This window comes from Carassius gibelio, chromosome A23, assembly GCF_023724105.1.
Source record: "Carassius gibelio isolate Cgi1373 ecotype wild population from Czech Republic chromosome A23, carGib1.2-hapl.c, whole genome shotgun sequence".
Lineage (NCBI taxonomy): Eukaryota > Metazoa > Chordata > Actinopteri > Cypriniformes > Cyprinidae > Carassius > Carassius gibelio.
In genome coordinates this window covers 10891689-11035867 of record NC_068393.1, presented here as the reverse complement: position 1 = coordinate 11035867, position 144179 = coordinate 10891689, and the positions used below count along the sequence as shown (strand labels likewise).

The following is a 144179-nucleotide window of genomic DNA, read 5'->3' as shown; positions in this document are numbered from 1 at the left end:
TTGTTAAAAAAGCCTCAGAGAGACAGATATGTCTTCAAAAATGGTAGTGTTTTAGTAGCAAGCTTTGTGAGATGCCAACAGAAGTGGAGAGCATATGTTGTCACGAATGGAACAACTACAAGACGACGACGAGGACATTGACAGTATCGCCTCACACACCTGCCTGACTGAAGATCCTGAGTTTTCTCCGCTGTTGAGTCGCAGCGTTTTGCACGTTGTGTTTTGTTTGCCACGTATAAACTGGAGGCGATGTCCAATGCCAGAGGGAACCAATGGGATGCTGTCAATAGTGTGAGTAATGTGTTGTGTTTATTATAATCGCAACGATTATAGGATGCATTATAAACAAATTTATTAATTAAAATTACTGCATTATATTTCAGACAGTGCAGATTGGTGGTGTATCGTGTGGTAAACAGTAAACAATGAGTGACGTGCTTGCGCGGGCGATCACTTGCAGCGCTTCCGCAGACCAGAGCCCGCGCAAACGTCACACAACAGGAAGCACGAGTGCCCTCAGATCAGTTGGACGTGGCTGTGTACAAGAGGTAAAAACGACATAAATACTGTTCGTTTTCTCACACAAACCGCTCATTTCGTGTCTTAGGTCATCAATGTGTACTTACGATGGGGAATTGTTTAATTTGGACTCATTTGTGCATTATATGAGTCACAGACAAGAATGGTTTGACCTAAAAATATCAACATGGGAAATACTGCGGAAACAAAGACACCTACATCTTGGATGTCTTTGAGGTAAGCTAAAACATACCAAAATTGTATTTGAAAGTGAACTATCACTTTAATGTGCTTATTCTTGAGCCACTCATTTGTTGCCTTGTTTCGGGTCATTGTAATCCTTTAAGACTTGTCGATGACCCAGCTTCAGTGTTCTTCATTTGGTGCAGAAAGCTGAGGGAAGGAGGTTCTTGTCCAAGATTTTACAGTACATGACCCTGTCCATTTGCCCTTCAATGTGGTGAAGCTGTCCTGTACCCTTAGCAAAAATACAGCCCCAAAAACATAATGTTTCCATCCCATGCTTGACTGTAGAGGGATGGTGTTCTTGGGTTCATAGAATGTATCTTCCTCCATACATGGAGTGTCGAGTTAATGACAAAGTGCTCATAGTTTAGAGCTTAGTGTGTTACCAATGGTTTGCTTGGTGATTGTGGTCTCAACTGCCTTTGTTAACAGATCATTAACAAGCTTCTCCTGTGTAGTTCAAGACTGATCCCTCACCTTTCTCAAGATCATCCTTACCTCATGAGGCAAGATCTTGCACAGAGCTCCAGACCGAGATCGATTGATGTTTATTTTGAATTTCTTCCATTTCGGAATTATTGCACCAGCAGTTGTCTCCTTCTCACTTTATCTTTTCACTCACAAATTGCAGACCCTTCATTTCTTTGTAAGTGGGCAAACCTACAAAATCAGCAGGGGATCAAATAAATATTCTCCTCACCATTTGGAATAAATGTCTTTAATGTAAAAGTGTTTACTTCTTGGGTTGTTGAGTTGGTGTGTTTGCATGTTTACACAAGGTTTTCATGAGCCAGTGTGTCTATTTATATAATGATATTCAAAAACACGAGATAGACTCTGAATGGCCTTAAGGTTTTCCATCTAAAACAGGAAATGTAAGCATTATGGAGCACTGGACACTTTTATAATGTGATGTCTGTTTCATTCATACTCGAAGCTGGAATGAAATTACACAAATTACAATCTCAACTGCATTTGACATAATGTCTTGTAACATTCAACCTCAACTCTTTTAAACAGCACCTTTTGTTATAGACATTATATTAGTAACTTAGGTTCAAATGACATAATTTACTAAACCATTAGAACTATAATTTTGTATATCTCTAATACATTCATTCAAGTAAAACAGACCTAATGCGATAATGGTGGAACTGCTCACTTGAAAATACTGGTATTTACTCAATGGAATTGAGTAGATCTAACTAAATCACATTGACTACGTTCAACTAAACTTTATTTTTATGTTATTTTTATGTCATTTTTAAAAGTAAGATCACCTAATTTAGTGTGACCACTTCCTTTTTGTGTGTGTGTGTGTGTGTGTGTGTGTGTGTGTGTGTGTGTGTGTGTGTGTGTGTGTGTGTGTGTGTGTGTGTGTGTGTGTGTGTGTGTGCGTGTGTGTGTGTGAAATCAATTGATTTTTCTTGGTGTAGATAATTACAGTCGATTCAGTTGGTGCTTCTTCACTCTTTTAAAGGGTGGTTTGTGGTTGATGGTGGTCTCCCTCTGCTGGTCATCACCCGACATTGCAGGTGTGAGGTCTTGCGTCATTGGGAGACACAGTCAGTGAGTTCTGTTTGAAGTAGATTTGGTGGAGTATCTTATGAACAAACTGAAAAACAAATACATACACATCCAGAAAAGGAAGTGTGATGCACATATCTTAAATATATGCAGTATTTATACCCTATCAAGCGTGAGGATTTTCTATCTGTGTTGTGTGTCCTTGTGTGTGAACGTGTATGTGTACTATCTGTGGTTCTCTCTCGCTCTGTGCATTGGGATGAGGCAACCCAGTCTCATATAAAAACGTACCCTGACTACGTTGGTCCAAAGTGCAAAACGTAGAGGGGTTACAATAATGGCCCTTGAATTGTATGACTGTTACGTTTTTTTGCCAATTCTTTTCCTATTGTTTAGCGTCCAAGTCACGTGACTTTCAAGATTCCGACCGTGAGAACAAAAAAACATGGCGGACATTTCTCTCATTTTTAGTGAAAAAAATCAATATTTTGAGTTAGTCTCTGCATAAAAATAAGTTTTGATTACATTTCTAGCGAGAAATATATATTTTATTTTCAGAATATTCACTCAGTGGATGTACATAATCACTCGCTTGTTCGTTGTTGCGAAGATTTTTCTGATTTCGCCAGAATAACGTGAAACTGCAACGTTTTGGTTGCTATGGACGCTGCTATCGCCTAGCATAGCTGTGGCCCCAGATTCCACATACTCTTCCTTGCGATTTCGCTCCGTCTGACAGACTATAGTGACTGCCCACTATATGCGTTTCGTCTGAGGTTGATTTGCTGAACAACACATTAATCCGTGGCAGCGGGAGAAACTAATGTTGACAAAGTGAGGAGTTACGATCAGTCCGCTGTTTTTAATTTTGACATCTACCGGAACACCGGAACCTCCGTGAATTTTTTTATGGTTATTATTGTCCTCTGGCATGGTTTTAATATTGTTGTTCATATTTTCCTTCTCATTTTAATGTTTCTCTTTGTATTTTTTTTTTTTTTTTTTTTTTTTTTTGATGTATGGCATAATAAAAAAAAAATAATAATAATAACCTCCGTGCATTTGTGTGGTGCGATCTCATTGGTGGGTGTTGGGTGTTGACGCGTCAAGGCCCCACGAAGAAGAAGAAGAAGAAGAAGAAGAAGAAGAAGAAGAAGAAGAAGAAGACGAAGAATACGAGGGAAAATAAGCAGGGAAAGTTAGACAAGGAGGAAAAAGAAGCGTGGAAAATTAACTTGACCAAGCTGAAAATGAATCACCTTGACCCCGAAGATGCCATATTCCTGGTTGATGCATTCCTGGATGAGTGCAAGGTAAATAACATCTCAGTTGTGGAAAAAGTATACGAATTACATACTAATTACAATGTCTAAGACCATAATAGGCTCTGAGGTATAGCAGGGAAGAAGTATCAATGTGCAAAATTGCAACACTCCAAAAAAAGTGCAACTATACAGTACCAGGTTAAATGTCTTTATTCAAATGCAAGCTATAGTGCTGAGCTGAGCTGAGTTCACACGTTAGAGCCAGTGAGAGTTTAATTCAATATTCTGTCAAAACGTTTAACTTTCTTTTCTATTTTTCAATGAAGAACGGGTTTTCTAGACAGGGCCACAACCGTTAGACTGAATTTTTACAATGTAATATTATAACATTGGTTTTATAATGAGATGTTTATAGGTGGTGATAACCTTGGTGGGTGGTGGTTTATTCTGTGGCTTAATTGTTTATTTAGGTGGATCAGCATGGACAAACTAAAGGAGGTTCAAAACAATCCACAAAGTTGTGTGTTTGGCCTGATGAGGACAAAGATGGTCAACCTCTGCCAAAAAGATGTAGAGCTGGAGAGAAACGAAAGCGAGATTCAGCTACTGGTTGGTTTTTTGTCTGTTTTTTCATCATTAGTTGCATTCATTATTTATTGAGCAAGTTCTAAATTGATATTTATATTTTTGCAGTTTCTTCAGCAAGCGTTAAAAGCGTGTCCTGTGCTCCGTCTACCAGCACAACTGAAGACACAGTGATCATCGAAAATTTTGGTTTTTTTCCCTTAATACTTTTTTCCACATTTGTTATGTGGTAATTGCCCAGATTTAACAATGCCTTCTTCCATTTTCATTTTCAGACTCCCTCATTCAAGATGTCCGAGAACTCTTGGGAAGTGGTGATGAACAGTCTTTCCCCTCAGAGTGGAGTAACAGGCAAACTACCTCTCTGGAGAATTGGACAGTAATGAGGCCCTTCATGGTGAACAATATGTTGTCATCTGAGAAGCCCAAGGAGGGGGTTTGCCATCACTGTGGACACAAGGCTGCAGTAGTGATGTGTAGGGACTGTTTACCACGATCACTCTACTGCACAGCCTGTGACCTTTCCACACATGAGGCCCTGGTGCTTCATAACAGAGCATCCATGGTGGAGGGGTTCTTCAGACAACTGCAGCCATCCACTTTTGTTCAGCAGCACGAGGGAGGGAAATTCTCCTATCATGAAAAAGGTGGTTTTTAAGTCTCAGGTTATATAGGCTGTTTTACATTTTACACAAATCCTGGTTTACTCCAACAAACATGCTGGATTAAGTTGTGTTTGATAGAAACAACACCCTCTCTGTTGAGTTTTGGGTTCCATTTACTCTAATATGTAAACTAATTCTGCTTTTTAGATTGCATAGATTGCATGTTACCAATCGTTCCTCCCTGCTGCGACTGCTCCACTGGGCAAACAAGCTTTTCCAAGGGAAAGCCAGTTATTTTAATTGGAATGAATGGTAAAAAAATTTTTTTATTATTTCTTCATATTGTGTTTTTTGTTTCTTGTGAACAAGAGATAATTGTTTTTGTCTGAAATTTCAGGAAGATACAACCTCTTCCTTCCATCAGTAAACTGCTCCTGTGGAAAAACCTTGCCAGTGACCATAAGTGATCTGGTTGAAAGTGGTTACTGGCCAGCCACTGTCAATTTTGAGACCTTGTACATGGTGGACTTGTTCACCACGTATGAGGATCTAAAAATCACTGCCCCAGGGATGTCCAGACAAGCTTTTGTCAGCATGCTCGAGTGTCGTACAAAACTCTTCGGGCGAGTGAGTGGACGCATCATTTAGTTATCCTGTTTGGATCACCTTTTAGAGATTCATAGAACAGATTCATTGTTAGGACTTGTTGTTACAATCTCCAAAGTTTCAGCACATATTTCTTGACAGAGCCCTTTCTTCATCATGACCACAGTCTAAAGCCAACCTTCGACACAGTTACTTACTTTTTTGTTTTTCACTTTTGCTCTAAGAGTGGTAAGATTTGTGGGGACACAATGCAGAGGGCCTTCCTCGAATGGGCCTATGCCAAATTTGAGGTTGACAAGCTGTCTCAGGTCCAGCATTTTCAGTGCCCTGCATGCACACCATACATGTTGGCAGTTGCAGTGGATGGGAACCGCAAATTATATCGTTTCAAAAGCCAACCAGGGTGTGTAACATTCATGTACAATGAAATGCTAGTGAGCCACAAATTACTTTTATACAGTAAATTTAACCCACATCTATATATTTCTTTCAAGACCTGATGGGTTTTTTGATGGAGTCTTTTTGGCCAATGATGCTGATGTGTCCTCCTTTGTTGATTACATCCATGAAACAACTGGACATGTAAGCTAAATTTATATTTCATGTGTAACGCCACAATTTTACATTTTTATGAATGCTTGCCAGTTTTTTCCCCAAAATTTAAACATTATTTGGTTTGCATCAAATGCCATAATACCATGATCTTTTTAAGAATCCAGGGAAAGGGAGATGTGGTGCGGGTCAGTGGACCGCAGCAGGAGAGTCTGCCAACAAGTCTGGAAGCAAACTAGACGAGGAAGGTGTTGAAGTTGCTGTCTGCCGTCATGGGGTTTTGCTCAAGGGACTGAATATGTTCCGTGGAGAAATATTTGCATACCCATTATATCTCCAGAAACAGCTAGCTTCACAGACCGTCCAGTTTTTTTGCTCTGATGTGGTCTGCAAATATTGGCCATATCTGCAGAAAGTTGTGGGCCACTGTCCAGAGTTGGAGGACTTGCTGAACATGCGCCCATTTCTCTCCATCATGCATGCAAAAGCGCATTCATGGATGTGTGAGGTAATAATGACAATTAGATGTATTACTTACCATTTGCAACACACATTATGATTGTCTTTCCTCTGCCCCTACTTGTTGTTTTCCAAATTATAACATTTAAATGTGTTTCAGTTAAAATGGGGGGGACGCAATCAAGAAGGAGCTGGAACAACAATCGGGGAGGAGGTTGAACAGGTTAACAGCTTCCTCTCTCGAGCAGCCATATGTTCCAAGTACATGTCAAAAGCCGGTAAGCATTTTTCATGTAAAGTTGTGTCCAAATTGAGACCAAGTGGTTTTAACACTAATGCTCGGCCTTTGCTTTTTAGAGTTCCATGCATAGGTGCTCCCTTAGAAAACAACTGTCTAGTCAGCACTTTTACACTGATCAGGATTCTCTTAATAATAATTTAACTTCTGACACGTTAATTAATTGTATGATTATTTCCAGGTTTATGTGACAATATTAGAGAATGATCAATGTAGTATCTGACCTGTGGTCCTCACTGTGAACCTAAATTACTGCACATACATTGTGTGTCAAGTTCGCACAGACATGCTAACTATCCAGGCAAGTGGCTGGAACAAGCGAAAGGCAGAAAACCTTGACCGGACACTGGCCAAAAGATACATCAAGGTACAACTAGGAAAATATGTATAATAACATTTTTGTTTTTAAATTCTCAGCATTTGTTAACAAGGATATTTCTTTTGGATAGACTGTACAAAGGATTGCAGAGGCAACAAAGGACCTGGAGAAACTCACAACTGAGTTATCTCTACAGCAAGACACAGTCCAGCAGTGGGTGTCTGATGTGCAGCAGTGGACCTCAGGTACTTTGAAAAAAATTATTTGATGCGATATTTTAAGAATCATAGGCTCTGCTCTTGTACAGGGCATCTGAAAATAGGCTGATTGTAAACTGAAATTGGCATTAATCAATTTGTTTGTTGTCGTCCAAAGGAGCAACAATCCAAAATGACCTGCAGAGGACCATCGAGGGGCTATATTTGGGCATCAAACAGCGAAAATTTCAGCTGTATCGTCAGTCTGGTGAGAGCAGAAAAGGCCGCTAGTAATGCAGATTTGTGAAAAATGAATTCACTACTGATTTATACATAGTAAAAATAGCAAAGCCTTTTATTTAAAAAAAAAAACATCTTTTGAAATAGGTTTACTACAAGTCAGGGCAGCATACTGAAAAACTGTCAAAATCATAATAAGGTTGAGTGCAATATCCAAATATTTCCAATATTTCTGCATAGTGCAGAGATATCCTGACCTACCAATTTTGTACTCTATTTAAAATAAAAAAAAGTAGATTCTGAAAAAAAATGTTTTTTCACAATTTTTCAAATGATTATGAAACTTGTTATGCAAAAATTATCACACAACATCTGTCACAATAATCATAAAACATACATATTGTGAAGTCTTACTTTGTATGGTGCTTTTGTGTAGTGATCGTGTGAATGTACACTCATTTTGTGTTTCTCATTGTAGGTGGGAACAAGCGAAGGCATCAACTGAGAAGAAAGATTGCTGTTGAGAAGAAAGCCTTGGAAGTTGCCATCAATGACCACAATGCTACTGTGGGGGAAGTTGAAAAACTGCCTCCTCCCAATGAACTCCTGGCTGTGGACAACTACTCCTGGCCATGGGAATGTAAGTACTTCCCCTGAAATGCACTGAATACAAATTGTTTGATTCACACATCTTGATGTAAATATGGAATCCGATGTAAAAAAAAATGTTAAGACACTTGGGCAATATGCAAAAAAAAAGAATGCAGTAATTTGTAAATGGATGTGATCAGACCCCTTCGCGAAGCGCTGATGTTCTATCTCATCCTGTCAGGGTTTATTTCTCTATTGTAGTAGCAAAACATCTTCTGTCCCAATATTTTTATAGGAGGTTGTAAGATAACACTTTGATGTAATGTATTGCAGGTCATGGTGATATGGAGCGAAAAAAAAAAGTTTTTGACAAGGTAATGCTGCTGGCTAGACTAAAAGAAGAAGAATTTATTGTGGTTCGCGAAGTCAAGCAGCACATGGAGTACATGAGGAGTGTTGCTGGACTGATCGAAGAGTTTACCTTTCAGCTGACTGAAGACACCACTGGGAAATGTAAGGACAACACATAGGAAGTCTCTTTCTTCTATTTGCTTCTCTGGTAACCATTGGCTCATTTCTTTATATTTTAATGTCACATTCTCAGGCAGTACAGAGGGCTTAATGGAGAAAGGACGTGAAGGACTACTCTGTGTGCTGAAGAGAAGATTGCGTGAAGTTGAAGCACAACTGGCTAAAGCACGCACAACATACAAATGTATTCTTGGACTGCAAACATTGCCCTTAGATGACTTTTCTGAAGAGGAAGACTCAGAGAATACTTCCTCAACTGATGAGGAACTGGGAGAGTAGTTATTAGGGAGATGATGTGTTTACATTGTGTTGAACCCAAACGTCAGTGCTGTAATAACTTGTATGTGAAACCTGAGGTTATTTTACTGCTGTTGTAATATTTCTTTGTGTTTAGAGCATGTACTGCAAATTCCTCTGATACTGTAAAAACCCATAATGTTAGCCCATTAGTCCCCACCCTCTCCCCCAACCCAATCACTGGTGATTCACAACTGTCAAACATGACAAATTACCTTTGTTTTTTATAGCATTACTTTTTTGGTCAAAATGTATTGCGCATCCCTACATAGCTTCACTATAGTTTGTATATAGTGTACCTACTGTAGTTTACATAGCCTATTGTATTCTTACTCTCTCCAACAGTGTGCTATTCCAGCTTATGTTTCCACGTTAGTATAGTATATCAATACTCACTCACTCTCACACACTCACTCGCTCACACACACACACACTCACACACACACTCACACACACATACATACATACACTCACTCTCACACACACTCTCACTCTCTCGTTCACACACGCGCACACACACACACACACACACACCCCTACCTTTCTAAATATATATAGTCTTTATTTTGTACAGGGCATAGTCTCTTAGCTCTAGAAAGCCTACTTTATTAATTTCACCCAGTAAAATGAACTGTTGTTTCAACTATAGTCATGTCTCTTTTGTTTGATTCATGAATAGTTTTCATTTAAGTCAGTTTACTGTTTTATCCCATTGTGTGAGTTGTTCCTTTCAAGTAAGTAGTATTAAGGCCTATATTCTAAGGCAGGGGTCATCAACTACACTTGTCCGAGGGCCAAACCATTTCTCGGCAGACACTATCAGGGCCAGACACTCTTGTAAAATTAAACTGAATATTGTATCCTATAAGTAATATATTATTAGACATATATTATTATATATTATATTATTATATATTAATTAGCCTTTGCCAGTGTTAACTTACTCATATTACCTGTACGATAGCAAGCCACTAGGGCGAAAACGATATTTTAGGCTTCATATTCATGATGCTGTCAACTGCTCACGTGGGGAAGGTGACTGCCGCTGGACGAGGCGGCCAATCACAGCGAACTGATTGACATCCAGGCTAGGACTGCAGGCGCTTTATGCAGACATAACAGCTGTCAAGCGGAAATGTCAGAGGGGAAATGTCAATTCTTTCGCAAACTGTGTGATTGTTAAACTTTCCCAAAAAATTTGTTTTGTGTCTCAATCATGTGACTCTCGAGGTTCCTGTCGGGAAAACAAAAACGGCGGACATTAAGTGGAAAATTAAATATCTCTTGTCTTAATTATATTTGTGTTTTATAACGCAGCACTAACGTTACAGTAGATTGACATCAAATAACGGTTTCAATAATCACGCCTTCAGTTATGAAAAATAAATGTGTGTGTGTTCTTTTTTTAACATTTTTGATAAGGAAAGTAGCAACATTGTCCATGGCCGTTACTATGGAGATTAGGACAGTCCGCTTTGCGTTACGTGAGCAGAGCAGTTGGCGCGCTGGTCTCATGTTTTTGTTAAACTATCGTAATTAAACAAACATTTTTGTCCTCTTTTAGCAAAGATCATATACATGCAGTATAATTATTTATTAGTCAGTTTGTGATATTTGATATATTGGGTAGATATATGTTTTTACAACCCTAGCACAACCCTAAAACGGAAGAACTACAACTGGGGTGCTGATGTCAACACAATTACTGAAGAGGGGTCTAGGGAGTTGTAGTTTTTTTTAAAACACTGGGTTTTTCTTAAAATTGGAAGTTGTAAATACTTAATTGGTGGCATTCCAGGGATTTTAGGGGATATCAAACAAATTTTTGGCATCAGACTTTAAATATTGTCTTGTTCAATTGGGGATTTTTATTTTTACGCCATAGCACACCCCCCTCCCCACCACATCCCTTTGTGACTATGCTGAATTTATAACCCATGTCAACATCTTTCTATTACAGTTTGTCTCATGTATGTAACCCTTTTTTGTCCCATAATTATAAGCCTTCAAATATGCCCTGTGGTTAAGGTTCAAAGGTCAATATCTCAAAGCAGGAATAATATAGAACCTTTAGATTGATATATGTTACTCTCCAGGTCAAGACCTTTCCATAGATGTATTTGGTTAAGCTCTATGACAAAGTTAAAAAAAAAATCACATTTTGGACATGTACCCTAACAGCCTCTGGTTCAGAGAGCACTTTGAGGGCTTCAAGTGTGTGTGTGTGTGTGTGTGTGTGTGTGTGTGTGTGTGTGTGTGTGTGTGTGCGTGTGTGCAGGGGCATCAGACTAGGGGTAAAACCAGTACTGATTACAAGGGCCCCAAAGGAAGAGAAAGTCCTTGAAAAGTCTGGAATATATTTTATTTTACCTGGATATTTTTAGGGAGGCCCATCAGGACTGCATAGGGCCCGGGATCTTGTGCAACGCCCCTGTGTGTGTGTGTGTTGAAATTATGATCAAAATGAGGATTGTTTGAGATTTTTTTTGATTGAGATCTTTATGATTATGGAGGGTTTTATGCCAGGATGAACACAGTCATTCAAATCATTTATATATGCCACAGCAAATAGGCTACACAATGCATCTAATGATATAGTTAGATTTAAGTAGACAAGAAAAGTGTTTGCAGTGTTTTATTGGATGGCATGGTTCACTAGTATATAACTCTCTCTCACACACGCACGCGCACACACATACACACACTTGGATATGTGGTTTACGGGAACTCTCCATTTTTTTTTTTTTTTACACCATTTAGTATGGTTTTTTAAAGCGGTATGGTTTATGAGGACACAGATGTCCTCACAAACCATGTTTTCGTTGTAATACCCATGTCATTATGCAAATTTGTGTCCTCATAAACCATATACAAAAACACACACACACACACACACACACACACACACACACACACACTAACAGCAGGCCCTGACAGGAGGGGACAGAGTAAAGGTACACAGGACCTACAATTTCCACACTTTTATCAGCCCCCGGTCTTCTATTAGTCCAGTGGACCCGAACATCCTGTGTGTAATATAAATGTGGTGTTCAGTGTGTGGCCATTGAAAATGTGTTCAAATATATTTTCTATTGTAAATATTTGTAAGTCGCTTTGGACAAAAGCATCTGCTAAAGGATTAAATAAATATATATTCTTCACAGAAAATGAGCCAAGGCCAAAGTGTCTGAGTTTGAACAAATAATTAATCGTATCATTTTTATTTTGATAAAAAATGAAAACGGGTCCAACAGACCCGGACACCATACAATGGTTAAATGTAACTGTCACAAAAGTGGCATCACGTTTTTACGTGTGGGCAACGTAGCTCTGAGAGGTCATTGATTGACACGTGGGTTGCCCTATCACAGAGGCACAGAGGTCAGCAGATTGACAAGTGAGTGTGGGGGGGGGGGGGGGGGGTGTCCGCTCTTTCCGCCACCCACCATTCATACTAGTGATGGGAAGTTCGGCTCTTTTGGCTCAGCTTCCAAAGAAGATCCGGCTCTTTCGACTCCTGAATGGGTCTTAATTTAGGATTTTTTGCAGAGCTTTGTTTTACCATAATTTTGCAAATATTAATGGTTTGTGTGTTGAAAACCCTTTCATGTGCAGTATTTTTTATGAGAATCATTATAATTGCTTAAATTTTGTGCATTTATTTTGTTACAAAACCAGTCTTTTGTTTAATATTTTAAACAAAAATTTTATTGCACAAATTAACAACAAAACCGAATATAAATCCAATAGAAATTTAAAAAAAAAGCAAATAAATCCACAGAACTAGAACCAAACTCAAGCAAACAGTTTTAATGTCCTCAGTGAAGATTGGCATTCAAAAAAAATCAGATGCCTCAGCTTTGATGGACTGATCATATTTCTTTTTTCTGTGATTATCTGCCCTGTTTTTTTAGATTCTCTCTGAAGGAACAGATGTTGCCACAATACACACAGTCTCCCCTCCATTAACGTTGTTACGACTCGTTAACTTGCAGTGGAATGCCGCTTCACTTCACCCCCCTCTCTGTTTTTACATAATGTTATGATCCCATATACTCACATCTGATTGGCCTCGATGCGATTGCTGACCAATCAAAACAAAGTTCTGCCTTGAGGTAAGCAGCCAAAGGAAAAACATTTTTGGAGCCGGCTCTCAATCGAAGCGAACCGGCTCTTCTGATTCACTACAAAGCATCGGCTCTCAGAGCCGCATCTTTTGCGCATGACCCATCACTAATTCATACTGTACATCCTCAAAGGTAGGTAATGAATACACGTAGTGATATCAACATATGCTTACGGAACCGGAATAATAAAGTTAGTTAGCGCTGTCTAAGCCATCATTCGTTAATTATTTATCACCATGAATTTATAGGGATGTGTCCAAGGACATAGGGGTTTATCCAGCATTAACGTATATTAGCCTACCCATTTAACGTTAGCTGCAGTTGGCGGCAATGTGCTAATCGAGTTCAGAATGATGAGTTGGAAACTTTATTGATTCCAAATTCATGTCACTGCAGCAGAACAGTCAACTGCATCAATATTTTTTCCGTGGCCGGATAATTTCATACGTCTTTTATTAATGGCCCGCGGTAAATCGCACTCCCACCACTCACTCAAACTACAAATCCCAAAATGCACTGCAATAGCTTACACACAGGTCATTAAAACGGCTCAAGGGCAGAAATGTATAGTCATTTAAACGCAAAATAAACTACATCGATATTAATGATATCTCGTGCTGTATCGCGTTTGAAAATATGAAACACACATGAAGTGTTGATATCTGACACTAGCCTACTGATAGTGCTGAAATAGTCCAAATTACAAATATTTGTAATGTAACACTTAAATAAGGCAGTTCCTATGTCTCTTTGGTTATTAAATGTTGATTGTTTTATATTCTAGTTTTAAGATGCCACGAGGGTCAACAATAACAACCTGTGTGGGCTGCAAAGCAGCTATTGGTGTGGCCACCAAGACCTGCAAATATTGCCAGTCTGTACAGCCAAGAAAGCAAAGACTGGCAAAAAAACTTAAGAATTTTGAGGACAGAAAGGAGAAGTGGTTAAAAAACCAAACCAAAAACCAAACCACCTCTCATGTTATTGATGAGGCATCTGTCTTGGTATGTGTTTAACGTCTGTAGCCCACAATGTTTAAGACATTTATAATTGCCTATATTTCTGTGTATATATATATATATATATATATATATATATATATATATATATATATATATATATATATATATATATATATATATATATATATAAAATATTATATCTTTATTTTCAGGTCGAAAAGTTAAACACATTGGGGTACAAGGCCATAGTCTTCATTGGAAAGAAAACAAAGAAACAGAAAACCTGGTCCGCACAAGTCCTCCAGCCAAAATGGCAGCTGTCAGACCATTCTGCAAAATGCCTGGACAGGATGAAGGCTCTTTATGAACTGTTAATTGATGGTAAGTGTGTGCGATTATTTAAAATCTTACTCCATAGTCAACATAAAAATAAATGTGACAGCAATTACAGTTGTGGATTTTCTTGGTACCGCTGTCACAGGGCAAACCACAGTGGGCCAAAAATAGCTATTCATTTGTTGCTTCATCAAATTTGGTCTTTGCTTTATCCAATAGGTGTTTCTTTTAGTTTCTTTTGTTTAATAAAAAATGTTTCTACTTTCAGAGTCTTACATATTAATATATAAATATATATATCATCTTTGACTTTGGGAAACACTGGTCAGCCTTTTTTTTATTTTCTGATGGTTTATGGACCAAACAACTTATTGCTTCATTGAAAAGATTATGAAAATAACAGTTGTTTGCAGACCTAGATTCTTTTACTAGTCAGTGAGCCACATAGCTCACTGATTTGTCTGCTATACATAGCAAAATAGTCAACAGCAAGAGGCATTGCTCAATTCAACTTCAAAAAACTATAAACACATATCTCCACTTCACATGAGATAATGAGATCCTACAATTGCACCAGAGTACAAAATCAGCCTCACCTCAGTTCTACAGAGAGCATAGAGTCCATAGGGCAGCATTTATAGACAGAAGAATACAAAAGACAAATGTACTGGACATTTCCTTATGGAGCACAGTCCATGCTAGAAAAAAGGGGACCTTTGTTCTTATTACAGGAGGTGAATAATTTCCTCTTTTTGTACCATTTAGGTTGTACTAACCAGCAGCCCGCCACCGGTCCTCCTCCCATCCAGTCCACCACCAGTCCTCCTCCTCCTCCCATCCAGTCCACCACCAGTCCTCCTCCTCCTCCCATCCAGTCCACCACCAGTCCTCCTCCTCCTCCCATCCAGTCCATCACCAGTCCTCCTCCCATCCAGTCCATCACCAGTCCTCCTCCCATCCAGTCCATCACCAGTCCTCCTCCCATCCAGTCCATCACCAGTCCTCCTCCCATCCAGTCCACCACCAGTCCTCCTCCTCCTCCCATCCAGTCCATCACCAGTCCTCCTCCCATCCAGTCCATCACCAGTCCTCCTCCCATCCAGTCCACCACCAGTCCTCCTCCTCCTCCCATCCAGTCCATCACCAGTCCTCCTCCCATCCAGTCCATCACCAGTCCTCCTCCTCCTCCCATCCAGTCCATCACCAGTCCTCCTCCCATCCAGTCCATCACCAGTCCTCCTCCCATCCAGTCCATCACCAGTCCTCCTCCAATCCAGTCCATCACCAGTCCTCCTCCTCCTCCCATCCAGTCCATCACCAGTCCTCCTCCCATCCAGTCCATCACCAGTCCTCCTCCAATCCAGTCCACCATCCAGCTCACCACCAGTCCTCCCATCCTACCCCTCACAGAACCACCTCAGCAGAAACGAAGTAAGTTATGTTGATATTTTCAAATAGCATATAAATCATTATTCAATTGCTAGTCATCTTTTTTTTCATATGTTGTTTAATCACGGTATACATGATAACCATGTTAAACATTTAATCTGTCTCTCCTTCTTAAACTGAAACAATACTCTAAACAAGGAAATGTATTTAAATTTGAAAAAAAGAAAAAAAATCCAATGACCGATTAGTGTGAGGTGACTTTTGAGGTGTTATACCAGTAACTACTGTAATATGTAGGTCTGGATAACTTGCCTTTCAAATATTACTAAAGGGAAATATAACATTTTCAAAATTCTGCCAGGAAGATTGACAGATGCTGAAGCAAAAACAAACTTTTGGCAAGTGAATTACTGAAGTGGTATCAGCCACAATGTGCCACTAGAACAGCTTCAATCTATATAGGAACTGATGATGATGGAGAGCACTGTTGCACATCCAAGGTCTGCTGTAGGTGTTTGGTGACTAATTTTTAGCTGTATAGGATGCACTTCAGTCTACTGTGCATATGGACAAGCTCAGTATGTGCACACACACACATCAAAATACATGGCTGTAACAATTAACATCCTGTGCTGGTTTCTGTTAAGTAAGGGATAATGTATAGCGAGGCGGTTGTTATAGCGAATACAACCACGACAGGCTGATCGGGTCTACCAAAATGGCTACCTACCAAATAAATAAATAATTTTACACAAAATATTGATTTAAAAAAGGAGTTTATTGATTTTAAAACGATTGTATTGCTTCCGTTAAAGAACACCGTGTCCATGGGAACGCTCTGTTTTTCCATGGCAACGGTGTGTAATACTTATCAGTGGTCTGTTATCAAGAAATAACATTCTACATTAGAATTTAACCAAACCATGTAATAATAAATGATAATCAACTCAAAATATGTGTAACTTAGCAAGCTTTCATATTCTGTGGGGAGCGTGGATTCATGTCATCATAATCAATTTCTTATTTCTCAGTTTGTTTATATGTGTTTATACACTTATAAATTAGGCCCCTGATGATCATAAAAAACCCTATTCCAGTGGAGTTCCTATGTTCAATGAATTTACAATGAAGACAAGATATTTAATGTTCAAACTGAAAAGCTTTACTGTTTGTTTACAAAGATTCTCTCATTTTGAATGTCATGGGGCATGGGTATGCCATGGACACTAACACACCCCCATGGCTTTTGAACTTAGCACTGATAACAATCTGGATGGTCCTTTTCCTCTTTATCCCGAGGTACACAACGTCCATGATTTCAAAAATCTATTTCAAATGCGGACAGCACTCATAGCACTTGTAGTAGCGACAAACTGTGTTAACATATTTTTTTCCAAAGTGTTCCTGAGCCCACATTAATATCCTTTACAGTAGTGATTCCCACCATCACATAACATCCCCAGAAGGCTCATTCATTCACAACCAAGGATGACTTGCTCGTGAATGAATTCCGGGGATGCCCCTTTTATGCCTAATCATGACACTCACGTGTTTCCAATGAACCTGTTCACCTGTGGAATGTTCCAAACATTCCCAGTCTTGATTCTGTCCCAGGTTTTTAGGAGTATGTTGCAGGGCTCAAATTCAAAATGAGTTAATATTAGCTAAAAAACAATAAAGTTTTTCAGCTTGTCTTTGTAGAGTATTCAATTTAATATAGGTTGAAAATGATTTGCAAATAGTTGTATTATGTTTTTATTTTCGTTTTACAGTTGACCAAGCTTCATTGAAACTGGGGTTTGTAAAACCCATTGAATCAGATTGACAAAATCTTAATACTTAGTAATTCATTATGTGAGACACTGTGGTCTGTGAATTGAAGTCTGGAAGACACATCTCCAGACAATATTGAGGTTATAGGATAAAGGTAATTTGTGTAGGAGGAACTACATTCATTGTCTTTTCCTTCAATTGGTCACCTGTGTGTACATCTTGTAGTCTATAACCCTTGGTAGAGCGAAGAAGTGACCATACAGCATATGGTTAAACAATTTCCATGAATTTCAATGAGTGCCTATATCTATATCTTTCCAATTGTAATGTGATATTATATATTTGTTATTGGAATAAAGGTATTTAGACCAGTATTCATTGTAATAACAGCTACATTTCCTTAATCTCAACAGATATGTCTGCAAACAATAAAAAGAAGCAGCAGAATTCTGCAGCCTCAGACATGTCTACAAGGAAGAAACTGAGGGGGAAAAAATCACCCAAAGGTTATTAAGCTTTCCTAGATTTACATTTCACCATTTCAAATCAGATTTCAAATAAAGTGATTATTTTACCCTAGCCAGATGTACGCAAGTCATAAATATATCATGTGTTGCCTGTCAAAATAATTTTTTAACTAATTGATGAAGATGTATGAGGTCAAACTCATGTACTTTTTTTGCTCTTTTAGAATGTAACCATGGTATCCTAGAAGGGGAACCTTACTACCCAGTGAAGAGGGTGATCCGCTGCAAAATGCAGAAGGTTAGCTTTACAATAATTAAAAGTCTTAGATGTACTCAGTGGAATTGCAGCACCCCAACTGGAAACCCCTTAACCACATAACTTTGATGTTTTTTCAGGGGATCCAAATGAAGTTGGTGGAATGGGAGCCCTGTTCACTCTGGTGTGTACAATTTATCATAGTTTTGATTGGAATAACCTAATTCTTAGCACTTCAAAACTTAAAGTAATATCCTTAGTTTGTATTTGTGGGTGGCTGTGGCTCAGTGTGTCGAAGTGTCCTTGGGCACTCTTCGAGAGAGTTGCACATCTAATGCTGGCTATTTCACATGCAAGCATGTCAGTCAATGAAATAATCCATGCCATGGGACCTTTAAGGCAGATAAACCTGACTGCCATAATTGAAAGACATATGTTGAACATAAGAACCAATTTATTCTGAGCAAAGGGGAGGTCTTTCATGACCAAATTTTCAAGACTAATATTGTGCAGCAAATTGCAGAGGTCTTTTACAATGGATACCTTCAGAGCAGAGGTATATGATTTCAAATAACCGGCTACACCGTAGGTAATGCATATTCAAACCTTAACCAAAATATTACCATAGGCAGGAAATTTACTGTTATCAGGTTACTGTAAGTTTATAAACCTACTGAATGAAGGGGTGGCTTGCTGTTCATCATTGCCCTTAACCTTGTCATGTTTGTTTTGAATTTAATTCATGGCTGATGTAAAGACCTAAATTTATAACAATCTCTTTTTATTACAGTGGGGAAACTTGGCCGCCACAGTGGGTGACGGAGGAGAACACCACAAATTAAGGAAATGTTCAATCCCATTGTTTTGTTCCATAAGCTATGTGTATGTCGTTTACAGTATATTAAAAAAATTAAAATTCAAAAGCCTGAAAGACTCCCACTTTGTTGCAACCAGAGAACACATGCTGTTTTTACAAAAGCTTGACAGATCATCTCTCTCCTTCACACATAGATGATAGATAGATAGATAGATATTGCATACTTCAAATAATATAAATAAAATTAATTCACCTCCATGCAGAGAAAAACTTGATAATACACCAGAAATAAGTTATTACCACTGATCTTTAATATAGATCAGTGGTTATTACTAAGACCAGACACGTGGTGGCAGCACTGAATATGTCATAAGAAACGTCATCACATCAGTGGAACACTGCCTGGATATTTATTGAAATATTATGCTCGAGGAGTAATACCACAAATAACACGCCAGTCCATATTCTTGGACTAACAATGATTCCAAACTAAAAAAAGTACTTCTTTTTTGTAACTCGTCACTTTGTCAACATTAGTTTCTCCCGCTGCCACCTCAGACGAAACCATAGACTGTAAAAAAATATGGACGTAGTGTCCGTGACGTCACCCATAGACTCCTCGGTTTTGAAGCCTAAAGTGTGCAGAGCGGGCCGTCGCCATCTTGGCAGCGCATCACCGCGTGACTCTCCCGGATAATCGAAAATGGGCAAAAAGGCGGGAGCTGATTGCTGAAGCCACGCCCACCTATCGCGACGGCATTGTCAGCAGCGGCAATCCACCTGTCACTCAAGTGGCCACGCCCTTAATTATGCAGAACTTTAAGGCTTAATATAATTTAAACGGATGAGTTATAAAAAAAATCACCCCCCTCACAGTTGTCATGAAGGGCAAAATTAGCAATGTAGACCAAAATCATTTTTTGAACCAGGCTGTAAACGTTTTTTTTCTGCTGTAAAGTTGGGCATTTTAACACGAGGAGTCTATGGGAATGACTCCCTTCTGCAACCAGCCTCAAGCGGCCGGTCGATGAATTGCAGTTTTAGTCACTTCTTTATTGGCTTCACGAGAGAGAGCGTGAGGTTGCCGCTCGGAAGAAACGCATATAGTGGGCAGGGGTTTGATCTGTCAGACGGAGCGAAATCGCAAGGAAGAGTATGTGGAATCTGGGGCCACAGCTATGCTAGGCGATAGCAGCGTCCATAGCAACCAAAACGTTGCAGTTTCACGTTATTCTGGCGAAATCAGTAAAATCTTCGCAACAACGAACAAGCGAGTGATTATGTACATCCACTAAGTGAATATTCTGAAAATAATATATATATTTCTCGCTAGAAATGTAATCAAAACTTATTTTTATGCAGAGACTAACTCAAAATATTGATTTTTTTCACTAAAAATGAGAGAAATGTCCGCCATGTTTTTTTGTTCTCACGGTCGGAATCTTGAAAGTCACGTGACTTAGACGCTAAACAATAGGAAAAGAATTGGCAAAAAAAACGTAACAGTCATACAATTCAAGGGCCATTATTGTAACCCCTCTACGTTTTGCACTTTGGACCAACGTAGTCAGGGTACGTTTTTATATGAGACTGGGTTGGATGAGGGCATGATATTAGACAGAAACAATACATGCAACCCAGTAGGTGAACTGCTGTTTCTTGCTGCATTGGGAGTGAAACGCCTGCATTAAAGGGTTTTTCGCAACAGTAGGTAGAACACTGCAGCAGAACTCCTTTACACTGGAGCTCCGCAATACACCACACTAGATGATGATGTCACTCATGCCTGTGCAAACACTGCTAACCTGCTTAAACTGACAAAACGCCTTTCCCGACCAATCATTGGTCACCTTTTCTCTGTCCTCAAATATTTATTATAAAAATGAGATTATAAATGACATATTTTTATATAAAATTATAGTTTATGTATTGTAATACATACTGGAAATTAAACTGTAAGTAAAACAATGTAGGTATTCATATTTACTTTTCCTTATTTTCATCAATTAGTTTTTTTTTCCATGTCACACACCATTGATTTAAACAGCACAAGTGAATGCATCAATATCACTTAACAATCTGTACCTATTATTCTGAAATTATGCTATTACTTTGTTGTGCACAATGTAAACTGTTGAGATCACATGTGGAGTAATTACTCTTATGCTCACCAATGCTGTGTATAATTAGATCTAAATACAGTAAGAACACTAATTGTATGAAATATTACTACAATTTAAAACATCTGTTTTCTATTTTAATGTATTTTTATGATATGTTTGTTATTTGTATTCCTGTGATGACAAGGCTGAATATTGTCATTACTCCAGTCTTCAGTGGCACAGAATCTGTCGGAAATCATTCTAACATGCTGATTTGCTGCATGATTGTCAAAGTTGAAAATGGTGCTGTTTAATATTTGTATATACGCTTTCACTTTTGATCAATTTAATGCATGCTTGCTGAAAGTGTTTATTAATCTGAATTGATGTAAACATTACCTTAATTTTGTGAACTGATCTACACCAAGAAGATGACATGGTAAAAAGACTATTTCTTAAGCGCAGTTAGTAAACAATTATTGTGCCAAGCTTTGTACATCCCAATTACTCTGTGTGAAAAAAGAATAGAGAATAGAGTTTAGACCACAGCAGACAGAGGCAAAAGAGGAGAAAAGGAAGCGTTAGAGTGATTAAACAGGCAGTTGAAGTGAGGGAGGAAAGGGTGAGATGAGTTTAGAGAAGGTGCTGGATAAGTGGTCAGCTGGTCCTGTTTTTAATATGAGTAGAATTTCTTACTAATGGACAACTGGAGGACATCATAGGAATTCAAAAAAAAAAATCAGTCCCTTGGCACCAGTTTCAAGTGCCAATTTTTGGCTGTCATTGAGCTTGGTTTGACTGAAGGACAGCAGGAGCATGTGTTCAGAATGATCAAAGTGGTCATGGCATCTCAAGAACTCATTGAGATCTCAGTTTACATTTGTATAGTGTACAGTCAGTATTGAACATCATCTACATGGGTTTACATTAAAATCAGAGGCACTGAAAGAAATTTGAAATTCAACAGAGTTTTTGGTAAATACCAAACATAAATAAATATATGTATATAGTCGGGCTGCGTTTTGTTGTTGTTTTCGTTTAAGAATAGAATTAGAATAGAGATTGCTAATATATACTATAATAACTAACTAATAATTTAATAATGCTCATCATATTTAATTTTCCTATTTTTCATTTTTAATGTGTGATTTTTTTTTTTTTAATCAATGTAATTTTATTTAGTAGTCTTTATTTTTTTACCTTACACTTACATGCTTGCACTACAAAAAATCTCATGGCACATCTTAGCTGGATATACAGAAACAAAGTGTTTGATCCCACATGAATTTCTAAAGAGAGATATCGCAATGCTGCAGGTAAAGCATGCAGTCCACCTCAAGAGAAAGGCCTGTGACTGCAGAGACTAAACTGCACAGCAGCAATTTTTTTTACCCTTGGATTGCCCTAATTATACAGTGCATTGATTTTACAATGCATCCATGGATTGATAAGCAATAGGCTACCTCTCTCTCTGTGCACCCCTCCACCTCCTACAGAAAGTACTGTGTGCTTGCCGGCACTTTCTGATCTCGTGCGATCTCTCCCAGGGGTGAGAAGACTGCGCCTGCTTTCTACTGACCTCCCTATCGTTCCCTCACAGATCCGGATCCCTAACAGTGTCCTCTCCGCAGTGCAAATGAGGTAAAGAGCAAGTGCTAATGAAAAGGAGAGCAAAATTGCTCTTTATCAAACTCCTCTCTCGTATGAAAAAGAAAAGAGCGCGGCAGTCGAGTGCAAGGAGATCAGTTTCTCTGGGTTGGGAAACAGGAGGCAAACAATCAATTACACAGTAAATATGACACAAGTCAGCCATGACGGCCTCAGGGGAGGATGAGAAAATAAGGTTCTTGCCTGTACTCTGGTAAATTCATTCTCAAGAATAAATTATTCTTTTGATGTGCAGGGCATTAAAAAGAAAATACGCATGGTGCCTGTGTTAACACAATGTTATTCCCTGATGACATTGTGTGTTATTAATTCCTTCTATACATTTTTGCTTACAATCCTTCTTAGGCTTTAGTGCAAGATATTACCCGAGAGGGAAATACCAAGACCTTCTTATAGCTGTAAGCCTACGTTAGCTCTTCTATTACCTCTATTATCTCTATTCTATTATCTCTCTCTCTTATTTAAAACATTTGTTTAAAAATATTGTATACCTTGGAATTAAGCTTTATAAGCTTCATAAAACACACACACACAGTTGTAAAAACCTTCCAGTAGGCCTACTCATTTACATAAATTTTTCTATCTTATGTTTGAAAGTTTATACTGTACCAAAAATGACTTTGAGTATGCTATTAAAGGGGAAAGGCAATGAAATTTATTTGAGTGCAAATAGGTCTGGATTCTTGGATATCTTAAAACGCTGTTTTAGCAACAACAGCTTTGGGCTATTCTGTATTTTAAGCATTTATTTAGAGAGGAACCGCACACAAGGTAATGAAGGGCATCGATCCAGGTTGCTTTATTAACGGGGCAGGCTTCTGAAGCCTAATAGGACGCCAATTATTCTGTCGAGGTTTAATTAGCCTCGCGCTGAAAATGTGCTTACTGCGCGCGCTGCCACTCGGCCGTCACCTCGCACCCGCACACGCGCTCATTTCACGGGCCGCTGGGACCGAGATCAAGACAGCTAGGCCCTTCTTCATTCAAGTACAGTGTTCATTAAAGACATGGTGAGTTTGTCCTGTCGGCTATAACCCGTATCTGTTTGTTTACTCACCCGCGCACTTTATATACGGATTCTTCACTATTGGCAAAATCATGAACTATCGCGAGAAGTCGCTATTGGCTAATGGGTTGATGATCTGTTGAAAGTCACTTGCAGTTTTAGAATTAATTTGAGGTGTTTTTATTTAAATATACGAGTTTGTTACTTTATAATTAGCATTGGTATTAATTAGCCTATTTCTCCTGGAGTCCTCCAGTGGTAAAGTTTAATGTAATTATGATTGCCCATTAGTGCACTGAAAGGTTAGATAGGCTTTATTACATAAAACATCTTTCAACCTTGACCTACAGTGAGCTCTGAGGCTGTTAAATAATGGTAAATGCTTCTGTATGACCCAAGGGTCAATGTGATTTCAGCCTTATTAAAAATAATGTTTAATACTTGAATTCCTAGGAAAGAACTAGAGAAACTAATAACAGTTTAAAGATTGATATTAATGTACATGTTGCCAAAGTATAAGTTTTATTTCCTTTGAATGGCAGCTAATATGGAAATCTGATTTTTCTTGCTGTAATATGGGCATCGACTGCTGACGCTGCCAAATCACGACTCCTTGGAGAACATGGACATTATCAAAAAATAACCTTCTTAACCTGTTTATTGGACTGACCAACTAACTTTACATTATCCCTTATGTACACATAATAAACCTATTCTGAGGATTACTGAAGAAACGGGTTGATTTTATAGTGAATACATCACCTTTAGACTCATTTTCAGCTTTCATATTCGTATACAGCCCTCTGCAGGGGTAGAAGGTAGGCCTAAACGTTGGTATTTTACAGTGCGGTCCCAAAAATGTGAACACTGGAGCTTGCATATCTCCAATCAAACACTGACCCTTTCACACATTGATTATTCAATGACTTCGTCCAGGAAATGCCCAGTCCACTTATTTTATACTCCTGTCTGACAGCAAACAGGACTGTACTGCTTTTGACACTAAGTGGTTTCTGCAAAAGCCAAGTATTGCGGAATGAATCATGATTAATCTGAGTAACAGTGGGCATATTTGTCACACTGTATGAGCGAGTGATTTAGTTCTGGTCTCCTCACTGAAAGTCAAATGGCCTTTTCATGTTCCTCAATCACAAACTGACTCTTCCCGTGGATTTTTATTTTGTCTTGTCACATAAAAAACAGTTTGTGACCATCCATAGTCCCGACTAAATGAAACATTGGAAACCCCTGCTTAAACCCAGTTTGTAGTCTAAGTGCAAATAAAGTATTTTCCCAACTGGCATGTGGCCACAGCTCAAGTTTAGCAATGTTGCACACTGTTGTGAGAAAGAGAGTGTGTGTGTCTGTGTGAGAAAGCCACTTAGTGTTTGTGTGATGTGTCTCTACAGACTCAGTTGTGCTTACTAAAGTGGTGCCCCAAAATAGATCAGGAGAGAGAACTCCCTCACCACACACACATACACACACACACACACACACACACCAGCAGTCTGATAAAGACCACTGGGATCTCTGACAAACTGCATAAGTACCGCTTTTCCACTCTGTCTGGATCGTGTTTCCCTCTGGACACTCTTCCAGCTGACTTTGGATGTGGCTCCCTCATAAACAACAGCATATCATCTTTAAAACTGTGTCTCCGTTGCTTTACAGAAACATTAGGGAATCTGTGTGTGTTGTGCTAAATGGAATATTCATATTTATATAATATAATATTAATTTTATCAACTTTTAAATGTAAAAAGTTAGTCCCATTTTGAACTTTTGTCACTTTTGATACTTGCTTTCTTTATAACCTGTTAATAGACCTTTTATAATACACATTGCATGTGTGGGTGTGTGGGTGTGTGTGTGTGTGTGTCAAACATTTTATCAGAAGTTTATATTGAAAAGAAATTAAGTAGATTTTTTAATACTTTTATTATTATTATTGTTATTATTATTATTTAGTTAGTTAGTTTTTGTTTATTTATTTATTTTCAGTAATGTAATTCATCTCGTATGTTTTTTTTTTTTTTTTTTTAACAAGGAATTGACCAACTGAAAATAAAAACATATCAAAATACATAAAGTACTTCTATGGTTTTATCATTTGGTTTCTCGCACTCTACATAACCTGATGTAAACCTTGCATAATTATTTTTTAATTATTTATACTATGCATTTACAGTGGGGTAAAGAAAAGATTAACCCCTCTTTGAGTTAAATTTGCCTGGTGTGTGTGTGTGTACATGTGTACAAATCTGAAATGCAACTTCCTCAAGGCAGTAATAAAAAACTAAATGCAATTTTTTGATCATGCATCTGTTTGGAAATGACAAATCATGTTACATCTCAAAGTGTACACAAACTAATGAGCAGAACTATTTGAAAGGTGTCAATGTGCATGTCTCTGTGTGTGTTTGGCTTAGGATTTGCTCCCTCTGCTTTATCTGGTGAAGTGCTAGCTAATATGATTACAGAGTATTCACTAAAGGACCCTGTTCGCCTGTCTCAGCTCTTCACAGACACAACCATTTAATCAGTCCCCTGTGACCAGAGTGAAACATTTTCTTGTTTTCACGGTTTTTAATGTTTATAAATGTAATAAAAAAAAAAAATAGAGAATCTTTTCCGTAACTGAACGTTACAAACAAAGGCATTAATAGTGCAGTGAAATATGTTAAAATTTTATAAAAATAAAAACTATAAACAAATAAAAAAAATATGAAACGTTTCTCCCTTTCTTGCAGTTGTTCACTAAATCTTATGTGGCTGTCTTTGTAAATGAATGACAAAAAAAAAAAAAAAAAAAAAAAAAAAAAAAAAAGTGTCCTACACAGGACGGCATGTAATGCAGAACCTATGGCTTCATAAGCACTGATGCGCTGAATACTGGGAAAGTGCGCCACTTAGTGGTTCAAGAAGGAAATGGCTTCTTGATAGATGAAGCAAAACAGCAAATGTTGCAGGGACGGTGACGCGCGACTGAAATCAGTTGAGGAAAAGCTACTTATCAGACAATAATGAATTATGTGTCTTCATGTAGTTATTACATTTGAACAATCCAACATAGTTGTTACTGTTGTTGTTAGATCTAGGACTTAAACATTCCAGTACAAGAGCTCAATGCAGAAGTAATAGCAAATGTGCGCTTTTAAAATGTGACTAGGCTATTTAAGAAGTTCATGGAGAACTTTTAGTGTTCAAATCCAGTCTGCTTTATTTTTTAAATTCAAGCCGTCAATAAATAATTTACAATATGAGACAGCTAGGCCACAAATTAGCAGAACTTTAGACTAAATCTCTCTGACGTTGAGCGTCACTATTATTTTAGAAATGATTTCTTACCAAAGCCGTGGTTATTATTAATTTATTTATTAATTTATAACCTCTGGTACCCTTTTTGGACTTTCTGCCAAAGTTTCAGCCTTTGTTAACTTCAGCACCGTTACACCTTCAACTTTAATTACCGTATGTGACTTTTGCATAATTATGTAGGTATTGTTTTTGCTTTGAATAGTTAAATAGAGCTATTTTCGGCAAAATAGATTCGATTAAAAAAATAATAATAATAATAAAGCGAATCTGTGTCTTTGTAAACACGCCTTCATCGTGAACACCTTTATCGTGTTTTAAGATCTTCATGAAGATTTAGTTCACGAAGTATTTAGTATTATCCTAAATGTATTATCCAGTGCTGTTTCATCATTGGTCAGCACTAATCGGACCTATAGCCTAGGTGTTGTGGTTATTTTTCTGTCTCCTGAATGATATATGAGTGTGCAGGGTCCACATCTTGACTAATATTACACTTGTGTGGACTTGCAGTTTTAGCATCATTTTCCAGGAAGGTGTGTGTGCGTGTGTGTGTGTGTGCATGATAAGGAATGTGAACTCTCAGCAGAATGACTGGGGTAAGCTGCCAGCTCAGGCCCAGTGACGCTTGCGCAACTCTGTGCCACAAATCAAGCAAACTCCGCCTCTTTCTCACTCACACTCTCTGTGAAAAAACATGAATAAAAAGTGAATAACATTTATAACAGATACATACACAGCCTAAACCTCCTCATTCTCTTTCTCTCTTTAGGTTCATGGATGGCAAAGTAAACAGAAGAGGAGATATTTAAAGCACCAGCGGGGAAGGACACCATTCTAGCTCTATTCAATGCAAATTCACTTCTCTCTGTCAATGAGTCACTATTGTCACCTTAATTAACCAGAAGAACTGAGAAAACGAGTGAACTTTGACATTTTGCCTTTTGAAGTGAGACGTTTACATACAATTTGTTTGTGTAATGAAATGTTACCTCATGCAGCCCTTTGTGTTATTAGTGGCAACAGAATGAACATTAACAAAACCTTATTAATGTGACTAAAAGATTTCAGTATTTAGTACATGAATTAACCACATGAGATTAAGAATGAGTTTAAAATGAAATATAATAATAAATAATAAATAATATAAAATAAAATGTCCAAATGATACCTAATTAAAAAAATAATAATAATAATATAATGTATAAGGTATATTATAAATACACTACTGTTAAAAAGTTGGGGTTAGAATTTTTTTATTATTATTCTTTTAATGTTTAGGTTCAGTGTCACAATCATTCAGAAATCATTTTAACATGCAGATTTTGTGTTTTTGGGGAACAGTGATAGTTGTGAAAGTTGTTTGTTCATATTATTATTGTTAATTTTCGATGGATATAATGGCAAAAAGAACAGCATTTATTTGAAACAGAAATATTTTGTGACATTCTTGATGTCTTTATTGTCTATAATTTAATGCGTCCTTGCATTGTAAAAAAAAAAAAAAAAAAAAAAAAATCCAGTAATTTTCTCTTTCTCTATTTTTTTTTCTTCCACTTTTAGTGATGTTATTTTCAGTTTATCACTGTCAATGATTTATGAGATTGGATCTTTGTCCTTTTATTATTGCTTTTAAGTATATTAACAACTAGTAATAAATATTCATAAGTGATTAATTAATTGAATACAACTAGTAACAAAAAAAGAGCATATGAACTGATCTAACAAGTTTTTTGAATAACTTGACCTACTTTTTTCATTTATCTCAGACAGCATGTCCATTCTTGTTTACAGGCCTTTCTTTCTTTATTTTCTTACTAATTCAGGACTCACTAGTTTTGTAGTAAATAGTTTTTCTAGAGATTTTCATGCATCATGGTTAACTGATGACTCATCTGATATAGATAACACTATCACAAATGGGATTTGTCAAGTCAGTTGTAGTAATGGCTTGATTCATTGAGTGAGGCAGTGAAGAGTCAAGCTGACCATGTCACACACTGAATCCGTCAGATCTCTACATGTTGGGTTAGAAATCTGATCATTTTGCCAGTGCTTGAAGCAGTTAATCAGAATGTGTTTCATGCAGTGATTATTTGTTATATTAATTGGTCGCTTTTATACATGCATGTAGTCTACACTTACATTCTTTTCTCTGTATCCAGAAAGTTCCTGACCGTAGGGTCTCTGACTGTAGAGCTGATATCAAGCAGACTTCCCCTGCGTGATCTGTCTGTTTTCTGCTTGAGAATTGAGAGCACATATACACATACTTCTCTTCCTTAAATATATACTCTCTCTCTCTCTCTCTCTCTCTCTCTCTCTCTCTCTCTCTCTCATTTGAAATTACATTGTATTAAAGTTTTAAATTATGTTCAAATATAAAAACTGAGATATTGTTGGTCATCACTATTCCACATTGGGTTGATATGGGGTTTTGTGTAGGCCAAACAGGGAAATAAAGAGGATGAAAACCAGCCCCAGATCATCATTACTCTTCATCCAGTTTACAATTATCACTAAAAAGCCAGCGTTCTCCAGGCATCTGCCAAAATTATGTTTGTTTGGCAATTCTACAGTTTGAGCAGCTTTGCCTGTGAAGATTTACAGACCTGTCAGTATCCTCACACGTTATTACCCATCTTTGTGTTTCTATATTTAGTCTGCGATAAGTTGGCTTTTTGACAGCTGGTTGTATGCTGGCTTGTGAGTGTGTGTGTGTGTGTGTGGTTGGGTTAAATGGTGTGTATAAGTTGCTTTTTATTGGGCCTCAGGGGGAGATGTTTCACACCCTATTTAACTGTTCATTACAGCTGGTCACTACGCAGGGAAAATGTTCTGTCATTTGACAATTATACAGTGAAAAGGTAGAGCTTTAAAATACAGTGCATAAAGCAGAACAAAAATGGTTCCTGAAACTAATCACTACTTAACAAATGAGCTTTATACCGTTTATACTGCTCAACTTCATTTATGTTGCCCTATTACAATTACAGCAAAGCACAATCTTGCAAGACCTTGATTTGTATAGTGAATAAAAACACTGCATTTAATGTGTGAAGCTCTGTGTGCTAAATGCTGCCGTCATGATCCAGAGCTCATTGTTAAAAGCTCTATTACCTCACTGCTAGAGACTCTCAAAATGGCTTTCGTTCAGTGTGCTACAGTCTGTTTTCCTTCTTGTCTTTCAGTTGAATTAGATAACTCAAGTTATCTGGATACTCAGAGAACGGAAACCTCAAAGGGTTCTCACAGCATTTATGCAACATTTAACACTTTCTAGGTTCCTGAATGTGTCTCATCTAGTATGCTGTTTTGTCAAGTTTTGATTATGTTTTATAACCTATTTTGGTAAGGATTATTATTATTATTTTTTTATAATTATTATTTTCTATGTGCATAAAGCATATGCTCAGATTTTTATTAGAGATGCAAACTATATTGATACCGTGTTGGTTATTGGCCAATAAATAATATTAATATTATAATATGGATTAGAAGTATTAGGCGATATTGGATATTGCTATTTGTCAATGTTAACGCTGAAAATCTATTTTTCATAAGGAACATAATCATGTTTAGATGCATTAATTAAGTCATAGCGAAATTACTGATTTCAGTTTTTGTGTGTGTGTGTGTGTGTTTTATTTAAATTTTATAGCATTAAATTATGATTTTATTTATTATTTAAACTTAATAACATATAACATATTTACATGATAAAATAAAGAAAAAGAAATAGAAATGTCAATGAATAATACAAAACATAAAAAAAAGAATTTGTATTTCAGCTAGTTGGCAAGGCAACGCATTTCATTTTAATTTAGTTTAACTTGGTGTAATAAATTAAATAAAAGTGAAATAAAATGTAATAAAAACTACATTGATATACTGTATATAAAAACAAAACAAAATGTAAAAAAAGTAATGCAACTGAAATGAAAACGGAAAATTTTAAAATGTAGGGTCACATGAAGTATGCAAAAATAACATAATTTACATGCACAGTTATGTTGTGCATTACTTTATACACTACATTTGCCTTCATTTAATGTTGTATGTGCAATATGCAACCCACAAAAAAACTAGACTACCTATATTTACATTCCTTCAGTAGCCACAGTCATAGACGACAGTCCTGTCTGGTACAGTCAATGGTTGATGAATTACTGTTGGATACATGAAGTATCATGGGAGGTTAGTCGTATATCCATTCATAATCATTTCTATTCCCCACCACATCCGATATACACAGCCTTATCTCACCCAAGAGATTCGTACTGATTGAATTCAGAAAATGAAGAAAGAAATGAATAAGAGTGTGGTTTTTCTGCAGACTATTGAAACGAGGTTAAATTTGTGTGACTGAATAAATGTCTTGTTTGACTCGTTTACCTTACGTACACACACACAACACAGAGTGTGTAACTGCAAACGTCTACTCAATGCTCAATACTGCAAATACAATATGTACTCTAGGCACACAGTTAAAAGTGAGATTCTTTTCTTGGAATATGGCCATATGTTCATGTGACCTGTGCCCCACTGACTCCTATGCCACTTCTCTGACTCACCCAGTCACGGGTGCCATACCTGTCTGACGCTGAATCAGCCACATTCACAGCCCTCTTTCCTCCCTCACACCCAGAAGTGCAGCTTGAGTGAGTCTGTGTGCTGTTCAGTTACACATTTCGAGGTGTTTAGAAAGGGTGAGGAACTTCCTCTATACATAGACGACACACATTGCATTACTTAATCTTATTGAGCCACTGAATCAAGCTGCCTTGATGTTGTGCCAATACACTAACACCTAAACTGCCCATTAACACCAGCTCCATTGATCTTAATTGAAAGGTATTTAGTAGGTGACATATTGGTGCTGTATTGATTTTACCAAGCAGTTTCCTGATGAGCTGTTTTAAGTGGAATGAGTGATTAGGCTTGGAAGATCAGAGGCACTTTTTCTCGTCTTGCGCTTTGTTGCAGTTGCATTTTTATTCACTATTGGTGGGCTGTTCAAAACAGTAAGAGTACATGGCTTTACAAAGCAGGCTTAATACAGGACACTGATTTTATGTTATCTGTGATCATTTTGAGCCATGTAGTCTGATAGTGACTGGTGAGGTCACCTTACCACCTCTCCTTACGTCATATTTTGCAGTATATAGAGGGATCCAAATGTCTATTTTAATTTCTGACTTTTTTATCATTTAAACCCAGAAATAATCTAAATTCTACCTTAAAATAATAAATATTCAGAAATTTACTATTTGTTTGAGAAAATTCTTTAAAAGTTTGGGGTAGGTAAGATTTTTTTTTATGTTTCTTAATGTTTTTGAACAAAGTCTCTTATGATCACCAAGGCTATATTTATTTGATAAAAAATAATACAATTAAAATGTAAAACTATTACAATTATATATATATATATATATATATATATATATATATATATATATATATATATATATATATATATATATATATATATATATATATATATATATATATAATATTATTATTATTATTATTATTATTATTATTATTATTATTATTATATATATATTTTTTTTAATGAAATTCATGATTGGAAATTTTCAGCAGCCATTGTTCCGGTCTTCAATGTCACAGGATCCTTTAGAAATATATATTTTTTAATTATTTAAAAAATATATTAAATATAATAACAATAATATATAGTGATATCTAAAAATATTAATTATTTATTAATATTTATTTAGGAATATTTAGGGGTGTAGCAAATATTGTAATTTAAATAAATACATACATAATATTTAAATAATAATAATAATAATAATAAATTAATAAAATGTTATTAACTAAGCATTTAACTACAAATTAATTAAGAAAATATTGTGGACACCTCTGCATATACATGGGTTAAGCCCCTGGTTCCCAATAGCCATGGGAGGTGTTATTTTCAACACATTAATGGGAGGGCAATAATCCTGTAGTCTCTCTCTGTGTGTGTGTGTGTGTGTGTGTGTGTGTGTGTGTGTGTATGTGTGTGTGTGTGTGTGTGTGTGTGATTATATTCAGATTCTACTGCCTGCTTGTGTATTGGGTATTTTAATGAGGATCAGCTCTTCAGTCCACATGTTTGATAGAACATGCAAATGTTAGTGTGCACATGTGAACTTTCGTGTTGTGTATTTGTTTTTTGTTTTTTTTGTTTTTTGTATATATCTCAGATTGTGTGAGATTATGTCTGTTGCAACAGATGCTGTAAAAACCATACGTATACATGTCGGATGTCGTTTCTCCATATATAACAGAGATTTGTGTGCGAGCGAGCGCACTGGTAGTCCGTGGCTGTGTGGAGGCCAGTTGAATCCCATGCTGTGCTGCAGTAGAGATAGGGAGGGAGAGTGTGAACTGAGACGCACAGATAGAGGCCTGGCAGACAGGCAGACAGGAGCCAGTCTCTCTGCTCTCACAGATTAGCCTGACTCCAGCTCCACATTCCCCAGCTCGCCTGCACCGGGACAAACCACACACACACACATCATTCAATCACATACAACCACTGTTTTATTCATCAAAAAAATAATCAGATCCCAGTCAGACTCAATTTCATCATGGTTGTTTGGTCTAATCACAATGTACGAATTAAACATCACTCAATATTTCTGTCAAGGTAAGGCAGGCTAACACAATATTGAGAAAAATTAAGAAGCGTCAAACTGAAATCAGTATGATATTATAATCTTAAAGACAAGTCATAACATTTCTCCAAAGCCTCATAATCTCTGTATTAAAACTACATTATCACAACAGTCACACACTACATCATAAACTTTGATTAGTGACTGTTGTGTCTTTAGTTATGAGCTGAGCTATCCACAAAAACCACAACGGTCTGACCACTGAGTTTTATTCTGATCAAGGACAATATTTCATTTAATCTACGTATCGTTTGATAAATGGATATGAATAACAGAAACAACAAAACAATAAATTTCATTTACGTCATACAAATTTGATTAAACTGAATACAAATGTCAAGAAGAAAAAAATAAAATAAATATATAAATAAGGTAGGCCTGAAATATACTGTATACTTATTCAGTAAAATATATATATATATATATATATATATATATATATATATATATATATATATATATATATATATATATATATATATATATATTTTCCAATAAATAATGAATATTTGAAAAATAAGCAAACTACATACAAAAATAGGAAGTGGAAATAAAAGTGAATTACAGAAACAACAAAACTAAAAACGTAATTCACATCATAAAAATGTGATTATACCTAACAAAAATATCAAGAAAAAAATAAAGATAGCCTAAAAATAATAGTCCTGAAATAATATATAAAGTAATTTTGTTTAATATACTATAGTATATACTATAATATACTAAAGTAATATATATATATATATATATATATATATATATATATATATATATATATACGAATTACAGAAACAGTAGAACAAAACAAGAAATTAATAAGAAAAATAGATAATAGAAGATAGCCTATATAAAAATTAAGGTAGCCTCTAGAACAATCTTGTTAAAGCATTGGTTTTTCAGTATTGAAATTATTAATTTTGAAGTAATTAATTAATTGTCAATAAATAATGGATATATAAAATTAAGTAACCATAAATATGATTTGTATAATTTGTGTGAAATAAAATTTGTGATGTAGTTGATATATAGCCGGAATTAAAGCTATTAAAATAATATGGTGGAAATTGATGGAAACTAGAACGCAGATGGAGAAATAAATTGCTCTGCAGACACACAATGTAAGGTCCCAGTGGAGCTGATATTAGTCAAGAAGTACCATATATAGACAATAAATACCTCTAGGCATTCTTGAATTATCTCAGCCTGCTTCTAAACTTGACTCAAATTCCGTTTACCTTGAAGGAATGCGCGCTGTACACAAACGACTGCATCAAACATCGAGACTCTAAAACTGAGTGACAATACATTACACTCTTTCAACCACTTTGAATTGGGTTATTAGTGAGGAAATTAAGTTGAAATAAAGATATTATGATGATGCGCAAAACAAAGGAGAAAGAGAAATCGTTAAACGTTTCCAATTATTAGAATATATTCTAGTAGAATCTTATAACAAGTAGAATCCTTATTATTTTTGAAGACTTTGGCGGCGTACGCTTAATATACCGATTTAATAAGAAGATTAATGTTGTTTATCTAGAAGGATCGTCACAATTGACGTGGCTCGTCTAATAATAAGGTATAAGATGCGCACATCAACAGTATTGGGGGAGAGCGAGAGGGGGTCTCTTGTGCGCGCAGTCGTTAAGACGCACTGAGCATTATTAATACCCTGCTGATCCCTTCATGATTTGGAAGAGGTTCATCCTGGGTGTTTCAGCGGCTACTAAACGCTGGGGGTTAAGGCTGGGTTTAATGCCTGTCTCTCACGAGGGGACTGCTGATACCGCGCGCTTATGAATGAGGTGCCTCGTGAGGATCTCTCCACGCGAGCCTCATTAGCTGTCCATCAAACTGTTCCACGCCAGCGCGCGCTTCCCCCGGTCAGTCTCTGGTTATGTAAATAATCCTTATGAACATTATAATTGATGACATAGCAATATTGTTAATTTAATTGTAAATGTAATAATGTAATAAATAAATGCTAACCATGGATAGGCCTAGATGATTTTGGGAACCACTTTGCAAGTAACTTTTTTTCTTTCTTTCTTTCTTTTTTTTTTTTTTTTGGTGGGGGATCGGGGTCTTTTTCCCTTTTTGAATTGATAATAATTGGTAAATTGGTAAATATTAGTTCTAGTTAATTGGTTAATACTGTTATAGTACAGTTTGGAAACATTGCTATTTTTAATGTTTTTGAAAGAAGTTTCTTCTGCTCATCAAGCCTGCATTTATTTGATCAAAGATACAGAAAAACAGTAATATTGTGAAATATTATCACAACTTAAAATAATAGTTTTCTATTTGAATATACTTTAAAAAAAAACATTTATTCATGTGATGCAAAGCTGAATTTTCATCATCATTACTCCATCCTTCAGTGTCACATGTAACATCCAGTCTATCACATGATCATTTAGAAATCATTCTAATATTCTGATTTATTAGGAGTGTTGGAAACAGTTCTGCTGTCTAATATATTTGATGAATAAAAGGTTAAAAAGAACTGCATTTATTTAAAAAAATATATAATAATATATTTTCTTTACTATCACTTTTTATCAATTGAACACATCCTTGCTGAATAAAAGTATTTATTTTATTTTAAAAAAGAGAAAGAAAAAAAAATTACTGACCCCAAATTACTGACCAGTAGGGTATATTGTTATTACAAAATATTTATATTTTAGAAACTTCTTTTTTTTTTCTTTTTTTTTTTTTATTCATCAAAGTATCCTAAAAAAGTATCACATGTTCTGAAAATATATTAAGCAGCAGAACTGTTTCCAACTTTGATAATGAATCATCATATTAGAATGATTTCTAAAGGATCATGTGATAATGATCCTAAAAATTCAGCTTTGCATCACAGAAATAAATGACAACTTAAAGTATAATAAATTTAAAAACAATTATTTCACAATATATATCACAATATTACATTTTGTTCTGTATTTTTGATCAAATAAATGCAGGCGTGATGAGCAGAAGAAACTTCTTTCAAAATCATTACAAATAGTAATTTTTCCAAACTTTTGGTCAGTACTGTATATATATATATATATATATATATATATATATATATATATATATATATATATATATATATATATATATATATATTATACATTAATATTATAAATTAAATTAGCTATTTAAAATTAAGACATAGGCCTACGAATACAAATTAAGGAGAAGCGTCGGCCGATTGAAACTGTATTTAATTGTAATATTTTTACATCGTGATCTGACAGTCGGCCTATTCGATGTAGCAAATAGGTCATCATTTTGTCATTTTAATTCAGAAACAATCGATTTATTTGTATTATCATTTATAAGATATCAAGAGCAACTTTTAAAGGCCGATCAAGGCCATTATCAAATCTGATCCAAGGACAATTAATGATGTTTTAACGGTTAAGTTAAAACAGCTGGAGGGAGAACGCTGTCGTGAAAGCTGTGTGAAATGCTAAATCAATTAGGCTATAGTCATTCGTCAATAAAAAAAATAAAAAAAGTAATTAGTAGATTCATAACTCAAGTTTGCCCTCCTTCAGTAAGAACTCCTCGTCTCAGTCCCCCAGTGTCTGAAGTCATTCAGTATCACCTCTGTTACTTTATCTTGCTTTATCTCAGAATACCCTCAATAGAATTATTATTTACAAACAGATTTGTATACTCAGACAATTGTTTATTTAGTTTAGCCAATGGTACATATTTATCTAATTTTATGAACGTCATTCCTTAAAAAAATGAAAAAGAAAAAAAAAAGTAAACTGGGCATTCCAGAATCACAACACGATTTTCCGTCATCAATAACACAAGCAAACACACTCACACAACTAAAACCCTCGGCATTGCGCGTGACCGATCGTGCAGAACAGAATCTACTGTTCTTCTCTGCATCAAGTTCTTGCTTTGATTGTCTCTCAAGACAAGTGAGGCAGTCACTTTGAGGATCTCTTAAAAACAGTTTAGGATGTGATGAGCTTGAGTCCTAAAATATTTTAAAAACAAAAAAATAATGTAACCTAAAACAATAATTAATAAAACGGTGTAGATTTAGGTAGGCTACCACACATTAATCGTTCGTTTTTATACTTTTATTTTCAGTTTGTGTTGATGTGCCAAACACGTGACGTTTATTATTTATATCTATTGACAAAACGAAATCCTCTCTGAGGTGATTTACTCTTAGGTAAAGGCAAGGTGGATTTATTTAACCCGTGTGGCCTTGCGGGTTCCCCCGTGATCAAACAGTGACTCCCTCACTGCAGACAGGGTGTGTGCTCAATTGTCCTCTCCACGCGATTGAGGCGCGCGCAATGAGTTCACAGGTCTCAACATCACTTATTAAGCTCATTATCGGCGGCCTGTGGAGAAGACAGATAGAAGACCACCCTTCTGAAATTTAAGAGAAGTTTACAACAGTTGGTTACTTGAATTCGTAGGCCTATCTGAGAAATAAAACCCCTATTCGATTATTTTTAGTCATTTGCTTTGAGTTCTTCGTTAATCGTCCCTTTTAAAAATGAATCTAAGAAAAAATTGTATCATTGCTTATCATGATTATTATTATTAGCTATTCTAATAATTACGCTTTTAATTTGAGAACTTATTGTTAATCGTTATCTTGACTTTAGCACGTGTAATTAGTATATTTATTTACATACATATTTAAAACTCTGTTTTTATCCGAAAAAGGGGAGGGGTGATAACTCAAACAATACCGCTAAGATAACAATATTTCCAACCGAGTATAATGAGTGTGATTATTGTCGTATCATCATGCTAAGCGGTCGCTCGTATCTCTTATCTCTCTACAGCTTTTATAGAGAACACATCCAGATTTATCGGGCAATAAAATTGAGCTTTACGTTCTCGCACAGACAGCTAGGCTGTTTTACTGCAACATTTTTATTTTACAAGAAAGCTCAAACAAAATCCCAAGCCATTACTGTAAAACAGAATGTGAACAGAAGCGCAAGAAAAAAGTTCTTCCAGTGCTTTGGTTTTTATTTGGATCGTATTTAGACTCATTAAATAATAATAATAATAATAATGCGTTCCATAAGTATAAAAGTAAAATAATATTTTACAGCACTACATAACAATATATGTTTTTTTTTTTCTTCTATGGCATAGCTAGCCTTTACGCGGATCATATTTGTTTTGGTGCAATTTTCTAACTGCTTTTAATGTGTCTTAAAAGTTAACTTTCATCAACTAAAAAACACAATCATTTTAAATAAAGTGGACTCAGCAAATATAGATCTCTTACAGGTAGAAGCACACTCCTCCTCCGCAACACACCATCTAGTTTATCCCTCTTTCTTCTCCTCCTCCATGGGTCCTACCTTTGGAGCGCGTCACGTGGTTCTGCTCTTACAAATAACTCAGTAAAGTAGAGAGCAAATCAGAGAACAGTTATATTAGGCATTATCTGCAGCAGCAGCTATCTCCAGATACAGACAAGGAGGCACAGAGACACGTCCAAGCGCGAAGAGGACAGCTACAAGGTTTTTCGTGTGTCGCAGACTCGTTGAAGTTTGGATTCTGGGCTAAAATCAAGAAGAAAGTAGAGAGTGGGAACTTCCACGGCGATATTAAATCAAGTCACTTGGAAAAGAGGTTTCCTGACTTTATCACTGACCGTCCTTATCTGGTGAGATAATAAAGCGAGAGCTCTTGGATGAAATTATATAAACCCTTTCCTTACAGCTATCAATGTTTGTATGTAATCTGCGTTTTCAATGATAAAAATATAGATGTTAGAGAGATTACAGTGCGGATTGATTCGATCCCCACAGATGATTTAATGGTTTGGTAAAGAGTTTTCCCAGGCTATCTGAGACTGCTGCTGATAATTATTTATATCCCTACGTAAAGATATGGACAGTGATTAATGTCATTTTAGTCTATTAAATACAAATCGAAAGATGCAGATAACCGAAAAATCCCGACAACTATAACGGTTTGTCTATTTTGACTGTAGCATCCGATGCATTGTTTCTCCAGTTTTTGATTGTTTATAAAAATAAAATTCGACATATTAGTCGACATTCCTGATTTCAAAGCATTGTTGCAAATATTGGATATTGGAAAAAAATCATTCAATGATTATGAATTCAAAACTATTATTAGGCCTATTATTATTTGATGGTTTTATTCTTTATAATCTGTTACAGAGAAAATTATTTGATTCGTTATTTTTGGTTTGTTATTAGGAGAGAATTCCTTTTTCTGAGGCCGCTGCTCACGAAACCCTTGCATTGGAGATTGTTGGACGTTATCGAGGGTTTTACAACAATTTGGGCTAATTTTAAGATTTCAAAACTTGAAAGGATTGCTTAGTCACTGGGTACATTATGTATTCGAGTCTGGCTTTATCTTCCAACCCGTCCCCCTACGCACACGATTCCGGGAACTACATCCATCCGTCCGCCAGCTCACCTGTATATGTGCCCACCACCCGTGTCCCTGCCATGCTCCAGACCCTGCCCTACCTACAGACGTGTGAGTCCACGCATCAAGCCCACGGGCTCGGCAGTCACCACGGCTGGCCACAGACTGGCACGGAGAATTCCTCTTTCAACCCGGGCAGCCCGCATCCGCCGCACGGTTTCTCCTATTCGCACAGCCCGCCGGTAAGCAGCAGCACCGGCAGGGACGCAGCGTACCAGAATCCGCTGGTGTTGGGTAACAGCGGCCGGGCGGATCAATATGGAAGTGCCTTGGTGCGCTCCGTCGGTGGATCGTACTCCAGCCCGTACGCTGCCTACATGAGCCCGGAGATGGCAACCTCGTGGACGCCAGGGCCCTTCGATGGAGGCATGATAGGTCTCCAGGGACGCCAGGGAACTCTACCAGGAAGGAGGTCCAGTTTAGGTAAAACTATTTACCACAAAATATTTTTTTCTCTGTCTCTGATTGGGCATAGGTAATATATCAGCACAAAAATAACAAAACGTTTACTCACGTTTTGTCTGCACCACTTTTAAAATAATTTTGCTGAAGATTTTGAAACTCAGTTTTGACGTCATTTTGCACAAATCCCGTAGGCCCTATGTTATAGTTAGTTACTACACTTGGGTCGTTAACTGGAAACAGTTTAAAATCCATCTTTCAAGCCAGCAGGCAAAAAAAAAATGGTTGGAATGGAGGGGGTTTTGTTTGATGCTGTGATCTCACAATTTATAGTAGCGGTCTTTCAGGTTATTTATTGCTGTCTTGGTGTTTATGTTAGACTCTCGTTGTTAAAAGGCACTAGAATACCAGCTAGTTTTGGCTAGGGCACACAGTCAAATTACAAAACCCTATCAAAACACAACTTGATCTCATTCCACTAATACACATCCTTTAATGGGATATGCAATCAATTTAATTTAGATGTTAATTTAATTCCCTGCTATTGTCTGTCCACTTGTGGATTGATGAAAGGGTCCCGTGCACACCTCATAATTGTGAGAACTATCCAAGCTACTGTCACCTTGATCAAACTTTTCTAAACAGACCATTACGGTGCTAAATACACATTTAGCAGTCATTCCCTTTGAAGCTCAGTTCTTTGGGCGGACACTTTTTCTTTGATAGTCCATAAAAAGTCACATTTCTTTCTACAACCGAGGGCGATTTATTCGGGCTAACATAAGCTCGGGCGTTTGATATTGAGCAGTTGCGTATTTTGATGCTTTGTTACAAACGTGCTGCATTTTAGATTCCAGCAGCCCGTCAGGATTGAACAGCCTAGACATTTCCAGGCTTCTTTGAAACTATGCAATGTCAATACATAATAATATTACAAAGATTATTAATACGTAGCTACTTCGTTCAAATTGTCGGAGAGCGTCACGTGTCAGTATCTTGACTGATCGGTGACCCCTCGATCTTTAACACTGATAAGAGTCCCATTGACATTCGGCTCGCCCGAGGCCCTCGTGCCTCGTCAGCCGCCCCAATAGACACTCAAGTGACCCTGGATATTCTTCATTCCGTGTAGAGTTTCGTCACATTCCATACCGCTGTGCTCAGAAAACACCAGGCCTCACCCAAAGATCTGTTTGGATCGATCCAAAGTGTTGAGTTTTTACAGGACTTCAACGATGAAAAGCAACTTAAATCAGGCCTTTTCTTAACACATCAGTGAAATTTTAGTTATTACATGTTGTTCATTTCTTTTTGCAAATATGACCATATTGGATACGGAAATTATAACTATTTGAACATTCTTCTATTTTATATATATAATTCGAATTTAGAAATTATTGTGTGCCCAGGTTATGCGTCATGGTGTTAGAATTTTCCCTACATACAAATCATATACACATATATACAATGCTACAGTGAACCTGTTACTTTTTGAAAGGTAGCCTATAGCTATATTTAGCTAAACATTTTCGAATTTTTAAACATTTCCGAATTTAGGTCGAGAGTGTGTAGTAACACGCAAATAATTTTTTGTATGATAGGACTTGAAGAACTTAAATAGTCATCGCTTCCCATTAGAAACGGCCCATATTTAAAAAATATAAAATTATTATTATTATTTTTTTTTCATTTAAGTTTATCCATATGTGGCTTTATAGACAAATAAAACAGAAATAACAAAAATTAAAACTGTAATACCTTGAAAACATCTCATTACACTGATGTTCCCTTGATTTGAACTTTAATTATCTCTTCTCGCGTTGTTGGCTATTTTATGATTTTGACGATCATTGTCCTCTCACAAATCATTTTGAACCTAAAAGAAACCCTTTGGAAATGAATTAAAAACGAACTGCATCTTCTTTCAGAGATGCTGGAAGAGCTGCCGGGTGAAGGGCGTGAGTGTGTGAACTGCGGCTCCATCTCGACGCCGCTGTGGAGGAGAGACGGGACCGGACATTACCTGTGCAACGCGTGCGGCCTCTACCACAAGATCAACGGCATCAATCGACCTCTAATAAAACCACAGAAACGCCTGGTAAATGCCCATTTAATTAACAGTTAATTATTGTCATTTACTTGTGTTTTAGGTTTTACACGACCTTCTCCAAACCAACATTTTTTTTTTCAGATGAAGCAATTGATTTAGATGTTTACATAGATGTTTAATTTTCAAACAAATACTTTTTTAATGTGAAGTAGGCCTATTCTTTATTGGCAAATACTTCAAATTAAATTATTTTTAACAGCCAATACAAAATTCCAGATTACAGAGAAAAATATAAGATATCCTGATGTTCCCAGACAAGATCTAAACCTTTTTACAGATGAAATACTTAGCCAATATTTTTACAATATACAGTCTCACAAAATGAAATTATTTTTGCTAATTTGTGTTCATGTTAAGAGTGTAGTGGGTTGATCTCAGGGTCAGAATACTGGGGAAGGCCATTGAAAGAGAGAAACTATGCAAAGCCTTCACTGCTGTACTGTTTCCCAGGAGGAGTTCCTCTCTCTCTCTCTCTCTCTCACTCTCTCATATTCTCATTATTACTCTCTCTAACACACACAATTCTCTCTCTCGTCTCTACCTCTCTGTTTTCATTTTTGCATCCATGACCTTGTCCTTGGGTCGGTCTGTTTTTAGCCAAAGCAGCGCAAAACTCAAAACAGCTTCAAACTTTATGCTGAATTTCAGCCGAGAAGCTCATTCTTCCTCTAGAATAATATGAATGATGTGTACCTTTAAAATCCTTTCTTTGATTTTATAAAACGATGCTTTGAATTAATATATAGGCCTGGTCACAGAGCTCCCATACATTTTCTTTATTATTTATGACATTAGTTGCTAACATTTAAAATAAATGCTGTATAATACAATTACACATGTTTTAACAACAGATATATATATGTATAATTTCTTGATTAACACATTCATGATTCAGGATATTTTTTCCTTATATATACACATTTTATCTCCCCTTTTTCTTTCATTCATTCCCTTCTCAATTCCTTTCTTCAGCTCTCTTAAATTCTGTATGTTTGTCTCCACAGCAAAACACGTCACGACGAGCAGGTCTATGTTGCACTAACTGTCACACCAGTACGACCACGCTGTGGAGGAGAAACGCAGAGGGAGAGCCCGTCTGCAACGCCTGTGGACTGTACATGAAGCTCCACGGGGTGAGTGTGTGACTCAGTCGGCATTATTGGGCCACACAAGACTGATATTTCTAACTAGAGCTCGATTTGGGAGGTGCATGCTGTGTGTATAATATGTGCAGACCTGTAGTCTACATGATGACATAGGTGTGTTTTATCTGAAGACAATAAGAGCGAAGAAAGGAAGGGGAGTCGCTTAAATCAACTTTGTTCTATAAACAAATTATTATCACTGCTGACAAACTGACTCTCACAAACAAACAAAAACATTTTTTTTCTTTGTTACACCCAGTTCAACCGCCATTATAACTGAACTCATTTTTAACTCTTGATTGCATAATGAATAATCAGTCAGAATTAAATTATAATCTTTTCACTTTACTCTTGTTTTAGGTACCAAGGCCATTAGCAATGAAGAAAGAAAGCATTCAGACGAGGAAACGCAAACCGAAGATGCCCAAAAGCAAAGCATCCTCAGGTAAGAGTCGAGAAAAGCATTTTTAAAAGAGACGTTTTTGAAAAAGGTTCAATTTTAGATGAAAGCAGGCATGAGTGATTTGGATGGAAGTGTGGGAGTGGGTGACTCAGAGAATGTGCGGAGAGAAATATGGGGTGAGCGAGAGAGTAAAGGGAGGGAAAGGGGAGTGAAAAAGAGAGAGAGAGAGTGCGCTTTTCTCTGCATTCAGTGGACATGTGGTGTGTGTGCGCAGCACCGCAAACACCAAGGGATGTTTGGCGCTATGAATTGTCATTTACAATAACCAGCATGTCCAGTTTGCTGTTCTTTTTTTTTTTTTTGGCTGTCAGTCACATTTTGTTCTATTTGTCTTCAGGGTCAACAGTGTCTGGCACTACGTCTCCCAGTTCATTGCCCGTGTCAGAGAACGCCTCTACAATAAAGAGTGAGCCCAATATCGCAGCTTCACCATATGCGGGCCAAACTGTTGTCTCAGTCACACAGGTATGTACTCCTGTGATTGACTCAATTGTATTTGTTTTTCTTTGAAAATGTCACCATCAATGAAAGGCAATTATTAAATATGGGTTAGATAAATGATTGATTCCAGAGTTCAGTCTGGCAGCTAACAATGTCTCTCTTTGTTCTTTGTCAGGCATCCACACAGTTGGACAGTGCCAGTTCAGCACATGTGGACATCAAATATGAAGACTACACGTACACCCCGACGTCGATCGCCCCACAGAACTCCTGGTGTGCGCTGTCCCAAGCGTGATCTGAGACCTACTACCTTCTCTAAACCTCTCCGGAGCATCCTGGGAGAAAAGACTTTTAACAAGATCTACCTAACAGAACCTTTACATAAATGTAGACAGACGGATCTGAGGATCGCGAGAGATTGATTGTAATCAGTGCTGCTTTGCCTCGTTGTTTCAGCGTGGCATATCTGTCTGTGATGTCACGGCAAATTCACACAATTCCGGCAAAATACGGCGGGCGACAAGCAGCGACAGTTCTCAAGTTCCTTAAGCAGCGATCGGGAGGACAAAAAAACATGCTTTTTATGGCTTCTGAGCATGTTTCATGGCTTAGCTGTTAATGATTACCTTTTAAGATACATTATTTATGTTGAGATAAGAATAGTGGAAGCACACAAGACTCTCCCATAATTCCCCTTATCCTTCAGGGAATGTGTCTTTATGGTCGCTATGACTTTAGATCACATACTTTCCCTGGATGAGGCTTTTGAAAGTCTCTTTGTTGTCTTTGCTGATTCCAGACACTTTTAATGCTGTATTGTATTCCTCCGAATGATCCGAAGTGCAATGACCCTCTCTTTTCTGCAAATTTTGAAAAGGGACACTTTTATATTAATTGTTATATTTTGTGTTTTGTTTTGTCCGAATATGTTAACCTAAATTTATTTGCTGTATTTTGTTGATATGTATTGGAAATATAGCATTGTTTTATTTCATATAAAATTGCCAAACACCTGCTTTGTGTCTGCACTTGTTTGTAAATCTCCCTAAATTGTGTCTATGAAACTATGAAAATGTTTTTTTTTTTTTTTTAAATACATTTCAAAAAATGTTTATGGGTCTTAAACGGTTATTTATTTGAAAAAAATAAATAAATAAAAAATGTGTTATTTAAAAAAGAAAAAATAAACTGATTAGTAAACATAAGATAAAAAAAAACACATATAAATCTTTCTGGAAAAACCTTATCTTTGTAGGTTGATGACGGTTCAACAGGCAAAAGTGTATTTTATAATATCATATTATATTTTGACATCAGTATCGTCCTGTTTTTATTATAATGATTTCCATAGATTTATATTCATTTTTTCAGTGTCCAAAAACATCTCTGTGAACTTTAAACTGATACCAACACACTTTAGTGTCAATTTCTAACTATGTTATGTTTTGCTGAATTGAAATCATATGAAAATATACAATCTCATTCTCTGTATTTGCTCACGCCCCACTGACAGTTTAGGTTTCAGGCGGATCTTGCTTACTCTATTCTAAACATCTTATGTTTTTGCACAAATGAATTCATATGAAACCACCATCTTGCCAAATACTTAGTTTCTCTCATAAGGACATGTTGGATATTCACATTAATTTACTTGATTATTCCTCAAAATATATGTTTTAAAGCTTCCTTCCCCAACAAAAGACCAATTTAACATGACTTGTTCTGTTTTTAAAGGTAGTTGTTAAAAGTGTTAATTTTTAAAATGTCCTGACTTTATAATGCCAAGGCGTAGGCCATATATGAATTGTATATAAACGCTTTGATGTTTATGACTTTATATCGTTCTTTTGTGTAACCTGTATCCTCATAGCTATTGCTGAGTGTTTGCGTGAATGACTCTGAGCGTACGGTGTCTGAGCGTACCTCTCTCCGCAGAGTGTTGGCGATCAAAGGTTGCTTTCCAGCTTGGCTTTATGGTGCTGAGGTTTTGGGTTGGGCTAGAACATGTTGGCTCTTGGCGGGCACGTCAGCATGTAGCCCACCCTCTTTACAGCCCCATGGCGACAGAGAGGCACCGCCATCCACCTTTATTGCTATTGGTCAAATAAGCTGGCGTTATCTCTTGGTGTCTTCGTTTTTGTTGCCCAGGTGATGCTGTGCAGGGTCAAGAAACTGTTGCATCAGGTTCATAACCTTATCCTCAGGAGTAGTGCTTCATAAGCATTTTTAATTCTGGGTTTTTATGTGCTCATTCTATGATTATCATTACACAACTTAATAATATGAATAATTATCACTTCTGAAATCAGGCACTACTTAGTGGTAAGTATGGAAGCCTACTTTATACTGAACGTCACTTTGAAACATCGAAACTCATCCATTTCTACTTTAACAATCTTTATCTGAGGCTAACCAGGCCATCAAGACCTTCAGGACAACAATGAAGTGATTTTCTGAGCAAGAACTAACATTAAAACAAGTGACAGGCAATTGTGTTTGTAAGTGGTAAAATGTAATAACATTTTCAAATATTTCTGATAATCATCAGGAGATTCCATGTCTTTTGTCTGTAGTCTATATTTAATGACTCTATATTTATTAATTAGTATTAATGAGTATATATTTAATTGAATTTCACATCTCCAAAGGTCGACCATCATGATTAAAAAAAAAAAAAAAAAAACGCTTGAGGTTAAGGCAGTTTAAAGGTTTTTTTTTCATCTGTTTTTTGTTTCTGTTCCTTGTTCCTTTCCATTTTCTTTTAGATTGATATCTCATTTTCCTCTTTTTATATTTTCTCTTACTGTTGAGCGTTCCTGTGGCCAAAGGCAAAGTTTTCCCAGGGTCACCTTCCTTCTTTCACTTTATCTGCATTGCGCTCTCTATCCTGCGGTAAAAACAGGATTTTATAGAGCAGTTCTGACCATGAAGGAAGTTATAGAGGGGATGACCATTTTTCCTACTGTGACAGTGGACTCTGGAGGATTGTTGTTTTTTGTTTGTACATGTGTGTATGTCACAGTGTGATGTATGGCCATACACATCAGTGACTGTGTCTATAACCACATCTGACAAGCTGCAGTAATCATCAGAATCCTGGGATGGATTCATGGGGACTAAACTAAGACTTTTTTTCCAAACACCATAGACTGCAAAAGATCACTTTCTTAGCCAGTATCGCCTTGTTTTCCAAGTTTATTTAATGCTTTTGAAGGAAGTTTCTTATACTCTCCAAGACTGCATTTATTTATAAAAAACAACCCCCCACCCCCACAAAAAAAACATCATAATATTTTAAGCATAATCTATTGTTTATTTTAAAAATAACAAACTTTTATGAAATTTTGCATCTCAAATAATAATAATAATAAAAATAATAATAATTATTATTATTATTATTATTATTATTATTATTATTTAATCCAATCTAGAATTTATATTTATGTTATATTTATTTAGACAATTTTATTGGGAAAAAGAATATACAGATATATTTTGTATTGTATATATATATATATATATATATATATATATATATATATATATATATATATATATATATATATATATATATATTGTAACAACCAAGTTCCACTCTCACGAGAATTCATTTGCAATTTTGCAACCCAATTATTCTGCAAGATCAAATGAATTGGCTACAATGCTGTCAATCATAAACCTCAGTGTTATATGAGGTAAATTTTACTCTCAGAATTATAATTGCATGCTCAGAGAACAAGATTTAAAACTAGAAATGTTTGATTTAAAAAAAATAGACATCGAACAAGACATTGCACCTTGTTTTTGTTCACCTGTGCATGTGTATACTTCAGGGCAGTTTTTATTGAGAATCTTCTTTAGAATGAGCAGTCAGATATCAGAGCTGACAGAGCTACCACAGCCAGAATGCACTAATACTGTAATGTGTTCTCATTTAACCCCAATATAAGGCCTGGGTCAGAGAACAACCCAAGTGTGGGGGAGAAAGTGAGATAGTGCCTGGAAAACGGGGAGAGAATCAACAATAATGCAGCAATACTAATGAGTGCTCCAACTAGAGCACCCAGCTTACGTCTTCATTCAGAAATGTCTAAAAGGGGAGTTTTCTTAGACTTGATGTCTTTCTGTAGACTACTGGACTACTCGATGGAGAAGGATTGAGCAAGATTGTTCTCAATTTTCACCAGTCTGTAGTTCTCAAAAAACACCAAGGCCACCAGCTTTCAGAACACACTATCAGTAAAACGACCTTAGAGGTGCCCTGTGTACTTTAAGCTATAGCATTTGTGAACTATTAAATCTGCCCAGGCTCTTTCTTTCTTTCGCTCTCTTGCAGTTTCTCTTTCTTAACAGCATTACACCATGTTGACTGCCTTATTGGACCCCTACATCAACAACAACAAAAAAACACCCCTCATTCCCTAAGACACTGGCACTGGCACTTGTGTGTTTGTGTTAGTAGCTCTTGGGGGTTCACCACAGGACTCCTATTATATTGCAATTGAGGACTTTGTTCTTGAATATGACCCCCACTTTTCATGTTCTTGCAGAATACAAAGTAACTGACAAATGGTCCAATTCAGAGAGGTCAAATGAACCTATTCTTCATGGGGCAACATTAACATTCTATGTAACAATAATAGTTAATACTTATATTATCCCTATTGAAAAGAAATAGAAGCATGTTCAATTTTAGCCCCCCCCCCAAAAAAAAAAAAAAAAAAATCACTGAAAAATGCAGAAGAAATAAATTCATACATGTTTTTTTTTTTTTTTTTTTTTTTTTTTTTTGTGCAAAACAAAGCCACTGCAGACGAAATAAAGCAATAAAGGTTTTTTATGACATGAGTTTAAGTAAATAACGAGACATCTTCATATTTGGGTGAACTATCCCATTAACAATGCAGAAAAAAAATGTCCTAAATGACAGGGTGATTAAAAGAGAGTCCCTCTCCGCTCATGCACTCACGAAAACAAAAACAAGAGGATGACCCCACCTATCCAAAGGTCAAGGTGTGCTCAGGCCAAAGGTTGTGTTGCAACTAAAGGACCATAAAACAAAGTGCATCTTTGTACATAATTATCACAGCATGCCACGTGCACACTCAAATCCAGTGCAAGTACAGGCTCAGAAATATGCTACCGCAGCTACACAACACACAAGCAAGCATGCACACAAAGTAAGACAGGTGTTCTGTGTTGGTGTTTGCGTGCACCAGCTTTTCCGGACACACACCTGACCAATAGTCAGCTTCATTAGACACATATATCAAATATCCACGGCCTGTTATCCACGGTCACGGTCAACAGTGTGTTACTCATTAACATGTTTTAAATAATAAAATGCCATTGTATTTATTATTAAAAAAAAATAATTTAAGTAGTGTTTGCATTGACATGTTGCGTGTAATTTTAGCACATAATATTAAATCAGCCCTAGAAGTTTTCATCCTTCCTCTATTTTATTTCATTTATTTATTTATTTGCAACATATTGCAATGCAAGTTATAATGGAGGCCCTGCGCAGTATCTGTCAGAACATGCTCAGAAATACAAATCTGTATTAAATGTACCATTCATACTACCTTGCACTGCAATGCTGGGCCATTTAACCCACCTATGTCCACAAGCATAAGTAAATGTTTTACCAACTTTGAAGACCTTCAGCATGGCAAGCGATTTTAACATTTTCTTCTGAAAAATAACTGTCACCATTTTGGTTGCACTTTATTTTACAGTACGTGTACTTCCATGTACTTATAGTGCACTTACAGTGTATTTATCTAAGAAAGTTCTGGTAATACAAGGTAACTACATGGGGTAGGGTTAGGTTTAGGGTTAGGTTCAGGGTTAGTACCTAGTTATTACATAGTTATTGTAATTACTATAATAAGTGCATAGTATGTACATGAGGAACAGGACTGTAAAATAAAGTGCTACCACGATTTCTAATGAATAAGTACTGATTAGCATCTTTGGTTTCACTAGTAACTATTCATTAAATACAAGTTCTTATTTAAATAATAACTGGTCTATTTAATTGGTAATGAATCATTTTGATTTTTACATTACTATTCCTAATACCAATAATTATTTTGATACTAGTCACTATTCCAGCAGTGGCTAGTATCTAGTTATATTCTGTCACCATTCGAAATAAGTACATTTACCTCATTCATGACATTTAATGAATAGCTATTACTATGGAATAGTTACTAGAGAAACTGAAAAATATGTTGGTCACAAAAGGATTGCTTACAAAATAGGCCTACTGTGGTAGTTAGATAATAAATAAATAACTGAATACTAGTTAGTATTACTCATTAGTCTTAAGGAATACATTTTTAAACAGCTTGCCATATATTGAGTGTGTGAAGGTGGGAGAGTGTGTTTCACGCGCGTGTCCTCGGAGAAGGGTCAGCTCCTCATGCATTTTTCCTGTTGTGGGATTTAATACCATTTCATGTGGGTATTATTAGAGGTGGCTGTTCCTAAACTTAGCTTCATTCTCTAAGTTATTCATTCTCTAAGTTTGTCCATGCGTGCACAAAAAAGAAATGGCAACAAATAACCAGACGGACGAGGAAAATGCCAAAACAAGAAGGAAAATAGCATTGTAAACGATGAGACGGAGACGTCTGAGAGCGATGACTTCCGAGGCTTGGAGTAAGATCGTTTCCTTGCAGTGGAAAAAGAGACAGGAAGGGGAAAAAAGTTTGGGGGTAGGTGTGGGGTAAAGAGAAAGAAAAACCCTGATCTTTGTCTACAATCAATACACCCCTCCTCCGCCATGTCGCCGCCATCTCCCGTGCCGTAATTTACGATCCCTCGCTATTTATTTGGCTCACACCTCCCGGTACAGCCCAGTTAAACAACTTCACACCAAAGCATGCAGTTGAATCATGATGGCAGCTCCTTTTGCCGGTATATTGTACAGGGCCATGTATTTATTGTGATTTTTTAAAACTATAAGTTGGCGTGGGAAATGGCGACGTCTCTCTATTGTAATGTCTGATGGGACGTATACATTTTCTGAATAGATCGTTTTTGCCGAAGGTTCCTCATGGCTGTGCTTTGCACTTCTCAAGTGTAGCTTCACCTCCCTTTCAACTTTGAACCCTGAATAAGTAGCATGTGGTAAATGACAAAAAAAAAGTCCAACTGAATCTAACAAGCAAAGGAGAGAAACACCAGAAAACGGCACATTTTGTACAATCTCCAAAGTTTTGGTATTCTGTATGTGCATATGTGGTGTGTTAGCCTTGTATGTGTTGTGTGTCTGTGTATGTGTGTGTGTGTGTGAGAGAGAGAGAGAGAGAGAGAGAGAAAGAGTGTTTGTCTATTCATCTGTCATCAGGGAGGCTTGGTGAGAAGACTCTGTGGAGCCCAGAACTCAGGGGTCAAGTCCAGGTTTTCCCAGCCCCCAGCATCCCTCCCGCTCTCCTCCGCTCCAGAGAGATGGACAGAATCAGGGAGAGGCGTGAAGGATGGGGAGGAGAGGACATGAGCCTGAAGTGATAGATTGACGCTTACAATGAGAAACAGTGGGAACAGATTTTATGGACGAAAAAACTGTTTACTTTTTGAATTTCACATCCAATGTGTTTGGCTTCTGTAGGGTTCATTTTTTATTAGTTGCAGTTGATGGTAAAGAATGTGTATTTTGCATATTTTAGGAACACAGCAACCTCTCTGCTGATGTTTTTCAGAACTTTCAAATAACTAAGGTAATCTTTTTTATTATTATTATTCTAAAAAAAAAAAGATGGATGCTTGAACATTAACAAAACTTTCAGAAAATAATTTATAGAACTTAATAGAAATTTGAGAACAATTTTGGTTAATTTCTATTTGACATGTATACCCTTCTCATTATATAGTAGCATGCAGAAGTTTGTTGTCTGTAAGATCTTTTGGTGATTTTGAAAGAAGTCTCTTATGTTCACCAAGACTGAATTTGTTTGATCAAAAATACAACACAATGTGAAATATTATTGCAGTTTTAATAAACTATATTGCTTGTAAATACCATTATCAGCAGTCTTACCTTTGATTTCATGCGCTCTTGTTTCACGCTCATATCTGTTTTTTTGTTTTGTTTTGTTTTATTATTGATCAAAGATTCCTGAAAAAAAAAAAAAAAACGGTTTTCACAAAGAAAACGTTTGAATATCTATACAAATGTAATTTATTCCTATGATGCAAAGCTGAATTTTCAGCAGCCATTCTTCAGTGTCACATAATCCTTCATAAATCTTTCTAATATTACATGAATGCTGATGCTCAACAAACAGTTTTACTATTGTCAATGTTGAAAAAAAATTTGCTGCTTATTTTTTTTTTTTTTACAGGAACCCTTGATCAATAATAAAACAAAACAAAACAAAAAACAAAACAGACATGAGCATGAAACAAGAGCACATGAAATGAATGGTAAGACTGCTGATAAAGGAATTTACAAGCAAAATTAAATCATGATGGTTTAATTGCTATAAGTTGAGACCCTGTGCCACCCTATGACCCTATTTTAAGTAATGTCCTCCATGTCACCCTCTGTGTGTCTGTCTGTCTGTCTGTGTGTCTTGCTGTCTGTCTCCTCAGGTGAAGTGTGGAGTGATAGGGCCCAGGACTGCTCTTTCTTTCACCTTCTTGTCTCCAAAGTGCCAGGCGTTTCACTCAGGGTGAGAGATGTTATTGAGGTGTGTGTTATTCTTGATGTCAGCCTCCAGCCGGGAGCAGGAGTCAACACAGCTAGTTACATGCACAGCACCATCAGCCTGTCAGTCAAGTCAGGTAATCACACCCCCACTGGTTCAAACACGTGCTCTCATATGCACACGCAAACATACAGGGGGTACTAGTTTCACACCTAAGACACCTTTAATGCAGGTGCATTTAAGTCCAATGTTTCCTGAACTCTGATTCCACTCTCATTTTACCCTTTGTGTTCACTCTAGAGCCCTTCCATTCCCAAATCATTATGTTACGGCATTATCCGTGTGGAGATAATATCCTCTTGGGCAATCAGTGACTGGGTATGTCGAAAGAACCACACACGTTCAAGCACACTCCTTTAAACATAAATTATTGTCATCAATGTATCTGTGTAACTAATACATTTAGACTATTGATGTGTTTATGAATTTGTAATAATTTTTTTTCAATCAATTTATTTTTTCAGGATTCCTTGATGAATAGAAAGTTCAAAAGAACAGCATTTATTTGATATAGAATTTTTTAATTTAAAATTTTTTAATAATATTTTATTCTCTTTACTTTTATTGTCTTTTTACAATTTGTCATCTTTAATTAAAGTGTCTATATATATATATGTATATATATATATATATATATATATATATATATATATATATATATATATATATATATATATATATATATATATATATATATATATATATATATATATATATATATATATATTAATGTATGTTAAATATATGGTAGTTGCATTGTGTTTGCGTGTGTTTCAAATATCCAAATATCCACAATCCACAATAGTTCGATTTTCATGAAACACATGTGAAGTAGTTTCAGTCAGGACTGATTTTTGCAGAGTCACATTCCACTAGAAACATTTTCACGAGTGGAATGAACTTTGACCCTGCCCCCATCAGCTGAACTCTAGCCTACTCATTAATTTATAGACTCTGTGCCATCTGATTGGTGCCGCACTGATGATGTCAGCCCTGAAACAGCAGCACTAAATTATAATCAAAGCCATCGTAAAGACAAGGGCCTGCTGCACATGTGGAATTCTTTTCTCTCTCTCTCTCTTGTTGCCTTCTCTTCTCTTTCATTATCTCTCCACATCTCCCCTCTTCATCGTCTTCATGCAGGATTTCCTTATGTTCTCGTCTCCATCTATTTTCTCATTGTCTGTTTGTTTCTCATGTTCCTTCATTAAGGTTAATCTCTCACCCTTTCGTATTCTGTTGTCTCTCTCTCTTGCTGCTTCTGAACATGCACTTTGGATAACCCTGTTCTCAGACCCTATTCTGCACTTTGCAGACAGGAAGCCAGAGAGAAAGCCAAATACACTTATATTCTGGTTGGTTAAATTCAAAAGTAGTTGGCTGAAAGTAAGAGTGTGTGTGTGTGTGTGTGTGTGTGTGTGTGTGTGTGTGTGTGTGTGTGTGTGTGTGTGTGTGCGTGCGTGCGTGCGTGCGTGCGTGCGTGTGTGTGTGTGTGTGTGTGTGTGCTGGCCGACTACGTCTTCAAGAGAAACTTCCAGATTTATAGAAGTGGCTCTGGACCTTGAAATATTTTTTAATCGTGATTTGTTTGATTATGAGGGGGAGTAGAAAGAGAGCTGGACATAATTCTCTCTCTGTCTCTTTGTCATCCCCCCCACCCCCCACATAACCTCTAAGACACAAACACTAAATCACTGTCTTCCTTACCGAATTATGCTCTTATTGTTTATAGTTTCATTAACAAATTTTAATTCTGGTTCCAAAGATTCATTTTATTTTATTACATTCATTAGAGTTGCATATTATTTCACCCCATTTTTTAAATAATATTTAAATATTTTCAGTAATTCTACTCTAATAATTGTTAATAATTTCTTCAAATTGTTGTCATTATAGAACCATTCCTCCTTGAAAAAGACCCTATGATTTCCTCACCCTCAAGCCATCAGTGTATTTGGCTTTCTTATTTCAGTCAAATGCAATTGGAGTTATATTTAAATATATCTTTGTTCTTCCTAGCTTTACTATGGCAGTGAATGGTGGTTGAGATTTTGAAGCAAAATAAAGTGCATACATCAATCATATCAATGGCTCCAGGGGGTGAATAAAGGCCTTCTGAAGCGAATCAGTGCATTTGTGTAAGAAACATATCCATATTTAAAACTTTATAAACCCTAATCTCTAGCTTCCATCTACTGTCATGCGCACATTCATGAAAAAAGTGGCATTCCAGTGGATGAAGTAGGCATAGCGTAAGAATATGCTAGTTTAGCGAGAACCGTTTTGTTTACAGCAAAGGAAAACCAGTGTCCTCTTGGATTACATAGAAATCCTCCAACATTCCTCTTTACAAATTCTCATTGGAGGTACTGTATGTGAATGTCATGTACACTTCTCACTGGATCTTATGCTATAGCTACGGCCTACATCATCTGCCTGAATGCCATTCTATCGTAAATGCATGTATGACAGTTCGTGAAAAATAGAGATCACGGTTATTACGATAAAAGTTTTAAACACTTCTGAAGGCCTTATTTACACCCCAGAGCTATGTGGAGAAGTTATTATGATGGATGCATGGATGCACAATATATATATATATATATATATATATATATATATATATATATATATATATTTATTTATTTTGGTATCAAAATAAATATATTTTATTATTAACTGCCATTATAAAACCTGGAAGAGCCAGGGCTTTTATATATATATATATAAAAATATATATCTGAAAGGAGAAATTCATATACATCTAACAGTGGTGGTGCAGACTTACACAAATGTTTGCCCCTATTTGCAATGCTACCTGAGGAAAGAGAGATTTCACAAATAAAAAGTATGGTGTATGATGGTGTACAAACACTACATCACTGTCTTCCTTACCTATTTATGCTCTTACTAGTTTCTTTAACAAATGCTCTGAATCAGGATTACAGACTCAGGGGGTGTTTACATGACACCATTTTCAACTGAAAACAGAAAACTTTTTATGCCATTTAGCTGTTCATTTGAAGGTTTTTGAAAGTGCATGTTTTTGAAAACAATACCATTATTGCAACTGCTGGCCTGGCATGCTTAATAGAGCGTTTTTAGTCGAATTCAAGTTTAAACTGAGATGATTTTGACAGCATTCAAAACTGGCTGAGATGATATTTCAAGTTTGCAGGTTCAGTCTCAAACTTGTCATCAGCAAGGTTGCATGACTCATGGAGAAATGTTTGTCTGAAAGGTATGGATCTCTCTCTCTCTCTCTCTCTCTCACTGTAATGGTATTTGTTGGGTTTGATAAGCTCCTCTCTGACGAAGTGGACACAGAGACAAAGGCCGCCTGCTGCATTCTTCTGAACCCAGAGTTTAACACATGCTCAGATAACAGAAAGGTATTTACAGCACACTTTACTGTTACCTCAGAAAAAAAAAATGGCCTGACTCTAGAGCTTATAACTAATACTGCATAAAATGTCAGAAGAGCATTTACGCAATAGTCCTTTTAGTTTATTGAATAGAAATAATTTTATGTGCTGGAATTGACTGGCTAAGACTCTCCATCTGTCAGCCACTGTTATATACATGAAAAGGAAGAGGACAAAGCAAGATTTAAATGATGTCATTAAAAGCGAAGTGAGGTTATTGGGCTGTTGTTATCGCAGTGATGTGAGTTTAATGTGTGCAGAATAGACTGCAGTCAGTGTGACTGTGAGTGTATCAGTGAACGGCAGGCCTGTCCATCTGAAGTCCCGCTGGGATTCCTCTGGCTGTGTCTCATTGTGCTGGGCCCTGTAAGACAAAGGGTTAAGTAAATGTTTGGGGAAGATAAGGCTACTCACACTGACAGCATGCAGACTTCATGGACCGGGCTCCACTACGGCCAGATACGTACTCTCAAACAGGCGCACAGACACACTCCTCCTCACTTTTGCCTCTTTCTCAATTACAAATTTTCTCCATCTCTCTCAGGATTACTTTATCATTCTGCTCGAGTCAATGACGGTGTATGTACAGATTTGTGAATAAGACACTTTATATTCTAACAATGCACTGCATTTTCCTGTCCCCATCATAGTTCATGATTGTTTTCTTCTATCTCAATATCAAAAATGAGTGAACACTGGATGAATTTTAACTATGAGCTGATGTTGCAATTTTTGCCATGTTCGCTGACTGCTAAGCAGTGACTTCTAACATCAAGAAATGGCACTCTAAAAGACAGGAGGTAAAACTCAATGTAGTCTAAACATTCTTTGCTCTCTTTTTTATACAGTGAAAGTGTTATGTATGCTAATTAATTTGCAATGTTTTTTTCTAAATTCACATTAAATACATAAGATTATTAAGATTTTTATACAAAGTTAATAGATTACACTATTAGCAGGGGCGGGTCTACGTGGTGGCCAGGGGGGGCACCGGCCCCCCCTGAAATTCGATTGGCCACCCCAGGTGCCCCCCCTATAAGATGTCTTGTGATTGGTGAAGTTCACGATTCAAAGAAGTGCAGCGTCTTCAGAGAAACAACGCTCGTCGCGATATTGGACTTAATTAATTAATTCTTGACCTGGGTCTTCAGTCTATGATTAACTCACCTCGTGTCTGACAAGTCTTCGGGTTCAAATCATTCCTTAATCACGTGACAGACCCATGCGCTATTTCTGACATTTCTGTCACTGTGTTTTTGTTACTGTTTCTTGAGGATCTGTGGTGTTATTTTATAAATAAATAAAACCTTTTTATAAATAAAATATTGATTAATTTGTCTTTTTGACTGTCTATCAGTAAATAAACACTAGGCTATATCCAAGTATTTATAGCCTAGTTTAATTTTTAATCCATTTTTAATAATATATGTATAAGATGCTTGCTCAAAAAGGACATAATGACATAAATTAAAAGCAAACAACATTTTGAATCCTAAACAAGTAACACTACAGTTCTATAGTCTAATCTGAAGGGTGAACTCAAAAGACATAAATCATACAACACGGTCATTTTTGAAGATTAGAATCCACTGTAAAAAAAAAAACAAAAAACAAAGTGATGTCACCGTCATAGAGACGACTCGTTCTTCCCTAGTCACATTAAAGATTCGTCGTTCAAGAACGACACATCACAAGACACCAAACAAAGCAAAATTGCTGGTAGGTAACCTTTATGTATGGTTTAAAATGTTTGTATGGTTTTCTCAGATCAATGTTTTTACCCCGTCAGGCTCTGCTCGCGTTGGTCGTGGTTGATTTCAATCGAACGTTCAGTCAACGTTTAATAAAACACAATAAAAGTAAAATACGATGGGGGGCTATCAAACAATAAACATGTCATGTTGATTTGCATATTTTGTATCAGTTTATTTTGTGACAGTGACCACATATAGCAAGATTGCACCAAATGACAATATGCACAGAATGTTCCATAATAATAATTGTCTGGTGACACGTTACTTGTTAATGCATGAGTAAGTCAGTTAGAGAGTCAGTTAAATTGTCAGGCCTAACTTAACCATTTACACATGAAATGTTGTGGATGCATTCTGTGCATTTCATTTACAATTTGATTTTTTTTTTTTTTTTTTTTTTTTTTTGAGATTGAGAAAAACAGACACACATAAGTGTTTCTTTTGAAGGCAGGGAAGAGAGCAGTGGCAAGCCATGAAAAGAAGTAAAGATATAGTGAGTTTCTTTCAATGAAAAAAAATAAATAAATATATGGGATGACAAAAACTAAATCAATCAAAAATGTGCTTTATTACTGCATTTGTTTACAAGTAACTTATTCAAGTTAATAATAATAATAAAATCAATAGGATACGTAATACACTGTAGAATTTCGCTTTTTTTTTTTTGGCCACTGGCGGCCACCCCATTAGGAGGCAGTGCCCCAGCATGGCCCCCCCACTGAAAATGCTCTAGACACGCCCCTGACTATTAGGCTACTTTACCAGATAACTAACGTAATCTATAAAGTTGCAAAATGCATTTACTTGCAAATATTTGAGAACTGAAATATTTCATGATATATTTTGGGAATATTTTGAATTAAAAAAAAAAAAACAGTAGCCATGATAAAAAAAAAATGCATGGTTTCACTGTTTATAATGGGACTTGTATTGGTTTTACTGAAAAAATGTAATGGACCCTGTTGGTCCATTTTGTTAAAACCAATAAATCCTAATGGAATATGTCCAAAAACACACTACAGAAAACCATAAAATGTTCTGTGATTGTGTTTTTATTTATTATCATTAATAATTTATTTATTTATTTAGTAGGGACATACGTCTATATCAGTTGTGGCTGCTGTGTGTCCCATGACATGCATGAAAGCCCCAATCCCCAATCAACCCCCACCGGCCCACACCTCGTGCCCCCTCAAAAATGATCTCCTGGGGCCTCATTTAATAAAACTCTCTATAGATTTCATCCTAAAAGTGTACGTAGGCACAAAAGCTAGATTTTGCATATGCACAAATGTTTTCAGATTTATAAAACCATGCATACGCCAGAACCTGTGCAAAAGTCCCTATATAAATCCCAGTAAGGGGAAGATTGTGAGTACGTGCATTTCCAGCTCGTCTCCTCCCTGAAATAACCATATATGGAGCTTGCAATGCTTAGTTTTACTTAGTTTTACCCGTTCTGTTCCAAAAATACTCCTTCCGGTTTGTCACAAGTTTCAGAAAGTTTTTTTTCGAGTATGGCTCTGTGTGACGTTAGATGGAGCGGAATTTCCTTATATGGGTCCTAGGGCACTTCTGCCGGTAGAGCGCGCGCTCCCGTATAGCAGGGCACTGAGTGAGAGCACAACAGGCATTCGCTGATTGGAGCGATTCACTGATCAGATCGAGAGAGTCGCGAAATGTCACAAAAGGAGTGTGTTTTTGGTTGCCAGGGCAAGACAACCCTGCACAGATTACCAAAAAAAAAAAAAAAAAAAACAGCATTAAGGGACCAGTGGATGGAGTTTATTTTTACAGAGCATCAACGGAGTTGTGCAAGTGTTTGTGTTTGTTCCCTGCATTTCGAAGATGCTTGTTTTACAAACAAGGCCCAGTTTGACGACGGATTTGCGAATCGTTTATTTCTTAAGGATAATGCAGTCCCAACGAAAAAGGGTCACAATCGTGTGTTGGAACCGCAGGCGGTGAGTAAAACTGCTTAAAATATCTCTGTGTTGTTAACTTAGCTATCGGCGCGTAAGCACATCAAGTAAACTGCACTTTCCACATGTAAAAAAAAAAACACGACAAAGTGGAACTTAGTCATTTTCCAAAACCGCTAATGAAATATATACAGTTTCAGTACATACCACATAGAGATGTCATTGCTGATGCTGCTCTTGTTAAATTTCAGCCTCTGGATCTGATTCTGGATCATAAATATACGCTGAATCTGACTGTTAGCCATGGTTTATTTTGGTTTGTTTTTCCTCACGGTAATGTCACAGCTTCCAAACGCCCTCAACGAGCATTTCACCCCCCCCCCCCCCCCTTAAATCATAGCATAGCCTAACACAGGAAAATTTAGTAGCCTAGTGTTAATAAAATGATGTAATTATGTTTTTTGTAAAATTGTGTAATTTTAGTGTTTATCTCCATTAATGCGAGTGGAGTATTTAATGTAAATGTGTATATCGACATGAAAACAGAGTTTAAAATCGCTGTTTATTTAATTACTTTTCTCACTCCAGGAAAAAGAGTTTGTACGCATGGTCTAACAGGGCTATTCAAATCTTGCCCTGGAGGGCCAATGCGGTGTAGAGTTTGGCTCCAACCCTAGTCAAACACACCTGAGCATGCTAATCAATGGATTTGGGATCATTAGAAAATCACAGGCAGGTGACTTTGATCAGGGTTGGAGCCAAACTCTGCACCGCATTGGCCCTCCAGGGCAAGATTTGAGTAGCCCTGGTCTAGAATGTCCGTAAGCTGTGTACATATTTACAGCAAGTTTATTTTTTATAAATCACAATATGTCCGTGAAAAATTGCGTGCACATGTTTCTATGTACATTTTGTGCGGACGCAACATTTATAAATGAGACCCCTGGACACTACATTACAAAATTATTTGTCAATAAAAATGAAACAAAATTCATTTTAGTTGAAATTGTTATAGTCAATCCCCCCACCCAGTTCATGTGGTCTAGAACCGCTCCTGGCTGTTCCAGTTGCTATCTCAAGCTACAAGACTGAAAGTCTGGCCAGGAAAACAGACTTGCACACACTCATTCCTATTTTCTTTAATGTGCTCTGTTCAGTTTTTCCTACTCTTAAAACAAGCTATGTCCCACAGTGCTCTGATAAGAGAGAGGCTGTGTCAAGTTTTTTTTTTTTTTTTTTTTGGAGGGTGTGTGGCAGTTATTTAAGCTATGACATTGGCTCTATATGTGTCATGTATGTGGGTGCATTACATTGATGTGTACAGCACATCAGCGCTATTAGCATCACGGAAAATAGCTATCAAACAATGTTGCATTAACAAAACATTGTTTAGTGTCATTTTATGGCTATTTATGACAGCTTGTGAACTGAAGGTGGGCCTACAAATACAAAAGGTCCTTTTATTTGCCATTAACATGTTTTCTTGGCTATTTTACCATAGTAAAACTGTTCCTATACTCATTTTTGTATGTGTACTATGGAAATGGAATGATTCTTTGGCATGCATGCACCATGTGGTAATACCCTGTTTATTTTTGAATTGGCTTGAAGAACCATGTAAATGCCATGGTACACTAATATGGTAATCATTCAGTGGCATGGTATATAAGAAAATGCCATGGTGTTTCCAAATGATAACATCACGGTACCACCACAGTACTTTTTTAAGGGTCAACCCAGCACAGGCTCATTCAGTCAGTTCCAGCGAAGACAAATGAGCCCTGAAAATACATAAACTACCCACTTTCCGTTTACTTCTTACTTTCACACATATTAAAATTATGGCCTACATTTTACACAAATAGAAGGTCATAAATTTAACCACAGACGTCAACTACACAATGAAGTGCTGCCATTGATGTGTTCTCGCCATGCACAAACAGTGAACACTTTCTGTACACAGTTAGACGTTTTGTTTTTCTCCATAATTGGGCTGTAGAATAAACACAGAGGTTAGGTTGAGGAGCAGGGATGTCAGATAGTTTACGGAGACTTCATTCATGTACGGTCAAGTCTGATTCAGCCAACAGCTAATAAGTAAGGCGAACGTCCCGTCAAATTGTTAGAGATGTCTAGAGCAGCTCGGTTAATGATACACAGTCCTTGATTTGCGCGAGCTGCTAAATAGCAGTAACATTAGTTCAGCTGTTTTAATGGTCTTGTTAGCATGTCAATAAAAGATTAGTATATCAAATGATGCATCACCTGCCACCTTAGTTATGAAGAGCTAGCACCAGCAAAAATGGGGGGAAAACAGTCAGTTTTGTTTAAAACTGTTCTTGGATCAGCGTGAATCATAATGCATATAGTGGGGGTGCATCCTTTCTCAGCCAGGGAAGATTTAGGCGGACAGCTGTTTGAAACGGGGGAATACATTCATGAACGTGGAAATTAGCTTGTGCTCTTTGGGTAATCTACACCTTTGGGAGGACTGGGAATCTTAAAAACACACGCCTATCCTTCTCTCACTCCCCCCACTCTGTCCATCTCTCGCTCTTCCTCTGATTCTTCGTTTCACACACATACACTGACATAAACACATTCAGACGTTCTTTATATCTCTCTTTCCTTTTGCTCTACCCTCTCGCCCATTGCTATGACCCTTGTTTCTCCCACTTACTTTCTCTCCATTCTCTCTCTGTCTTTCTCCCTCCCTCCTGCTGGTTTTATCAGTGGTCCTGTTCAGTGTCCTACTGTCATGTCTTGATGTGATTTATGTCATGGGCTGTTAAGTTTACTTATCTCCTCCCCCTACACACACACACTGAGGAGTTGGCTCCTACTTTCTAGGGCTCAGCCATCTTGGCTCCTCTGTTGCCCAGCACCCTGACCTGGGCAGAGTGAGCAGAGTGTGTTTTGTGTGTGAGAATGCTGGTGTCAGTCAAGAGTATGGGGGACTGAAAATAATTGAATGGTGTTTAGTGGACAGTCAGAGATAGTGATGTCACTCATGAAGCATTAGATTTTCTCCCTGATATGATCCTATCCTATCCTATCCTGGTCTATCCTGTCATATCCTGGCCTAGCCTGTCCTATCTTATCCCATCCCATTCTCTCCTGGCCTATCCTTTCCTTTCCTTTCCTATCCTATCTTTTCTCAATCCTGTCTTGGCCTGATTTATCTTAACCTGTCCCATCTTGACTTATCTCATCCTGGTCTACCCTATATCTTGTCCAGGCCTACTGTATGTTGGCCTATCCTATCCTGTCCTGTCCAGGCCTTTTCTATCCTATCCTATCTTCTCCTGTCCTGTCTAATCCAGGCCTTTCCTATCCTATCCTTTCCTATCCTACCCCACCATACCCTACCCTACCCTGTCCTGTCCTGTCCCGTCCAGACCTGTCCAGTCCTAACTAACCCTACTCATTCCTGATCTAACTCGTCCAATCCTAGCCAATCATATCCTGTCCTATGCTATCCTATTCCAATTCATCATATCCTAGCTTCTCCTGATTTATTGTATCTTGTCCTAACCTGTCCTATAATATCAAACCCTGACCTATCCTGGTCTATCCTATCTTGACCTGACTTATCCATTACCATGCAAAGAGAGCTGTTTCCTTTTCTTCATTCCATTCTTTAAGTCTGAATCTTTGCCCCTTGACTTCATCTGGCACCAAATATGTCATTTTCTCCATCGCACAATAACTCACAGAGTATCGAGCTCCATATATATGTCGTTGTTCTTTCTGTAATTTTGAAATACTTTCATCCCAGTGTCTGCTATGAATGCATGTGATATTTGTGAGGTGCATATGTGATTTGTGTATGTGTGTGCATTGGAGAGGTCATCCACATCTCTCTTCTACACGGCTCTTAGAGCAGAGCCTTTGAAGTGCTTTTAGAACGGCCACACAGCTCTCTGCTTTACCTCTCGCTTGACAATTGTTTATTAGTTTTGAAACGGCTTTAGTGGACATCAGGCTTTCTGAGATGGCGCGTTTGAGAAGAGGACAACTCACCATTCAACCAACCCCTCCTCCCCAAGAGCAGGACCCAGGACAGTGAGTCACAGAGACCTTTGAAGGGTAAAGGGAGACTCAGGTCTGTTGGGGTAGCAAATTTGAAGGATGGAGGAATGGGTAGGATAAACGTTACATTTCGAGTAGGAGAAAGTTTGAGATGGTCGCAGAAGAAAGCTTAGGAGAGTAAAAAGACAAGTGAGAAGACCACCCTGGTGTTTAAGAGCTCATTTCGTGTGAGATTTATAGCAGTGGTTACTGTTTGTAAGAGGTCTTTGAGAGTCCTGTGGAAGTGCTAAGAGAGTGCTGTATAAACGCCTCAAGAGGATTAGGAAACTGACATTTATGTGAAGGGACAGCATGACAAAGCAGTTTTAAAAAACTGGACAACTTTGTAAGAGTGCCTTGAAGACAGTGTAAACATTGCACAAAAATCTAAATAATCCTCTTAAACAGGTAGCTGTGTTTCGTAGTTGCTGGTTGGTCATTAGCTGGATTGTTTAAAAGGATGTGCAGGTGTTGAGAGTTTTGTGCCGGGAGAAAATAGTCTTTTTTTAAACTCATTTTACAGTGAAAAATATCTAAAAAGCTTTATGATTATCATACGATTACATTCTAATTTATTTACATTCAACCTTACAGTAGAAAAACTGTCTTACGTTATATGAAAACCCCTCAATAAAATATATTGATTTTGGGATATTTTAACTAAAAATCTGACAAATCTAATAAATTGGTTGTCGTGTTGGTTTGTTTTTTATGTTTTTATTTTCTTTATGCATGATGTAATATTGTGTTCACACAATGATGTTTTTGAGTAACCTGGAAGTGACTAGAGGGAGATTATTTGTAAGAAAAAGTAATTGTCAATTATTTTTAAAATACAGTATATTCTAACCACACTTTTATCCCCTTGACTAATATAGTCCTCATGCTAAAAAGAACAGTACAATGCTATTATTAATCAAGAAGTCACTCGAACTTGCCGTGGCTAAAATTATTACTGTGGGTGCTTTTTTTGTCTCTGTTTTTCTGAAATCAGGAAATCAGTGCATGTCTGCATTGCAGCTGCTTCCTCCAGTGACTGTCATAAAACATGTACATGTGCTTGTGAACAGGTTATGACAATTTGAATCAGTTGATATTAGTTACTTATAAGTCTTATAAGTCTCATCAAGGTTTTTAAACATTCCGTCCAAAGAAGACTAATGCAGACTTGAAAAAATAGACAGTGTGTCTCCACTTCTAAAGCACGAAATCAGAGCTACATTCCAAAAATATGCGAATTACCAAAAAAAGACCACAAACTTTGTCTATTTAAAAGTGTGTATTTAATGTTTTTAAGACTGTTACGTTACAGTGTTTTGTTTCATTGTAAGCTCTATTGAACAGTATTTCAAGGTAATTCACTGAGCTTATACGGATCAGTCTGACCCTAGATGAACAATGCTTTTTATTGGTTGTAGATTAATAATCCATACACAGCACTAGTTTTCTTACTTAATTTTTCACATCTCTTTCTCAGGAGTCGAAGAGTTACTGAGAGTTCAGTTCATCTGTCTTCTCTCAAATAAAGAGAGACTCCCTGCAAATATGTCTAATCTTCCTTAGCTCTTTCATAACCATCACTTTTCCCTCTCTCTGTGGGACATGATACGTTCGCTCCGTCAGCTTGAGGCTTATCGCTGTGTTTAAAGGGTAAGAAAACACTGGGATGTTTGGTTTCTAATAGGCCTGTGTGGTGTAATTGGCTAATTGCTTGATTTTTCTCTGAAGGGTTCTGTGTTCTGTCACAGAGGCAGGAGGCCATAAACACATATGAGCATCTCCCTCAGTGTCAAGGCTTTCTGAGTTGTAATTGGCTGAGAGCTGCACTGTCAGCTGATTGGCCGGGCTGAGGATGAATGGCCACGCTGACAACCAATGGGGCCAGATGAGGGTGAGCCGGGTGAGATATGGGACGCCGCATTCTTGAGCATAATCAAATCTTTGGAGCTTTCACTGATGGGTATGTGTTATGCTTGTTGATTTGCCTTCATTCGTCTTTACGATGAGTCCATGTTCTTATGCATTTTGTGCATGCGATGAATCATGTTGAGAGACGACTGTATAAATCCTCAATGAATTTTTTTTGTTTTGTTTTGTTTTTTTGCCAGTGAGTGAATCAGTTTGTATCAAGAGTTCATATGCAAGAGGAACCAAGACACACCTCAAAAGATTCAAACAAGTTTTTGCAGCAAGCTAATAAAGTTTATATTGAAGAGGTTTTGGGATGAAAGGTCACCAGCTGCCCTCTGCTCAGCCTCCCCTCACCGCTCCATCTAGCGCTCCAACAGAAGTGCTGAAAATAACCTGTGATGGATGCAAATCTGAACATTTCCCTCATTCCCTCCTCCTTTCTTAGTCTACCTTTCTCTGCTCATCAGACCATCTCTCGTCAACTCTATTAGTCCAGATGAAGATGGATATGGGCGGTCAGTTATTTATGGATTAGGGGCGGAGCTCTGAACCACTCTTGCCATTCTTTAATGTCCCTAAAAGCTCTTGGGAATGTTTCACATTACCATAATTATGTTCTTTTTCTTTTCTTTTTTTTCTTTTCTTACGGCTCCTTGAACTTTTTCTTTTTTGATGTATTATATATAGGTATGATATAGAGGTCCTGACTCTCTGTGGTCATTAAAAATCCCAGGACATCCTGGCTAAATTCGCCCAATGGCCTCTGACCATCATGGCCTCGTAACAATCCCCATATCCGCTGATTGGCTTCATCACTCTGTCTCCTCTCCATCAGTAAACTGGTGTGTGGTAGGCGTTCTGGTGCACTATGGCTGCCGTCGCATCATCCAGGTGGATGCTGCACACTGGTGGTGGATGAGGATATACCCTGACAATGTAAAGCGCTATGAGTGCCTAAAAAAGCACTATATAAATGTAAGGAATTATTATTATTATTATTATTATTATTAAGTAAATAATATGTTTGCTCAAGTTGCTACTTTTTTTATTCACTGCTTACTTACGACTTGTGTTTTGTAGAAAAGAGCAACTAGGACTCGGATCTCGTCAAAATATCTCATTTGTTGTTCCCTGGAAGCAAAAAAAGTTTGGAATTACATTTGGGTGAGATATGATCATTTGGTTGAGTTATTCCTTTTATGTAAACATACTGTACAAACACTCAGACGCCTCAGTGTTGCGTAAGAAACTGTTTCAGACGCACACGCACACATACTGAGAGACGACATGTCTAGTGCTCTGTGAGGCGGAGATGGACGAGATGATCTGATGTGTGGGTAGACACACGTCCTGGGACACAGGAATCAGGTGGGGGTGTTTTTGTGCTCTGTTCTAGTCGACTTCCTCTCTGCGCCACAGAACTTCCTGTGTTGATTCCGTGAAAGCAGACCCACCAGCTTCCCCCCAGCGGAATGAGTGCATGCCTGTGCACGTGGGTGCCCATCTTATATATTGTAAGTCACTGCCACCTACCACACTCAGCATTCTCTTTCTGCACCCTGCAGTCATTTAGCCTGCTTCAGTATTTGTCTACAGGGTGTGACTGCTATAAATGTGGCTACTTCAGTGTGTTCAGTGTATTTGATACCAATTTATTGTAAGTTTTGCAACCAATTATGGGTCAATGACATAATACAAATATTTTTGAAGCGCCAACCTGTTGTTATTATTATGAACATATTTTTGTTCATTTAAATAATTAGGTCATTAATTCATTCAAATTAAATTTGATATTTTTTACATTTGTCAGGTTGATACTAGTTTCATAATGGGAAAATTAAAACAATGAAATAAATTATTTAAAGGAGAACTTTAGTAAGTAAGCAACAGTGTTGTTATTTCTTGGGAATACAAAAATTTTTAAAATATGGTTAAAAAAAATGCTTCAGCTTTTATTCATATTTTTATTAATTCATATTTTATGTTAGTCATTATATTTAATGTGATGCCACAGAAACGTAGTCCTATTTTTGAATTAACAATGTGTGATATTTGTTTGAAAAATATGTCTTATCTTGACCAGTATATTTCAACTCTCACATGTAATCAGGATGTAAAATGTCATGTGGTGCAACTCCATAGAAACAGTGATATTTAAGAATTGATAGTTTTGTGATCTTAAAAAAAAAAAAAAAAAAACTAACAAGAAAATGTTTGAATTTTTGGAAATAACTATTAAGCACAATTATATATATACATATACATATATATACATATATATACATATTCTATATTGAGGATGCAGACCACATGTGGTGCAACTCCATGGATTAATGGATGGGATTATTTTTATTTCATTTTTTGTAAAAAAAAAAAAACAAAAACACTAAAACACTTCCTACTCTGAAATATATATATATATATATATATATATATATATATATATATATATATATATATATATATATATATATATATATATATATATATATATAATATATTTGAAATTAAGATGATTAATAATTTAGAATAATGCAATTAATAATTAACAATTCAAAGTTGTGAGGAAACATAACAAATAAATAAATAAAATACATTTTTGATTGCTAATACCACATGACATTTTTAGAACCATTAAACTAAAACTTTTCTTGAAAATGGTATAAACATCTTTGTAAAACCTTATGAAACCAACAGGAATACAAAGAATTTAGCACGTGTTTTGCACTAGATTTGTATTGTTTGCACTCTTTGGCCGATGCTTAGAACCGCCAGCACAAAATACTCAAGTGCAGCCTCTGTCACCTCGACTGAAGGGCAAACAGAGACCGTCTGGCTCGGTGAGGTCACCTGTGACCTGGGAAACACACAGAATTTTGCAGAAGCATATGACAGATGAAAAGATTTTCAATCTATGGCATGTCCAAACAAATGTTCTAATGATTTAGGATATGGGCTTACATTTGAAATACACATAAAGTGAAATAGGCCTATATCTATTTATGCTACAGTGATTTTCCATCATTAGAAACGAAGAAATGGTGACTTGTGAATCTCTGTGTTAAGATTACATTATTCTTTGGGGATTGGTAACCAAAGCTCCCCTGTTCCCGACCCCGGTCCTGTATCTTTCTTTCCTCCTCTCGTTCTTGTTTGATGTCACTGTAAGTGGAGTCTCTGGGTGGGCTTGGACAGTATCGGGTCTTGGACTGACTGACTGCTCCATCATGTTGTTTTCTGGCAGCACTACAGACAAATGATCAAGACACATCCATTCCTTTGCTCCGTAGCGGAACAGAGCGATCTGGCCATGCCTTGTGCTGTTAAACAGCAATGGTCCTGGTTTCCATCCTTTCCTTACCGGCAGGTTTAAAGACACTCTGTTGAGTTTATCAAAAGTAGTTTAAGAGCAGAAACGACATCAGGACTTCCAATGGGAAATCATGTGTGTGTGTAAGCGTGTTAGTTTATATACAGCATCTCTGATGAATCACTGTGGTTGTGAATTACACAGCATCATCTAGTGAATGACTGCAGAACTGCTTCAAAACTGCACCTGGATTTGTAATTTTAGACTAAAGCTAAAGCAAAACCTTGTCTGCTGCTGTCATGATATCAGCTTAATTAAATATCAAGACAAATTGTGGATTATGTATACTTTTTTGTATTCATATTTAAAATTTATTGTTGAAAATGTGTAAAAAGGAAAAAAAAAATAGTATAATGCTCAATGTAAGCATTTTCAATAGTTATATTAGACGTTTGGATCCCATTGTATGTGGGAATCATTTAAATCTGTTTTTATAGCCAAAGTAATATAGCTTTTTTTTCACAAAACACAGGTAGCCCATTGTTCTTTCATGCGAGTTGCCATTTTTATGATGACTGAGCTTGTTTCTTCAGTGTTAGACGTCTTTTGAGTTGCATAAACATTTATGCAGCAGTATTTTTTTAAAGGAGGATTCGCCATGCCTTGTAAATCTGTCTCATGCTTTGAAGTCTTATCTGGCTCAAGACATGGATCGTAGTGCTGCTCTGATCCTATGGAATCCCAGTCCCTCGTGTGTGTGTATGTGTGTGTGTGTGTGTGTGTGTGTTCCTACACTATGAACAGCCCCCAGAAAACCTTGCTGCATATTTTACTGTTGAACGATCAAGTGATGTGATTAATGAAATGTAAAAGATAAAACACTTTTTTTCTATGTCGTAATTTGAATTTGTACATTTAACATACATAAATCAGGTATTCAAGCAATATGGACAATAGGGGCAGACTATTGTTAGCGTAAAAGTGTCTGTGTTTGAGTGGTGTCTGTGTGTGTGTGTGTGTGTGTGTGTGTGTGTGTGTGTGTGTGTGTGTGTGTGTGTGCATTTGTAACATTTATCAACAATCCGTGTTTGTTCATTATAGTATGGGAATATTGATGAATGTTTCCTGTGTTAATCCTATAGTTTAGGCATATATATACTTTTAAAACGTGCTGTTACTCCCCCAAGTGGGCAAAATGCAGATCACATATCAGATTAGCAGATTTTACGCTTTGCTTCATGAACCTTTAGAAACCAGTTTGCATAGATCTGTCTCCATTTGCTATCAAGATTGGTGTAGTTGCGCTATATATCCATATGCAATCCACAGTGATTAGCCTATTACATGTGAATCTGGTTTAGTCTACAGTAGAATAGTGTGCGGCACATGACTCAGCTCACTGACCTGGTCCGTCTGGTACTGCAGAATCAGATATTGCTATCATCTGTCTCGCTGACTTCTGGTGTCATTCTCTCAGAGCTGCAGTTCATAGGTTTGAATAGCTCATGCTGGACCAGAGCCCTGCTGATTCATCTTATTTAATATGCATAGACAGAAAGGTGACCTGGCCTGTTCATTCACTTATAGACCCAAGTTTATGCTAGCGTCAACACTCAGCACTCTTTGTTGTGGAGTATTGAGAACTGTGAGTCCTAACTTTAAATGCATCAGCCAGGATATATGAAGTGTGTCTCTGTTTTGAAGCTCTATTTGGAACTTCTCTGAGTACCTTTACAAAACATTACAATGTCTTTAGTGAAGTAAAAGTTTTTTTGACTAAATCTATGGTTCACATTCCACACATTAACTTAACACATTAAGTTTTTTTAGTTTAACCTTGTTTTTCCCTTATTATAACTATGTTTTCACAAATGCCATGAAATCTTATAGATTTATTCGCAATTCAGCCAAATAGTCTCACCTCTGACCGCCTTGACCTCCCTCAGAAATACGCTCAGGTGGTCTAATACAGCTGAGACTGTATTTTCCAACCTCAAGAGGCACTTCGTTTCGGCTCTCATCTTAGTCACCCCTGATCCCAAACGTCAGTTCCTGGTGGAGGTCGACGCATCAGTGGTGGGAGTAGGTGCAGTTCTTTCCCAACGTGCTGCCTCAGACGACAAGATGCATCATTGCGTGTTTACTCCCTAGTGTGTTTTACCTCAGATAATAGTCATCTCATCACTCATATGGGAGGTTGAATCAAAAGTCAAGACGGCCTTAGAAGGGGTAATGCCTCCGCCCAAGTGCCCACTGAATCGGTTGTACGTTCCAGAGGAGTTACGGTCCGACGTTATTCAGTGGGGTGCCCTCGAGCTGGCGAGGTATGTACCGCCATGGACGCTCGAGGCGGTGGGCTGGAGCGAGTTTCCGGGGACAGGCGAGCTAGCTGCCGGCCGCCCACGATGAGGAGGGGCGGCTGCCATCCGTGAGGGAGCAGAGGAGTCGGCGCCGTTGGCCAGGGGGCCGGAGCCTGCTGCCTCCGTGATGGAATCCGGAGGGGCAGGGAACGGGGGACTCCTGCCGGCTGCCCAAAATCGGAGGAGCCGTCGCCGTCCATCGAGCGGCGGAGGAGTGTCGTGCCGTCCGCCGAGGGCAGTCCAGTGCCACCGCCAGGCACCACGGAGGAGATCACCCAGCTGTTTTTCTCTCTCCCCTCTCTCGTCTCTGTCGCTCCTCCTTGCATCTCCTTTTCTCTCACCTCGTCTGTCCTACCCCCAGGTTCCCGCAGGTCCCCGTGATCGGTCCCCCCCGGAGGGAAGGGGGGGGGGGGGAGTAGAGCGCAGTCTCGGGAGTACCCCCCGGCCTGCAAGGGGTGATGGGGGTATGTGGCGAGTGGGGCGGGGCCGAGAGGCGTGGGAACGAGGAGTGAGGCCAGGTGTAGTGATTGAAGATGAGCTGCACCTGTGCCCCACCGCCAGTATCGAGTCCCACGTAGGAGATGGAAGGATATAAAACTGGAGCGACTATAGTGAAGGACGAGAGAGGACCAGGCCTGGACAATATTTTATGTTTTGCTTTTTATTTTGTGCGCACCAGTCGTCCGTGAGGGGCTGGTGCGCTGTTTTGTGTTTATTTTGAATAATTAAAGTTTCATTTGATTGTGTGCCGGTTCCCGCCTCCTTCTTCCCGATGAGTATGGAGTCTATCATTACATGTGGTTTCTGACAGGAGATCCCAATTTGTGCCCAAAGTTTAGAGGGAGTTTTGTTAATTATTGGGAGTGATGGTTAGTCTGTATTCGGGTTATCATCCACAAAGCAATGGTCAGTCTGAGCAGGCCAAATGAGATTTGGAGAGAACGTTGCGATGTTTAGTCTCCAAGAATCATTCTTCCTGGAGTCAACAACTCCATCTATGTTTGAGTACGCTCATAACTCTCTACCAGTGTCATCCACGGGCCTCTCCCCATTTGAGTGTAGCATAGGTTACCAGCCACATTTTTTCCTAGACTGGAATCTGCGCTCACGCATTTGTCCAGAGGTGCCACCGCACATGGACCAGAGCCCGTGAGACTCTGCTTCAGGTGAGGGCGAGCACCAAGGCCAAGGGTGATCGCCACAGGTATAAGCCTCCCGTATACGTCATGGGCCAAAAAGTGTGGCTTTCTACCAACAACATTCTGCTCTATTCCGTGTGTTTTATTCACAAATTAACCCACCCACCCCGGTTTCCCCACTGCCGCGACTCGTAAATGGGGAACCCACCTATTCGGTCAATCGTATTCTGGACTCCAGACGGAGGGGACGAGGTGGACTGGGAAGGTTACGGTCCGAAGGAGAGGATTTGGATACCTGCTAGGGACATATTGGATCACTCCCTGATTGATTACATTCGACAGGTAGGGTCGTCTGGGAATGCCAGGAGTCATTCCTAGAGGGGAGGGTACTGTCATGGTTGGTAAACCATGGTCTCGGGTTTGCACTATGTGGGTGCAGTTTATGTGTGTCTCTCGTCAGCACTGATTGTTTCATGTGGGCGTCTCCGTTAATTGTTCATCTACACCAGCTGCTACTCATTACCCAATCCCTACTTATTGCCCTGTCTTTCGTCTTGTGTTTGTCAGAGCGTTGTTTGCAGTCTCCCGTGTGTATGCCTGGTCTCTCGTTCCTGTTTCTCTGTATTCTCCTATTCGTTGGATCGTCTTTGTTTCTGGAATCCCACTCTTCACCACCACAGATCCAACTACTCACCCCCACAGATTGCTCATCTCAGTTCCTGTGTCACACTCTCCTGCTGCATCTCCTCACCACCACTTCCTGGATCACCATCAGACATCGCTACTTCCTGGATCACCATCAGACATCGCTACTTCCCGGATCATCGTCAGACTTCGCCTCACTTACCTGTTGTCCTTGTCATTGTTCCTTGTGTATCTAAGTTTGTTAATAAATTCCTTCTTCTACTTGCACTTGCTTCCTCACCTTGATTTGCAATTACAGCTTTTACATCAAATATCGTTGTTACTCTAATATTTACTAAGGTAAAACCATTCTGAGGAACCTCGAATGCTGCTTCTGGCTTGGGTTTTCCAAAGAGACTTATGACTTGATACAGATCATTCAGTATGATGATTATTATCATGTAAAAGATGGGTTTATAAAGGCTAATTTCTCTCACTAGGCTATTCATAAGGTAAATAAAATGCTAATAAACTTTCCCATGCCATGGCAATGAAGTTGAATAAATGAATCTTTGGTTCCTTGAGATTAAAAGAGCAAATCAAAGCAGAATAAAGCGGCTTTGTGTGTCTAAAGGTTCTCTATATCCTCCTGTGGATTTTTTTTTTCTTTGTGGCCAGGCAGGTTTAGTGGGATTTCAGCAGGACCGGTTTATCCAGGGGAGAACTGGTGTTTGTGTGCCGCGGTGAGGAACTGCTCGAACCTGTTCTCCTCGTCAGTGGAGAGAAGGAGGGGCTGCATAGAGAAGGAGAGAAGTGCAGGGCGTATGTAACACTCTTCCTTTCTTCTTTTTCATTTCGTTCTCATTCCCATTTGTTTTTTAATCCGATGTGGCTCTCCGGGGGGCTCTGGATGAAACTGGCTTGACGAGGAGACCAACAGCATCACGTGATTGGCAGGTGAAGTGATTGACATCCACAAGGTGGCACGAGGTGAGTGAACTGCTTGTTTCTCCTGAACATACTGTAGTGACCAGATGTCATGTGTTTTGGTATTCATTTATTGAGCTATTGCATGATGTTATGGGTTAACAGTAACGCAACATATCACATTTACAGAAACACAGTCACTCATTATTCAAGCTATTTCAGTTGGGTAGGAAGGGTTTTTTTTATTTTTATTATTAGTGATATGAATTAATCTGGTCTTAGTATTACATTTTTTCCATCCACATCGATCTATTTATAATATTAACGTTATTGTTTCTTATGTTTTTATTTTCATATCAATTGGAGTTTTGGGGTTACAGGTTACAGGTCACAGGTTATTTTTTGATCAATGACAATCATTAAAAAGAACTATTAAAAAGTAATAACTGAATACTAATTACATTGAGTCCATTGACCTTATATGATGAACTCAGTAAATTTTCACACAGTTTACATTTGTTTGCAACCCCCCCCCACCTCTCTCTCTCTCTCTCTCTCTCTCTCTGCCTTGCTCACTTGCTTGCTCACTCCCTTACATCTCTGTCTCTGATTCTCTCTTACATTTTTTGAGTGTCCTGCTCTTACCAAGTAATAAACTGATAGTGCTCTGAAAACTTGATCATATAAAACGTAAAACTCAAGCAACTGTCAAAAAACAAAACCCTAGCAAATTCATAGACAGAGATTGCGTAAAGTCAGACCTGATCCACCACTCCATCTAAGAAGCATACTTTCTCATGTATATTAATAATATTATTTTGCCCCAGGCCTGCTCAAGGACTGCACCTGTCCATCATGTTGACGAACTGATCGATTTTGTTCGTTTTAGATCAATTACAGTATGCAATATCGGTAAAATGCCACTTATCTACTGACACTGTGAATGACCTCTGACCCCAAATGTCAAGGTCACTGAGAGTCAGAGGTCAGATCTAATAGTTAACACCTATTCCTGTGGTAAATCTATACAGGTAAATTCTAAATTGCTAGTAATCTTTTTTGCAAAGTCAGCTTAAAGGAGTTGGTTTAAAACATTAGTTGTCATGTGTGTGTGTGTGTGTGTGTGTGTGTGTGTGTGTAGATGTGTGTGAAAAGTAAAGTTTGCAGTTCTTAGAGACAGGTTCCCTCTTGCTCCTTCTGCTGTAACGTTCAAAACTGTTATCTAACATATCCCGACATGCAGGGAGAGTTAAGGAGCAGGCGAAAAACACACAGATCAAAATGCAAAAAAGATTGTATGGGGGAGGGAGGGGGGGCGGTAACCGCACCCTCCAAAGAACCTCCAGCGGCATGCTGTATCTTAACTGTTAGAAGACCTGCAGATGGGGTTAAAAGCTATAATGAGTCATTATAATGTATGTAGATTTTTCTAATGTTGTAAAATCCCTGTTTTATGAGAACGTTTGTTTGTGTCCCATCAGTTTTAAGATAAGTTATCCTCTCCTAAACTTGTATCTGGTGTAATTTACAGAACCTAGGCTGAGACTACCTATCAAAAGTTTGGGGTCGTGAGATCTTTTTAATGTTTTTATAAAAGAAGTCTCTTCTGTTCACAAAGGCTACACACTGTTGGACCTGACAGTAATATTGTGAAATATTATTTCAATTTTAAATAACTGTTTTCTGTTCTAATCCATTTTAAAGTTTTTACTGTCATGGCAAAGCCAATATATAGGAATCTTTGAAGAATAAAAAGTTCAGAAGAAAATTATTTCTTTTTTTGTATCATATCATTATAAATAGCTTTAGTCTTTTTTTCTTTTTTTAATTTAATGGGTCTTTGCTGAATAAAAGTATTAATTTCTCATAAAAAGTCATACTGACTCCTACAGAAACCAAACCCAAACTTTTGAACAGTACTATATTCACATTTCAGTGCATTTAAATCATTTGAAAATAAGTTTATATGACGAGGTCTTTACATCAACCATGGAGATCATCAGGAATGTAGTTTCAGTGCTCTGGTAAAGATTTCTGAGACAGTCATTTATGAGGCAGGACAATGGACATTTGTAGATAGCACAGGTCAGGGAAGATAAGGTGGACATTGTCATATTTAGTTAGTGCAGCATATGTCATTTTGGACCTAAAGATTTCTGCACATTGCATGGGTTATAAATAAACTCCCTGATCCTGTTTGTTTTTAAATGCTAGCACACACACACACACACACACACACACACACAATCTCTCTCTCTCCTTATATCTTACACAGTCATACATGCATACACAAATAAAGTTAGGCCTGCGGTGCACATCTTGCAGAACCAGTTTGGCAAGTCCAGGTTTTAATAGCCTTGGTATATAGGAGTGTAGAAATTTCAGCTCATATTTTAGCAGATTAAGCCAGGGCAACAGCAAAACGAACTGGCATCGATTGTACCCTAATCATGCATTGATTTAACAAATCTTTATCTTTTACATGTTTCCCTCATTTGTCCTTCCCATCCTTATTTGTAGGAAGACGAGTGAAGAGGCAGGTGTGCAGGAACACCAACATGGCTGTGGAAAGCTTTCCTGAACTCCTGCAGAAACTGCGGGAGGTGCATGAGCATGATTTAGAGGGTAAGATCACCCATCTTTTTTGTTTTGTCTTGAACACTCTTGACTGAGATTTCACCACTAGACAACTTCACTACCACAGTAACAGTGACAATCATCGGGAAAACATCTTTACATCACCACAAAATAGATAACTGAAAGTGAGGTCACATTTACTGTTGCTTGGCGAAATTTCACAGAGAGAATCCAGTCAGTTCAATTAGGAATCCGCATGATCAGGAGTTTCGCTTGAGGGTGAAAAATTCCCCATGCAGATTTGGAAGTGACTTCCGTGTGAGCTTTTCTTCACATATCACTAAACTGTTGACTCTGGACATTGGACCTTTCTGCCTGCAAAATGTCACTAATGTAAATGCACCTTAAAAACAACAGTAAGTGCATAAATAAATGAAATACATTTTAACATGAATAATACATTTTTTCATAAAATGCTATGAGCTCACAGATTCAACAACATTGTTTAATATGAATCTGACATCATTCATTCACCATCATGTCATTCCAAACCTTGTTGACTTCCTTTTTTTTTCTCTTGAGCACAAAAGGAGCTAGTTTAATGAATGAAGGTGGGGTTAATTCAGCAAAATGGAATTACATTGTGACTCACATTAACACAGCAGCCAAAAATATCAGCAAAAATAAGTCTGAACATGTTCTTTGAAATAATAAGTAAAAAAAAAAAAAGAGACATTTATCTGAATATTCACTGAATGTTAGGTATTCCGAGTTTGTTCCATCATCAGAACAGATTTGGAGAAATGGATCCTATGCAGTGAATGGGTGCCGTCAGAATGAGAGTCCAAACAATTGATTAAAACATCACAGTAATTCACAAGAAATCCACACGACTCCACTCAATCAAACTTGTGAAGTAAAAAGCTGCATGTTTGTAATTAACAAAAGTATCATTAAGTAAACAGTTCTAAACAAATATTTTGGTGGATTTTGATGTGAGAGGAAAACAGGGGACTTGTCACTGGATGTAGAGTTATTATGGATTATGGACTCGTATTTTGCCTGAAAGTGACAGTTTAAACTTAAAACATCTTGACTGAATTATTACAAACATGCAGATTTTCCCTTCACAAGATGTTAATGGATGGACTGGAGTCATGTGGATTATTGTAATTTTTTTTTTTTTTTTTTTTTTTCCAGCTGATTTTCATTTTCAGCAATTTTCTTTTTATTTCTGTAGGAACTTTTCCTTTAAGTAAAATCATAACAGCTGCCACTGCTATCTTATGGGCCGTTCAGTGCTTCAGACTCCAGTTGTCCAGATTCACTATGTGTTTTTCTCACTCTCTTCAGGGTGGCAAGAGAAAGTACTGGAGCTGACAAATAAAAAGAATATGTGAGAGCGCATACCATATTTTTTCAAGCTAAAATTGATTGACATCAACTTTAACATCCACATCAATAATGTTTTATGTGCATTCTGTTGTAGCGATGCAAAGCGCATGGAAGAACTTTACAACAGGAACCAGCAGATGAAAGAACAGCAGCGGATTCTTACTGAGAACATCAAACAGCTGGAGAACAGGTGTGTGTGAGAGAGAGAGAGAGTCAGTTTTAAATGTAATGCCACGTACCACTGCCCACACTGTGACTGTCGATCCTCAGGTTGCGGGCCGGGTTGTGCGACAGGTGTACAGTCACTCAAGACGTTGCTAAAAAAAGACAACAGGAGTATGAAAACTCCCAGCTCCAGAGTCTGCAGCACATCTCTCTACTAGGTGAGCTATAAACAGAGCCTTTATACGAAGAGGAAATATTATGGCATTGACCGTGCTGATTCCTTTTACTCAAAAAGTCAGATTTTTTGTGAAATTATTAATCAGGTTTTACACAAATTTCATGCAGCTGCTGTAATTAAATACCACGTTTTTATGAAGTCCATCTAGTTCACAGAGGAATATATGAGACTATTTATTATTTTCCCATTCACTGCTGCAGTGAGTGAGATGAATGCACTAAAGAAAGAAAACGAGAGACTGCGAGAGGAGCTGAGGGGCTTGAGGGATCTATCAAAGTGAGTGGCCCATTTGCACAACATGCTTCCTAGCCATATTTGTGCAAGAATTTCCTGTTGCTTTGCACGTGCAAGTTCAGATCCTGTCACATAGTGGCACAATCTGATTACACACTGTGGTCTGCACCAAATTTTGGCAAAATATCTTTCGCCAGATGTTAGTCACTTGTGTTCAGGGCCAGATTGTATGTTTTACAATGTATTGTATGTAATAGTCATGCAAACTCCCTGCTTCACCTTTCAGTAAGCAGAATGGTCATTCAGAAGACGCAATCACCCCAGAGGTCAAGGAGTCACCTGACACCGCAGTGGCTGCTGTGACTGTCCTGGCCTCAGGGCTGAAGTCCAGCCAGCCTCCACCAGGGGACGCTACTGTACCTGCAGCAACTGTCAAACGTGAGAAGGACAATAGCCCAACTGACATCCTGGGTAAGTTACGGTTGGGTACATGTCTGATATACATGAGAACCAGTGCTATATAGTTCTGATAACACTTGAGATAACTGCTACTGAATGTATCATATCTTGTTCACATCTGATGAAAAGATATTTAATGTTCTTCATTCTATACAGAGAAAGCTTCTGAACACAAATTTATGCAAAGCTGGGGCAGGGCGTTTTCATTTGTAAGCAATAATTCGTTTATTCAATATTGTTTTTGATCTTTTAAATTGGTTGTTTTATAGTAAATCTTGTTCTCTCTATCCCCTTGTGTTTTTCTTGGTTGCTGAAATTTGTGTTACTCTCTTGAAGGAATCGAGTAAACCCATGTTGCCCACCTCAAGATGGGGCACAGAGCACAGTGCTGAAAGAAGGTGAGGTGGGAAGACCAAACAGACCCACTAGCCTGGTTTCCATCACCATGATTTGTGCACATTTTGAAGTATCACATCAGAATAGAGTCATAGAAATGCTTCATTCGAAAAAAAAGTTTTTACGCTCGGATGAGGTGGTTTTTGACTTGTGCAAAAAGGGAATAATGTGAATATGGGAGATGGAAATGCATTTTGCGCATATATTCCTCCAAGCACATCAAAAAAAGCCATTAACTTTGTGCTATGGGAAGGTAAATCCTAACTAACCAGTGCACCAATCTTGTTCCACAGCATCTAAAATGTTGTTGTATGGTCATTCGGTAATGCCCGAGCAAAGTCTGTCATCAAATTTCTGTATAATTGCCTCCTAGAACTGTTAAACTGCGTTCCCAAACAGCAGCATCCACCTCCGAAAGCAATAAGCGCATTCATTGTGTATAGTGCCAGTTTATCAGGAAGTGACAATGTTGTTCTCTTTGACTCGTTGGATGGAAACGGTGCTTGTTCCCAAATGTTTTGTGCGATATTCCAGTTTTGAGCATAAGTTAAATTTGCCACCTTTGATTGAAACCTGGCTATTGACAATAGAAGTGAATTGAGATTGTGACACATCTTAATTCTTCTCCTCGTGTGTCCACAGATCTTCCAGCGTGGACTTGGTTGAGCACAGACGTTCCCCTTTGTCTCCTTCTCTTCCATCTCCTCTGAGTCTACTGAAGAACAATCCTATTTTTTCTTCTGTTGCCTCTGAGGATCGTAGCAACCGGCAACGTATCCACACCCCCGTCCCCTTCCGACCGCTTCCAATCAAGACCGGACGCCTGTCAATCCCGTGGTCGCTCTCAGAATCTACTGACTGGGTAACATTAGCAGCAGGCTGCTCTGGTGTTGGTAGCAGGATAGCGGTTAACCCAAGCCAGACCCCGATTCCCAGCTCAAACATTTTGCGATTCCCAAAACTGATCCCATCAGGCAGCGGCCTCCAGTCTCGCACACATGGCCCAACACCTAGCGGCCTGCGGCCCTGGTCCCGCAGAAACCTGTCAGAGCATGCAGAGAGTACAGAAAAGAGAGTGACAGAAGCAGTTACAGCGCCGCCCCAGTGGAAGCCTTCAGCAGCGCAGCCAGAGAGGATTTTTGGAGAGAATCTGAGAGAAGACGAAGAAGAAACTCCGTTAGACCTGTCTGAGTCGGGACGTTCAAAAAGCAAAGAGAAAGAGAAGACACACTCACAAAGCGATGGATCTTCATCTTCATCTTCCTCACCACCTCCTGCACTTTCATCATCCTCTCAATGCCCATCAAGCCCTCAGAGTGACCAGCAGACAGTGGACAATAATACACAGGTAGACTTCAAATCATGCAGAAATACCTCCACAATAAAGACATTCCTTTGGTTAGACAATATTTTGTATTCTGTTAATGCCTGAACAGAAAGCATAGAAAATCATGTTACGATATCTTTAAATCATGAAAATATGTTAATTATACTAACAAACTGCATATCATATTATATTACCAAAGCTAAAAATTGTCAAGTCAAACATTTCTTTGCTTTTCTTTGCAAGATAGCTGCTTAGCTAGCTGCTAGCTTAGCTTATTCCTAGCTTGGTTACGAAATGCTCAGCTAGACTACAATAATGAAACAAATTCCTTTCTCTGTGTCTTTTAGTTTGCTTCCAATAAGCAGGCTAACATTGTAGCCTACCAGCTAAGCAAAGTGCTAACTGCTAAATAAAAGCTTTTTCAGTTAGCTAATACAAAATAATGAAACATTTTGATCAAGCATTCAGGATCTTGCTCGACTAGCAGTCTTTGCTCTCTGACACAAAAAGGTTCTGCTTTGTCTTCGTTTTGCAAGAAGAGCAACAAATACAATAGATTACTGATCATGTTGTTTTTAAGATGTCACTTTCTCAATATTAGCTTCTTGTGTATGAAACTCTTTGCATTTAACCTGTGTATACTGTTTATTAACTGTTGCACACCCAAACTTCTTTTTGTTTGCACTGTTCTTGTTTACGAAGCTCTGTGCATAGCTATGGGGAGGGGGGGTTATATTGTGGCCAAACAGATGTTTTTTTTAATCATGGCCACATTGTACTATTTCTTTCCTTCATTTTAATGTAGTTGAATAGTGGCCACACTTTAAATAAAAACTTGGAACAAATTAGTACAACATGGCTATGATTTACCTAAAATGACTTCATATATTCTCTGTACATGTTTGTATTTATGAGTATGCGAATAAAACTGACCGTGAGGTTTGGTTCATATTACCCAGCAGGAGGAAGCACAGGAAACATGTCAAGGGCAGAAAGAGGAAAAGGAAGGTGAAACATCTCCAGAAGCTGAAACGTCTGTCAGCTCAGAGAAGAAGAAAATCCCAGCACTAACCATTTCCCTCCAACCAGGTAAAGCTTCACACTTGTTGGTCGGTTTAAGTTTAATTGCACTGCTCTAAGTATAATTGGTCTGTCTTGCTTTGCAGTTGTGGTTGTGGAGTCCCTTAAAACAAGAGGACAGGTAACCTTAGCACTGAATAGATGTTATGCAATTATGTTTTAAATGGCTTCAGTTGAAGTTTTCCGATTTTATGAGATCAGTTGTAACTTCTGCTTTATTGTGGTCGGTGGTGAAGGTGTCTGATCTTGGAAGCAGACTGACGGAGCAGGAGGAGAAGGAGAACAATAACCTTGAAGCAAGCAGAAAAAGACCTGGGCAGGATACTGATGGTAAGAGAGCACGCATGCATGCATCCATTCCATTCATCAATTTAAAGTTCATTCAATTAAAACATTTAGCATCCTAAGAAATTTCACTTGTGTTGTTACATCTTAGCTCTTTCCCAGCGCTCACTAAAGGAGAGGAAAATACGGCTGTGCAGGGGACCTCAAGCAACCCATGCAGACTCAGACCAAGGATGAAGGTCTCTTTTTGAATACATGCACACTGCAGCACAGACTGGAATGAAATAAGATCTATTTTCATCATGTTCAAGCTATTTTGTTCAAACTATATGTGGATGAATTTGTGCATTCATTGTGTCAATTTCCCATCCATCTTTAGCACTACTTTATCAAGAAGCCAGTTTTTTTACTGAGAAGGGGGCTGTTAATAAACTTATCAGCTATGTTTTTATTTCCTTTTATTCATTTTCTTCCTCTTTTATACCAGAACATGAGTTTTTAATAAGAACATATAACAAGTCCATGTAATTGCTTGCTGTTTTGTGTTGTTACCATTCTGTCATGTCAACACTCAGTTTGTGTTCATTCTCTCTTCTGTATAAGAGGTGTTGCATCTCATCTATTTTTGTCTCTGAGCGCTTAGGCCCGCTTCTTGTAGATGTGACAAAATGAGAAACCCTCGGCTTCCCCTTTTGGTTTTTTCTGAGATGTCAAGCATATATTTTGTAATAGAGAATTTTCCACTTGCAGCTGTAAAAGCTTTTAGAGTGTAAAAGGAGGAAGGGCAAAATTGTGAAAAAAAAAAGTTAACTTTTTTAACTTCCTGTACCATTGCTTCTAACTATCTGTAAACCTTTGCTTTGCACTATTTTTTAGATACTTTTAGAGATAATTTGGAGAAATGATCTAATAACCGAAATGTATCACTTTTTAGACACTAGAAGGACATAACTACCTAACAGCTAATGTCTAAATAAATACACATATAAGTGCATTTCATGAACAGATGGCTGCAGTCATACTTTGTGAACTATCACCTGTAATTAGGATGTGGGGAACACCTACATTGCTACAGGAAGAGAGAAAATCATTTTCACTGTGAAAAACCAGAGAGATTTGATTCACTGGAACAATTTAGAGTTTTCACTTGAATATACCAATCACCGCGACACTTAGCTTGTTACTTTTGTATTCTGAACAAAGGTGGATGAGTTTAAAGTTGCAAAGGTAAAAATCCAAATAAAAACCCTTGGTTCAAGGTATCACACCTGACTCTCTGTTAATGTGAATCTCTCTTTCTCTCTATTTGCATATTAGGAATTACGTTCTTCTTTTGCCTTAGTAGTTATTAAAGAAGAGGTAGATTTATGTCTTTTCTTGTTTATTATGTTTCTTTTCTCTGTCTCTTTCAAAAAGAGGGTGTTTAATCTGACCATCAGACCATCAGTCCTTATGTAACTGTGAGGCCAGACCAACTGTTAGTTTGACTATTTCCAATCCAAAAATACATCTGTGTGTTTCTGTCTGTGGCTGTACACTAATAGATACCCACAGCGCACTCTTCTAATCTGTTCTCAAGCAAATCTAAATCTAAATCTGTTTTTATTTTATTTTATTTTATTTTTTTACTTTTCTCCCTTTTATTTTTATTTTAGTATCACTTATATTTGAAATCACTCTTTTTAAATATCACATTATTTGTGTTCAAAATTTGAATGAGGCTTTGGCTGAACGAACAGTGCTGGGCTTTACTTCTGAGAAGTGAAGTGACATTGCAAAAGGTTTTTAAACAACGTATTTGCAACCTTCACACAAGGTTTCACAGAGTTGTACAAAGACTATTGCGTGAATATGACACGCGGATGCTGTAGAGGAATATTCATGACAAATTTCCTCTGACAACAGGGTGTGTCTCAATACTTACTGAGCTCCCTACCTAGAAAGTATTTTTTTGCGTCATAGAGCTCGATTTATTGTTGGCTATTATCACCTTGTTGGGAGTCGGGTGAGCTCAGTGTGTGTGTATGAGCTGAGCTATACTTCAAACGGGTCTGGTGTCCTACACTGTTGCCTAGGAAGGCGTCTCAGAAGTTTTTGAGACAACAGCCGCTAACTTCCTCTTGGGCAGTAGCCTACAGCGCGAGAGTTTACTGAGACTGAGACACAGAAGCGCATCACTGATGGAGAAACCGGTGTGAAGCGACTTCAGTAATTCTACATCTCGGTCAGCTAGCGAGATCTTGTGAATAAAGAAATATACTTCTCGTGTGGATTGCGACTGAAGTGGTAAGTGCGCTTAAAATATTTATTTTTTTAGTATCATTTGCATAGTTCGAGTTGTTATTTATTTAATTATATTTTTTCTTCTTCATTATTTATATTTTATGTAATTGTCTTTTGTAGTTAAACGATTACGTTTAAGACCCTGTTCTTTAAAGCTGTTTTTTTAACGACGTTTTCATATGTATCTAAATTAAACAGTAGCCCTAATATTAATATTTTAAATTAATTCAATGTATGTCTTTAATGCTGCTTGTCATACTCTTTATGGTTTTCGTGACTGTTTTTGTCGTTTATCTGTAAACTAGTCTCTTATCTCCTGTGTTAATTTTAGAAAGAGATAGAGAGATACATTTATCTTGTTCACTCAGACTCATGTTTAATCAGATTATTTAATTGGTTATTCTCTTGCTGAACTCTTTACTCGGATTCATTTCTAAAGTATGACACAGTTACTGTGTCAAATCCAGTAGGTTACATGTTTTTTTCTTTATTTATTTAAGCGCAGTCCTGTGTTTGAGGAACCCGCATGTTTCTTTGAAATAACTTCATGCTTTAACTTTAGTTACACTGGTACTTCCATAGTTCACTATAGTTTTACACACAACAATATCAGAGTACACATTTCAATATTTATCTTCCTCCTTGGTGGATTCAAAAACACTCTTAACGGTTATATTTCACATTTTTCTATTGGCTGCTGGCCCGACAAAGTCAGCAAGCTGTGGTGCTTTCTGACAGTTTGCACATACAGTATGTTTCTGGGAAAGAAAACAAATACCAATGTGAAAGTCCTGACAAGGAAGGTAGAAATTGATACATCCCAAATTTGCATGTGTGGTTAAATGAAAAGAGCTGTAGTTCTGAGTCTCCCTGTTCTCCTGCGGGAAAGGTGGCTCTTGGGCTTTGAGGTACCAAATAATTTTTTGACGGGATGGGCAACACTGTTGAAAGACAAATCTGAATATTTCCTCCGGGAACGATCGGTTATCGGATTCTGAGTCGGAAGAAGGAAATGTACTTGTGATTAAGCCAGCAATTAAACAGGCTGAGAGGAGACAAACTGAATGAAAGCTTGAAGAGCCACCGACTCTCTTGTGAAAAGAACTTTACACTTTAGTATACCTTTCATTAAAGTACTTATTACAGAAATAATATAATTTAAAATTGTGTTCAGACACTTATTTGCAATTGAATGAAAATTGAATTATAGTTTACATTTATGTGCTATTAGTTGAACTTAAAGGGGACATATGATGCAATTTCAATTTTTCCTTTCTCTTTGGAGTGTTACAAGCTGTTTGTGCATAGATGAGGTCCCTAAAGTTGCAAAGATTAAAGTCTCAAACCTAAAGAGATATTCTTAATAAAAGTTAAAACTCGTCCACACCCTTCTAAAACGGCTTGTTTAAACGCGCCCCCACATGTCTATGTTGCTGTGTGGGACATTTTGCATAACACCGCCCAAATGTTCACTCAAAGAAAGAGGGTGTCATTTTATTCTCACTGTAGTATTGTTGTTGCCTCCGCCATGTTGTTGAGATGCTGTGTGTTTCGTTGTGAAAGAGAAACTACTTTTTTAGGGCTTCTAAAAGAGAACACAACTAGAAACCATTGGTTAAGATGTATTTACAACACTGTTCCAAAACAGTTCGACAAATATTCAGATGTGTTTAGCTTTTACAGAGGACTATTTCCTGAACCTGGTAGAGTAGCCTACAGTGCCAGCTATTTTGTATCTATAAAGTGGGGCAATTCCATCTGCAAAGGACAGTCTGGTGCTTCTGACTCACAGCCTGTAAGTATGTTTTCATATTTAAAGGATTTGCCACTGACTATTCAACACGAGTTTTAAGCAGTGTAGAGTAGCGCTTGTTGTTTGTCATTTCTCCGATCACAAAAGCAAACATGGTTTTATGTTTACGTGGCGTGACATGCAACGCGAAGGCTTAAAAAACAGTATAAGTTATTATAATCAGTAATTGTGTCCCCACTGTATGCAAGAAATGCCTCGTTGGTAATGGGTTTTATTGTTTTTGTCTCACTGCACCGGGACACGGCATCACAATATAACGAGGGGCGTAACATTTCCATCACCCGCTTGATGTATTCACCAATCACAACGCATGGGATATCTGGCCAATCAGAGCACACCTCGCTTCTCAGCACGATGAGCTTTGTAAAAATCTACGAATTTTAGGAAAATGAGGCATAGAGGAGCAACAATAATGTACAGCAGTGGGAAAATAATGTGTTTTAAACTGCATATACACATTGCATTACACCAAATACACAAAATAATGTTCTTTTTTCAGAAATGTCATATGACACCTTTAAGAGTGTGTTTGAACCACTTAAGTAAAGAACTTAAATCTTTATATATGATTTCATTATTCTTTTGTCTTTAAAACATGGTTAAAGTACTAATGACAACGATTTATGATAAACTAAAATTAAGTGCTTTAGTATAGTCAGCACATCAGAATAAGTGTACTTCTGCACTTTTTAAAGTAAAACCTTTAATTTAAGATTATTACACAGCGCATGGATTAAAATCTAAGAAGTATTGCCATGAAAGTGTACTCTGTAAGTGCCATTTTTTCAGTATTATTATGTTGTTTTCAAGCTCAGTTGATTTAAAATACACTTCTAAGATCTCAAGTAGTCTACAAGTTAACATTTCATAAACTTAAGTGCACTTCTTTTTCACAACGACCCTGGTCCGATTAAAGAGTCAGCCAGTAAAACTTTTCAAAAAGGATTGGGAATCATAAGCAACCCAAAGCAATAACAAGAACACAGAAAGAGAAAGCAGAACATGGGTGAACGAGCAACGGGAAACACATTTTTAATGTGCCACATATTTCTCAGAATAATTGTGTCTACTCTAGGCTGCCATTTTAGCAGTTCTTAAATTATAATTCAGTGTTCAGCTGAACTCAGCTTTCGTGTATAGACCCTCCAGTGACATTTCCACAATTTCCTTCTTTATCCTAGTTATCTTCAGGACAAACAGACTGGTCATTGATATGATATATGGTGTTTTGGTAGGGTGTTTCTTTTTTTCTTTTTTTTTTGTAGGGTCATGCATGGCCAGGTCAACAGAGGATAAGTTAATTATCAAGCATGAAATGAAACATAACCCTGCACCATAAGAGCACATTGCACTCGCATGACAAGAGATGCAAGCTGAAGGTCCTTTGTTCTTTAGCGATAGCCACAGAGCGGCCGAAGAGCCCAGAAACACGCTGTTTCCTCTCAGCTCTCATTCAAAAGTGGGGGAAACGTTGCTTTTTTTTTCTTTCAACAGTCGACCAAGTTGGAACCTATTCATGATGGGAGGCCGTTTTGCACGTTTCGGTTGATTAATTTCTGCTATGCTCTCAGAAATGTGTTAGGGTGTTAAGGCTAGCTGATTTGAATCAACTTTGAACACTAGACCTTAACCAACCACAGTTTCCACTGCGCAGCTTCCGTATGTGCATGTGTGAGCGAGTTAATGACAAAACCACAGGCGAAAGAGAACTGCAGCCTACAACATGGAAGTCAGTACGAGAAACCGGTTATTTTGACTTTCACTACATTTATCGCTCAAGGTTACATTTCCCAAAAGAGTCATAAGCTTAAGTAGATTCTAGCTGCCAATGGGACCAAGGGTCTCTTTCGATCTACACAGACTTACAATGGTTTTGGGAAATCATTTACGTATGACTCATATTATTGCAAATACTAATCTGAAGTATCCTCTTCAGCCCACCACTTAAATCACCACTCAATCGTGTTGTACAGTAGGCCAAAACACGTGGCATTTAACATGACATGGAATACATTTTTTTGTCATGTATAGCACATTACAGTAATTTTTCCATCATAGTCTGTACAATAAATGCTTTTCAAGCATCAACCGTTGTTTAGTGGGAACTCAGAACAGATCCATGGTTTGCATATTTTCTATTTCTGGAAATGTTGTCCTGTTTTTAAACCGACAAGGCCAGCCTGCATTAGTGTCTTGTGTTGTGAACTCTTCAGGCCTCAACATGGGCTGTGTGGGGACCAAACCGGAGCAGGATCCTATCGGGAAATCGATGGGCAATAATGACAGCTCCAACCAGACAGCACATTACACCAAAGACCCCACGGCAGGGTCCAAAGCTGTAAGTAGAAGCATTTAGGAGTTTACGATTCAATTGAAAAGACATCTTTTGAGGGTTATTCTTGAGTATGATTTCTAGTGGAAAGTGCTGAGTTGATCTAAACCATCAGTATTGGTGGTTTCAGCATATATTGTGACAAATACTGTGCTTCCACTTTCTTATAAACTGAGAGACGGAGTAGTTTCTAAAGTACAGTACGATCATCTTGACTTTGCATACACATAAATATAATTGTATATATATTCAAATATTATATATATTATTTTAAATTATACACACATACATTCCTGTTTAGATTTACTTAATCTATATTTCAGTTTTAGGAATATTAGCAACATTTCTCATTTTCATTTAAGTTTTCATGCAGTATGCATACTGTATTTCATTTCAGCATTATTGAAATGTTTATTTGTTTAAACCGATGTCCTTTATTTGAAAGCCTCAGACGGGTCGGTTTTCATGCACAGAAAAGTGAACTGAAATGTCTAGTTTGGTGTTTTAAATATACTGCGCCTATTTTTTCATCTACAGAACAAAAGCCTCTCCAACCCTACTTCCGGTCCAGAGAGTAAGTGAAATTATCTTTGATGTCTAGTAAATAGGATTTCTAATAAATAGGATGTCTCGTTCAGAAGGAGGTGTTGTAAAATCTTTAAATACTTTTAAAAATATACAGTCACTACAACTCATACGGTTGACCTTGTGAGCAAGAGTAAAATCTTACAGCGATGTGGATTTAAACGTGTCGGAAACATAAAAAAGTCGCTTGTTTTGAGGTTTAGTGGCGACCTCAGTGTGTTCTGCAGCACAGGCAGCGTATACGCCAGCTATTAGTCTCAACCTTTTAAATGACTGTATAAAAAGTATATGCTCACTTTAAACCCTTTGGAATTGTGTTAAGGCCACTGCTTGCTATATTTAAAAAGCAAGTATTGATATGAACTCTATGGTGTGACACCAGTCTGTTTCTTACACAGAAACATAGTGAATGTGTGATCACAGCTCTTGTAAACTAAAGATTTCATTTGCCTTTAGCTTCAGACAACATTGCCATAGCTCTGTATGACTATGAAGCTATGCATGAAGGTGACCTGGGCTTCAGGAAAGGAGAAAGACTCAGAATCCTTCAGGAGTAAGCAGATCTGTCATTCTATATGAGGATATAACACGCAGTATCTCGCTTCTTTAATTGATTGATTGACTAATCGATGTGTTTAGGTCAGGGGAATGGTGGAAAGCAGCATCTATCAGCACTGGGGAGGAGGGCTTCATCCCCAGTAACTATGTGGCCAAGGATACTCTGGAAACTGAAGAGTGAGTACATATAGTTTGTGCACATTTGTAGTGATATAATATAATGTAATAATATTGCTCATATTTATATGTAATAATATTGTGTATATAATATAATATAATAAATAATATTAAGCAGCTCAGCTGTTTTACATTGATAATAATAAGAATGTCATTTTAGCAACCAACCATATCTGAATGATTTCTGAAGGATCGTGGTGACATTGAAGACTGGAGTAATGATGCTGAAAATTCAGCCTTGCATTGCAGAAATAAATAATATTTTAAAATGTTTTTACTGTATTTCTGTTCAAATATACATGGACTCAGTGAGCGTAAGTGACTTTTAAAAGGTTCTGAGTTTTAAATGCCATTTTTAATCTATTTATGTATGTGTTTACAGTTGGTTTTTTAAAGGTGTCAGCAGAAAGGATGCAGAGAGACAGCTACTGGCATCTGGAAACAAAACAGGATCTTTTATGATCAGAGACAGTGAGACCACCCAGGGTACGTTCAGCACAGAGTGGGTTTTAGTATGGAAGAGTAAGGGTAGCAATATTCAATTTAGGATGTAATATGCAAAATAACAATGCAATATGTAAAATGACAATATATTTCTGTATTTACATTTACATTTTTCAATACATTTGTGCAACGTTTGGTGCAAAATGAAAATGAACACACCAGTTTTAATATGTAAAATGAATACTACTTTTAACGCTTTATAAGTTGCAAAATGAAAATGTATTACAGAAATGGTTAGATATGTATAACATGTTCAAGCAAAAACTGTGGCAAAATTATCATTTAAATGCTATTTTTCTTAAATGCATTAACACCCACAGACACTTACAATTGCATTTTCATTCAATGTCCCGCAATGTTCAAGCACGGTTTTTGCTTGAACATATTAGACATATCAAATAATTTCTGTTATACATTTTCATTTTAATTTTGCAACTTATAAAGCGTTAAAATTAGTATTCATTTTACATATTAAAACTGGTGTATGAAATAGCAAATGAAAATTGTGTAATGGAATTTTCATTTTGCACCAAACGTTGCACAAATGTATTGGAAAATGTAAATGTAAATACAGAAATGCAAATGTAGAAATGTAAAATGTCATTTTACATAATGCATTGTCATTTTGCATATTACATCCCAAATTGAATATTGCTACCCATATGCTTCCATATTTTAGACAAGGAGTGTGATACTGAAGAATTAGCAGTGCTGATTTTTAACTTCTGAAACATTTTAACTTCAACTGCACATCTACCAGATCCTTATCTGCTCTTCAAAACATCTGTGTCTCCCCCTCAGGAAGCTACTCTCTGTCTGTCAGAGACTCCGACCCAACAGGAGACACTGTGAAGCATTATAAGATCCGCACGCTGGATAATGGCGGTTTCTATATTTCCCCACGCATCACCTTCAACACCCTGCAGGATCTGGTCAGCCACTACAAGAGTAAGTACAGAATGAAAAGATCTGGACGTATTTAATCGAATAATACATGTATTTTTAGTCGTTAATGTTTGAGGAGAATTTTACAAAGCCTTTTCATGAAGGATTGCTCACCACGCAATTTGGTTTAGAATTAACAATATGTAAAAATGCACATCTACAGAGCAAAGCGATGGGCTGTGCCAGTCTCTCACTGTTCCCTGTCTGAGTCCCAAACCTGAGAAACCTTGGGAGAAAGATGCCTGGGAGATCCCACGTGAGTCCCTCAAACTGGACAAACGTCTGGGAGCAGGCCAGTTTGGAGAGGTCTGGATGGGTAAGAAACATGCTGCTGGCTCTAATATGTATTTCTTATGTGTCTATTTACTAAAGCAGAAACAGTTGTTGTGCAGCGTGGTTTGTTTAGTAGGATCAGAAAGATTTTCTCAGCTTGTCCAGGATAAAATGAAGAGCTAAAATGGATGGTTATGACACTAAAAAGTCAGATTTGAAGTGTCCAAGCATTGGCAGTAAAATGCCAATAAACTTATAATTTATATTAATATGCAAAGTATGTTGATTGGCAACAACTAACTGCCTATAATATATATATATATATATATATATATATATATATATATATATATATATATATATATATATATATATATATATATATATATATATATATATATATATACGTGTATGTATATATATATATATATATATATATATATATATATATATATATACAGTTTATTTTCAACTGTATATATTATTTTTATTTTTGATATTTTCAGTAAGAGAAGCATATTGCAAGAAAGTGCATGAGACAAAATGTAAGCAATTTATATATAAATCACAATGACACTGTTATTCAAACACAAATGATTATTACAGGGATAAATCTTTAATTGTTACAAACCTAAACGAAAACGCTGTACCCAGAAAACCTGACCTGATCTTGAACCTGATCTGAAACTTGGGTTTTCCGTTTCCTGTCACGGTTTGGACAGGGAGCAGACACTAATGATGATATAGTGAACACTTTTGACTCATCTCTGTTTGCTTCACAGCAATATACAACAAGCACACAAAAGTGGCAGTGAAGACTATGAAGCCTGGCACTATGTCTGTTGAAGCTTTCCTAATGGAGGCCAACTTAATGAAATCCCTCCAGCACGACAAACTGGTCCGCCTCAACGCTGTGGTCACCAAAGAGGAGCCCATATACATCATTACAGAGTTCATGGAGAAAGGTGTGTGTGACTCCAGACTCCAATGTGCAAGACATGGCTCTATACATCTTTGGTATTAATCTGTTTGTGTGCATGTGTTTTACAGGCAGTTTACTGGACTTCATTAAAACCGATGAAGGCAATCGTCTCCAGTTGCCCAAACTGATCGACTTCTCAGCACAGGTGAGATGGTTTGAAGATCTCATTTGTTCAGTTCACGTGCTTTCCTCTTACATATAGAGTCACGCGTTCCCTTGATGTAGACGACAGGTTTGTCTTTGTAGATTTTAATATTCAAATGTGATAACTGACATACAGTAATATTTGTGTACAGAGGTGTGTGTGTCTGTGTGTGAGAGAGAGGGGGTGGGGTGAGTGTGAGAAGGGGTGGAGTCCACCTTTAACATGAAAATCTAATGCTTTTATTTTTTGTCACTGTTAATCCACGATAACAGCAGTTTGTTCTCTCTATTGTCCAAGTGATTCTTTAAAAAAGTGAAATATACACTTGTGGTCAAAAGTAAGGAATAATTGTATTTTAAACGTTTTAAAAGAAGTCTCTAATGCTCGCCAGGACTGCATTTATAAAAAAAACTGTTACGCTTTGAAACTGTTTTCAAAATGATGCTGAAAATTCAGCTCTACATCACTGTTGTAAATTACATTCTAAATATATTCAAACAGACAACCGCTATTTCAAAGTGCATATATTTTGTTATATATATTTTGTATATAATATTACATTTGTACTGTATTTTTGATCAAATAAATGCAGCTGAGCATAAGAAACATCCCTAAAAAAAAAAAAAACATTTATTCCAAAGTTTTTGACCACCAGTATGCATTCAGAGTCAGGTAATATGGCAGTTATACAAAAAGATTTACGAGAAATATAAGGGAAATAGGACATATTGTCACTGATGTTTCATTCAAGTGAGGAGTTTGAATATGAAAGTGTGTGACTGTTTTAAAAAAAGGGTGCGACACTGAGTTGGAAAGAGGAAGAGAATTGCAAGCACTTAACAAGACAGACGTGAATGTGCCCTGACTGATAAGAGGATTCACACACACACACACACACACACCATTATAGCTCACTGTAGCTGTAGCTGTCTAACCTCTCACTGTCAGTGACACAAATCCGGTAAAGTACATCATTAAAAGTAACTAAAATATGATTCCTTTTCCTGACTTCAGATAGCAGAAGGCATGGCTTACATTGAGCAGAAAAACTACATTCACAGAGACCTTCGTGCTGCCAACATCCTGGTCAACAAGAGTTTAGTGTGTAAGATCGCTGATTTCGGACTGGCCCGTATCATAGAGGACAACGAATACACTGCCAGAGAAGGTTAGTCTGAGAAACAGCCAGCGATAATGTAGAGAAACCGAGTTAATAGAAGTTGGTCAGCTGTGGATAAATGCATGTTTCTTTATAGGTCATTATCAGTGGAAGTCATGTTAATATATTTTTGTGACCTCAGGTGCAAAGTTCCCTATAAAATGGACCGCTCCAGAGGCCATAAACTTCGGATCCTTCACCATTAAATCAGATGTCTGGTCCTTTGGCATTCTGTGCACTGAAATCATTAGTTATGGTCGCACACCATATCCAGGTTAGTGGTCACCACAGCGCACTTTAAATATGTTAAATGGGTCATTCTCTGCAAACTGTGGCACTTAAACCTACTTTTTAGTATGAATTCTGAGCTATTTTTATTGGTTTCACTTTGTCTTCAAGCATTTTAGACTGCTAAACTCAACAAGTTAACTGAAAATTTTAATCATTATGACAAAATTTAAATCATTATCATTATCATCACTGCCTTATCAATTATTTAAGTAAAAAAAAAAAATCTGAGTAATGTGAATTTCTACTAAAAGTCTTCAAAAAGTAAATTGTTTGGCATTGAATTCAACTTTAAACTTTGCTCAGCTAAAATTCATTATAAGACACAACAAATAAACCTAAACACTTCTTATAATTAACTACTAGCAATAAGAAATAGTTTCAGTTCTCCTAAGTTGAGTTCACATAACTTAGTGCAGTGAACTTTCAGCAAGAATCGAGTGAAACCCAGTCACGTTATGCTACTGAATAGAAAATGAATATGAAATAGAAATCAGTTTAATGCATCCTTGTTGAATAAAGCTGTTATTGTCTTACCAACCTCAAACTTTTGAACGGTATTACATTGAAAACATTTCTCTTTTTAGTTTTACAGTGTATTTTTACATCTTTGCTTTTCATACGAATAGCAGCTAATCTGCATGTGTCTATTCATCATCAATACATTCACAGAATAAGAAAAGCATTGTTGTTATACTGTAACATTTGCCTTTTAAAAATAATAGATATTTCCGTCATCATATATTCGAGGGAATGACCTAATACAATTAAAACAAACAGACGTAAGTTTCAGTCTTTATCGTGTCCGATGCAGTAATATTAGCTATGTTCTCGGTATATTGAGTCTGGAGTGAGAAAATATTATATATTTTTCAATATGAAATTTCAACAATAACCTTATACAATACAAAAAAATCAATTAAATTGTTAAGCTGAAATTGCACAATTCCCAGAGAATGACACAAAACTACATTTGTACTAAGTGCAGATGCTCAAACTGTGTACGGTGTGTTTAGGTATGACAAATCCCGAGGTGATCCGTGCCCTGGAGAAAGGTTACCGTATGCAGCGTCTGGACTCCTGCCCTCAAGAGCTCTATGACATCATGCTGGAGTGCTGGAAGAACAAGCCAGAGGACAGGCCCACCTTTGAGTACCTGCAGAGTATACTGGAGGACTTTTACACTGCCACAGAGAGCCAGTATCAGCAACAGCCTTGAGACACACACACACACACTTTGACATGACTTTAATTTTGCATAAATCCCTTCTATCAGGAACTGTCAAAGAAATGCCCCCAATACATATGCAACCCGCCAACCTGTTGACTTTATACGTATGTAGTGAAATCAAGTGTGAACAGTTATAGTGTGTTATTTAATGACATGTAGCTGAATACAATTTCAAGATCTCGGTAATAGCAGTTTTATTCCTATCATGCAGAGCCCTTTGCCTTACACTGAGTGTTGCACAATAGAAGCTATATCATAATATAATTGTATTCTAAAATGTTAGAAACAATATTTCTTTTTTTTTCATTTGACAACTTCTCTGATGTATTTGTACAGACCTGATGACAGATGTGTTTTAGAGCTAATCGTGTGTGCATGTGAATTGTAATTGAGAGTGCACATAGGAGCATTAAAATAAATTGTGGTTTTGATTGCTTATGAGAGGATTATTTCTAAAACTTCAGCCTACATTAGGTTTCAAAGATCTTATTATCAAACGTATATTTAATCTGAAAACAAATTAACATTTTAAGAAGAAGAAAAAAAAGCATCTGTACCTAAGGTAGTCATAAATATTTCTTGAAGTCTGTGGGTTGTTATTTTTATGCTATTGTAAATGTATTCGGTTTTTATCACTTTTTTCGGAATTTCGGGTTTGGTACTTTTCAAAGCCTGAAGCTTTTGCTCAATGGATATGTATCTTTGGATAAGAATGTATCTTTATGAATTTTTGTGCAATAATAGTAAAGGATTTATGTGACATTCTTTTCTTTTTTTCTTAAAAAACTTTATTAACTTTAGATGTGGCTTCAGGAAACATGATGTTGATTATATGCAGCTGATTTTCAATACACTTTTCAATGATGTAAAGTATTTTCCAAAGAGTTGCCTGTAAATGTATGTAGTGTGTATGTATGTTGTTAAAATTGGTCTATAAAACAAATAAATTAATTTTAATTTGGAGTTGTGTGAAGGAAAATAATCTCATTCTCATAATAGTGCTACAAAATAGTTCAATTATTTTATTGAGGCATTTATTAAACCACGGAAATCACCACATTATTAAGACATAACTAACACTCATGTTAGCAATCTTATTATTTATACATGGGTATACATCCCTTTTTTCTTTTTCCTTTTTTTTTTTCTTTTTGCTTTTGCTTTGCAGCCTGAAAAAAAGAAGGATACAGTTTTGCTTTGTGATCAGCTGTGGTCATTTTGATTAGTTCAGCATTAAAATAGCTTTCCTGAAGCTTTTAAGTCCTTGTAACTGCAACTGAAGCAAACAATCAACTGTGGGAGGCAAGACACTGTCAAAAGTCAGAAAAAAAAAATGCAGAAAAAAACCCTCCCTGGATCAGGACGCCGCTCCAACCTGGATGAAAGAGCCAGGAACCTAAAGTAGAGCAGATTCAGTGCTATGTAAATTCCTAAAGCCAGGCTGGAATGTATCTAATATACCAAAAGCATTCAAATATAAACAAATTAAATAAAATAAAATTGTGAGTAAGCCACTGTCTCTAAAATCTTGGAAATAAAAATCGATTTAGAAATAGGTCTAAACGTATTATATAGTCTATAGTCTATAGTATAGGAACAACAATATCACAAATTCTCCAGAAATGTTGCTTATATGGGAGTTGCAAGAAAAAAGCCACTCCTCAAGAAAGGCCACATGCAGTCATGACTGAGTTTTGCCAAAACACACCTTTAAGATTCTGAGGCAGATGATACTAAAATCGAATTATCTGGCCTCGACACCAAATGACATGTCTGACGGAAATCCAATCCAGCTCACCATCCAAATGACAGCATTCCTACAGTGAAGCATGGAGGTGGTGATATCCTGTTATGAGCTGTTTCTCTGCAGCAGGGATTGGAGCAATAGTCAGGATTGCAGAAAAAAATGGATGGGGGAAAAATCCTGTTCAATTATTGAGGAAAATCTGCTGCCCTCTGTCAGAACATTGTGAAAGGGAAGAAGGTTTCCCTTTCAACATGACAATGACTCAAAGCACACAGCAAAACTGAATTCACAGGGGTTGAAGGAGAAAAAGGTAAATGTCTTTGCATGGTCTCGTCAGAGTCTAGACTTAAACCCCACTGAAATCTGTGGAATGACTTAAAGACTGCAGTCCACAAACACTCACCATCAGACTGAACTGAACTTGAGCAATTCTGCAAAGAAGAGTGAGCAAATATTGTCGAGTCTAGATCTGCAAAGTTAGTAGAGACAGAGACATATCCTAAAAGACCGAAGGCTATAATCTAGCCCAAAGGTGTTCAACAAAATACTGACACATGGGTGATCCTTGTGCTCAGGGATTATATATTTAATATAATTTAGTAATATTTTATAGTTCAGTGTAATGATATATGTTCGCAAAGACATAGATTCATGCAGAAATGTTTTCCTCTTGCTGTAATGTGTTTTCCTATGACACATTATATATTTTTTAATAAGAATTTAAGTATTAATGTGACCAAAAATAGTTTGTGATCCATTCATTATTAAGGTTGCTATTACTACTAATGAAGAATTAAAGGCCAGAGTGTATTAAACCAATATAATATACGATAACTACATATATTGATAAATAGGAATTCAGTTTTAAAACGCTGGAACATCCGCATCTGTTGCTTTTTTGTCACTATCTTTTTTGCCTTGACTTCCTCGTGAGTTTTGTGAGATGACTCACTGACATCCTTCCTGTGACGTCTGTGATGACACGTGTAGTCAAGATGGCGGCGGCGCTGGTGAGTACCGACGCTAAAGTGTCTTCTGTTTGTTTGTTTCACAAAAGGTTTAATTTCACACTGCCGGAGATGACCCAATTTAAACCGGTTTGTTTTGTTCTGCTCATTGTAAGTGTGTCATTTGATGTGTTTGGCTATGTCCGCGCAGTGGATGCCGATTAAAAAAACAGACGGCTAGCATAAACACTTAGCAGGGAGCTAATTATCGAGTGTTTGCTTCTAGTGAGAGCGAGTTTAAATCCTGATCTAATCTAAAACCTTAGTCATATGAAGCAGGCACTTCTCTTATTTTAACAGAAGCGACTGTGTTTGATAGGAAACTGCATCGCTTGATTGAGTCTGTATCTGCTCTGTCAGTCATTGAAATGCGTTTGCGTTGCTTTAGCATTCACTGCCTCACGAAATAAAGGAAGCTGGTGAAATAAAGTCAACAAATCACACTTGCTGGATGAATTCCCTTCATAGTTTATTGATATGTGTTACTCCTGCTGGCTGGCAGTGTTTGTGATTGTGTTCACTGACACTTGTCGACAGTTGATTAAAGTTCCGGTTTAATCTGAAGAGTTTGGATGCCATTTATGTCATATTGTATAAAATAATGGGTCGTTATTGCAAAACAACCCCGTCAGGTTGATTAGCATGCCGACACGAAACTAAATGCACATTTTCCAGCATAATTAAACGACAACTTATCAGTAAATAAATTCCAATTCTGTATTGATTTAAGTGTAAATGTTTTTTATCGTGTGAGGAGAAAAGTGAGTGAAAAGTGTGATGTCGGCAGTAAACGAAAATTCACACTATGACATGATTCATCCACCTATGTTACACCTGTAATTTTTGACTTTGTTACTTTAAATCAAATTGTCATAACTGTGTAACGTCTCAATCCAATAATAAGGATGTTTCTCTCTAGTGACATCTGCTGAATTCAATCATTCGGTCTGCTTAAGTCCCGCCTCTTTCTTACAGCAACACCCACATCTCATAATTTAAATCAACAGTCCATGCATAAAATATATTTATTTCAGTAATCTGTTTCACTCATACATATGCCACAGAAGAGAAGATCTGTCGCTACTTCTGTTTCATGGCGACTTTAATTATTACACAATTATAACTCCACTCCACAGTACTCTCATACTCTGAACACAGAAAAGTGAGTGAGATAAAGACAATGAAAAAATCACAGTGCTGTGTTATTATTGTAATCGTTTGCCTGGATATGTATCATTTATCACCTGGTTGTGTTATAGAGGGCATTCAGTCCGGCAGCAGAGCTCAGTATTACCATCAGTAAAAGTAACATTACCATCATCGACTGACCATTGTTCAGTGTTTAACAACAATAATGAATGCGTTTATTTGAAGTGTTAACTGTATATGTGCTTTTTGGTTCTGCAACAAGATTACAGATGAGTAACTAAAGATATTTGTCTTTGTGTGTCTTTTTTTGTCTTTGTAGGAGATGTGGGCACTGTTATTGGTGTCCACGCTGCCTTTAGTAGCACCCTTTTATGTGCCAGGGGTTGCACCTATGAATTTCCGCCAGAACAGTCCGGTTGAAATAAAGGTGAAGCCTATCTTTTTTTTTTCTTTTTTTTTTAAGAATTTGAGTTGGGATTTGCCTGTGGCTTAATTATTTTTCACTTTAAAAATGCTAAAAAAACAACAACACTTTTGCTTGAGACACAGCAGGTTCTAGGGCAGTTTGCTTGTGTATTGACCACTTGTTTTCCACAGACATGTCTTTCCAATCTTTACTGATCTGGATAGAGGCCACAGTGTTTGACACATCTTTATCATTCATCCCACAGATTCTTTCTCCTCAGGTTTCTAGATTTGTGTATTGTGGTGTTTCTAATATTGACCTGTTTTTAATTACCAGGCTGTAAAACTGACCAGCTCTAGAACACAGTTGCCCTACGAGTACTATTCACTTCCCTTCTGTAAGCCTGAGAGCATCTTCTACAAGGCAGAGAACCTCGGTAAGGATCATGTGTCATTTCACTGCAGTCACGTGTCTGAAGCATTTAAAGGGATAGTGTAGTTCGTCCAAAAATAAAATAACCCTTACCTATGATTTCATGATTACCTACGTCATCTACTGGGGATCACAACTTTTTTGGGAATGCATATCCAAATTTTCTGAATGGAACACTTTTTATGATGGATGCATCGTTTTATTGGACTATTGAATTTCAACACCCATTCACTTCCATTATAAAGCTTGGAAGAGCCAGGACATTTTATATATATATATATATATAACTCATAAGTCATATACACCTAGGATTGGCTTGAGGGTAAGGAAATCATGGAGTAATTTTCAGTTTTGGGTGAACTGTCCCTTTAAGCATAGATATGTTTAAAAACATTGCTTGCAGTGAGAAGGTTGACATATTACTGTGACGCGCTTTTCATTTTGGCAATGATGATATGTGATCAGGTGAGGTGTTGCGAGGAGACCGTATCGTAAACACACTGTACACTGTTCTCATGAACCTGGACAAGAAATGTGAGGTGTTATGTAAAAAGCCTGATGATCCCATCAAACTCAGCGTGGAGGAGAGCAAGCTGCTGGCCGAGCGCATCCAAGAAGAGTACTATGTCCACCTGTGAGTCCCTCCTCTACTCCCAACACTCCACGGCCTCAATGATGAAACATGAGCAGAGCTTTGTGCTTAATTATGAGACACATTCAATGATATGCATCAGTTTGCTTGTTCTTTCTGCTAGTGTTTCATGAACGAAGCCCAATACGAATTGCTGACTTTTCCTGAAAAGTATTTTTCTATCAATCAAAACATGTCTAAAGTTAAAATTCAAACACACAAGCGCCACAACACAACTCATTTCTACAAGCTCTAATGAAAATGGAAATACGTTTTTAGACCAGACTGTTTTGCATGAACGTTGTCATTTAAAAAAAAATAAATAAACATTTAAGTTCCAAAAGTATGTCCAGAATGAAATTGGTTTTATTCAATGTTGTCAGTAGTTTTGGATTAATATGTTCTGCATATGAACAGTATTGCAGATAACCTCCCTGTGGCCACACGGCTGGAGCTTTACCCAAACAAAGAGGAAGGAATGGAAGAGGAACAGAGGAAGGACACACAGAAGGATATCCAGTTTGAGCATGGCTACAGGCTCGGCTTCACCGAAAACAACAAGGTAGTCCTGAAGAGCATCTTTTTCCATTAGCAGAATTTCATGCCAGTCTAGTAGACTTCTAATATTGCATGTTTGATTGACATGCTGTCTCGCTCTGCCCTTGTAGTTCTACTTGCACAACCATCTGTCATTCATCCTGTACTACCACAAAGAAAAGCTGGAGGAGGATGTCGAACACAATTACAGAGTTGTACGATTCGAGGTGATGCCAAAGAGTGTAAAATATGAAGGTAAGTCACCAGCAAAGCAATGAAATGTCAAATTCAAATTGCACGAAACGTCTTGATAGATGGGGTGACAACAGAAAATGGCAATTTTAAATGTAGGTAGATATAGACGCTGTATTTTAACAATGGTATGTTTATTTATGTGTGTGTGTTGTGTGTGTGCATATGCATATATATGGAGCACTGGTTTTCAGTTTATTTACTACAATTTTGTTTGTTCTTCCTTCACTCGTGTGTGCTAGATATCAAAGCAGACGATCGAAACACATGCACGTTACCTGAAATGGTTGCCCCTGTCCCTCAGGAGATCGACCCGACTAAAGAGAACAAAATTCTCTTCACCTACTCCGTGCACTGGGAGGTGAGACACGTCGCCGCCTCCATCAAGAATACTGCCTGTGCCTTGCTTATTCTTGTTCGTCTCATAAAGGGCTGCTCTGTCCTTCATTGCAGGAGAGCGAGGTGAAATGGGCGTCTCGCTGGGACACGTACCTCACCATGAGCGACGTGCAGATCCACTGGTTCTCCATCGTTAACTCCGTAGTCGTGGTGTTCTTTCTGTCAGGTGAGGCCGATTTTCATCTTCATTCTCGTTTTTACTGTTTATTTCGAAGCACTTTTCGATTTGTACTGGTGTTTCGGCATTTAAGAAAATGCTTGTCTGCAGGCATCCTGAGTATGATCATCATAAGGACGCTGAGGAAGGACATCGCCAACTACAATAGAGAAGATGACATCGTGAGATGCTGCATTCTGATTGGTTACTTTGCCTTCTGATTCTTATCTCTTACATCACGTTATCTCAGTGCCTTTTCTCTCTGTTTGTCACCAATAGGAAGACACAATGGAGGAATCTGGTTGGAAGAACGTCCATGGTGACGTATTCCGCCCTCCTCAGTATCCCTTGATTCTTAGTTCCCTGTTGGGATCTGGCATCCAGCTCTTCTGCATGATTCTTATTGTTATCTGTGAGTATTATGCTAATATTTTTGTTTTAGCTTATTGCTCATGCCCAGGCCTGTATGGGAACTGCAGAAAACAAATTTCTTTTTGCTTTTCGAGTGTTCATTCATTAAACATTTCTAATATATGACTCATAGATATGATGAAACTCTGCTTGTGTGTTTTGTAGTTGTGGCGATGCTTGGGATGTTGTCTCCATCCAGTCGAGGAGCTCTGATGACAACCTCCTGCTTCCTCTTCATGTTTATGGGGTAAATGCACAATAAAAAACACCATGTACTTCCAGGTTTAGCTTTTTCAAAGGTGGCCATATTTAAACTCTGTCCATGTGTCTCGTCCTGCAGTCTGTTCGGAGGTTTCTTTGCAGGAAGACTTTACCGCACTCTTAAAGGCCACAGATGGAAGAAGGGTGCTTTCTGTGTGAGTACAAACTAATTTTGCATTTGTGGCATGAAAATAAACAAGATTATCTGGCTGAAAGAATAAGGAAATCTAATAACATTTATGTGTGTGTGTCTTTTCCTAGACTGCAACCCTGTACCCAGCTGTCGTCTTTAGCATCTGTTTTGTTTTGAACTGTTTCATCTGGGGAGAACACTCTTCTGGAGCTGTAGGTATCTGGACAAACTGATGCAATTAGAAATTTAGCCAGAAATGTTATGTAAGGCTATTTATGTGTTTGTTTGGTTTTTAAATAATAATGGTGCAGTTAATTAAAATTATTAAGGAAACTAAAACAGTTCAGCTGTTTGGAGATACGCTACTGTTCAAAAGATTGGGGGCGGTAACTTTTAATTGGTTTATGTTTTGGAAACAAATATTGTGAAATATTGTGAAATGTTATTAGAATTTAAAATACTATTTTCTACTTGAATACATTTTAAAATTAATTTTTTCCTGTGTTTGCAAAGCAGAATTTTTAGCAGCCATTACTCCAGTCTTTAGTGTGCATGATCCTATATGCTAAACAAAAATATTTTAGGTGTAAAAAGAACAGCATTTAATTGAATAAAAAGTTGTAACAATGTAGTTTTTATTTTTGATCACTTTTGATCAATTTAATGCATTCTTGCTAAATAAGTGTTCATTTCTTAATTTTAATTTCAAGCAAAAAACTAATCTTTCTGACTTTAAATTTCTAGTAGTATGTCAGTAATCACTTTCAATGATGGATTCACTGTTTTACTCCATAAAAAGTCATTAGACTTCGATAAGAATTTAAAGGACAATTCATACTCTGTGTGATCCATTAGAAGAACAGCCATGTGTTTCAGACCGAAACTAGTCAAGTTGTCTGCTTCATCAACTAACTCTTACTCCGCCTGAATGTTCTTGACTGCTGACGGCCATCTCTCATTTGCGCATATTTCAGGTTCCTTTCACTACAATGCTGGCTCTGTTGTGTATGTGGTTTGGCATTTCTATGCCTCTCGTGTACCTGGGCTACTATTTCGGTTTCCGGAAACAGCCGTATGATAATCCAGTTCGTACCAATCAGATTCCCCGCCAGGTCCCTGAGCAGCGCTGGTACATGAACAAGTTTGTTGGGTATGTGGCTCTCTTTGTGTAGTCTGTGAATAGTTGATTCAGCAGTTTTAACGGTGCATGTTTGATGTGATTGTATTGATCTCTGTCTTTTAGTATCCTGATGGCGGGAATCCTGCCATTTGGCGCCATGTTTATTGAGCTCTTCTTCATCTTTAGTGTAAGTCGAATAATTTATATAGTGCATAGATCTGGTAGATGTCATATATTGATGTTGTGAATATGTAAGCTCACTGATGTGCGTTATACTTTCATATAGGCTATCTGGGAAAACCAGTTTTATTACCTGTTTGGCTTCCTCTTCCTCGTCTTCATCATCCTTGTGGTTTCCTGCTCTCAAATCAGCATCGTGATGGTGTACTTCCAGCTTTGTGCAGAGGTGGGTATATGGTCATGAGTTGTTAAGGAATTGCAACAGTAAATATTTGCAGTTACGTGTACAGGTATACATTAAACACCACAAGTTTAATACAATTAAAATATAGTTACAACACTTCCACTCTCAAAACTTCTCCGGACAACATTTAGACCCTTTTGTGTGCCAAAATGCTGCTCAGTTTCATTTATTTGGTTCCTGTTTTACCTGTTGACCTCTATAATCTTTGACACAAAGTCCACACAAATACACTCACTCAGGCAGAAGATAAACAGGCAAATATTAAGAGTTATGATAACAAAAGCAAAGGTCACTTTATTTGAATGAACAGCGAGCATGCTAAAATAGAGGCGATGTGCACTCCGTATGGTACAGCTTGACCAGAGCTGTCAGTAGACACTGAATAAACATCTGTCAATCATTGTGGCCCCTCCCCCTACAGGACTATCAGTGGTGGTGGAGGACATTTCTCGTGTCTGGAGGTTCTGCCTTTTATGTCCTAGTCTACGCTGTTTTCTATTTTGTCAACAAGGTAACTATCTTTACCTCAGCTTGTTACAATAGACCTGTTTTATGTACTGTGTTTGTAATGGCGGGGTGTACGCCATTTAAGTTTGGCTTAAATTAACTAAAATAAGTCACTTTTTTTTTTTTTTTTTTGCTTTGCACAAGCAATGACATTTCACATTTACAATTTTGAGTATCTACATTGATGCTAACCAAAAAAAAAGCAAAAAAAAAAAACTACTGATGGATATAGCATCAATTAAAATTGTTCGAAATTTTTCTAGGATGTAAATGATCCAGATTTACATGACTAGTCTTAATTTTTTTTATCCAATAAAATGTATTTCTGTTTTGATGTACTCTTTCTTGTTTTTTTTTTTCTCAGCTGGACATTGTGGAGTTCATTCCCTCTCTGTTGTATTTTGGCTACACAACCCTGATGGTTTTGTCTTTCTGGCTTCTAACGGGAACGATTGGCTTCTACGCCGCTTACGTGTTCATACGGAAAATTTATGCCGCGGTCAAAATCGACTGAAATATTTTTTTCAGTTTTTGTTTCCTTTTTTTTTTCTGTTTTTGTGAAGCAAGCACTGACGTGTGTGAATTGCTGGCATGAGGCACAGCAGCGCCCCCCATGGACTGGAGGAATGAATGGAGATGTGTTTTGTATACCGCTATCAAAACCTTTCTCTTCTGCTCCCTCTGCCTCAGCAAAGATGTAAAGAAACCACATGAACAGTTCCATTTTTAATGTCTGTATATCTTCTTGCACACACAACATGGGCCAAAGTGTGTCAATTGACAGTTTTTCTTTGTTTTGGTGGGGATGTTGGATTTTTGGGCTGGGTCTCATGGTTTTGAAGACTTTGAGGGTTAGTTGCATATATAATTTTACAAATTAACATTTTGTGTCCTTTTAATATAACATTTGATTTCAGCTTGTTTCTGTCTTTGATTCAGAACCGAGTTCTTGAATGCTTGTCTTGTTGAGGGGTGTGTGTGTGTGAATGTGTGGTCGCGCTGTGGTCATTATATTTTGGCGTGGAATGAAATTATGGGCAAGGATAAGGCAAGGTTATAAAAAAGATTAAAAAGTAGATTTCCTTCTGTTTCCTTGTGCTTGCTGGTCATTGGACCTAAAAGACTCTTATCATGATGCAGTATTGCTTTGATTGTTTGTTTTTGCCATTATGTAAAAAAAAAATTCAACATAACACACGTTTGATATTCCACATTAGAAAAGCCATTGTTATATCATATATATGAACTATTGCTGTAGCCAAAAACATGTATTTTGGTAGATTTACCCCAAGATTCAAGGCTTTTAACACCAAATGTGTGCAGTGCCCAGTAGGAAGTGATCTATTTGCTTACATCTATGGTACTTCAAAGATATTAATTTAACATGGTTATTATTTTAGCTCTCTCAAAACACAAGACACGATATTTGGATCCCAATTTGGACTAATGTGAAGCAGCTGCAGGATTCAGTAGTTTAAAACACTATAGCAAAATCTTCTTCTACGTTTGAAACGGTCTGGATTCTTCATCTGTCATCCTCACAGGTGACTTTATGAATAAATGCAAGAACTTCAGAAAATATTTTCTCCAGATGTACTTTATTCTGCCTGTTGCGTTGGGTCAATTGGTCGGTGTATGTTTGTGGTGTAAATGCAGTGCTTTATATGGTTGCATTTTATGGTTTTATTTGTGGAGCTGTTTGTCCCTTTATGTCTTTGTTTTAGGCAAAAGCATGTTATTTTCTTTTCTTTATGAATCTTTCTTTCCCTTTCTCTTTCAAGAATGTCCATTCATAATGTATAAAACAATAAAGGTGCCAATATGTTGACATTTGAAACACCGTCCAGGTTTTGCATGAGCATTTTCTCCAATTCGGCCGTTCTGGGAGCGATTTTCTCAGAGGAGTAGGAAGTCCGAGCCTTGGCTGTTCTTGGAATACAAGACAAGATTGTAAAACCTCAAATTCCTCCAGATTTAAGTCATTTTCACATGAGAAATGATGGTGCGTTATGTATTGTTGGTGGGCATTTTGGGCCTAACACAACTGAGATGTGTAAGTATAGGTTTGAGATAGACTTTATAACTAAGCCTGGCTATAGCTCAGTTTTTTTTATTACTTGGAATTGTGCCGTTCTTGTCTTTTCATTTGTGCGCTGTGGTGTGGTTTCCTGTTCTGGCTGTATGGTATGCGAATGGCAGTTTTTCAGCCATAACCAGCCAGCTTCTTCTCGCACCCTCTCTCACCACTGCAGACAGGAAATCAGACGCTTAAAAAAAGGACGCCAGAAATATGAAACCGTGGGTTTGTCTTTTAATCATTTTTAACATAACACATTACAAGTCAAATAGTACAATGTACTGTACAGTAAGTAAATAGGATTGTTGTAAATGTCATCTCTTTGGATCAACCAATATACAAATCTGTCAACTTTACAATGCAGCAACTGATCGCAGGTGAGCTGTGTAACAAAAAAGCAGACTGTTTGTTGCCATTATGCATTTTTATTACAATTCGTCCTGTCAATCATCAGCTCCATGTTATATAAAATAGTGTAAGGATGAATATTCCATTATTTATTTTCACCTTTTTTCCAGAAGTCATGGTAATAAGCAAGTACTAAAAATAGAAGGACTATATTGCTAAACAAGTTACATAAAAAGCTTGGAATGCAAGACTTACATTAAGCTAAAATATATCAAACTACAAGTGGATTTTGTCCTCTGCGGACGTACCCATTTTCTCACTAAAAGCCGAAAGAGCATTTTATCGAATCATTTTTCCTTTTCTTAAAAGTCCGATTGTTTTGATTTACTCTGGCTTGGTTACCTAATAATTTCCCTTAACATTTCTGTTATAGGTACCAACTAGTATTTGGGGAATAAAAGACAAGTGCATTGATACAAGAGAGGAAAAGATCATTTTAACTTGGTTAATCTGTCTTGCTGGTTAAAAAAAAAACAAAAAAAAAACTAAAATCAGATGTGGCGCAGGTAGTTATTATATAAAACTTCATTTGAACCAAAAGTGCTTTTTTGGGGGGCAGAGAGCTGGGAATAATTTCCCACCAGTTGAGCCTGCCAGCTTGCTTTTATAAATGCTGACTGAAAACACCTCAAAACAGTTATAGATGGAGATGGAAAAGGCTTTTGCTTTGTTTGTGGCATTGATGATTTGATCAAGTTTCAAAATTCTGAGATTGATTCTGAGCATGTTACTCTAACATCTATTATAATAAGATTAAATGACTTCCTCATATGTATGACAAGACAACATTTGAAAAGGGCCAATGCAGTTAATATTAGTGAAAATCTATCTAAAATACTGTTACTCTTTTGGGAGAGGAGGAAAAAAAAACAATTCACATAAAGATGAAGAATACACTCTACACATCAAACTAATGGCACATACAAGATCAAATACAAAATTAAAAACATATAAACATACAAGGCTGAAAAATACTCTCTTTTTTTTTCTTCTTTTTTTTTTAAGGTTTAAAAGTGCTAGAATTCAGATCAGCTCACAGAAAACCCAGGGAGGACAAACTCAAAAATTGCCAAAAGCCTTATTTTGTTGTTAAACATATATCCTCCTATTTCATAAAAATAAATTATAAATTATATCTATATATAAAAAAAAAAAAAGTTTTGATAGCTTCAAGCCTAATACGAGAATATGTTCAATTCTATTGTTTTGTTTTATTTTAATAAATTTTATAATTTTGTCCGTACACATTTAGAATGTCCAGTTCCATTCATTTTAAATGTCCTTATGTTTTTTTTTTTTTTTTTAATTCTTATTATTATTTTATTATTTGTTGGAAAAATGTCCAAGAATCCATGAATGCCTGTGAATCATTATCAGCCCACTGATAATGCAGGATGTTTATTGCTTTCTAATGAAACAATTATTTCTAAAAGAATCACTCTTACCGTATAAGCTACACTAACTCAATTATTCTTTAGTTAGCAATTGTGCAAAAAGAAGTTTCTTCTCCCCAGGTTTTTTTTTTTTTTTTTTGTATGAAAAAACAAACAAACAAAAACAAATAAATGAGGTGATGCGTTGTGTTGTTTTGAGGTCCTGTTTCAACGAACAGAATTAATATAATGACAAAACGACTAGGCAATATCCCAATCAAATGTCCCATGCTTTGAATGTCAAAGACCAGGCTGGTGACTTCTTTGTGTCTCTTTTCAGACCCTTTTCATAAAATGTTCATTCGAATCAAAGCAGCTGAAGAACAGAGAAAACGGACAAACATGTGTACTACTGTGCATGTTTTCTGCTAAAAGATCATTTGCAGTTTCAAATGTTTCCAGAGTGGTCTATGGTTGCTGGCAACCACAGCACAAAGAGCAGCATAATATTGTTTCGTCTTAGTTTTGTGATGTGGACTTTTACCTTTCTATGGTCTTTCCTGCTTGGGAGATATTCACATTCACTATATACACAGATGTGGACACAGAATAGATTTACCCAAAATGGATTATGTGAAGAGAAAGAAAATGACTGCTGGTACTGCTGGTCATCTGTTTCTTCCTCACATGGCCATTGGTAATGAATGATTATTTGGTAAGAACTTGTGCAGTCCACTTACTGTGAGATGGCAATTTATAAGAGATTATATGACAAAACCCCTCTTAACTCCTGTTTTCGTAAATCCAAACTGACCCTACAGCAATTGGAATTGTGGTTTCAGACATTTCAGTGCGGTTAAACCAAAGGCTCTGTACAACCAAACACACAAATAGACAGCTTTAATCAGGTCTGATCGAATACTGAAAAAAAAAAAAAAAAAAACACGCAAACTGAAACCTGGATCACATTTTGGGCCTCTAGTACTTGCTCTAAAGATTAAAGACTAGTCCATTCTACTGGATTATGCCACTATTAGTCTATAATATGCAGGTCAAATCCCATCCTATTCATCTCCTTTGACTCACACGGAAAAACAAGGAACAGGAAAAGCTATAGGGAAAAGCTAATACTTCATTTTGTTCAATATGATGCAAGATACATAATTCTGTAAACCTGCTAGACATTTATTTTTAAATCCATCAGCAATTTTTTTTTTTATACAACTATCTAAATTACAAAATGTACTTGAGAAGCAATTATAATATATATTTTTGATGTGGTACTTTGTACACTGCAAAAGAAAATTGTTTTTGTTTTGTCTTTTTTTTCCATTCACATATACCAGGGTTATCATTACAAATGTACGTCTCTCTAAAATATAAACCTGACTAAAATACTTTTTTTTATTCTTAAAATACATATATTTTATATCATGATCTGGCGGGAAGAATGTGGAAGTGAGATATAGTTGTAGGAGATTTAAAATTAGTGCTGGAAGGAGGAAAACCATTTAGAGACTCGGATTGCTGTGGATTATTCAAAAGTACTTGGAGGATGTTTGAACTGTGTGTGTGTGTGTGTGTCTAATGGTAGTCTCTTTTCAGGAAGTGTGAAGGTAGAGTGGGGAAAGGGAGGAGGGGGTTTCAGTGGGTCACCTTGGCAACCCAAAGAGGTCAAGTGCCTTCTGCTGTAAACAAAGTGCTTCTTTTGAAATAAATTGTAAACCTGTAAGATTTTAATGTAAATTTCTTTTGCTTTTTTAGTTCTGTCAGTGTTCACATTGTACCAAATGAACAAAGTGTGCAGTTGTTTTAACCCTCTTTGCCTTTCTACTTTCAGTCCCTCTGCTTCTCTGACATAAAAACGAGTTATTTCACCATTCCAACAAATGTAAATTTGTATTTGTAACCAAAAGTTCTGGAGGAACGCATTTTAGATTATATTTTCATCTAATCAGGTACAGGCGTTGTTCTTAAACTGCTTTTGAAATACTGATATGAATTTTTAATAATAGGGATTTGATTGAGTCTTGAATCAGATATAAACCCATTTCACTCCTTCATTCCTTCACTAATTCTTCCACTCCTGGCCATGAAGACGGTTTTAGTTTAAGGGCAACCAACTATTACCTGACTTTAAGCTTAACAGAATAGAGACAACAGAGCTAAGTCAGGCCTCACATTTGGAAAAGAAAACTAAATTCATATATCACTTCAAACTAGTCTTTCAGAGTCTCAAAGACAGATTAACTTCTCTACATTAATCTTTTTCTACTAATATTATTACTTTATAAAGTATGCAGTACCATGCCTTATGGCCTACTGATGCTGCTGTCTAACTACACAATTTTAGGAGAGGGGATGGTGGGAGAGGTTCAAAAGGGTATTAAAAAAATCATAGCTAAAATTCAGCCTAAATAAAAGCTCCATAATATTTCATATGCTTGTTTTCCTCCAGGCTCATTTAAAAGCTGTTGTGCGCTTTTGTTAAGGATTCTACGTGTTCAAGTGTTCTACCTCCCCACCCCTAGGGGGAGCACTAAAGCTCCTCTGCCCCGAGGCACTGTGGCAGGCCAGGGTTGGGGTGGGGACCTCATTGAAAGGCCTGGTGAAAGCGAGGCAGAGTGGTCGTACTGAGGCTAGAGCTGAACACTGGTGGGAGTGGGTGCAGAGACCCAAGACTGAGACCCCCACTGGAGCCTGGTTGCTCCTGAGGTTGAGGTTGCAAAGAGGTAAGAGGCACTGCAGCTGTGGCAGCATGTGGTTCGGCAGCATGCGAAGATGCTGACGATGATGAGGAAGAAGAAATGGTGGAGTAACCCATTACCAGTCCTCCTGAACTCATGGGGGCACTGTAGGGTGGCAGATTGAGCGGAAGAAAGCCCAGAAGATGAGAAAAATCCATGTTAGCAGCACACAAAGACTCAATGACAGCAGGGCTCTTGGACAAGAGTGCGTCCCCGCAAAGTTCATCCGACAATCCTGCCGAAGGTTCCATACCCTCCTTATTGGGCGACGCTGCTGAGTGGGGGTCGGTTGATGGAGGTACCTGGAGTCCACTCTGTAGATCCATCAGGAAACTCTCCATCTCCAACTTCAGGGGCTTCTCCAGCAGGTATGAGGTAGATCCGAGCTGGTACTTGGGCGGTGGCTGAGGGTGCTGCTGTTGCTGATTTTGTAGGGTAGACTGTTGCTGATGTGGAGGTGGGGAGTGATGATGATGATGAGGGTGGTGAAGGTGATGATGATGTGGGTGATGGTGGTGCAGTGATGATGGCGGCTCCATGTGGCAACCTATTCCCATGGAAGTGGATAAAGACCCTGGAACCAGTGAGTGATGGTGGCCCACACCCGGATTGGACATGGCCTGGAGATGATGAGGGTTATACATGCCCATGGGAAAAGGGGTGGCACCATGGAAAGGCTTTGCCATCATTGAGTCCTTGGTGGGTCCCATGCTGCACATCATAGGACTTATCTCTTCTTTCACAGCACAAGGTGGAGAACCAGACCCAAGTATACCCAACATATCTGGAGACTCTGTCTTGATCTTCAGCAACTCCTGCGAGTGGCTCTTCTTGACATGCCGTGTCAGATGGTCCTTCCGCCCGAAACGTTGGGCACAGTACTGGCACAGGAAGTCTTTGCGTCCTGTGTGTACCACCATGTGTCGGCGAACATCCTTTCGGGTGTAAAAGCGACGATCACAGTGGTCACAGGGGTGTTTCTTCTCCTTGGTACCACCTGAAGACTTGCCTGAGTGGCTCTTGAGGTGCTCCAAGAGTGCAGGCGTGCTCTCGTAGCTTTGCAAGCACACCTTACAGGTAAGATCACCAGCTGTGGCTGAGTGCATGGCCATGTGGCGCTTGTAGCCCAGCTTTGTGTTATAGTGTTTGCCACACTCTTCACACTTAAAAGCCTCTTTATTGGGGTCGTGAGTCTGCAGATGGTTTTTCAGGTGATCTTTGCGGTGAAACATCTTTTCGCAAAATGAGCACTGATGAGTTTTCTGTGGGGAGTGTGTGGCCATATGCCTACAAAGTAGACAAAAAATAGTTTTTAGCTAAAGATTGACACATTGGAAATGTCTTACTGAAATACTGTATTCATTATGCTCATATCAGATTGCAAGGGGACACTCTAAAGTAGGGGTATTCAAACTTTGTCCTGGAGGGCCACTGGTTCCAAAATGCCTCAGCACACCTGCCTGATGTTTCTAGTATGCCTAGTAAAGCCATGTTTAGCTAGTTCAGGTGTGTTTATTTAGGGTTGGAATTAAACTCTTCAGGACAGTGGCCTTCCAGGAACAGGACTGGACACCTCCTGCTCCTGGATGAAAACCTTCCAGCATAGATAAGCTCCAACCAGCTACAACAAACCTGCCTGAAAGTTTCTAGTAATCCTTGATACATTAGTCAGCTGGTTCAATTGTGTTTAATTAAGGTTGGAGCTAAACTCTGCAGGAAGTTGGCCATCCATTAGCTGGGTTGGACATCCCTTCTCCAAAGTATAAACTATTTTATCAGTGGTGTCCAACCCTGCTCCTGGAAGACACATGTCCTGCAGAGTTTAGCTCTAAGGCAGCTACCCTTATAGTTATAGTAATTCTCAAGATTTTAATTAGCTTGTTCGGATGTGTTTAATTAGGATATGAGCTAAACTTTGCAGGACAGTGGCTCTCCAGGAACAGGATTGGACTACACTCCTGTACTTTATACTATTTTAACCCAGAACAAACCAATTTCCAATGCTAGCCGTGCTACTGAGAGTAGTGTTTAGCTGAGAATCCTGTGCACTTATCTTCTTTACACTACAGACATACAAAAAAAAAATGACAGCAATGAGAGAAGAGAAGCATCTGATCATAGGGACGGAGCTCATGTTTTCATTTCTTCGTTTCAAAGATTTTTCACTCCCACCTATTATGTAATTGCCATGGACAAATCGCATTTTTGTAACGACATTACAAAAATTAATTATTCTATTTAACTTGAAGTATACTGTGGCCTTTACATGCAAGTAGCACCTACCTAAAGAGCTTATATTTGGAGCTGAAAGCCTTCGGGCAATGGGGCTGGGAACAGTGGAAAGGTTTCTCTCCTGTGTGACAGAACGCGTGGAGCCGGAGCTTGTCCTGTGAGCTGAAGAGGGCACCGCACACCAAACACTCTTTCCCACTGCCTCTCCCGTCCCTCTCCCTCTCTTTCTCGTTCTCTGCCTCTCTTTCTGTCCTCCCTGCAGCGGGACCTCCAAACACTTTGGTGGCGCCTCGTTGTTCCTTGTCCTCCAGCGTCAGTGTGGCAATATGGTGTGGGGCATCGGCGGCAGATGCTGCCATGGCAGCCCTAGGGTGCCGTTGCCATTGAAACTCGGCCGTGGCTGCCCTGCCTTCCAGGCTCTGGTTCGATATCGCAGCAACGTTTAAGGGGATGCAGGCTCCGAAATTGTCTGCTATGTGTACAACATGTGACCAACAAAAAAATAAATAAACAGCAGGCATTTTTAAGCATGTCAATTTATGTATTTTCTTACACACACATGTATGTCTTTTTTGTTTACCTTCACACTCTCATCCAGTCCCACCTGCCATGACTGAGGCGGAGTAGATGATGATAGTGCTCATCATTATCTTCACTCTTTCATAGAAATAAAAAAACATAAAACGTTGATTAGTGTTTAACTTCAAATATCTGATTTCAGTTTATATATATATATATATATATATATATATATATATATATTTATTTAAAAGTAGCACTTTAGAACAAGGTTTGTTAACATTAGTTAACTTGATCTAACTGTAAACAATACTTTAAGAGCATTTATTGAACTCAGATTCACAAGTTGTATATTGTCCCATTATTTGAATTAAGAATTGACAACAAACAATATTTACGTATTACAAACATGATAATAAATCAAATAAGAATTTATAAATATTTACATGTATCAAGATTAATAAATGTTTTTTTGTTTAATGTTCATGGTTGATCAACAGACACATAAGCTCTAATATAATTTACAACAATAAAAGCACTATTTATCTGACATTATGGGTAAAATGTGCAACTGCCTGTGGGCATACTGTAACCAATCTAAACACATTTCCAGTGCCACTACGCTAGCTAGAGGGCAGTAATGTACAGAACTGTTAATAAATTGGGCAGACACAGCAGTCGGCAGTTGTTCTCTTCTGTATTCTCATCAACCATTGAGGTGCACAAAGTAAGTTTGTGTGTCCATGCATTTTCTGTCATGCATGTGTGTGCATGTTCTCCAGTGTTATGAAACGGTGTAAGGCTCCTGTAATCCTAAAGCAAACACAGACACAAAGCTGCCTCTAGGGATGACAAATAAATTAGCCCTTAAATAGCACTACCTTTTTCACAGAAAAATGTATACTTAAGTAAAACCCCATGGCACAAGCATCCATTTAACATCAGTATGGAGTATTATGTATTAACATCCCTTTCCTGAAGGATGCATCACGTTGCTTTAATATTAATGAACATTATTTGGTATGATACAGAGTATTGTTTCTTTCTTAATCTCTCTATCGCTCATGAGTTAACCTCTAGTCAGTGGCCATTTTGGTTAGAGTTCAAAATCCACCTGATCCCTGCTGACCACACAGTTTCTAATGTGGCAAAAACAAAGAGTCACATGAGCCTAAAATGTAAACACTTACAAACAAACACAGGTTACTCCTGTTATACAGTACACTAGATTTCATAACCAAACAATAAATAAGTATTTATTTGTTCATTAATTTGTTGAGGTCAACAATCAATACTTTTATTTTGCAAGGATGTATTAATTTGCTATAAAGCGACAGCAACGGCTTTTGGAATCTCACAAAATATTAATTTCAAATACATGCGGTCCTTTTGAACTTTCTATTCATCAAGGAATCCAAATCCAAAATATAAAGCAGCACAACTATCTGGAACATTGATAATAATAAAAACTGTTTCCTGAAAACAGCCGATCAGAATATAAGATTGATTTCTAAAGGATCGTGTGCCATTGAGTAATGATTCTGAAAATTCAGCTTTGGTATCACTGGAATACATTACATTTTTAAAAAAGTCAACAAAAAAAAATATCTTACATTTAAAAAAAAAAAAAAGAAGTCCAATCCAATCCAATTGCCAATGATAAACTTTATCCAAGATATTTTTTTCCTCACTGATTATCTTGTTTTGTTCAGATATTTGGTTAGGGTTAGGGTTAGGGTTGGGTTAGGGTTAACCCTAACCCTACATAAGTAAACAAGTTGCAAATGACAATTCATGTTGACTTTAAAGGAGTATGTTTATCCATATGTATGTGGATAAGAGGAAGTGACAGCTGTGTGGCGCTGCTGCAGTCGTCACCCAGCGGGGAGGCTGCAGGGGGTGACACTACTCCATTCAGCTGCTCCAGGAAGCCCCGCGCCATTGTCACGCTTCTCCACCGCAAACATTCCACATGCATACACCCCATCCGTCACACAGCACATCTAACATGCTGTATGCACACTCGAATAAACACTGACTTGCACTTCTGACACTAAATCCAACACTACCATCCAAAAGCTACCCATTACAAAACCGCCAGCATTTTAGCGTACGAGGGTATCCATGCAATCTGAACAGTCTTTGAGCGTTTCATTAGAGTCTGACACATCAGTTTGTGGGGGTGTGCAGTTTATATGACCCTCCTCTCTTTAGGCCACACAAACTCATGCTGCCACAGAGGGGGGAACTGGCCATCCATACTGGCTGGGTGAGTGTGTCTGAGGTTTTGTTTTGAGATTAAAGGGTTTTCACATTCCTCTGGCCCGGGGGTCAGAGGTCACCGTGTACACCATGCTGCCTCCTGTGTGCAGGTTTAACCCTTTCTGGCCGAAGGCAGAGAGTGAGAGAACAGCTAATTCAATGTCACAGAGTCAAATACACTTTTACAAATACATAAGAAATCTGCACCCAATGAAATTAACACACATTGCCACAGAAATTAAATAGCCATTTTTTGCAAACTCAAGGGAACATTAACCACCACTTTATGATTATCCAATAAAATATTTTGCTCCGCTCAACTGAATTTTAAGTGTTGCTAATTAAATCAAACGCTTTATATCAGTTGTCTTTAACTAATATGTGTTTCTATATAGTTTTATGTACCATGTACTTATTGTGTACATGTTGTATTGCAAAACGCTGTTACTGAGGAGGGATACAGGTAGGGTTGGGGACAGGTCTAGTGGTTTGGTTAGGTTTTAGGGTGGATTAGGTGGAATAAATTGGTTCAAAAGTTATAGATGTAAATCCAGAAATTAAAGATTAAATTTAAGTACAACGTAAAACATGCATTTACACAGTAAGTACTTTGATCAAATTATCTACCATATTTCAATGTTAATAGTACATAGTAGTTTAAGACATTTAAAATGGGTCTGCTCAACTTGTTCATTTGCCATTTTGTATGTATCATAAACTTAAAAAAACAAATGTATGTCCTAAAATGACTAAAAATCTTCAGAAGACTTTAAAATAGCACACAGAGGGAAAAAGAAAATCTATCGTAAATTTAATTAATTTATTTTTTTTATTTTTATAACCACTCTTATGGCAATTAGACCTTCTATACAATCAAAACTCTGTACACAATACTGTGGTAATTTGAAAACGTAATTTTAATGCAAAATATCAGTTCTTGGGCTATAATACTACCTATAAATCTGCCCTGATTCAATGCAATTTACTCATTGCTACATTCACAGTACACACTTTAAACATTATAAAAGAATTTTCTATCACTATAACTCTTTCTTTTTCAACTACATGTAAACTATCACTAAGAATAAAGCTTACAAGATGCTTACACAAAGTTGGCAGAATCATTTTCTATGATGTAACTATTTTGATTAACTTTAAGAGCTATTATGTACAGAGTATGACTCTTGTTGCAGTATTACATACATTTTATTGAAATACATAGATTGAATATTGACTCCAGCAAAATACTCTATTACTGAGAGAAATAGAGAGAATATTAAGAGTATATAAAACCTTAAATATCTTGTTTCCATTGAAAATTGTCAAAATATTTAGAGACAGAATGAACTGGAGTGCCTTTTCTTGAATGCGTGTTTATGGAGCTATACACAAAAATGATTTCAGCTGAAATTAAGACTGCCTACTCCTGCCATAGAGTGACTTAAAAAAATGCAAATGTTTGTAAAACATCTACCCAATCAGAGAGCATATCAAAAGGTCATTGAGTGCACTTCTGGTGAACTTCCACCAGGGGGGAGGGACTTCCGAACAAGAAAGATGATTTGATTTGATCTGCACACATGAACAAACGTCACCTGTCCTGCACTCCAATAAACAGAATCTATTCACTCAAATCACAAAATAAAAGTCAAATATTTCATTTGACATGCAAACCATATCAATGTCACTTATGGGCAAGATCAAATATACCGTACTCAGTCCTTTGGCAAATTAGAGATGAATAATACATGAAACCAATAAAAACGCTAAAATTGAGAGATTTATTCAACAGAAAAACAGACATGGCTATGTGAACCCAAGTCTCAGGCTTCACAAGTCTCACGTCTGTGAGGGTTTTATTAACACAGAGGCACACGACCCTCAACGTGTTCCGGGAAAAAAAGAAGTTCAGTTACCAAAAATAGCTCCGTGAGTTCACCATACTGAGCTAAAGTGACAACAGCCGCGCGCGAGAGAGGGAGACGACGGAGATTACGAGAGTGTGGTAGTTAAGCAGAGCAACAGATGGCACAGAGAGCGGGTGACAGACAAGAATGTCAGAGAGGAAGGAAAGAGGAAGGAGAGAAAGAGAGAGAAGAAAGAAAGAGCTCTCGGTCAGTGATAGTCACACAGACTCCAGAGGGGAGGATGGCTAGTCATGCTTTACTGACCACATTGACAAGGGATGACAGGCAGAGGAAGAAGGGGGAGCAACTGCAACAGGAGATGCCAGATATGAGACCTGCGGGGGACAGAGAGTATGTGTGTGTGTGTGTGTGTGTTATCTTCACGTTCAGGGGCTTAAACACAAACAAAGACAACTTTTAACCTGAGGGCCGGTGAAAAAGCACAATGCGCACTTTGTCCAAGTCATTTCGGAACTGTAGTTACAAATCAGCATGTGTTTATGTTCAAGCGCACTTTTTTTAAACACTCGTAGCTGTTCGACAATCTCTCTGGTCACACTTCTGTGACCCCACCCACGCGGTGCTCTCTGTGGCGCTTGCTGTGACGGACAGGTTTCACTTCCTCAAACAGTGTCCGGTTGGACTGTACTGAAATCTTAGCGGGGGTCGTGGAGAGCGGAAAGCTCTCCTCCAAGGTAAAGGCCTGCCAAACCATCAACAGTTACACTGCACTGGCCCTGGCTACCAGCACGGGATGTGGCCACAGTCTCCGCCCACCTCCACATTAAACACATCCATCAGCCTGGGCACAAACACAGGGAGACGCAGCTATACTTAGCCCCGCTGCGGTTGACCGTTACAGCAGGCCAGCTCACCTCATCTGCCTCGTGTTTGTCTCATTAGAACAGATTTGATTGGTGCGTCTCATTCTTCACGATCGCTTAGGGAAGTGGTAAAGTGCACTGTGTGATTCTTCAAAAGAAAGTGGATGACTAGCAACAAAAAGGACCATAAACAAAAAGGCACAATAAAAACGCTCTATATAACAAACTCACGCACTACATTTTGAATCCTTTGCAGTCATAAGACAGATATAAGTGAGGAAATCCATGAAAGTTTGTGAATCACTTCTAAAAAGTATTTAAAGTCATAGCTCTCAAATCTAGATATGCATTATTTATATGCAAATTCATTTCTAGGTTAACTGTCTCTTTAAAGATGTCATTAATGCATGGAGAAAGCTAACCATTAGCATTTCGTTTAAATTCAATGGGAGATGCTTGGCTGCCACAATCTCTGCTCATGTGCATGGTACTTTCAGAAGCAGTTTTTAATTAATACTCTATTATAATATAACGAGATGTATAAACGAACTGCCAATCAAAAGTCTGCCTGTGTGTAAAATCTTCTCGTGTTTTTACATTAGTCTCTTATAGCTCACCAATGCTGCATTTATTTGATCAAGAATACAATAAAAATAGTAATATTGTGAAATATTATAAAAATAAAAAAAAAAAAACTAATATTTTTTTTAAAATATTAAAACTTTAATATTTTCATTTATTTAAACATGTAAATAATTCCTGTGATGCAAAGGAACTTTCAGTCTCATTACTCCAGCCTTCAGTGTCACGTGATCCTTCAGAAATCATTATAATACAGTACATAATACAATCTTCTGTATAATGTTTTTATTGTCACGTTTGATCGGTTTTATACATCCCTGTTGAATAAAACTAGGAATTTAAAATAAAAGAAAAAATTAAAGCAGCAAACTTTGAACGCAATATAATTCAAGAACGGTGCTTTTATCCTATAAAATGGTGTAGTTACTGTATGACCCCTTGAGTCATACAATGAAATCTGGATATTATGGGTGATGACTTATTAAAAATGAAACCGAGAATCAGACCATATTTTACTAAAAGTGATGCACACCTGAGAAAGGATGAAAGTTCATGCACAAATCAAAGTGAGAGACTGTGAGGAGAGCAAACTACTCACAGAAACCTACGGCTCAAGAATAACAATAGTTTATATGCCCATGACTAACAAGCACAAAGGTGCCACAACAGATCCTCTCCGTCCCTGATGGCAACAAAATCACACAGCACAGCTATCTGGCTTGCTTTCACTCCCTCTCTCTTGGTGTGCCATTAGTGTGGTTAAAGTGAGCAAGAAAAATAAACAGATTAAAGTTCTATTGAGGTAGGATTGCCAAAGAACAATTCATCACACCATCCAAAAACGCTCCACTGAGGATCTCTCCCATCACCGTGACAGAACAGACACATAAAGTTATAGCATAACACCTTTTCTAAAATGTATGAAACTGAATAAATACTAGCACGACTTTAACATTTAAAGGGATAGTTCACCCAAAATAAAAAAAAATAAAAAAAAATCTGCAATCTGTCATTTATCGTCTCTCCGGTTGTTTAAAACCTCTATGCTTTTAATACACAAAGGAAGATATTCTGAAGAATGTTAACAAAAATACATTGAATACTGGTAACCAAACAGCTACGGCGACTTTTGACTTCTATTCTATGGACAATAAATAAACATAAATAAACAAATAGACAGATATTATTTGCATAAGAAGTCAGTTTCATCTTGAATATTAAGGCTCAGCTTTATGTCAGTCATTTTTCTGGAAAGTCTCAAGTTCTCAAAGTCTACAGAAGAAAATAAGTCATACAGGTTTGGAATGACATGAGGTTGAATAAATTACGACAATTTTCGTTTTTAATTATTCATTTGCACTGAGCAAACAGAGTCTTTTAAGCAACACTGCATTCAAGGTTGTGTTCTATTTTAAATACAGCCGTGGTTAAATGACTTTGTTAGACACTACGTAACTAAGTGACTATATTCACAATACAGTACAGCCTTGAGTGCTTTACAGCTTTTCTAAATTAGTTCATGCATATCAAAATTTTGAAGAATTAATGAAAATGTTATTTTGTGAGGGAAACGTTATTAATCAGCCATCATTCTGCTGGAACAGTGATCCTACACTAGTGGGTCATGACCCAAAACTGGGTTAAACAAGGTTAATATTTGGCTTATCGGGTGCTGAACAGTGATATACACAGCAGGGGAGTAAGAGATGTTCAGCATCATAGCTGTTAGCACACGGTGTTCTTCCCCAGCTTGACTGGAACTATCCATTTTGTAACTCAGGACAAACAACACATTCAAAACTGCCCGCATAAATCTGAAAAGTCAGCAAGAAACGTTTCCGCTCCATTGATTTTATAACCACTGACCCCGCGGTGCACAAACGCCACAGAGTAAACAGCACTATCTGCATCCCCTTTCATTCATCCTTTCTTCACGCTGAAAAAGGCTCTCAATATACTTGTAGCACGAAGACATCTGGCCAACACACGGACCCCACTTAACGACGCCTGAGAAAAAAGGAGGGAAAAGAAAATTAACAGGCTTCACACACAAAGGCCAATTAAAGCGGGTTCCCTGCCTGATCTAATTTGTGGCCAAGCAATGACCGGGCAAACACGCCAGAGTTTAGCTGAAAGGGAGTTTTGCTTTAAGTCTGATCAGAAGCTCCAAACGCTGGATAACAGGAAAAGGCATGTGTGGAGTTAAAGACATCGCTGCCAGATGCCTTTCTGATTTCCTCAGGGATTCCCCTTGTGAATGCCGAAACACAACTTTAAGACAGGACGGGATCTTGAGGCCTTTTGGTTTCCACATCAATGTAAATAGGCAGGTGATCTGAGGGCAGAGAGCCAGAGCGTGGTGGAGACAGATCAGAGGTTAAAGATATTTCAGGTTTTATATGTAGCTCTAGTGTATGTGGGGTTCACAGTGTGGGTTGATGTTGACGTGACTGTGAATGGTGTGTGTGTGTGTGTGTGTGAGTCAGGGGAAACCCCTTCTGGCAGGGAGTCCTGGCGCTGACACAGAGCTCCAGAACAGCAGGCATCCTGCCAGACGGCAACGTGCCAACTCTCTTCCTCTCTCTCCCGCACACTCCCTACCGCATCCCTCAAACATTTCTCTCTATTACAGCGCTTTAACGTCTCTGCTTTACATCTCAATCACTTGTTTATTATTTCATTCTGTCAATCCTTCAGCATTCTCACTCATGCGCTTCCTGAAATCGCTGTCAGAGACGCGGAGTATTTACTTGGTAAAATGAATGACGCAGTCCAAAATCAACTGGTATTTTTCATTGTTTTTATTAAACTACATTTTTGTTTAAACTATTATTTTTCCGATTGCATATTTGTGACAGATGCTTGAGATGAGCAACTTCTTATTTCTTTGTAAAAGTGCACTGTTCATAAAAACGTGAACAATACTTGACTTTGTCTCCCAAATATGTGTTTTTATTAGCTTATTGTGAACATAAAAATTATAGACTAGCATCAAAAAAGCGTCTAAAACAAACAAACAAAAAAAAAAATTATATATATATATATATATATATATATATATATATATATATATATTTATATACACATACTACTATTCAGCCAGGATGCATTAAACTGATCAAAAGTGTCCATTTCATCAAAGAACAATTTTCAACATTGATAATAATAAGAAAGGTTTTCTCAAGCACCAAATCCGCATAAACATTTCTGAAGGATCATGTGACGCTGAAGACTTTGCTTCACAGAAATGAATTACATTTTAAAATATATTCTAATAGAAAACAGTTATTTTAAATTGTAATAACATTTCACAATATTACTGTTTTTACTGAATGTTTGATAATTACTTTTTTTTTTTCAAATATATACAGTCTTGCTGAGCAGAAGAGACTTTAAAAACATCTAAAAATCTTATTGACCCCAAACTTTTTAACAGTAGTGTATATATATATATATAAATATTCACACAGAATATCCTTTAAGCTTTATATATACATTGAAAAACACCAGTTAATACTTGAAAGTAGAGTAAAAAACTAGAACCATAACCTCACAAATAATGGAAATAACCTGATGTTGAAACTGTTGTGTTGCTTAAACCTTTAATCCTAAACTTCTGCAAACTTTTAATCACCTCTAAATTGTAGTTTTTATTAGTCAAAGCTGCCAATGAAACTCAATTACTCCCTCGCAGAAACATCTGAACTTCTATTTAGACGTCTCTAATCAAACGGCGTTTCAAACAAGTGCAGATTTTATTTTAATGACATGAAAATACGCACACTAAAATGATAATCTGCTGTTTCTTTTTCTCCCTTGGTTCTGTTTTTATCTTTCAGACACGGTCAGCAACAAACAATCTCCAAGTTAAGCTTCGTAAGCGGCGCTTAAAACAACAGGCATTGTTGCGACAACCCTTTTGTTTACAGATAACTGCAACACTTTACAATAGACTCTCTCTCCCTTTCAGCCTTTCCGTCAATCAACTCCAAAGTTAGCTCTTTTTTTGTTTACCTCTCCCTCCTTTCCCGTCTGTGTTTCGAAGGATGTGCAGTAAAGAGACGAGGAGGAGGGGAGAGCGAAAGTTGTAAAAATAACATTCCTGCATAAACAGGCTCTGAAAATGGTGGCGGGGCAGAAGGCATTCCTCACATTTCTTTCCAGACGTGATCAGTTTCTGCATCTCACCGTCGGACGCTCAGTCAGAGAAGGATGACATATATACACATATATATATATATACACACGTCTATATAGTTTATAAACTTTTCTTATATACTTTTTTCAGTGTTAGTCATTTTATTAGTTCAGTCATTTTATTCAGTTTTTGCCTTTGAGTTTGTTTGTTTTTTTGTTTTTGTTTTACGTTTCATTAGTTTAGTTTTAGTTATTTAAAGGTCCCGTTTTACGCGCTTTTTTGTAGCTTTGATTGTGTTTACAATGTGCAATATAACGTGTTCATGTTTCGCGTGTAAAAAAACAGTATTTTTCACACAATTCACCTATCTGTATACTGTTGTTTTCACTGTCACAAAAACTGTGAAAAAAATTAGCTGCACATAGTTTTACATGTGCATTATAATTTTCGGGAACCGAGTTAAACATAAATTGTAACCTTTAATCTCAAAGTACAGCGTTCCTGGGAAGCCCAAACAAAGATGATTGGACTCAGAGATGAAAAAAAAAAACAGCGTTTCAACGACATGGCGACAAACACAAACAGCTCTTCCTTCTTCTCCGTCGGAGCGCAACAAGGCCACACCCCCTGTTTGTGAATTCATGTGGGCGGTGGTTAGTCAAAAAAACTGTTTTAGTGACGTCATTACTACAGGAACTAGAGGGCTGTAGTCCAAACGGGTCGTTTTTTGTAGGCGAATTCTGTTAAATCAAATATCTCACTTGGCATTGAACTTTGAGCTTTAGAATTTTACAGATATTATTTATACTCTAACAACAACATTACACACTAACTAAAGTTTAAAACATGGAATCACGAAGAAGGGGACCTTTAAGTACATTAAGTACATTTAAGCTGTCCGTTTTCAAGGTTGGTTTTTTGGTAGAGCTCACAAGGACTAAGTAGAAATAGAAAGATATTCAGGGTCTCACCAAATTTGATACACAAACTACACACTCACATTCACAATAGAACCACAAAATAAGTCTCACTTGGTCAACAAACAAACACAGATTTCTATGACCATATATCACTTTTTGTTTCCAGAGATCTAAGCAGACACAAGTCCTGTTCTGTGTGTGTAAAACTGAGCTTCTGGTTGAACCAGGGTCGGCACCAGTGCAGATATTTGAAGACTCATTATCAGAGAAGAACAAGCATGAATTGTGATGCAGTGAGGTCTGGCCCTTCCATAAGGAATCTCTCGCAGCTTCTCTGATGACAGATAGAGATCAGCTATGCATTACAGCTCCCCTCCTCGCTCACACACACATAAATACGTGCGTATTGATGTAGGCAACCAAACACTGGTGCACGAGTTTGCCGTACTGATCCTGCATGAGGGTAAAGAGAAAGAAAAAAGGGCTGTGGAGAGAAAGAGAGCGATGTGTGTGTGTCGGGGGGCGGACTCCCTGTAGGCCGTGAGGTGAAAGACACCGAGGCAGAGCAGTTATTCATTAAGACGCTGCTCTCTCTTCCTCTATTCTCTCTTTCCCCGGAGCTAAAAACACTTGTTCTCCCTTCAATGGCTCTCTAACCAGGGGTGGTCTTCCAGCCCACTACCTACACCCACCAATCAACACCACAACACTGAGCTGCGTGACTGTGTGCATGTGTATGTGTGCATGCAGATCAATTCCTTTTCATGCACAGAGACATTAAAAGAAGGAACTTTAATACTTAAGACTTAAAATTGTCAAGTAGAAATTCTTATTAGAATTATTATTATTATTACTAAAAGGTCACAATTTATTTTAAGGTCCAGTTCTCACTTTTAACTAACTATTAACTACAACTTTAGCCTCAAACTCCTAACTGCTGCTTATTAATAGTTAGTAATGTAGTTGTTAAGTTTAGGTATTGGGAATAAGGATGCAGAATATAATCAGGCAGAATATGTGCTTTATGAGCACTAATAAACAGCAAATATGCTAGTAATACTAGTCAACTGTGCTAAATTGTTACCATTAAAAATATAAAATTAAAACTTAAAAATACAAAAATAAGATAGAAATATAGTTGTATTTATTTAATGAATATTACAATAAAACCTTATTAAGAATAATACTTATTAATTACAAAATAATAATCAAATTAACATAAAAATGTCAAATATAATTATATGTATATAATGATAATGTTATATTAATAGGTATATTAATTATTATCATTGTATAAAAATAATACATACATTTTACATTTGTAATGTTTTGATATTTAGATTTTGATATTTAACATTTTTAATAATAATAATACTAATAATAATGATGAGAATACACATCATCATTAGATGCATTATAATTATTTTGTTATTAAAATGATTGAATTATATATATATTTTTTTTTTTTTCAGCATAATTTATTTAATCAGTTCATTTGTCAGGGACAATGTACAAAATACATTTATCTTACGAAGAGATGTTTTGTACCAGAGTTAGCAAATTCTAATTTCCATCTGCAGTCCCGGGAATATTTAAATAATTTAAATGATAAGAATATTGAAATTATTGTGCCAAAAAGCAAAAACAAATCAATCGTTAAATATCAGACTGCATAATGATTATCAAACACTTCAGCATTAAAGTAATCTGTATCATTTTAGTCATAGATAAAAACATCAGTCTCTAGTAAAAAGACACGATCAGGACAAACTTGTTGACGTAAAAGTGTGTGTGCGCAAAACTATAGCACCGAGGGGGAGAATGTCTTTCTGTTAGGCTGTGCGTGTGTTTGTGTGTGTGGCTTGATCAGAAAGGGTTTGGGTTTCACATGAACGGTGAAATAGTTAACAGACTGCTGCCTCAGTCCTGCTCACTTCAACTTTAACCCACACACACACACACACACACACACACACACACACACACACACTGGTTTCCATGTTTTATGGGGACATACCATAGACATACTGATTTTAACACTGTACAAACTGAATTTTCTATACCCTTACCCTAACCTGCCCACAAAAACTTTCTGCATTTTTAGAAATTTGAACAAACTAAGTACTACAGTGTTAAACAACTTTAAGTGATGCTAAAGAATTTATTTAAATCTTGTGGAATCATTTAACATCCGTCAACATTTCTTTACACTGACAGCTCTTTCTGTGACAGACATCTGTATCTCTTCTGCTCATTTGAACTCGAGAGAGGATGCATGTTGTGTACTGTACTGCAGCTGCACCTCACAAGACTTTGATACACAAAACCTGAAAGTGAGATGAAAAAGTTGAATGCACATAGAGAGCACTGCCTGGTGGACACACAATCTGTAGCACATGACCGTGAGTACAGTTCTTTGCAAAAACGGTAATTGCCAAACTCTTATCTCCCTACCATGAGCTGATCACATCTTACTGAACACATTCAACGTACTCAAGTGTCAAAACTACGTCACGAGGGTCAAGTCTCAGCTTACTTCTCAAACTGGAAACTAGAAATGAAAAGTGCAGGTGGTCAGATTGTGCCTCAACCTAAAGAAATCTTATGTGACACATTAGTGACCATGTGTGACAAATGTGACTGAACAATGTGATGTAGAGCTGAACAGCAGGAATCTTTAAACATTTTAGTCTCTTCTGCCAATAGCACGTTTGTCTAGGAATATAGAATTGCTTGTTTTGAGGATTCAGTACGCTGAAAGAATGTAACTGTCTTCTGAGACATGCCATATTGTTGGACATTAGTCAAATATCTCAGCCATGTGGTTTTGAGAAATGGAGTGGGGACAGGTCCTGAAAAGATTTCCACCCTTACTACCTGGCCGTGACCCAGAGACACCAAGGAACTTGCAGGTTATAGCAGGAGGTTTATACTACTTCAATGTTTATTCAAACTTGTTGCACATGGATGCAAGGCTGCATGGACCTGGCACTGCACCAGGAACACAAAAGGAGGAGATGATCCTCTGTCTGTGGACCGTCACAAGCTTCACAAGGATCTTTCCAGCTTTACAAGGTGAAAATGTGCTCAAATATGCCAGTTCAAATATGCCAAATATGAGTTCATTTTCATCCTACTTCATTATAACTGCAATTGTGTATCCTGTTTGCTACCTTTATTTAAATCTAATAAAGAAATAGTTCACCCAGAAAATACAATTTGCTGAAACTCACTCTCAGGTCATCCAAGATGTAGATGAGTTTGTTTTCTTTATTGGAACAGATTTGGAGAAGTTTATCTTCCTATCACTTGCTCACCAATGGATTCTCTGCAGTGAATGGGTGCCGTCAGAACGAGAGTCCAGACAGATGATAAAAACATTACAATAGTTCACAAGCTTTTTGTAATAAATCAATCCATCGAGATGTTTTTAACGTCTTCAAGTAGTGCTTTCTCCAGTGAAAAAGTTAGAATCAGAGAGAAATATGCACAGATAAAGAACCGTTCACAAGCTAACAGTCCAAAACTGATATGAGAGGACAACAGGAGATGGACCCTTTCACTACAGCATGTGTTATTGTGGATTATGGACTTGTATTTTGGCAAGAAGCGACAGTTTAAAGGGGGGGTGAAATGCTATTTCATGCATACTGAGTTTTTTACACTGTTAAAGAGTTGGATTCCCATGCTAAACATGGACAAAGTTTCAAAAATTAAGTTGTACGTTTGAAGGAGTATTTCTGTTCCAAAAATACTCCTTCCGGTTTGTCACAAGTTTCGGAAAGTTTTTTCGAGTATGGCTCTGTGTGACGTTAGATGGAGCGGAATTTCCTTATATGGGTCCTAAGGGCACGTCTGCCGGAAGAGCGCGCACTCCCGTATAGCGAGGCTGAGCAGAGCACAGACATTTCACTGATCAGAGCGATTCACTGATCAGAGCAAGAGCGTCGCGAAATGTCACAAAAGGAGTGTGTTTTTGGTTGCCAGGGCAAGACAACCCTGCACAGATTACCAAAAAAACAGCATTAAGGGACCAGTGGATGGAGTTTATTTTTACAGAGCATCAACGGAGTTGTGCAAATGTTTGTTCCCTGCATTTCGAAGATGCTTGTTTTAAAAACAAGGCTCAGTTTGACAACGGATTTGCATATCGTTTATTTCTTAAGGATGATGCAACCCCAACGAAAAAGGGTCAAGATCGTGTGTTGGAACCGCAGGCAGTGAGTAAAACTGCTTCAAATATCTCTGCCTCCTTGTTAGTGCGTCCGCCTCCCCTGCCGGAGACCCGGGTTCGAGCCCCGCTCGGAGCGAGTCGTTGCTGCTGCTACTCTCGTTCAGTTTCAGCCTTGGGATCTGATTTTGGATCATAAATAAACGGCTGAATCTGACTGTTTGCCATGGTTTGTTTTGGTTTGTTTTTCCTCACGGTAAAGTCACAGCTTCCAAACGCTCTCAACGCAAAAGCCTACTGGTGATTCTTTAGCTCCGCCCACACGTCACGCCTCCAGCCGGTCGTGTTTTTCCGGAAAAAATCGGTACAGACTATCTTTCTCTTATGAATATAATAAAACTAAAGACTTTTTGGAGTTATGAAGGATGCAGTACTACTCTATAGGTACTCAAGATTAACAGGATATTGAGTGAAAACGAGCATTTCACCCCCCCTTTAAAGTTAAAATGTCTTGATGCTTATATTTCTTACTAACACTCACAAAACATGAATCAATGGACTTGATTAGTTGTGGATCATTGTGATGTTTTTATTAGCTGTTTGGACTCTCGTTCTGACAGCACCCAGTCACTGCAGAGGATCCATTGGTGAGCAAGTGATGTAATGCTACGTTTCTTCACTCTGTTCTTATGATGAAACAAACTCATCTACATCTTGGCTGACTTGAGAGTAGTACAGTTTCAGCAATTTTTCATTTTGGGGTAAACTATATCTTTATTGGATTTAAATTAAGGTAGCAAACAGGATACAAAATTGCAGTTGCAATGAAATAGGATTAAAATGATTTATTTTTTTCTTTATTTTTTTTTGAACATCAACACATTTTCATTATTGTGTGAGCAATTCTTTTAAAACTGAAATGGAATTTAACTGCACGCTAAATTCAACTCTGAATGGCGCACAGCCTGGTTGGTCATTCTGGTCTAGATGAAAAAAATGTATGTCTCAGGAAAAGCTCAGAGGTAACCTGCAAAACAGCAACATGTTTACAGTGTAGCGGGAACCAGGGTATTAAAGTGGTTTATTTAAAGGGTCGGAGCGTTTCTCTTACAGTGCAGAGTGTTGAAAACCAATGGTTAACTTAGACTACTAATGTCGGAAGAAGCTGAACAAGCACAGATGCCTGAAACTGAAGACTTGACTTTCCACAACCCGCACCAGCCATTTAAACTTAAGGTGAACAACAGCTGAAAGAGAGGAAAGATCTGCAATGCTAGTGGCACTGGCAGGGGAAGTTCAACAAGAGCATGGTAAGGAAGTCTAGTAGAGTCAAGAAATGTGCATGCTAAAGACCTGCTTTAGAAAACTGACCTACTCAACTCTGGGGAACACCATTGTATTGATCATGGATTATGAATTGGTGTAACCTACTATTTCCCATCATTCTAAAGGAGTCCAGGGACAATAACTCAAAATTTCAAATTCACACAGAAAAAAAAATCCTTATCATAAAAAGGATTTACTGTGTATTGTCACATGAGTATCAGTGATGCACGGGTCAATGTATAAACAACCCGCACCCAACCGACATTTTCAACTAACCCGCCGGCAACTCGGACCCCAAAAAAAGAAACAGAAAATATTTTACCCGACCCGCGTTTTTAAAAAGTAGTAAATGCTCATCGTAGCGTCACTGGGCCATAGACGTAGGAACTAGGCAAAAAAAAAAAAAAAACACCTTAATATATTCAATTTTTTCGTCAATAAGATCATAATTTGTACTAAAATAATCTAGTCTGCCAATGTCTATTCTGATGTTTCTACAAGTTCAGTGAGGTTTGGGTTTGTTTCCGATCAGAGCTCGTGAGCAGAGAGCATTTCTGAATATCCCGCTCCACTCACTCACTCTGTGGGGTTGCTCGCTCAACCTAGAATGGCCTGCTGGTTGGAAAATATGTGGAATAAAGGCTGCCTCCGACTAATTTATTAATTTATTTTTCTAGTCGACTAGTAGTTGTTCTTTTAAGCCATTCATGGACAAATCGCCCCTTTATATTAAATTTAATTACTTAAATAGGCTGTAGCCTACAGGATAATAAGCGTAATGAAGTCGTCAAAATCATGTTTTACCAAAAATTTACTGCCCAGTCTTCATCTTTCTCTTGCCGTCTCCATCTCCACGTGTAGGCCTATGTATTTCAAAATTGTGTCTAGTCCAATATACAGTATTGTTCAAAATAATAGCAGTACAATGTGACTAACCAGAATAATCAAGGTTTTTCGTATATTTTTTTATTGCTACGTGGCAAACAAGTTACCAGTAGGTTCAGTAGATTCTCAGAAAACAAATGAGACCCAGCATTCATGATATGCACGCTCTTAAGGCTGTGCAATTGGGCAATTAGTTGAATTAGTTGAAAGGGGTGTGTTCAAAAAAATAGCAGTGTGGCATTCAATCACTGAGGTCATCAATTTTGTGAAGAAACAGGTGTGAATCAGGTGGCCCCTATTTAAGGATGAAGCCAACACTTGTTGAACATGCATTTGAAAGCTGAGGAAAATGGGTCGTTCAAGACATTGTTCAGAAGAACAGCGTACTTTGATTAAAAAGTTGATTAGAGAGGGGAAAACCTATAAAGAGGTGCAAAAAATGATAGGCTGTTCAGCTAAAATGATCTCCAATGCCTTAAAATGGAGAGCAAAACCAGAGAGACGTGGAAGAAAACGGAAGACAACCATCAAAATGGATAGAAGAATAACCAGAATGGCAAAGGCTCAGCCAATGATCACCTCCAGGATGATCAAAGACAGTCTGGAGTTACCTGTAAGTACTGTGACAGTTAGAAGACGTCTGTGTGAAGCTAATCTATTTTCAAGAATCCCCCGCAAAGTCCCTCTGTTAAAAAAAAGGCATGTGCAGAAGAGGTTACAATTTGCCAAAGAACACATCAACTGGCCTAAAGAGAAATGGAGGAACATTTTGTGGACTGATGAGAGTAAAATTGTTCTTTTTGGGTCCAAGGGCCACAGGCAGTTTGTGAGACGACCCCCAAACTCTGAATTCAAGCCACAGTACACAGTGAAGACATGGAGGCATGGAGGTGCAAGCATCATGATATGGGCATGTTTCTCCTACTATGGTGTTGGGCCTATTTATCGCATACCAGGGATCATGGATCAGTTTGCATATGTTAAAATACTTGAAGAGGTCATGTTGCCCTATGCTGAAGAGGACATGCCCTTGAAATGGTTGTTTCAACAAGACAATGACCCAAAACACACTAGTAAACGGGCAAAGTCTTGGTTCCAAACCAACAAAATTAATGTTATGGAGTGGCCAGCCCAATCTCCAGACCTTAATCCAATTGAGAACTTGTGGGGTGATATCAAAAATGCTGTTTCTGAAGCAAAACCAAGAAATGTGAATGAATTGTGGAATGTTGTTAAAGAATCATGGAGTGGAATAACAGCTGAGAGGTGCCACAAGTTGGTTGACTCCATGCCACACAGATGTCAAGCAGTTTTAAAAAACTGTGGTCATACAACTAAATATTAGTTTAGTGATTCACAGGATTGCTAAATACCAGAAAAAAAAAAATGTTTGTACAAAATAGTTTTGAGTTTGTACAGTCAAAGGTAGACACTGCTATTTTTTTGAACACACCCCTTTCAACTAATTGCCCAATTGCACAGCCTTAAGAGCGTGCATATCATGAATGCTGGGTCTCATTTGTTTTCTGAGAATCTACTGAACCTACTGGTAACTTGTTTGCCACGTAGCAATAAAAAATATACTAAAAACCTTGATTATTCTGGTTAGTCACATTGTACTGCTATTATTTTGAACAATACTGTAAATTACAAAGGTTTAGTTGGCATCTTTATTTCAAACGACACGACCGACCGCTACCCGAATATCATTAAAAAAAATTTTTTTTGCCCACCGATCATTTTGGATCAACCCGCACATCACTGATGTGTATGTTTCAATTCCAGGTGTATTTGTCTGTGTGTTAGGGGGCAAAAAAATTGCAATTGACACTAATCTTATGAACTCATTAATAGAAAATAAAACTTCTCAGATTGTGCTTGTCTTTGCTTACCTAACAGTTTAGCTGTATATGCTAAAGTTTTGCTAATTTGCAAACCATAGACTGTATAAAAACATGGACGTAGTGTCGATGACATCACCCGTAGACTCCTGAAGAGCGTTTTTGAAGCTTAAAGTGTGCAGAGCGGGCCGTCGCCATCTTGGTAGCCCGTCACCGTGCGACTCTCACGGACGATCGAAAATGGGCAAAAAGGCGGGAGCTGGTTGCTGAAGCCATGCCCGCTTAGCGCGACAGCACTGCCAGCAGCATCAAACCACCTGTCACTCAAGTGGCCACGCCCTTAATTATGCAGAAATTTAAGGCTTAATATAATTTAAAATGAGTTACAAAAAAAATCCCCCCAACCCCCAGTTGTCATGAAGGGCAAAATTAGCTATATAGACAAAAATATTTTTTCGCACCAGGCTGTAAACATGTTTTTTTTTTTTTTTTGCTATAAAGTTGGTCATTTTAACATGGGGAGTCTATGGGATTGACTCTCTTTTGCAGCCAGCCTCAAGTGGCCAGTTGATGAATTACAGTTTTAGTCACTTCCTTGTTGGTTTCTCAAGAGAGAGCGGGAGGTTGCCGCTCGGGTGCAAACAGACCCCAGCAAGGCAGCAGCACACAGTTACTGTAACATTCATGAAGACACTGTCCATGTAAATTAACTATTATATATCCCTACATTTATTTGACAGTACAAACTGAACAGAGCTGGGTCAAAAAAATCTAGTGAATTTACAAACTTTTTTGACAAAAATAATCAAATTTAGATTTTTAGAATTTAGAAATTTAGGAATTGTTTTTTATTTGATTTTTTTTTTTTTATTGCCTTTTGATTCCATCTTTTTTAAGTTTTTAATTTAAGGGAAATGTTGCATTAATCATTTTAACTCCTTAACCCAAACCTGCACTATAAAAACAAGCCTATAAATCCACTCTCTTTTTTAATATAAATCTACTCTCTTTTTTAATATAAATAACAGTTAAAGCAGAAAATCTGCATAAACAAACTCTAATGGATGGTTACATGACATACCGGTAGATGTTCTTTCGGTGTATTTTTGTTCTGAACATAAAAATAAAGGATCTAGTAACTGCAGATAAATATAAATAACATGTAACAGGCATAACACTAAATGTGTTACCCTCTAAGATCAGCTAGTGACCCGCCAGTGAACTAGACGATAATTGCATCCTGAGCAGTGTTATATTATTAGCGATCGAATCAAAAGATGAACAGCGTCTGCCTCTGATCAAACATTAGAGAGCGTTTCACTTTCATCGGATACGATCCCACTACAGCTAGACCAGAAGAAGTCTGGACTGTTAACGGCGTACGCGGAAAGTGCACCGACATGCCATTCTCTCCCTCACCAGCGTCCGGCAGGCGAAGTGTGTGACAGAGAAAGACATGTGCTGTGAGTCAGCTGCTCGCTAAATGAGGGCATTCAACCACATGGTCGCTGAGAAATATCCCTGCAGCCGTCTGATTGGCCACTCTTCAGCAGGGGAGGGAGGGGCCGGGCGAGCGGGCAGGGAGGAGTCATGTGACCGAATCTAGCAGAGCGCTCGATAATGGGACCCCCACTCACAGCGGGGCAAGAGAGAGAGAGAGAGAGAGATAGCGAGAGAAAGAAAGAGAGAGAGAGTGGCCTGGAAGAGAACCAAAAAACCCCTCTACCACACACAGGCTGTGTATTGTTGCCTATTCACTGGACTCCATCTCGGGCCACTTTATCATTCAATTAGGACAGCTTTCACACCACACAGCAGAGAAAAGGGCCCTTCAATCAAACTGAAAACTTCACGCTGCCACTGGAGGGCACACAGAAAGAGAACCACAGTCCTCTCTCTACTTTCATCTCTCTCTCTCTCTCTCCTGTTGTTGTTGTTCTGCACTTTGTGAGGAAGAGAGAGGGAGGGAGAGCGAAAGAGAGGAAGAAAGCAAGCAACAGAGGTCATTTGTTAACACCAGAGCTCCTCTCTCTCGCTCTCTTTTTCATTTCTTTCCCTTTGTTCTCTCCTTTTCTCCTCTTTTCTCTCGCTATCCCTTTGAGAGGAAATCAGCATCCACAGTTTTGCTGTGTTGCCACTGGAGTGAGCTGTGGTTAGCCTGAGAAAACATGGAAGAAAGGGAGGGCAAGAGAGAGACCACATATTTTTTAAAGACTGTCCGAAAAGGATCAACGCGAGTGGAGCATTTGCTGCAGAACAACTCACTTTTGAGCCGCACACCTTCAGAAATTACAGTAAAAAATAAAAGCACTTTTATCATATTAGGATTTTCATGTAGTCTTGAAAATGTGCGGATGTTTTCTTTAGTGATTTCTACCTGTCCTGATCCTTAAAAATGACATCTGATGACTTCATATTAAATATTTTATCTTGCTTTAATACTGTTGATCGACACATTCAGCAGGTTTTACAATCTTATTTTATTTACATTTTTTGGTTTGGTTTTGGTTGATTTTTTTATTATTTAATGCATTTTGGAAAACGTGCAGTAGTTGCATTTAGAAGCGATTTTTCTTGAAAACGACAGTCGGGATGATTCAGTCATAGTCATTGCTGACTGCAATGAAACCAATTCATTTAGATGTTATCAAATCAAGTACATTTTAAACTAAAAAAAATCTCAATACAGTTTCTTGCTCTGTACTTGTTCTTATTTTTTTAACCATTTCTGTCCCTTATATCACTAAATTCTTGCTATATATACTGATTAAATATATACTTATATTACTGTGCTTATCATTTTTGATCATTTAAAATGGCAAAAATAAAAATCACAATTAGAGTGAGAGAACTGAAGCATTTTCCATAAACAAACAACTAATTCTGTCTGTTTAAGAGTAACAGAGACAATGAAAGCAATTGCAGAGCTTCGGTAATATGAGCATAAAGTAGTCACATCAGATGCATGATTCCTCTCATTATTTTTCTTTCTTCCTCCACTCATATATTTTCTGAGTGAATACTGACACTAAGATCTTCTAGCGATCCTTCTCTCAGTTCCAGTTGAAAATGTAACAATGGATTCGGGGGACCACACACCTGACCGACCGCACACAATGAGACGTCGCTCTCATGTGCTGCCAGGAAACATTTCTCCATCAAACTCATATTATATCACCGCAAATCTACAAATCATCTCCAACTTTAAATAGCTTCTGTACAAACAGGCTCTCGGATTTCACTCCCAATCTAAGCTGCTCACACAAACATGCACTTTGCATACAGATCCCACGTCAGGAAGCCAAGTTATAGCAGCATGAAAACCTGGAGGAAAAACACACACAGTAACGAAGAGCTCCAGAACATAAAGCCAATTTACAGAGCTTCACAAAGTGAATGAGTGCGAGAGAAATAAGAAAATATTTGCCAGAAATTCTCCCCAAATGAAAGATGGAATTTGCATTCATAAAGCTCCAGAATACATCATGAGAGTCTATGATCGCAACACACTAAATAAAATGATCACCTTTCATACTTAAGTTGATGAAAATTGTTTTTCAGTTAAACAGAGAAAGGAGAAAGAAGGATTTTGGCAAATCTTAGATAAAAGTCTTATTAACAAAAAAAATAAAATAATAATTATATATATATATATATATATATATATATATATATATATATATATATTTTTTTTTTTTTTTTTTTTTTTTTTTACCTTAGATGGTTGATTTGTTAAATGTAAAAAAGAAAAAAAAAAAAGAAAAAAAAAAAACTTTGCTTTTCTGCTCATTTATCAGAATATACAAATACAGTTAATATGGAAAATATAAAATATAATATTTCCACTGTGGAAACACTTAATGGGAGCAACTGAAGGAGGGAGAAAAAGAGAGAGAGAGAGAATATAACACATATTCAATAGGTTATTTTTTGGTTTTGGGCATAGGTAAAGACTTCATTTAAACAATAACAACAAAATTTACCTTCGGATCTGAACCATTCATATTAAATATAATGTAAAACTATGGAAAAAATATATACAATACAAAATATATAATGTATTAAACCTATATTAAGTAAACATGTTTAAGTAAATAATTACATCAACACACAACTAAACAATCAAAACATCTGATTAATATGTGTGGGATACAACTGACACGAGCACCTCAATCACAAATGTTTTCCTGCACACCTCTTCGGTGACACTCTTTCTCATCATCCAGCTTTTCCTCTCTGACTGACTCATCTAATCACACTCAAGGTCTTTACGGTTCTCTGTGCATGACTGTGTGTCTGTGAGCACTGTGGTATCCGTTTGAGGCTCATAAAGTTGATCTGATTTCACATCCTTTCCATACGACTGGTCTTGATTGTTTGTTTTCTCATACTTTTACAATTTACCATCAGAATTAAATTTGATCAGCCTTTTAGTGTCGTACAAAGAGTTCTCATCTCCACACTAATCCACAGAAGTAAACAGCATCATGCTGAAGACTGAGTGAGGACTACAGCTAATGATAATGAATACAGATGAATATGCATTTTTAGACGCATATTACAGGTCATGATGTTTTTATTTGTCATTTGAGATGTTACTAAAATCAAGCTGCCCAAGTGGATTCATGAATCAACAGTTGTGCACTTGATAGGTGTGCAGAGTGCTCAGCCAATCACAAAGACACAGAAGCACCGCCTCTTGTCATGTGACTTTACGTCTTTAATTCACTAGTTCCTCCTCACGATCTCAATGAAAACACAACAAGCTCAAAAGACACTGTCCTCTTCTGAACCTTCCTGGTGTCGCTGTTGGATGATGATGCTTTAGATCGATTTTAGATCGATTTTGGTTTTATTTCTCATCATTTCCTCATGTCAAATTTTGGACTTTTTTATTTATATTTTTTGCATCAGAGTTTTTAATGTGGTAATACCTGAATTCAACCAATTCAAAAAATACTATCGATCTAAATCGAATTGTTACACAAGAGTTAGATCAGGTAGAAATAAGCTGTTTAATGTAACTGTTTATTACAATGTGGGATCAACTTCTATTGAGCTATTGATATACTGAATATATTATTTAATGGCATCTTTTGACAATGTTTTACTTGAACCCGTTATTAGATCTTTCTTAACAGAGCATATTAGTGTAATCACATTAAAGACATTACACGTTTACTACACAGTAAAGAAAACAGTTCATTTCCTGAACAAAGACAATAAATTCACATCAAAGATAGGAGAGAGACAGTAAAGGAGTAAGAAAGTAGCTCGGAGAGGAAGAAGACCCATCTTTGGGGTGGAAAAATGGACGAGGGGGATCTGAAGGAAGAAAAGGAGGGGTTGCAGAATAAGTGGTGTTCAGTGATGGATAGACTTGGGTCTTGAAAAGCTACACCTGGCTGGCTGCTTTCAAAGGCACAGCTCTACTCATGTACAGTGGCGCTATGCGTATCAAACATCTCGCGTCTTCTTACTATCTAAAGGCATGGCATACTTCAAGTGCAGTCAGAATGCGTGCCGGCAAAAAGAAAAAAAGACACTCTTTTCTAGTGTGTGTGTGCGACTTGGTTCCAGTGTGTGTGGCATTTGTATTTTATGTTTGGACTCGTTTTGCAAAGCTGTCAAGAACATTGGCATGTATTTACACACGCGCTATTTATGGGTTTCTTTTCTATTACTCTTTGTTTGGTTTACTTGATGACGCTTTCTCCTTCAGTTAATGAGCTTGGATTTGCATTTGATGAAACTGTTGTTTCATACCCCCTCTGAACACTGTTCTGTACTCTAACATTTAGTGCTTTAAAACTTTGTTTTTATATATTTACTTTTTATCTGTCTTTTTGCGCTACATCATATGCATATCGAATTCTGATTGATGAGGGAACTGAAAAGAAATACTTCAGAAAATGGTTAAGGATATTGTAAAATGCATCAAATGTGTAGATTCCGACTAAGAAATCCATAATAAACTATTTGATTTATGACTTTCCAAACTATCAAAACAAAACTAAGCCACTTTGTTGCCTTAAGGAGCCACATGACTTCTACCTGAAAGATTTAAATGGTTAGCTTTTTTTTGTAGTAAAAATATTGTAAACTTTTTAAAATATTTTTGTCTAGAATAAAACTTAACTTAGATGTTACCACATGAACCAAATGTTTAGGTTACCTGACAAAAATATTGTTTACAGTACAATCCAGACAGATTTAAATCCGTTTCTAAGAATGGTTTCATTTAAATCAACAAATTTTACATTTTAAGACACTATTTGTCAAAGGGACATTATAAATGTATTATTAATCTGCACATTATCATTGTTATAATCAATCTGAATTTTTGGTTGTTTGATGACATATTAATAAAACGTAAATATATCTGCTAAATTTGCCATATTCTATGTGAAAAGAACTTTAAAATTACTTTCATATAAAACCATACATAAGGGCTTATTTTCATGACAACAATTAATAACAGCTCTTAAAATGTATTAATAAATGAAAAGGTTTTTCCACACAGTAAAAGTTTATAGCATATTTGGAGTTGATTTCAACAACTTTCTACACTAATTAATATCCGTAATACACATTTAAAGTACAATGCATTGTTTTTCATTTGTTGTAATTAATAATATTTTATAGCCTTAAAAACACCACTGGTAAAATTCGGTTCTGACATGAATCGTTTTCTGCTAAGAATCAAATCTGGTGTTACGGTGCTTGGAGGAGTTGTAAAGTCCTCGTGAACTTGGCCTGATTTTATCTCTCCATTTCTCTCCTCCCTTCTTTATGGGGCGACCAGGTCAGCTACTGTTCATCCTGCCCACATAAACACTCCCCAGTGCCATTTCAGACATGGATTTAGACACAACACAAACACATATTATATCCTCGCGACCACACATACAAACAAACAAACTCATCGACTGAACCAGAAGCACATATCACGGTCACGAAACACTTAAATCACAATGCAAAATAAATAACTATATTAATATAACTCGGTACAAAACTAAAGCACAGCATCATCCCCGTTCACTCCTCACTACTATAAGTGACTCAGATGAGGGCTGATCCTCATTCTACACTGGGTATTTAGTAGCGTTTGTGCTCTCCAAAGCCTGTCCTACCTATTAACCCCTCTGATGTCCTTTCTCATGTTAATCAGCCTGTTACCCACCGAGAAGCATGGAATTGTGGGATGTTTTCAGATGAGAAGCCCCCCTTGATGCACATGCTCTGTCTCTCTCTCTCTCTCTCTCTCTGACTCGCACACAGATTCAAGCATGCAAGATGCCTTTTCAGAGAACACGTGAAAATTTAAATCTAAACCTGAGATGGAACAAGAACCAGAACTATTTTTTTTAAATTGTTCTCACTCAAGCCCTTGTCAAACCCTCAGATAAACTCATTAATCAGTCAAACCCTTGCATAGACCCTCAGAAGCAAAAAAAAAAAAAAACATCTAACCAGAGCCAATGCTGAAAAGCTGAACGATCTTAACCTCACAATATGCGTTTCAACATGCAATGTCAATAACAAAAGCACTGTCTCGTGACGATCTCACTTCCATTTCCTTATTATGTAGCTCGAGGCAGTGGAAGTAGAGGGCCATGATGGAGCACAACCACCAAACAAGAGCTCGTCGCAACCTGTTCTTTATCAATCACTGTTAGAAAGCCATCTTTTCACACACATCCAATGAATCCAGCCAAAGTGAACAGTTTCGTTTAGAAGCACAGAGCAACAAAAATGACTTTAGCCCGCAACACAAACAAGAGCAAGAGGAAAAAAAACAGGCAAAGCAAACGGAAATCTTACATGCTGTAATTTATGTTTAAAACAAAGATATCACTGAGCTACAGGTGTGTGAATATGTGACTAGAGTGTTGCAATCATGCAGACTGGTGAATTAAAGACTGGCCGCAGTTATTTTCATGTACAACAGCAAAACAAATTCACTTAAATTACCATTTCTGTACCTTCAACCAATACAATGAGCCATGCAAAAAATACATTTTTAAACTGCTCACAACTTTTCACAACTTTCCCTTATTAGTAATGATATTCAAAATAGTCAAAGAAACTTGCAGATTGTGACTTTGATTTCACATCATATTTAAAGCACCAAATAAACTTTTTAAAGTTTTACATTTTAGTGAGACAAAAAAAATTTAAAGGCATCATTTTTATTTTATTTTAAAGAGATGGCACCCAACTGCGTGTGTTTAATGCATAGGGATGGTGTTGCACCTTTACTGGTGGATGGTTGGTAGATTGCATAAGCATACATGCACCAAAGAACAAAATGAACTTTTAGTTTTACATCTTAAATCATTTCAGTGAGCTCTCTGTGCTGTAAACAAATTTGAATCATTCTGACAATCAATGCACTTGTTAACAGCAATACATGCCATTTGTCATCAACTGGACCCGTTTTAATGATATTTTCTTCGATTCAATGTGGTTATAAAAGTGTAATAAACTCATCACTCAAGTTGTGACTGAAGAACCATTTTGATTTTACTCTCCAACTAAAGGCAGAACTTATGACTTATGTTTTCAGTTTGATGGGATATATTAGTTTACAATGTTTACAGAACATAATGTGATCATTTCTCAGCATGGTGACTGATTAATGATCTCTACATAGCCATATGCAAATGAACATTAAAACGAGGTGCCCCAAAACCTCGACCCACCGCTTGACACTCTTGTTTGTTGAGCACCTCTTGATAGGAATCCACAAACAAAGTTTTTCACACAAGACGGCATTATAGAAAAGTCACAATCCGCCCAGGAACAACCGATCTGGGGCAAGCAAACGCCGAGCAGCAGATAAGCCATAGCAAGCACCGAGCTAGAGTTCTAGCACGAGACAAACTAGCCAAAAATAGTTGTATATTTACAGCCCAAGTGTGATTTTCTCAAATCAATCAGTGAACTATTCATAGACAGACGCGTTTGTATAAACCAGTGTTTGAAACTCAACAGGAACGGAGCTTCGCTCGTGTGTGTACACAGCACAGACAGAAATATTCAGAAATTACTTAAAATTCAACTATTCGCTCCAAAGTCCCACTGAACAGCACCGAACACAGCCGAGCCGACGGTCGATCCAATGCAAATGCATCGGTTTGTAAACAAAAAGCATCCGCACTGTATTTATCGATGAAGTTTGCGAAGCGCCAGCGAACGTGCACCAATTAAAAGTTAAATACCCGGAGCCTCAACAATGTTTTACAAAAATAAGGCAAAAATAAGTTACGTGGGCTCGCGGAAAAATATCAACCGTGTTATTACTATGAAGCACTCGTGTATCATCTGCCATATCGATCAGCGGCCGAATGAGTTGTGTTAATTATCGGGATCTCGTTAAAAACATGCACACACCAGAGCGTGCAGCTACATTATGAGGACTTGCAGAAAAAAAAACCGAGCAGTTGCCACCAAAAACTTTCCAGTGCCGCATTAGTCAATTTCACAAGGAACCGCCGTCACATTCCAGCACCGACTGAGCGCAAACCTACCGTGGGAGCCCCACACCACCGTCCCCGGTCTTTCACCTCTTGATCTGTTGGTTTATTATTTTTTTCCAATTTTTTTCTCTAATTTTTCTTTTTTCGGGGCCTGAGTGTCTCGCGCTCCTCAGGCTGCAGCAGCAGAGTTATGGGGCGCGCGAGCATTGTGGGAGTGTGACGTCAGGCCACTTTCACAAACTTTTCACAGGGGCTGGTGAACTGGTGTGTGCGTGCTGTGTGTTTTTGGGGCTGTAGTTTACATATCGTTGTGATTAAAGATAGATAACGGCGGGACCGATGAGGCTCGTCGGTGAATGTGTATCGAAAGTAAAAGGATTGAGACAGCCGATAGCGTTTTTGAATTATTTAATCCAAGCATGTTTAATGCAAGGAGACTAAGTCAACAAGCTGCTCTTTATTTGAAAACAGAACGCCGCGCAGTTTTGTAATGCAATATAGACATGACGTTTTGAAGAATCTCGATTTAAGCAATAATTAAAGCCTTAAGC

At 37.5% G+C, this 144179-nt stretch overlaps 7 protein-coding genes and 1 long non-coding RNA gene across 10 annotated transcripts; 7 read left to right on the top strand and 1 right to left on the bottom strand.

The window, feature by feature from the left end:
* The first annotated feature begins 2260 nt into the window (after nt 1–2260).
* On the top strand, nt 2261–9472 carry LOC127944319 (uncharacterized). The gene is made up of 17 exons (XM_052540205.1): nt 2261–2300; nt 3403–3605; nt 4028–4166; nt 4251–4331; nt 4418–4789; nt 4964–5059; nt 5145–5374; nt 5578–5756; nt 5848–5935; nt 6066–6413; nt 6525–6642; nt 6938–7029; nt 7112–7226; nt 7357–7446; nt 7897–8058; nt 8343–8522; nt 8614–9472. Exons 1-17 carry the CDS (start codon nt 2261–2263, stop codon nt 8817–8819), a joined length of 2739 nt encoding a protein of 912 aa, XP_052396165.1. The 3' UTR covers nt 8820–9472.
* Nucleotides 9473–13074: 3602 nt separating this feature from the next.
* On the top strand, nt 13075–19034 carry LOC127944992 (ras-associated and pleckstrin homology domains-containing protein 1-like). Its single transcript, XM_052541461.1, has 8 exons — nt 13075–13096; nt 13749–13968; nt 14139–14307; nt 15028–15693; nt 17838–17930; nt 18116–18189; nt 18288–18331; nt 18938–19034. Exons 2-8 carry the CDS (start codon nt 13756–13758, stop codon nt 18987–18989), a joined length of 1311 nt encoding a protein of 436 aa, XP_052397421.1. The 5' UTR covers nt 13075–13096; nt 13749–13755; the 3' UTR covers nt 18990–19034.
* A 20114-nt stretch (nt 19035–39148) lies between these two features.
* LOC127944289 (transcription factor GATA-5) lies at nt 39149–45783 on the top strand. The gene is made up of 7 exons (XM_052540177.1): nt 39149–39409; nt 39972–40632; nt 42540–42709; nt 43726–43854; nt 44227–44311; nt 44667–44794; nt 44946–45783. Exons 2-7 carry the CDS (start codon nt 40113–40115, stop codon nt 45063–45065), a joined length of 1152 nt encoding a protein of 383 aa, XP_052396137.1. The 5' UTR covers nt 39149–39409; nt 39972–40112; the 3' UTR covers nt 45066–45783.
* A 19659-nt stretch (nt 45784–65442) lies between these two features.
* Nucleotides 65443–67509, top strand: LOC127945180 (uncharacterized). The gene is made up of 3 exons (XR_008150544.1): nt 65443–66309; nt 66388–66619; nt 66768–67509. It is a non-coding gene; the product is annotated as an uncharacterized LOC127945180 (long non-coding RNA).
* A 141-nt stretch (nt 67510–67650) lies between these two features.
* Nucleotides 67651–84358, top strand: LOC127944248 (RBBP8 N-terminal-like protein). The gene is made up of 16 exons (XM_052540122.1): nt 67651–67734; nt 67967–68084; nt 74682–74993; nt 77451–77555; nt 78861–78903; nt 78997–79092; nt 79173–79285; nt 79506–79581; nt 79826–80010; nt 80155–80207; nt 80335–80396; nt 81037–81742; nt 82681–82810; nt 82888–82922; nt 83038–83131; nt 83238–84358. Exons 4-16 carry the CDS (start codon nt 77489–77491, stop codon nt 83321–83323), a joined length of 1746 nt encoding a protein of 581 aa, XP_052396082.1. The 5' UTR covers nt 67651–67734; nt 67967–68084; nt 74682–74993; nt 77451–77488; the 3' UTR covers nt 83324–84358.
* Nucleotides 84359–85075: 717 nt separating this feature from the next.
* Nucleotides 85076–97324, top strand: LOC127944748 (tyrosine-protein kinase HCK). Its single transcript, XM_052540958.1, has 13 exons — nt 85076–85372; nt 89396–89520; nt 90052–90088; nt 90556–90652; nt 90739–90834; nt 91217–91320; nt 92140–92286; nt 92447–92599; nt 93339–93521; nt 93607–93683; nt 94698–94851; nt 94985–95116; nt 96147–97324. Exons 2-13 carry the CDS (start codon nt 89404–89406, stop codon nt 96347–96349), a joined length of 1500 nt encoding a protein of 499 aa, XP_052396918.1. The 5' UTR covers nt 85076–85372; nt 89396–89403; the 3' UTR covers nt 96350–97324.
* Nucleotides 97325–98989: 1665 nt separating this feature from the next.
* On the top strand, nt 98990–107771 carry LOC127944514 (transmembrane 9 superfamily member 4-like). Of its 2 annotated transcripts, none has more exons than XM_052540505.1 (18): nt 98990–99118; nt 100584–100691; nt 101007–101106; nt 101568–101736; nt 102151–102295; nt 102402–102525; nt 102765–102883; nt 102976–103087; nt 103190–103260; nt 103358–103490; nt 103655–103736; nt 103830–103905; nt 104012–104095; nt 104858–105033; nt 105127–105190; nt 105290–105409; nt 105849–105938; nt 106299–107771. In XM_052540505.1, exons 1-18 carry the CDS (start codon nt 99086–99088, stop codon nt 106446–106448), a joined length of 1956 nt encoding a protein of 651 aa, XP_052396465.1. In that variant the 5' UTR covers nt 98990–99085; the 3' UTR covers nt 106449–107771. The 2 variants fall into 2 exon arrangements, with proteins under 2 accessions (XP_052396465.1, XP_052396464.1); XM_052540504.1 differs by lacking the exon at nt 98990–99118 and adding an exon at nt 99173–99226.
* A 459-nt stretch (nt 107772–108230) lies between these two features.
* LOC127944515 (zinc finger protein PLAGL2-like) lies at nt 108231–143877 on the bottom strand. Of its 2 annotated transcripts, none has more exons than XM_052540507.1 (4): nt 143680–143877; nt 115352–115428; nt 114823–115240; nt 108231–113826 (listed from the first exon to the last, which is right to left on the bottom strand). In XM_052540507.1, the coding sequence occupies exons 3-4, from the start codon at nt 115128–115130 to the stop codon at nt 112386–112388; spliced, it is 1749 nt and encodes a 582-aa protein (XP_052396467.1). In that variant the 5' UTR covers nt 115131–115240; nt 115352–115428; nt 143680–143877; the 3' UTR covers nt 108231–112385. The 2 variants fall into 2 exon arrangements, with proteins under 2 accessions (XP_052396467.1, XP_052396466.1); XM_052540506.1 differs by having other exon boundaries at nt 114823–115243; nt 143680–143871.
* Nucleotides 143878–144179: the final 302 nt, after the last annotated feature.

Bases quoted from the DNA above. Each gene is read 5' to 3' on its own strand.
- LOC127944514 (XM_052540504.1), top strand. From the start codon at position 99,188: ATGACCCAATTTAAACCGGTTTGTTTTGTTCTGCTCATT. The intron at 100,692-101,006 runs GTGAAGCCTATC...TTTAATTACCAG, and splicing joins ACAGTCCGGTTGAAATAAAG to GCTGTAAAACTGACCAGCTC. The intron at 105,191-105,289 runs GTAAGTCGAATA...ACTTTCATATAG, and splicing joins AGCTCTTCTTCATCTTTAGT to GCTATCTGGGAAAACCAGTT.
- LOC127944289 (XM_052540177.1), top strand. From the start codon at position 40,113: ATGTATTCGAGTCTGGCTTTATCTTCCAACCCGTCCCCCTACGCACAC. The intron at 43,855-44,226 runs GTGAGTGTGTGA...CTCTTGTTTTAG, and splicing joins TGTACATGAAGCTCCACGGG to GTACCAAGGCCATTAGCAAT. The intron at 44,312-44,666 runs GTAAGAGTCGAG...ATTTGTCTTCAG, and splicing joins CAAAAGCAAAGCATCCTCAG to GGTCAACAGTGTCTGGCACT.
- LOC127944248 (XM_052540122.1), top strand. From the start codon at position 77,489: ATGGCTGTGGAAAGCTTTCCTGAACTCCTGCAGAAACTGCGGGAGGTG. The intron at 77,556-78,860 runs GTAAGATCACCC...CACTCTCTTCAG, and splicing joins GCATGAGCATGATTTAGAGG to GGTGGCAAGAGAAAGTACTG. The intron at 82,811-82,887 runs GTAAAGCTTCAC...CTTGCTTTGCAG, and splicing joins AACCATTTCCCTCCAACCAG to TTGTGGTTGTGGAGTCCCTT.
- LOC127944992 (XM_052541461.1), top strand. From the start codon at position 13,756: ATGCCACGAGGGTCAACAATAACAACCTGTGTGGGCTGCAAAGCAGCT. The intron at 17,931-18,115 runs GTTATTAAGCTT...TTGCTCTTTTAG, and splicing joins GGGGAAAAAATCACCCAAAG to AATGTAACCATGGTATCCTA. The intron at 18,332-18,937 runs GTGTGTACAATT...TTTTTATTACAG, and splicing joins TGGGAGCCCTGTTCACTCTG to TGGGGAAACTTGGCCGCCAC.
- LOC127944748 (XM_052540958.1), top strand. From the start codon at position 89,404: ATGGGCTGTGTGGGGACCAAACCGGAGCAGGATCCTATCGGGAAATCG. The intron at 89,521-90,051 runs GTAAGTAGAAGC...TTTCATCTACAG, and splicing joins CCACGGCAGGGTCCAAAGCT to AACAAAAGCCTCTCCAACCC. The intron at 92,287-92,446 runs GTAAGTACAGAA...GCACATCTACAG, and splicing joins TCTGGTCAGCCACTACAAGA to AGCAAAGCGATGGGCTGTGC.
- LOC127944515 (XM_052540507.1), bottom strand. From the start codon at position 115,130: ATGGCAGCATCTGCCGCCGATGCCCCACACCATATTGCCACACTGACG. The intron at 113,827-114,822 runs GTAGGTGCTACT...TCTACTTTGTAG, and splicing joins TCCAAATATAAGCTCTTTAG to GCATATGGCCACACACTCCC.
- LOC127944319 (XM_052540205.1), top strand. From the start codon at position 2,261: ATGGTGGTCTCCCTCTGCTGGTCATCACCCGACATTGCAG. The intron at 6,414-6,524 runs GTAATAATGACA...AATGTGTTTCAG, and splicing joins CGCATTCATGGATGTGTGAG to TTAAAATGGGGGGGACGCAA. The intron at 8,523-8,613 runs GTAAGGACAACA...TCACATTCTCAG, and splicing joins TGAAGACACCACTGGGAAAT to GCAGTACAGAGGGCTTAATG.